The sequence below is a fragment of the Trematomus bernacchii genome, unplaced genomic scaffold, assembly GCF_902827165.1.
Source record: "Trematomus bernacchii unplaced genomic scaffold, fTreBer1.1, whole genome shotgun sequence".
Classification (NCBI taxonomy): Eukaryota; Metazoa; Chordata; class Actinopteri; order Perciformes; family Nototheniidae; genus Trematomus; species Trematomus bernacchii.
This window is the reverse complement of record NW_022987547.1, coordinates 519,689-663,867: the sequence shown is the minus strand read 5'-3', so window position 1 is coordinate 663,867 and position 144,179 is coordinate 519,689. Positions and strand designations below refer to the sequence as shown.

General features: G+C 41.3%; 4 protein-coding genes across 4 annotated transcripts; 3 read left to right on the top strand and 1 right to left on the bottom strand.

Annotated features, from left to right (window-relative positions):
• Positions 1–29,382: 29,382 nt before the first annotated feature.
• On the top strand, positions 29,383–104,262 carry ank1b (ankyrin 1, erythrocytic b). Its single transcript, XM_034123401.1, has 43 exons — positions 29,383–29,902; positions 65,776–65,877; positions 69,446–69,544; positions 70,226–70,324; positions 71,448–71,546; positions 72,251–72,436; positions 72,768–72,866; positions 73,621–73,719; positions 73,861–73,959; positions 74,462–74,659; positions 76,092–76,190; positions 76,649–76,747; positions 77,181–77,279; positions 77,503–77,700; positions 78,056–78,154; positions 78,386–78,484; positions 78,679–78,876; positions 78,974–79,072; positions 79,546–79,644; positions 79,846–79,944; positions 80,592–80,684; positions 80,872–80,944; positions 81,110–81,130; positions 82,383–82,506; positions 82,747–82,810; positions 83,082–83,194; positions 84,569–84,793; positions 85,421–85,575; positions 85,834–86,045; positions 87,947–88,151; positions 88,721–88,817; positions 88,921–89,149; positions 89,865–89,993; positions 91,384–91,503; positions 92,271–92,355; positions 93,467–93,541; positions 93,625–93,756; positions 94,898–95,056; positions 102,120–102,777; positions 102,857–102,974; positions 103,396–103,467; positions 103,814–103,908; positions 104,136–104,262. The coding sequence occupies exons 1-42, from the start codon at positions 29,777–29,779 to the stop codon at positions 103,880–103,882; spliced, it is 5,622 nt and encodes a 1,873-aa protein (XP_033979292.1). The 5' UTR covers positions 29,383–29,776; the 3' UTR covers positions 103,883–103,908; positions 104,136–104,262.
• A 3,963-nt stretch (positions 104,263–108,225) lies between these two features.
• On the top strand, positions 108,226–112,015 carry LOC117476324 (eukaryotic translation initiation factor 4E-binding protein 2-like). Its single transcript, XM_034122759.1, has 3 exons — positions 108,226–108,527; positions 111,406–111,595; positions 111,685–112,015. Exons 1-2 carry the CDS (start codon positions 108,392–108,394, stop codon positions 111,558–111,560), a joined length of 291 nt encoding a protein of 96 aa, XP_033978650.1. The 5' UTR covers positions 108,226–108,391; the 3' UTR covers positions 111,561–111,595; positions 111,685–112,015.
• A 1,580-nt stretch (positions 112,016–113,595) lies between these two features.
• On the bottom strand, positions 113,596–115,447 carry ndr1 (nodal-related 1). Its single transcript, XM_034123549.1, has 3 exons — positions 115,147–115,447; positions 113,860–114,611; positions 113,596–113,748 (listed from the first exon to the last, which is right to left on the bottom strand). Exons 1-3 carry the CDS (start codon positions 115,445–115,447, stop codon positions 113,596–113,598), a joined length of 1,206 nt encoding a protein of 401 aa, XP_033979440.1.
• A 2,677-nt stretch (positions 115,448–118,124) lies between these two features.
• Positions 118,125–142,885, top strand: LOC117476493 (low-density lipoprotein receptor-related protein 1B-like). Its single transcript, XM_034123082.1, has 53 exons — positions 118,125–118,260; positions 118,947–119,069; positions 119,406–119,654; positions 119,994–120,107; positions 120,248–120,367; positions 120,580–120,705; positions 121,267–121,470; positions 121,931–122,099; positions 122,372–122,540; positions 123,435–123,657; positions 124,036–124,155; positions 124,306–124,524; positions 125,049–125,357; positions 125,523–125,741; positions 125,947–126,093; positions 126,192–126,440; positions 126,552–126,722; positions 126,844–127,092; positions 127,202–127,429; positions 127,564–127,812; positions 127,941–128,156; positions 128,299–128,547; positions 128,676–128,903; positions 128,983–129,231; positions 129,481–129,708; positions 129,843–130,091; positions 130,220–130,432; positions 130,575–130,823; positions 130,944–131,171; positions 131,312–131,578; positions 131,852–132,061; positions 132,325–132,504; positions 132,690–132,812; positions 133,201–133,368; positions 134,372–134,587; positions 134,680–134,909; positions 134,992–135,121; positions 135,354–135,547; positions 135,647–135,833; positions 136,179–136,391; positions 136,496–136,679; positions 136,793–136,994; positions 137,103–137,267; positions 137,397–137,615; positions 137,783–138,010; positions 138,128–138,262; positions 138,807–139,005; positions 139,076–139,201; positions 139,633–139,740; positions 141,625–141,852; positions 141,931–142,231; positions 142,367–142,475; positions 142,737–142,885. Exons 1-53 carry the CDS (start codon positions 118,203–118,205, stop codon positions 142,800–142,802), a joined length of 10,212 nt encoding a protein of 3,403 aa, XP_033978973.1. The 5' UTR covers positions 118,125–118,202; the 3' UTR covers positions 142,803–142,885.
• The last annotated feature ends 1,294 nt before the right edge of the window (positions 142,886–144,179 follow it).

The window sequence follows — 144,179 nt, the reverse complement described above, 5'->3', positions numbered from 1 at the left end:
TACCAGTTATCATGATTGATTACAAACTTAGGTTGTACAGCCAAGCATTGGTCAAATCCCAATAACTTTCAAGCTTTAGTTTATATCCAAAAATGTCACAATCTACAACATTTGTCATTCATATAAATCCAATGAGAAGACCCAAACCAAGAAAGTGCAAGAAATGTTATATTTCTCAGTAGTGGAAAGTACACAACCTACATTAACATGTACTCGAGTACTGTAATCATGTACATTTTCAGGTAATTAACTTGCCTTTTAACTTTTCACTGCATTCAAATAATCTAAAATCTAAATCTAAAACAAGTTACTTCACAGATAAGTCATGTTATATAGAAAACATGATCAACCACTAAAATGTAATGATATTTTATAGACAAAAGTAAAGAAGTAGTGAAAGATAATTACATCTGACATAATTATAATCCAATAATGTAAAAACACTCTGGATGAGGCAATTTCTTCAAAAAATAGCACTTTTGATCCTTACAGGACACTCACTCATATGCTCATACTTCCGTAGGAAAGCGTAATTCTACTACAAGTAAAGATTTGAGTATAGCTTTAAAGGGGACCTATCATGCAAAATGCACTTTTGTACGTCTTTTATACATGAATATGTGTCCCCGGTGTTCCAGGGAACTCACCAAGTGTCAGAAAACACAACCCTCTCTATTTTCCTCCATACCCAAATCTCTAAAAAAGGGGCTGCAACGGATCTGATAAAAACTGATCCAGATTTGAACACTGTCCTGACGTCAGGACGGTGGCGCTACGGCTATTGGGCCAACTCCACCAATCAGGAGGAGACAGCCACGGCCATTGCCGTTTGAAAGCGCTGGAGACGCTGTAGTACATATGCCAGGCCTGTAGGTGGTGCTGTTCTCACAGAATCTGCCCTTACAAACACAGAGCTAAAAAATGTCAAATTGAGCAAAATGAGGCATGGCTAAAATGCATGATCTGTTTGGTATTTTGCAAAAAAAAAAGTATAAATATGCCTTATATAGGTATGGTCCTACACTATATTATTCAAATATAGCATGATAGGTCCACTTTAAATAAAACCTGTATTCGAAGCCTAACCAATCCAACTTATAATGAGCATTATAGCTTTATAGATAGCTTGTCATATAGATTTGTTAGTCAGAAAGTACCCAAAACATCACCTTTTTTAGTAAAAAAAAAAAGTGTGTGCCAATTGAAATGTTTGTGAGAGTCATTTCTGATTTATGAGAAAACCCTTTACTTGTAATGGAGCTTGCTGTAAGACTTATAGACTGCAAAGGTCAAAGCTCTGCAGGCTGTGGATGAATGAGTGGGGGGTGTAAAGTGAAGAGACTCAGATGGTGAGGTAAGCAGGGTGGGGTGATGTCTGTGGGAGGTGTGGAGGCAGTGATGATGTCATAAGTAGTGGCAGGGCTACAGCATGGAGATGTGGGGGGGGGGGGGGTGCATTCACTAAGAGAAAGGGAGGGGTTACACAAGGACATGCAGTCTTTATCTGCAATGCATCAGTAGCTCTCTCCTCCACTGTGTGTGTGTGTGTGTGTGTGTGTGTGTGTGTGTGTGTGTGTGTGTGTGTGTGTGTGTGTGTGTGTGTGTGTGTGTGTGTGTGTGTGTGTGTGTGTGTGTGTGTGTGTGTGTGTGTGTGTGTGTGTGTGTGTGTGTGTGTGTGTGTGTGTGTGTGTGTGTGTGTGTGTGTGTGTGTGTGTGTGTGTGTGTGTGTGTGTGTGTGTGTGTGTGTGTGTGTGTGTGTGTGTGTGTGTGTGTGTGTGTGTGAATCAGGCATATGCAGCATCTTTTCTCAAAGGTGATTCTCAGTGGACGTTTAAGTAGCAGCAGAAATAATACTGTTCCACATACTCCTCGCACAGGGAGAATGGCTGGCAAAGGTCCAGGAAAAAGTTATGTCACACACACACACACACACACACACACAGCTCAGCAGGTCACACAGCCACACATTTAACAAAGTCTGCCATGAGTTTTTACTGTACATTGATTTTATTGCTGTTAACCCTTTATATGTAAAGCCCTGTGCTTCGCTATGTGAGCCCCTGGTGTCTCTTAACCATACATGTCAGCATGTATTGTGTGTCTGTGTTAGTTGTCAATATGTACCTTCATCCGGACTAATCCATTCACACATGTTGTGCTTGGCAAATAAAGCGACCTGAGGAGGATCCTGCATTGTGTTGCAGGAAGCTTTTGTTGATGCAGTCCCTTAGGGTCATTGAGAACAAAAAGGAAGGATCACACACGTGTTGAACATGCACACGCATGTCATAAACACACGCATCAAATCAGTTCCTTTCAATTTCTTTCTATCACATATTCTGACAAGTTCTTCCCTTACAATGAGATTTGAAGAATTGTTCAGCCCATGTGAGCTTGAATTCCTGAATATAACTTTTGTATAACGCCTCCACTATAAAAGAAGAATCAAAAAGCAATATAATACAAGTTTCATTCACACAGTTGTATTCTCTCTTCCCAAAAACATGCTTTATTTTTACCACATTTGGAAATGTTTGGGAAGTAATCCTGCACCGACTGTATAAATGAGACATGAGTAAAAGTTTGTAAATTATGAAATAGTTTTGCTGTTCTTAAAGCTGCCCCCATATACTTCAATCCATGAAGAATTTTCTCTTTATTCACCTTGTTCACCGCGAAGGCAACGTTTTCTTCCACAATTCAAGGTAACACTGGATGAGGTATTGATATTCAAACTGTCATTGTAGATGAAGTATTTGTTAAACACATTTAAAGCTAAAACCAGCAGCTTTTCTCATGGGGAGGAAGTGAACGATCAGCGTATAAGCCCAGCAGTTCAAAGTGAATTACCCCTCTGAGAGTTAACACTGTGAGACCCCTAGTTAATTATTTCATCAATGTCTGCTTTCCCTCTACGTTCACAAAATCCGAGGGGGATAATAGATATGCAGTGGCGGTTCCAGACCAATTTGACTGGGGGGGGGGGGGGCCAGGCTGGGGCCAGTTGTTTTCTGAGAGGGGCACAATAAATGCAGGAGGGAAAAGACAAAGACAGTGTGAAGTAATTGCGCATAAGAAAACAATGCAATACAGTTATTGGTATTTGTTTCAGTACACATATTTATTTCAGATAATTATAGTTACAGTTTATACGCTCTAATGGGTCCGACTAGAATGACAAATAACGTTAGTTCCGCCTATTCCATCAGCCAAGAAATCGTTTAATCATAATTTTTTCAGGGGGGCCAAACACAAAGTCAGAGTTAGAGGAGCACTGGCCCCCGTTGCCGCCCCCCCTAGAGCCGCCCCTGGCTATATGGCCTGACAGTTTGCTACAAAGAAAGAAAGTTGCAGTCTGAATGAATGCCCTATAGGACCTATTTTTCTCCCTTGATCAGTCATCATATGACATCTTATTTTTTGCAGTTTTTTCCATCTATCTATCTCCACTATCATGTAACGTCTACATTGAGCGTCTCACCATCGTCCTTCTCTGCAACCCCCGCCCCCCCCTTGCCGTCTCCACCCACTCAGAAGCAGCCCCACTGTGTCTCTTTTTATGTCCCTATCCCCCTCCATCATTTATTAGACACTTTAATGCCATGCCCTCTGTGAATTGGATATTCAGTGCCAGTTCTTCAAGGAATGCATATTTCTCTGATGTGCCAGAAGGCAAAGGCAAGTGGGGTCGTGGGCTGAGATGCATAACATAAAATACTCTTCTGCATTCAACACTTGTCAGATGCTGAGTCATGTTTCTGTGAGCACTTGTCTCATTACATTTATATAATGATGCTGAAAACTGTCAGCACAAAGTAAATTATATTTATACTATGGGTAAGAAATAAACTCTTCAAACTGTTCAGGCTGTGTTTGTTCAAGTTGGATGATGACTCACCTTAATCCTTCTGATATGAGTCAGCAGCTCTTGTAGAGTACCTGAATGTGTTCCTATGTATAACACATACAAAATTGTAAAACTATTTACCCAAGTGTAGTTTCAGTAATTGTGGTGTTTTAGATGTTGCTATGATTAACAGTTTTAAGGTAAAAGTCAAAGATGAATCAGCCTCTCCTGGAAAATGGAGATAATTTGACTTGAGGTAATGCTATATGAACGCAGACAAGTGCAAAAAGCGTGGCCATGTCAGCAGGTCCATGACTTTGGTCGAGACACTGGACCATAAACTGTATATAAGAAGTGGACGTAGTCACTTTGACGTCATCCACTGGTTGACAGATGAGATCAACTTTTTCTAAGCCTAAAGTCTGCTTTTACAGACGTTGCCATTTTTTTTTTTTTTACCTTTGCCATATTGTTTATTTTAGAACTCGCAGTGAACAGGGAGGGTGGAGTTAGTACAGCCCAACGCTGAACAGGACATTTCTAGGCGACTAACATGCTACAATTAACTTCCATGAATTGAAAACACACTGGGAAAGGGTTAAAGTTCTGAGACCCACACAATGAGTTCCCCCCCCCAAACCAATCAAACACTTCAGTTTTTCAAAATACCTGCAGAACTAACGCAATTCTGCTGATCAGGTGCTATAGTTAGTTAGTAAGTGGAAGCATGCTAACACGCTAACACATTACAACTCTCATTATTAGCGTGTAAGCCTCACAGAGCTGCTAGCATTGACCTCTTTTCTCCTAAAAGGGCCAAAACACAGTTGTTTGAACTAGCTTCTACAAAACCATAGATACATTTTCAGAGAATATTTGGTATCTCTTAAAAATTAGGGGTCCCATTACAAAAGACACCAAGATGAGGGACTTCCAGTAGGGTAAGGGAACATTTGATTTGATGTGTTACTTATAAAGCATGAGATAGGAATGCTTTATCTGGACAGTTTTCAAACTTCTTGTCAGGAAGGAATTTCCATTCAATATGTTAAACTACAATCTGTGGGTTGTTTGTAGTCAGTCCAATGGTTCATATATCACTTTCTGAACAGAATTGCTTTCTTAATTTAAAATATGTTATTTTTCTTGCCTTGGCTTTTGGCTTTCAGGAACTCTTTTGTGCCGGCATGCTCTTGAAACCTTGGAACACACTTATTCTCCTTTGAGTCGTGACAGCAGCTGCTTCAATATAAGGCATAAATACCAGGGGAGGTAACATTTTGTAGAAGGCTGCATACAAATGTAGTTTATGTGGTACTGAAGCATATAACCAGTCTTTTTTCACCCAGAATAACTCCAGTGGAACAGCTGTATGTTTTTTAGTATGGACTATTTCTGGCTGATTTATGTGCGAGGGTATCTTTAAAGAGCTGTAATGACGGCAACAAGGAAGAATTAAACTGCCTGGGCTCCTAAAAGAACCACTTAATGTCATAGTGTGGATGTGTTGTTTGTGCATTTGGTATAACAGGCCATGTGTGTGTTTGTGTGTATGTTTGTGTGAGCGTGTATTAGGTCTGCCTCCTGTTATTTGAAGCCATTCCAGTATGTCTCTGACTCGTCAATGAGCTGCTGGAGAGGCAGACTTCCGCGCAGAGAGGAAAGTGGAGTCATGCTGCAGAAGTTGAGCTGCAGAATCATGATACAGCTGAACGAGGGAGGGAGAGAAGAGGGAGGGGGTGGAGAGAGGGAAAGAGAGAGAGAATGGAGAGAAAGAAGCTGAAAGGAAGAGGTATTGAGTTTTAGAAAGGTGGGTGTTAGTAGGTGTGTGCGTGTTTGGATTGTGACTATCTGTTAGAAGCTCCTTACGTAACTGTATCTGTTGCTGCAGCATTACAGTGAAGGGGATGGTCTGTGCCTACAGTGTCAACCTGTTGCACTCCATACTGTAAGTACTCGTATCTACATGTAGCTACAACATTTGTCACAACCGCTTCAATGACTCATAAGACCAGTTAAACCTTTATTGATGAGTCCAGAGGCAGGCTGGAAACTAAAGGGAAGGACAGAGGGGTATATCATGCAAAAGAGCTCCCACAGAAGCAATCAAATGAGATGTTTTGATTATATGCAGGATACATAGATCAAGGACATGGTTAGAAAATATAGCACTGGCTGTAGGTAGGACCTTCAATTGCACAGAGGCTAGGTTTTTGTAAGTGGTGTGCAAAGGCTAGAATCCAGAAGTTTCCTCCAGAGGGAGTTTCTCTCCAACACATGCCTCCATTGGACTTCATTGTTTACTTCCGTAACATAGCAACATCACTATGTAACACCCTTGCATATATTGGCTAGCGCTTCAACACATTGTACGTTAAGGGGCGGGACATCTCTAAGCGGTTGCCCAATCACAACAGAGCCGGCCAGCTAACCAATCAGAGCAGACTGGGCTCTGGTTTCAGACAGAGGGTGAAAAGAGGTGCTGCAGTGCATGAACATGAAAGCTTGTGCACACAAAGGCACAAACTACAAATATGAAGTTGAAAATGTGCACAATAGGGCCCCTTTAAAACTGCGGCCTTTGGATCTGGGGACAAAATAGGTTTTTCTCAAAAGTAATTGAGAACCTTTTGTTTCATTGGGTTGTAATTATATAGGAAACAGGGTTTGGATAATACCACTTGTGCAATGACAATATCGTTTTATTAACGTTTTAATATTCTTAATGTTAGGGAATCTCGTTAGAACCGTGTTGTTGTAATGTTCAAAGTTTGGGTTCGGGAATGTGTCATTTTAAGCCTTGTTTCTTTAAACATGTCTAAATGTGTTTGAGAGGCAGACTTGAGGTTTGCATTGTGGGCTGTTTGAGGGCTAAGACTTTGCTTGAGCTTTAACATTTGTTGTTAAGGTTGGGGAAGGGAACGCATTATGACATTGAGTACCCTTACAAGTGCGCTGTGTGGGTGTGTTTCCTGTTGAGTTTTCAAGCTAATGACTGACAGCTTTCCCCATGGTGGCTGTGCGAGAGATGAAGGTTAAAGTAGAAAAGTTTCTAGTTGTCTCTCTACCTTTGTCTCTGTTACTTTCATCTTTTCTTTCCTCTTTATCTCTCCTTACTTTTTGTATTTGTATCTCTTAATCTTCCTTATTTGCATATAAATGAACACATTCTCAACCCATTTGCTGAATATATGTGCATTCTACTAATGGCTTCCCAGCAAATTACAAACGACCACTCGGTGTATTAAATATTTTTGGCACGGTTTTGCAAATAAACAAACTGAACTATTTCAAAGCATCCTCGAATACAGAGTTCAGAGAAACTGAAATATACATTAATATATGTTTGCTTTTTAAAGTAGAAGTTTATATAGTTGCTCGGTGTGCTTAATCTAAAGAGAAACGATCATGCAATGCAGTAGAGACGCATTAAAGGAAAGGGTGAAGGGAGGAGGAGGAGGCGGAGGAGGCGGGGGGGGGTTAGGGTGCTTCCCTAGGAGATGACTCATGGCAGTTGGAGCCTTGCATCAGCGCGGTGCATCAGCTCTGCTCTTCTTACACAAAAACCCCTTGAAGTTACTGCTTGTCATTTTTGATTTAAGCCAACTCCTGCAGTCACACCCTGCTTTGCCGTGGTGAATTCCATTTCAATGTCTTGTATAAATCAGAGGTTTTATTATAATTTATACTGCTCTGTGTTTCATTGTTAGCAAGATTTCCCGTCAGGGACAACACAGTCTTAATATGTTTCCCCATTCTGCAACAGAACCCCAACTTATTATTATTATTATTATTATTAAACATTAGAAAAAGCGTTAATGAGACACTTGATATTATAACAAAATAAACAATATCACTTCACAAAGTAAGACTTTTGTGCTTTAATGTGTTGTAAGTTACTGCAAATTACAGCCCAATACAACCAAGAACACACACATTACAAGCCAAACATTTGTATTGTTCCTTATATCCCACTCTTCGTTAGAGCTGATTGGTTTCCTTTTAATGGTGTGTTGAGCCACCCCTTGATTTTTTGTGGCATTTATTTTTCCAAAATAAATTGTATTTTCAATCTACATAGCTACAGTGTAGTCATGACGATGAACATCTTAGGTCACAGGCTCCTCCAACAGTGCAACACAATAAAACAGAAAAACAGAAAGAATAGTGCAAGTAAATACAAAAAGAAAAATAGTGAAATAGTGCAATAAGAGTGATAAATGATTGGAATATGATATATTAGATAACATATTAGATCCTTGATTGAGTTATACAAATACATATTTTAGCCTGAAGAATAATTGTATTATCTGTGAACTGTTTTCATCTTGAAGCAATGATCAAATATTGAAAGGTGTAAAAGTCAAATCAATATTGAGTCGCTATAGCCAATTTTGAATCTTAGACATATGGACAGTAAAAAAAAAAATGCATCTGGTCTTCCTCCTCTTCATCACAGAATCTACATAATGGTGATGGTTAATTATTAAAGTCGTTGTTGTAAATTAGGTTAGGTACAGAAACATTAAATATATGTCCATTAAATATTTGGCAGAGGCAGGAAATACAGCATGGACATTACTTACAGCTACAGTATGATAAACCCCCTAATAAAAACCTAACCACATAACCCTAATGTACTGTAGGTTAATGGGCATGCTTTGGCACATAGCATCAGAGTCCTTTTAAGAACCCTTGCAGAAACAACATATTGATATCATTTGGAGACATTCCCAGCATGCCTGTTGTAGTCTTTTCTCAATAATCCACCAAACTTGCTTTTCACACTACAAACGGTGGTGTGAGGCAGTCAGGCTGAACAGAGTGTAGTACCACGGTTGAGTGAGCCGTCCTTTTGGTTTGGGTCACGAGGCTCAGAGACACGAAATCCCCCCCGACTGGTGAATGGCAATGACGAGGCTTGACTCTGCATATTTCATGAAACTGACACAGACTGCAGGAGAACATCTGCTGCATGCTGTCAACGCAGAGTGAGCGTAGTATATAGTCCTTCAAATAAATAGAACACTATAAAACCTTCAATAAAATGTGCAGTGCTGGACAACAAGTAGATTTGCATTTAATTAGTAATATTTTGAGGTATTTGTACTGTGAGTATACTGCTACTTTACTTACACTTCACTTCTATTGAGAATCAAATAGTATAGCTTTTTACTACACTGTGTTTAACTCATATTTTCTGTCACTTTTAAGATGTATATAACTTACTGTATACAAAGTATAATCAACAAAAGATGTACCTGTATTATTGCAGATTAAGATAATACTTTATTGATCCCTTACATTACATACAAGCTAAACAGAGTCAAATACAGTTCTTTCTTTACCAGCTAAATCATTCAAGCGATAAACACATACATGAATAATGAATCATTATAATTTAATAATGTAACAAATACAGGTTTATTTTACAATGGGCCAAATGTAATATTTGTACTTGTTGTACTTGCTATGTTGGGGGTATTACTCTGAAAAAAAAAATCTTATACCACTGTATAAAAGTGATGCTAGAGCGTGCTTTACAGGCTAAATAAATAAAAGATAGGAAACAGAAGTCTAATTCAGGCCAGGAACATTTTAATTTTGCAGCCTGCTTGTAAGTTGTTCGATCCACTTTTGATGCATTTATTAATTCACTGGCCATCCATTTTATTACTGTTTTATGTTTGGCTCTTAGCAGTTCAGTGAATGGTTTAAGAATAACGACATATATGTATAGAGGGTTATAAAATGAAAGCACTTTGACAGTAAATTGTTTGCTAAGAGTCCAGAGGGTTTTCCAAATACTCATTTGACTAAACACGGCATTCCAAGAAGTTCCCACAAACACAGAAAGAACTTTAATAAACTCAGGAAAGTCGGATGCAGTATCTAGAGTTGGACAACCCTAACAGAGACACCATTTTGAGAATGTACTCTATAAAACCAAGTGCAGTTAAAGCACCTCAGACTGTCAGAGATGAAATATCACAGCCCCCCCCCCCCCAAACCCAAACCCCACCCCCGCGGGCTCTCTGACTCACTCTGATGTCTCAGAAAAAGCCAAAATACTTCTTCTTCTGAAACCATGAGAGACCTCCCAGCTTCATCAGCATATTTCCTCTATAGAGGCACAGGGGGGTGGGGGGGCTTTTGCATTTTGGGTGTGGCACATGTTCAACACAAGCACAAAGTTACTTCTAGTCCCAAAACTCTTTCTTCCATTGTTTTTTTTGTCTCTGGAACATGTTTTTTTCTCAGAATTTGCTCTTCAAAGTCTTAGTGAAGTTTGAATGAGAATATATTAATAAGGAGATACACATTTAGACATTTCGATGAGTCATGACTGAATACATTTGAGCCTCCAGGAAAATAATGCATGCGTTATTTATGTACCAGGAAGTGTGTGACATGTTTATACCAGCTTGTGTACCTCCATATGTACCTGTGCATCTACATTAATGCTCTACGAAAGGAAGTCCGCTGCCTTATATACTTTTGTGGGTCTTATATTTACAGAACAATTCTAACCACAGATCTCATTAATATTTAAGAAGCACATTCAGTGGTGAAGCATGTTTGACGCATTCGGGCACCACTGGTGTAAACCCTGAATTGTAATCGACTGCATCAACAACAGTTCACACAGGAAACACAAATATGAGTACATTTGAGTTTTAGCCGATTTAAAAATCTCACTTTTTCCGGTGGAAGTTTATCTGTTATTTCCAAAATACTATATTTGTCAGACAAGATGTACAAGTGGAACCGTTTGCTTTGCCTTCATTCACTGTTGTATCAATTGACATATATTAGATATCAGGTGTTTGGTGTCACTGCTGTGTGTAGGTATAGTTTCAGTTCTGCATTACACCGAAGGTACTACAAAACTCAGATATGACAGGAGCAATTTTGAGTGTTGATATCATCCTATTTTTTTGTTATACAGGTTTACATTGTTTGTCCGGGTAATGTTATTCTATATTAGAAATGGAACTCTCTGCTCTGATTTTGTAGTGATTTGCCTTACCAATTATGTGCAATTTAGGTTACAAAACATCACAAGGTCAATTGATATCATGTACACAGTGATACATGTTACATACTTATTATATACTGGATGTGTATTCTTAATGTCATTTAGTAAAACGCTACTTTTTTTCCTTTTTTCTGTCTCTTTTTGCTCACGTTGTAGTCATTTTGGTGTTTCTTTTTGGTCATTTTAGGTTTCTTTATTTTTATTTTATCCGTCTTTATAGTCCTTTTTAGTCTCTTTTTAGTCATTTTGTTGTTTCTTTTTGGTAATTTGATAAAAAGATTACTTGTTTCCAATATGTGTAATTAAACTGTTTATATGTATTCATCAAAATGTAATACTGCATGAGCAAGTCTGAGCTAAGTACTTAGTGGATAAACATACTTTAGTGTAGTTGCTCGAGATACACTTTTTGTTATATTCCATGGAATGCTCTTAACATCCCGATAGCAATAAATATTTTAAGTGCTTTGACAAAAAATCCATAAAAAAATGTCATCTGTGGAAGCCGTAGTACTGTAAAAAGTACGACCAATCATTTTAGCCGGCCCGGCTAAAATAACTGGATGGCCTACCTGCCTGTCAGCCTTCCATCTGTGCACAAACTTATCTCGTGCCCTCATTGGTCATGTGCGCGTTCGTGTGTGTTGGAGGAGGGGCTCTATAAGGAAGTGGCAGATTTTCTCCGGTTGTGTATTTTCAAATTCTAGCGATCTCGAGCTGGTTTCTCAAACTTACCTACCCCACCTTTAAGAACACGAAAAGTCATGACCAATCATTGGAAATGGAAAGAAGAGACAAGGGGAATGCATTTATAAAAGATGGTGGAGTTGTAATTAAAACTCCTAAAGATTTTAGTGTCCACTAAGAAATGTTTGACTTTGCAACAACTGAAATTGGGTTTTGTCAGAACAGTAAACATGACAGAAAAGCAACTCTACACACATAAAATGCCGCCAACAAATGTCTTCCTCTGATATTGGTTTTCTGTCTTTGTTACCTTTTTATCCCTCTCACTTGCATTCCCCTGTCTCTGCCTCATTTCTTTAAAAAGCGAACACGGCTCTCCTGGTAGCAAAAGCAACGCCGATATCAATTACTCCCCGTCTCCTGCACCAAATAACCTCCCTGCAGACACAGCACATTTTCCTGGCTCAAAGAGAGGGAGGAATACGGAAAAGGAAAAGAAAAGAGGAGGAACGGATAAAGAAATATTGAGCTGCTTACGGCAATACACATTATATCGCCCGTTCTTAAAGTGTGTTGGATGATAAGGGAGCTGCTGCACATAGGCTTTATGAATTACAACATGGCAGCTGCACTCAAATGACCTGCCGCTGCGAGCGCTATGGATGTGTCCTCATGTGACCTAGCACTACACTAGCAAGCATGAACTGTATATAATAACATAGGAATCAAGGATAGACTGCTGATGATTATTATGATTCATGTCCATTATCTAGAGTCCAGTAACTGGTTGTTATAGTTGTTGCAAAATGTGAAAATGGCAAACAATGACACAGCAGAAAAGGAAGTCCAGCTAATCCACTGTGTGTGTACAGAAGAATACACAAGTATAACATGTTTTAGACGTTTGCATCAAGCACCAAACAAGGTATGATAACACTTAAATATCACTTGACACTTGAGATGTAACTGACAGATAAAAACACAATGAACTGTATTCAAAAGAAAAAAGCAGCAACAGCAGTTTAAACAATGAATTTAGCTATGAAATAGGGCTCAGTGGTTATTTTAATTCACACTCAATTTTACTTTGCAGTCATATCTGTTTTTCTAACTTTGATATTTTCACCTAAACCAACATTTTTCCCGCTTTATCTAACCCTAACCCAACAAAAAGTATATACAATCTGCATGTAATTGCAATAATGCATTATTTGAAGTATAGTTTGATCTGAAATACATATACTTTTTTATGGACTCATCCTATGTTTTGTATAAAACATTTGAATTTGCCAGGTAACTACTAACTTTATCTGTAAAATATGAGCTTAAATCAAATGTTTGACTATATTCAAGTCCTTCTGTCAACACATTGGAGGATATTCTGTCTGTAGAAAGAAGCTCCATGCTGTGTTTCTTGCCTCCCCTTTTATTGTGTTTATTTGTTTCCTAATCCTCCTCATAACAGTACTTATAGACTTCCTCTGCACCTCTTATTCAGTTTCCCTCTCTCCTCTGCCCCCTCTGCTGCGGCCCGGCCAACGCCCAAGTTACTGCAGTGCAGCTCACTTCCCCGTTTCCCAAAAACTCTGCCCCCCCTCCCTCTCCCGTTTTGAACACCCTCTGTCTCTCTCTGTCTCTCTACCTCTGTCTCTCTGCAGAGAGGCAGAGCGAGGGCAGCGGGACGGTAAAGCTGCACTGTCACTGCCCTAAAAACAGAAGAAGAGTGCATATTTAAGGTTTGTAGCAATGGTTCAGACAATAACTACGTTATAGGACTCCTCCTGGCTCACCAAACAGACAAGGAGTGTTTTTATCGATAAAGGAAACACCGCAGCAGACACAAATCTAACTTTTCATTACCTCCGCCTCCCCTCCCCTCCCCTCCACTGTTAGCAAACCTAATGACCCCAAACAAGATCCTGCACATCATCTCAAAGTCTTTCATTTCCTGGGGATTTAAAGGGGTTTGGGCATTCTGACAATTTAATGACTTTAATAACTTTAATGACATACTGTTAAAGTGCTTTGTATTAAATAAGTGCCGTTACCTTTGGGAGTAATAGAGAAGAGAGGAGACACAGAACTTAGATTGCAGAAGGATGAAGCCATCACAAAGAGTGAGGAGTAGTTTGGGAGGTGTTCCTGGATTTAATGATAGAAAGGGAACATTTTATTCCTTTAAAATACTCGGAAGATACCTCCAGATTGCAATACTTTTTGCCTAAGTGATGGAAAGAAAATAACAGAGAGTACTACTCAAATCCTAAATTACGGTAGAATATGCAACTAGGTTTTCAATTAGGAAATACACCTGGAAGTTGAAAATACTGTTTCCAAGGACTTCTTGTTTTCATTTCTACGTACTTTTTTCGAGTTATTGATATGTGTATGACTGTTCCCTGTGTAATGTGTCCTTGAGGATTCACATGTACGCTCAAAAAAGGTCATGCGATACACATGCTGGCTAGTTCAATCTCTTGATCAACAGGTGGTGGTGGTACCAATACAAAGTCATGATAAAGTGTGTCTGTTCAATGGCATGGGTTGTGCTTTTTAAGTGTATAACTTAACAAGTTCTCACTCGCAACTCATCACAAACAAACACATTTTGTATCACCCTTTGGTGTTACTTTTTGACGCACTGGCTCCCCCGACAGTGCCAATTTCTACCGTATAGGACAGTCCAAAGACGTCGACAATTGGTTGGCGTTACGCTTGTGACAGAAGTTAGTTAGTAAAGTCTGTTTCAAACTGGACCAGTGTTTGTTTGACCCATCCATTCACCCCGAAACCCCCCCTAGGTAAACTTTGTTGCTCTTTATACATGTACTACGTAACATAGTTAATCCTTTAGTCCAGGGATAGTTTTTTTTTTACCTCATGTTTGCATTGTGTTCATTTTGGTGTTCACAACAAACGCTTTAAACGGACGCATGATTCGAGTGGCAGTTATCATTTGCACGCAAACGCAAGGCTTAACGCAAGTATATCTCTTTACTCCTATACACCTGCATGTCTAAAACTGACACTTAAGTAGGGTGACTAATCAAGATGCCATATATGAAGAGTTAGTAGCACTGCACTAGCTCTGCTGGAGTTAGGGGTCCCATTGCTTTTGTAGTTTATCAGGATGATGGGGTTGGGTAATGTGACCTCCTGTTAGATTACATACTCTGTCCTATCCGATCATATCCATCATATCCCATTATCCCCCCCATCACATTCCATCACGGCCTGCCCCTTCCCATCACATTATGTCGTGTTGCATCATGATGCAGCACGACGTAGACCCAAGATTACAGCTGCAATCTGCTGTGTCATACTCTGGGGAAGACATTTGAGGAGGATCAGACCTCTACACCCCAGCTGCACCTCCTAATCTATGGAACAAGGTATTTGCCGATGCAGTTTGCAGAACCACTGCAAAGCAAACACATTTACTGTAATGTAACTCTTGTAAAAAAAAAAAGCCCAGTCGATGGGCATTGATCGGGAGCTGTGCGAGGCTTGTCCTCAAGTGCTCTTGAGCTGCTCTCTCAGGTCTTGCCAGGGTAATCAGGGTAATCCAAGCCTCAGAGGTCACACAGTTTCCTGGCAGGGGGAGGCAGGGGTGGCTCGAAAGAGACAAATAATCTTATATTGGTTTCATTGATGATCTATTCAATCAACACCTTTCATACTTTCCACACAAACTAACAGAAATGTGCTACTGGGAGATGTTAAGAGAACTATAATAATTGTGTTCAAAAGCTGATAATGTAACACGCTGCACCATCATCAGCTGCTTGCTGAAAGGGCTTTGACAATGAAAAAGGAAACTGTATAATAAGCGATGCAGAATTACAGTGTGCGCTAGTCTCCTCATCAGCATTTCGGATGGAAAGTTTGCATTATTCTTCCCCTCGACAGGAAGCTGGTCTGCAGTATTGTGGCATCTTGGCTTCCATGGGGGTGACTCTGAGATAATTGTTGAGCATCCGCCAAGGGTTTTTTCACCCCGAGCACTTTGATTTTCACAGAGTGGTTTTTAGCATGCCCATCTCCGATGCTAGACGCTGTCTAATGCAGGAGCAGTCATGCACAGCATGAGAGATTTAAAAATGGAACAGAGATTTTTTAGCCTTTGTCTGAATCCATTTTCTTTGCGGCAGCGTAATTTAATAACTCCAATATAATTGTAAGGATCCATTCAAACGTGCAGGAGTCATCCAGATGTCATCATCAAGGATGTGTTGCAAAGGTATTTAAACTTAGAAAGTATTTAATCTTCAAAGGAAAAGTTTGACTGGAGAGTCAGATTAGAAGCTATAGCCAGTAAGCTTAGCATAAAGCAACGAGAACTGCATTTAGATGCACATAAATCCCCAAAAGCTCATCGCATTACAAAAGTTTAACTCATGTTAAAATAAAATCTGTCATGCTGCTGCTCTATAAGTAGTTTAAAATGCTGGCATATCAGATGTTTTTTTTTAAAAGTGCTGGTTGTTAACACAATTTGTTTAAATCACCCCTCAATTTCCAAATGTAACAGTCAGCATCATGTCACACATTCTTGAATGAAGTGTTTGTTTTCTTGTCTAATTTCTAATTACCAAGGTAGTAAATATATCTAGGAATATAAAACACACCTTCCCATTGTCCGCCGGTGCAGTAGCTGAAGTGCTGAGCAAACTCAAATACCTCTTTTGTTTCACTGTTTATCTGCATTGGTTCCTATACAAAGCAATATATTACTTCTACACTGCAGAGAGAGCTAGAGTTCGTTAAAAGGGTTTTACAAGGACATTTTGTTATGCTGATGTTGCTTAATTAGAAGATATGTCACAATATCTCTGCATAGCTACATCACAGTTTTAATTGAGTGAATAAAACATTCACTCAATTAGATATGGAGTTAGATAGATGGGAAATTAGATAAAGAAATACGGAAGAAAAAAAAAGCAGAGATACTTATATATACTAATTTATAGTATCTTATCTTAAATCTTTGTAAGGACATTTATTTAGTAGCAGATATGTGTAACAGAGTGTGTGTGTGCCTCTCTCTTTTCCACATAGTCGTGCTTGGTAGACCTGTATGTTGAAACTTTGCTGACACCTAGGGTTTAAAGTGTGTAAGTGTTGAGTTGTGTGATAGTATTACAGCAATGACAGTGATAGTATTGGTTGCTTTAGTTGCTTTGCTAACTGTAGTGGTAGTGGTAGTAGTAGTTGTATACACAAAGCAAAGAGTGGATCTAACTCTTCAGATATATTAACTTGGAAATTGTAAAGGTGATATTTACACCATATGAAAGGTAATATATTGACTTTACAGTATAGTAATCCTTGGAATTACAATGACATGTACTCGTTTTACAAGTTTCTTAAATATATATCTTTGCATACACAAAAATATGGGTATAAGAAATCTTTTTTTATTCAAAGACATAAGAAAGATTATACATGCTTTCACATTGACCCCAAATTATCCAAGTGAATTTTTTGCTAAATACAATATTTCAGAAGACCATCTTTCTAAATAAATGTCCCTCTGGATTTACGGTTTTTCTTCCATAGTTCACAACCTTAAGTCATTTGGTCTATTGATCCAAGGCAGGTAGGTGGGGTAATCAGTTAATGTAATCATTTGAGAGAGAGCTCTGATGTGGTTCGGATCTGTCAAAATTCACAATTTCCATTTTTCCTTTTTTACCCTCTCCCAATAAACGTATAAATAAGGTCAAACTCGTATACAAAGAGGGATTAGATTCACTGTCATTCCTCGATGTAACAATACCTGTTCAAAAAATCTAATCCTCAACTTCTAACCAAATTCATTTAAGGTTTGGCTGCTTGTAAACATTTATGCGAAGACATCCGGATCCTCTTCGACTACTCATCTATGATACCTCTACATCCAATGTTTTGTCTGTTGACAACTATTATTGAAGATAGTATTTTCCTCAAGTGTATTTCACTCAATGTCCTATATTTCTTGTATAGCACTCACATCCTGTCTTTCCGTTTCAGAGATGGCTATAGGGTTTAGTTTGGACACAGCAACACTGTGTCACGATCTGTCTGTGTTGTGTTTTGTCTTGTCTTTTTCTGTCTCTGGTTCCTGTTTTGTTTTGAAATGTTTTCCTCCTTGTGTCTTCTCTGTTCCTTCTTCCTGTGTTTGCCTTCCTGTCTTAGTTTCCCTGGTGTGTCTGATTGTTTGATTGTGTTCACCTGTTGCCCTTGTGTTTCTGCCTCCCTTACCCCAGCTGTGTCTCGTCTTGTGATTACCCCTCTCTGTATTTAGTCTTGTCTTCCCCTGTGTGCCTTGTCGGTTCATTGTTGGTTTTTCCTGTCTTCCTCCATGTCAGTCATGTTTGTTTCTCCTGTCTCCCACCATGTTGGTCACGGTCAGTTTTCTATAGAACCTATGTGTTTCATGCCATGCTATTGTTCAGCTTTAGAATAAAGCTCGTTTTTGTTTCGAGACCGTTTACCTTTTCTGATAGTCTGCATTTGGGTCCTACCCTTCCACGCATCCTTACAGAATGAACCGACCAATTATGGACCCAGCGGATTATGTTTTTGATTTTGATGCTGAATTGCTTTCTCTGGATTACTCCCTTCGATGTCTTTATACTGTGTGGAGTGGAACCTCGACTAGCAGGGAGAAAGAGGCTGTCCTGAAAAGAGCACAAATGGAGGTGGATAATGTGCCATGGCTGAGGAGCTCGTTGCCTGAATTTCTCAGAGTTTTTTCGCGTAGCCCTGAGTGCCAGTCTCCATTCTCTGATCCTTTTTGGGATCCCGCCTGGCGTTTGGAGGTCCACGGAGCCTCCAAAAGACCTCAAAGAGACGCAAGGCCAGGATTCAAGCCGTGGCCCCAGCAGCCATGGTTCCAGCCCCAGCAGCCATGGTTCCGTCCCCATTTCCTGCTCCTGTCCAGGAGCCGTTCTCGGGCACTCGTCTGGCTTTTGGAGGTCCACGGAGCCTCCAAGAAGCTCATAAGAGGAGTCGCAAGTCCAGGCTAGCAGCCCGAGCCCCAGAAGCCATGCTTTGGGCTCCAGTGCAGGCCCCAGCAGCCATGGTTCCGGCCCCAGTTCTGGCCCCTGCAGCCATGGTTCCATGCCCAGCAGCCAGGGTGCCTGCTCCAGAACCGGCCCATACAGCCATGGTTCCAGCCCCAGTTCTGGCCCCAGCAGCCATGGTTCTAGCTCCAGAACCGGCCCATACAGCCATGGTTCCAGCCCCAGTTCTGGCCCCAGCAGCCATGGTTCCGGCCTCTGTTCCGGTCCAGCACGCCATTTCCCATCAGGGAAATCTTCTGGGCCAACATGAGCAGACGATGCGAGCCTTAGTTGAAAGCCAGCAGTCCTTGGCTCGTCTCCTGTTGGCTCTACGGCCGACGCCTACCCTATGTCCTGTGCCGTTTGGAGGTCCCGCCGACTACTCTCCTGCCGGGGGTCTTGCCAACTCCATGTCCTGTCCCATTGGGGGTCCCGCCGACTACTCTTCTGCCGGGGGTCCTGCCAACCCTATGTCCTGTGCCGTTGGAGGTCCCGCCGACTACTCTTCTGCCGGGGGTCCTGCCAACCCTATGTCCAGTGCTGTTGGAGGTCCCGCCGACTACTCTCCTGCCGGGGGTCTTGCCAACCCTATGTCCTGTGCCGTTGGAGGTCCCGCCGACTACTCTTCTGCCGGGGGTCCTGCCAACCCTATGTCCAGTGCTGTTGGAGGTCCCGCCGACTACTCTCCTGCCGAGGGTCCTGCCAACTCCACGTCCAGTATCGTTGGAGGTCCTGCCGACACCTGTTCCGCTGTGGGTCCTGCCAACCCCATGTCCTGTCCCGTTGGGGGTCCCGCCGACAACTGCTCCGCCAGGTTTCCTGCCAACACCAGATCCTGTTCTGTTGGGGGTCCCGCCGACACCTGTCCCGCCCCGGGTCCTGCCAACTCTGTGTCCTGTTCCGTTGGGGGTCCAGTCGACACCAGCCCTTGCTACATCCGGGGTCCCATTGACACCAGCCCATGTCTTGTTTGGGGTCCCGTCTGCGCCTGTCCGGTCGGCTCCGGTTCCTGTCCGGCCGATACTGGTTCCTGCTCGTCCTCCGGAGCTGTCCCGTCGGCGCCTTCCTGCCCGGCCTCCGGAGCTGTCCCGTCGGCGCCTTCCTGCCCGGCCTCCGGAGCTGTCCCGTCGGCGTCTTCCTGCCCGTCCTCCGGAGCTGTCCCGTCGGCGCCTTCCTGCCCGTCCTCCGGAGTTGTCCCGTCGGCGCCTTCCTGCCCGTCCTCCGGAGCTGTCCCGTCGGCGCCTTCCTGCCCGGCCTCCGGAGCTGTCCCGTCGGCGCCTTCCTGCCCGGCCTCCGGAGCTGTCCCGTCGGCGTCTTCCTGCCCGTCCTCCGGAGCTGTCCCGTCGGCGCCTTCCTGCCCGTCCTCCGGAGTTGTCCCGTCGGCGCCTTCCTGCCCGTCCTCCGGAGCTGTCTCGTCGCCGCCTTCTGGTTCGCCCTCGAGCCCGGCCCCCTGAGTGCCGCAGTCTTCGCCCTCGAGCCCGGCCTCCTGAGTTCTCCAGCCGCGGTCTTCGCCCTCGGGCTCGGCCTCCTGATTCTTCCAGCCGCTGCCTTCGCCCTCGAGCCCGGTCCCCTGAGAGCCGCTGCCTTTGCTCTCATGCCCGGCCCCCTGAGTTCGCCCGCTGTGGCCGTCGCCCCTTTTTGGACTCTGCCTTGCCCCCGGGCCGTCCGCCCGGGACCCCTTTCGGGCCCGTCCTCCGGACCCCCTCCACCCACCCTTTTGGAAGTATTAGACTATGTTTTTTGGGACGTCTGGGATCCGTCCCTTGAGGGGGGGGGTTATGTCACGATCTGTCTGTGTTGTGTTTTGTCTTGTCTTTTTCTGTCTCTGGTTCCTGTTTTGTTTTGAAATGTTTTCCTCCTTGTGTCTTCTCTGTTCCTTCTTCCTGTGTTTGCCTTCCTGTCTTAGTTTCCCTAGTGTGTCTGATTGTTTGATTGTGTTCACCTGTTGCCCTTGTGTTTCTGCCTCCCTTACCCCAGCTGTGTCTCGTCTTGTGATTACCCCTCTCTGTATTTAGTCTTGTCTTCCCCTGTGTGCCTTGTCGGTTCATTGTTTGTTTCTCCTGTCTCCCACCATGTTGGTCACGGTCAGTTTTCTATAGAACCTATGTGTTTCATGCCATGCTATTGTTCAGCTTTAGAATAAAGCTCGTTTTTGTTTCGAGACCGTTTACCTTTTCTGATAGTCTGCATTTGGGTCCTACCCTTCCACGCATCCTTACACACTGGCCCAGTCCCAGGATGTGTGAATCATTGTCAAGGGCAAAAACCATTGGGTAGCCATTCTTTTTTGGAGTTAGTCCAGATGTTATGTGACCCAGCTTGGAGGACATGCTATTCTCTTTTGACTAACACTTATTTTGTCCTAGAGTTACAGTAGTTAACCAATTCAGAGGTTCATGTGACTCACTGTTGTGAATCAAGGCCAGCAGCTATAGGTTCTGTATTTCAAGCACATTGGCTCATTTGATTCTGTGTCACTGCTAAGCCAATTTACCGTAGCTGATCCACTTTTACATTTTATTCAATCAATCAATAAATCAATCAATGTTTATTTATATAGCCCAATATCACAAATGTTACATTTGTCTCAGTGGACTTCACAGTTTGTACAAAATATCAGTATGACAATACGACACCCTCTGTCCTTAGACCCTCACATCGTACAAGGAAAAACTTCCAAAGAAACCCCACAGTTTAAAGGGGAAAATGGGAGAAACCTCAGGGAGAGCAACAGAGGAGGGATCCCTCTCCCAAGACGGACAGACGTGCAATAGATACCGTGTGTAAATCGAAAAGATAATACATTTACAACATAGGTAGACCAAATGTTTGGAAATGCATGTGTCTATAGTAAGAAGATGAATCCAGGAGGATGTGAACAATCCTGTGGGAGCCATCAGGGAAGTAGTATGATGAGAGTCAGGCAGGACCACAGTGACAGGTTCAGCCACGACTCGAAGTCCAGGACTCAAATACAGGACTCAGGATAGAGGATCCAGGACACAGGACCACAGCAACAGGATCAGCCACGACTCAGGATCCCGGTGTTGTGTCAAATGATGCACCCCCATCATGAAAAGCCCCCCTTGTCACGGGAACGCGCATTTCTAAATGACACGTTTACACCTTAAAACGATGTTTAAAACGAAAAGTAAACGTTCAGGGTTTTTATTAATGGTAATTTTCAGACTGTGAGTTGTTTAGTGGTAGCTCATATAGTCTTGATTCTTGTGGTTAAACTTAAAGTGGTGTCGAAATTCATTCGTCACTTCCTTTTCAGTTTTTTTTTTTTTTAATCTTTTTTTTTTTTAATTATTGTTACATCCTGTCTGTATACACGTGCTTTAAAATGTATTGTTTAATTTTACATATTTGTCATATAATAATCAAAATATATGTTTACAAATGTTACATAGTCTTTGTCAGCATATTTTTGCCACGTTATGCACCCCTTGCTATCTTACATAATAAAAGTGTCACATTCATGAAACTTGCTCCATTCATTGGTACTAGCCCTACAACTATACCCTAAAAAATGCTTGAGGGTGGGATTAATAGAAACATCTTTTGGGGTGGGGTGCATTTTATGACAAGCCTGGTTATCACAATATGCCCCCCCTTAATATCTTACAAAATAAAAGTGTCACATTCATGAAACTTGCTCCATTCATTGGTACTAGTCCTACAACTATACCCTGAAAAATGCTTGAGGGTGGGATTAATAGAAACATCTTTTGGGGTGGGGTGCATTTTATGACAGGCCTGGTTATCACAATATGCCCCCCCTTGCTATCTTACATAATAAAAGGGTCACATTCATGAAACTTGCTCCATTCATTGGTACTAATCCTACAACTATACCCTGAAAAATGCTTGAGGGTGGGAATAATAGAAACATCTTTTGGGGGGGGGTGCATTTTATGACAGGCCTGGTTATCACAATATGCCCCCCCTTGCTATCTTACAAAATAAAAGTGTCACATTCATGAAACTTGCTCCATTCATTGGTACTAGCCCTACAACTATACCCTAAAAAATGCTTGAGGGTGGGATTAATAGAAACATCTTTTGGGGGGGGGTGCATTTTATGACAGGCCTGGTTTATCAAACGAGTCAAAAATAAAACAAATATGGAGTGAGGGCTAGTCCTGCAATTGTCCAACACATTTACATACACACAGTAATTCATAATACATGTTGAATGAAATAAAGAAATAAAGTGACATATTATCCATACTAAAATTGTGTACATTATCACACATAAAATAAACATTCATTTTGAAGATTAGAGTCCAGTGACATGCAGTTATAAACTGCTGAATCTGTTTAAATGAATGAGGAGAGGAGCATTCACCGAAAAAGTGCAGAGAGAAGGCTGAAAATGACTCTCCGGCCCCGGAGAGCTCCCAGGTGCTGAAGTGGGGGAGAAAGGCTCACAGCACGGCCTGGGACCTTCAGCAGGCCCCCCTTGCAGCACCCCCAGCTGCTGGGCATCGACATGGAGAGAGTACTTCCAGGAGAGACAACGGGGAATTCCCTTCTCTTTGCCGGCTCACAGACCACAAAAGGACGGCCTAGAGACCTCCAAGAGGTGTCCCTGAAATGACAGACAGACAGACAGACAGACAGACAGACAGACAGACAGACAGACAGACAGACAGACAGACCAAAATGACCAAGTTTGGGGGAAATTTCGAGGCTGCACATGGGTAGACTTCACGTCCTTAAAATCCCCACAATGCTTTGCGCATGGACCAATTTCCCCAAATGGTGTGGAAGAACCATAACAGATATCTGTGTAATTTTTGTGTACTTTCGGCAACCAGGGGATAAGTAATCTAAACTCCTTAATACCTACATCAATGAGACAGATAATACATGCTCTTTAATGGAAGAAAGTATTAAAATCCTTCATTGTGATGATGTATGCTGTCAAAGGTTAGTCAGCTAAATTGAACGTACCACAGGGTGCTGCAAATAACTTGTGTAAATTGTGCGGTACTCTAATGGATGTTATTTATCACGTCTGACTGTGTTTACACTGATCTTTTAGTGTCTAATTAAAAGCTATGTACAGGGATGTGTTGTCTTAAGCAAGAGCACACACACACACACACACACACACACACACACACACACACACACACACACACACACACACACACACACACACACACACACACACACACACACACACACACACACACACACACACACACACACACACACACACAAGGGGGGGCATATTGTGATAACCAGGCCTGTCATAAAATGCACCCCACCCCAAAATATGTTTCTATTATTCCCACCCTCAAGCATTTTTCAGGGTATAGTTGTAGGACTAGTACCAATGAATGGAGCAAGTTTCATGAATGTGACACTTTTATTTTGTAAGATATTAAGGGGGGGCATATTGTGATAACCAGGCCTGTCATAAAATGCACCCCACCCAAAAAGATGTTTGTATTAATCCCACCCTCAAGCATCTTTTAGGGTATAGTTGTAGGACTAGTACCAATGAATGGAGCAAGTTTCATGAATGTGACACTTTTATTATGTAAGATAGCGTGGCAAAAATATGCTGACAAAGACTATGTAACATTTGTAAACATATATTTGGATTATTATATGACAAATATGTAAAATTAAACAATACATTTTAAAGCACGTGTATACAGACAGGACGTAACAATAATAAAAAATAAAAAGATTAAAAAAAACAAAAACTGAAAAGGAAGTGACGAATGAATTTCGACACCACTACCATCAAATACGGAGCGAAAAGTTTAACCACAAGAATCAAGACTATATGAGCTACCACTAAACAACTCACAGTCTGAAAATTACCATTAATAAAACCCCTGAACGTTTACTTTTCATTTTAAACATCGTTTTAAGGTGTAAACGAAATGCGCGTTCCCGTGACAAGGGGGGCATTTCATGATGGGGGTGCATAATTTGACACAACACCGGCGTAGATAGACACCAAAAAGAAATTTGGGGGATGCTGGGTTATTCGGAACATGAGAGTACACAAGTACAGACAGACAGAAGGAAGAAGTAAGGTGTCCCCCGACAGTCTTGGAAGACTGCGCAAAACATAGGTCAGGGACATTTAAAGAACATATCCGTATCATTTAATTATATTTTTGCAACAATAACTATGAAGGGCAGATATAAGGAGCCAATATTAACCACATGAAAGACGCATATAATAATCTAAAGCATGACTGACGATAAAGACAACATTTGGATTTTGTTGGAATCACAGTGTATTAAGGAACATACCCACACAATGGTGTCTTCTCTGACAATTTAAAAAATACAAATATGATTATCAGGCCAAACACAAAGGGAAACATCTCCAACAATCAAAATGCAATACTGTCTGTAGCAAGGGACGTACTGTACAGAAAAAATGTCCATTAGCAGTAATACGAACCAGCTACCACCTGATGGTGCCACAACACAGTGGACATGAGAAGTTCAATAGTTTGAGGCTTTAAATGGCAGGGATGTACTTGTAAATCTCCACACCGTAGAATCATGAATCACCATCCGCTACAAACAGTTTAATCTACTATAAATGTAGAGTGTGACAGCCTGGCAATACATATTACACTATCATGCTATACCACATGTTGTTTGCTATTCCACAACTTTCCTGTTGCGAATCAAATTAGAGAGTGAGATTACTACATATTTTACTACCCTAGCAACCACACTACTGCCCAGTCATTTTACTTATGTTTATGAGTTAACTTGTTTAGTCATTGTCACGCTACAACCTTGTAAGTCCTCTGTAGCAAGCTAAATATTCCAAAAAAGCCCTCAGGAAAAAAATGTTAGTGCCTCTATCTATTTGGCTTATCAAATATGTAACACTCTTCCAAAAGAAATTAGAGTGGCTGACACAGCAGACATTTTTAAAGACAAAAAGATTATCCTTTTGACAAATATTCCACTTTCCTGCGGTCGAGTAGGAGAGGAGTACAGCACTAAAGTGGGTATATCTTGAGATAAATCTAATTACGTCAATCCATGGAGGTGTACAGTATTTCCAAATACAAATAATATGACTAAATGTCTTTTTGTAATACTCATTTTTGCTGCTTCATCGTTTTCCATATCTAACAAGCCACAATCTGGCTGAGGAGCAGGTGGAATCAGATCTGACCCAGAACCAGCTATCGTCATTGCTTTCATCAATTATAGATCCCAGCACCATCTGCTCCTCTAACTCATCATTTAAAAAGAAATCTTTATTTAAATAATGAATAAACATTTCAGACATGTAGGCTACTCAACTCAAAAGCATGAATTTGGATTAACATTTTGATGTGAACTTCTTTAATCTTTTTATTAATATACAATGTTATATGGTAACAGCCATCATCTTCTCGATCAGTAACTATGAATAATATTATAATAATACTATTAATAGGTACTCATTATAATGGTTCCGGCTGGATATCATTCTGGTCTTCTCTGGCACCTCCACAGGTATGTATGGGACTGTAGTCTATAATTTCTAATGAATAAATACATTCGTCGGGCTCAGAATTATCTTTAAATGATTTGAATTACATAATCAAACGACCAAAAGTATGGACAGATATTTTGGTAAGCAAGTTATTAGTTAATTCGTTATCACTGTCAATATGTTATCTAAAGGGAAGTTAGCAAGTTATACAACGTTAGCTAGCTTAAAAACGTTGGCTTGCGTCACCTTCATTTTTAGCTAGCTACCTAGAAAAAAACCATTACACTTTATAACCACCTAGAAACAAAGTGATGAATTGTTGTTACCCATTGTTAACATTGTTTGTTAGCTAGACATAAAGAGTCAAGCGTAACTGACCCCGCCATGTCTTCTAATGTTAGTCAAAAACGTTAACGCAAACTAGGTAGCTAGCAGTAGCTTGAGTTTCTAGCAAGTTGTTAGCAGGGACTGAGGTCTGCATAAGCTTGTTCAGCTAGCGAGTTAGCATCGCAAGCTAGCTAGGAGAGCACGCTAATTGCTAACTACCAAGCGTTTTGAGCTCCATTATTGTATGGCGCAAGAACATATAGCCCAAGTCAACCTCCAATAATATGCTTTTCCTATATGTGGAGTTTTTAAAATACATTCATAGTAATGATAAAACATGATAGCCAAAGATAGTTGAAATGCCTCAGGCAAACATTAATCAGTCCGACGATATTAGTTTGTAGCTAGCTACCAGGTAACCTTATCCTAGCTTGTGGGCAGTGTGAAAAATACGGGGGGGTCCGGGGGAGCTCGACCCCCCCGGTTAACACCTGAGCCCCCCTGAAAGCCTCAACAGCTCAATTTGAGGGGGGTCTCAAATTATAATATTTATTTGTCACTTGCAATGGTCACTAAAATGTTTTTAAGCTTACTATGTCCAGTAGCCTATTCATAATTCAAAACATTTATTCACAAGTATCTTCTATTTTGGCTGGCAAAAGCATTTCCTCGCATAGAATCGAAAACAGACGGCTCTTTAACGGTCGCGTATTCATTCATTCATATGAACGTCAGAATATAGAATTATTTGACGGCACCCCTGACGCCAGACGGCGCCCCGGTTGAGAAACGCTGCTATAGACTACTGATTGTCTTGGCTTGCATCCATGACATATTGTATAGGCCTACTGCATATTGAGAAATCTATCTTCGACCGGTATATTGTGCAATAAACTGGAGATGGGGACCCCCCCGATTATTGACGGGTATTTCGCACACTGCTTGTGGGTATAAAGGAATACAAATAAATGTTTGAGGGGTTCAGGTTAGGTTGTGTAATTGAGATATTCTATATTATAATAATTCAGCATCTAGAAAACAACAGAGACTCATGACCTCTGTTCTCTAAAAAGGTGAGACAATGATAATGGCAGCACATAGACATCCATACTGGACTGATCCTTTTATTATCGTTTATTCATTTAAGTTACTAAGTGACAGGTAATACAACAAATGTCCCTTCCAAAGACTAGTTGACACATTAAACAATAAACCTGGCCAAGGGTGACATCAATCTGGTCTATGTGGTCTGTATGATGTGCCCATAACCTTGAATATACGCATGCATCTCCTTGAGGGTCATTTTTATGTGGGATTTGAAACAATCCCTCTGGTTACATTGTTTGTTCTTCCACCAGACCTTTCAGCTCAAGCAAACCTAGAGTGCTGAGGAGGCTATGGCATTTATTTTGTTGAACTTACCTCCAGCTTAAAATATCCATTAGCATCATGCACAAGAAAATACAAACCTGCCACTCAAATGACTGCACAGTGAAGCGTTAAACCACAAACAAACAAATAATTGTACAGAGGCACAGAAACACTCTAAGTAAGGGTTACATTGTTGGCAACATGTCCTCAGTGAACACTCAGATTGTTAGAAGTATATCCAAGTATGAATGTTTATATATTCCCACAGTATTGATCTACATGTCATGCCTTTTGGCTAGAAATGATGGAATGGCTCTGGGGTTGATCTGTGCATGGATGGTATCTATGAATTTAGAATGTATGCATTCCTTTTCTGTTCACATGCTGGCTTTGTTAAAGGTGTTGCTGCATGTTACATTGCATTATCATTCGGCAGAAAGATGCTGTTGGAGTGGCGAGAAGGAGATAGAGTTTGATGTCAGTGCATCTTCTCTCTGATATTGTCTACAGAGAGCAAATACATCGTAATACTGTAATCAAATGATTTCTGTTGAAATGACAAAAGAGATGAGTCATGCACTATTTTCATACTGATTGTCTGTTGTGTGTAATTAGTTTGTCAAGTTGCAACCTAACAAATTATCATTTAAAGTCAGTACATTGAAACTGAAATGATCAGGATAACAAGTGAAAGTCTCAAGAGGAGTGAAACTTATATTTTGTTTCGCAGTGGTCTTTTTTTGTTTGTCAGCAAGTCATTTGAAAGATTAATTAAAATAATGTTAAGTTATTGATTTTGCTGAAATAAATAAGAATATTGAGATTACAGAAATGTCTTACGGACATCAAAACATAAACCAGTCGTAGTTTTCTGCCTTTAAAACATATTGTCTGTTCATGGTGTTGTTTACTCATCTGCTACTGAATTGCGACATCAAAGAGCCATGCATGACCTCCCCTTGTGATGGGAAGAGGGAAAGTGGAGGGGGGGAGAGGACATGCAGTTTTTATGAAGCATTCATGTTGTTGATGTCTTTCCCTCTGTCTGCTTCTGACACTACCTGAGGAAACTTGGTGTAGATGCTAATGTATGTTACCTTGTTTCCTTGCCACCTTACCTTAACCTTTAATAGTCAAAAAGTGACTAATCTGTGCAAACAATAATGCTACAGAAAGCCAAGCACTCAGATACTGTATATTCAATTAAAAATCAAATTCTGTCCTACACGCTTTCATCTCTCTTAATGCTCTTCTTATTCTCCATCTGTTTCAAGGTGGGAGGTGCCATGGAGAAGGCACGGTAAGGGAGAGCAAAGACGTGCGAAAATATACAATTTGAAGGCATTGCTCAGCTTTGGCTCCTTCATCCTTTGTACCCCACTTATGCAAGAGGCAGCAACAGCTATTGTGAAAGAGAAGCGTTGAGCCGAGAAGAAAACTGGAGAAAGAGCAGCAGGAAGAGGAGGACATTTGACAGATACAAAGAGGGAGCTCTGCAGCAGGATCCCCACCGCGGTCTGCGTGACTGGTCTGTGCAAGCAGGGGGAGAGAGGGAGGAGAGAAGGTAGGAGAGAAGGTAGGATAGAAGGAAGGGGGAGGGGAGGCGATTCAGCGCAGTGCAAGCTGTATGGATGAGTAGCAGCCGCGGCACAGGCAGCAGCATCAGCACCACTAGCTGTAGCATCTTTCTTTGTGGCTGCTGGAGGCTGTCTTGTGGCTGCCGTAGCGTCATCCACACACACACCGCTACCGGGACGCAGACGCCTTCACTGCCTGCCTTATTCGCACACATGTCGTGGTGGCCACCCGAGAGGAGGTAGTGAGTGACAGGGCTCTGGGGACAGTGGGACACAGGAAGAGGAAACCGGCACGACTGGAGGTGGTGCAAACGAGAGGAGGGCTGGAGCGACGCCGACTAGAGCAGCAGTAGCAGCAGCAGCAGCAGCAGAGGCAGCAGCAGCAGTAGCAGCGGCACCATGGCGCAAGCCGCCAAGCAGCTCCGTAAGACCAAGGACCTCGCAGAGGCCGCCGCCCAGGAGCAGCGGGAGAAGGAGGAGGAAAAGATCAAAAAGAGGAACCGCTCCAGGGACCGCAGGCGCAAGGTATGACTGGCTGTATCTGACACAGGGGAGATGACGGCGTCCCTTACATCCATCTATCCCCCTCTACCTGCCTTTCTCTTATCTCTCCAGGGCTCTCTCTGCATCATTTGTGCATCATTAATGAGGATGCAATTACACATGTATAATTACACAGTTGGTCCTGCGGCCTCATCTGGTGTGTGTGTGTGTGTCTATGTGTGTGTAGGCTAACCAGTCAAGCACATATGCTCTGGTACAGGTTGTGCTTGTCGGTCAGATATGAAGCTACAGGGGAAGGAAAAGGAGGCTGATGATGATTGTGTGCCGTTAGAGATGGGACCAATATTGGCTGTAGGTTAGATAACAGGTGATGTCAGTTTCCCTTCAGATGCTTTTTGGGGGGAATCTCAGCCTTACATGGGTGCAGCTCATTCATATTAATGCAATGCAAGTTCAGGATGCTGCGCTTACATGCGTTTGAATGCATATAATCCTGTCACGATTGACATGCTCTGCACGCTCTACACACAAAGCTGTATTAGATTTGGTGTCTTTCCCCGTTTTACAGATTTCTTTCATTGGGGAAAATGTAAAATGGAGGGGGAAGATGGAGGTACACCCCTCATAATAGATGCAACACCTTTTTATTTATTTTGGGGGGCGTGTTTGTGCTACATGTTGTGTTTAATTCTATGATGTTTTGCGAGCTATACATATTTGTTGGGAAGAGGATTAATATTTAAATGTGTTGTCACAAACCAGGCACGCAGAGTACATCCTGTAGGCAAGAGGTCTCTCATTCAGCCTTCTGTCTCACTTCTCTCCCCTGCACTCTCACGCTCTGGTGCTGCCTTTAGGTGTGGATTTTATTGGGGTTGTGCTGCCCCGAATTCATGCTTGGCGGCACTATGATGATACATAGTCTATCACGAAAGGCACTTGTTGACTGGGTTAAAAAATAACTTTTATGAATTGTATCCCTGAGTGGAGTTTACAGCAGTATGCCATTTACAGGCTGTGTTCAATGAAATGTCAGCTCTCAATTACATTCTGTTCCTCCTGCAGTATTTCTGTGTGCACATATCGACGTGGAGTTGGTGGCAACAGATAATAGACAGGTCTTTTTATATTCACTCTGTGATGCGTGAGGTGTGTGTATGTGTGTGTTTAAAGCATTAAGAATGAGAAACAAGAGACAATGACCAGACAGGCTCTGCATTGTGGTAATGGGCGGGGGCACACCACGATATGGTTAACCATGCAATATTTCAATTAAGGCAGTTAGGCAATACTTCTGTGAATGTTGTTCATTTTGAAATTCCCTTATAACAAGCTATTAAAAAGAAGGCTTGTGTACCAAAAACATACTATCAATTAATGAGCGATAGACATTACAAAAACCAAACTGTGGTTGGGCGGTATGAAAATGTATATTGTCTGAGGATATATATTTGTAAAGTGACAGAAATGAGCAGTTTCCTTTTTATTAAATGTTGTTTGTATTTATCTATTGTGCGCAATTAGAAAGGCTACCTAATGCCGGGTTCTAGCATCAATGTCACTAAGTAAGAGAGCAGCCGGAAACAGGCATTTTGATTCTGATTACTTTTATTCTGAAACCCATCCTCTTTCAAATCCACTGAGACCTGCTTTTAATACAATTATTGAATACACTAACAGGGTAGAAACATAATGTAACTTCAACTGATGGCATGATACAGCTTAGTGGATGTTTTAGCCTTTTTACTGGTCCAAATCAAAAGTTAAGTTGCTACATGTAAGTGCTCTTCAGTCGATACAGATACATTTTTGAAGGCCAGTTTTAGTGCTTACTTAATTTCACCGCACTTAGCTAGCCATCCACTTAAGGTTCGCTACCTTAGTTCTTTTCACTTTTAACAATCAATCAAGTATGTTTAAGATTTCATTAATGGCTATTTGGTTCAACTGGCTTCTTTGTAAAGAGCTGCTTTAGCTTTACTGATACAATGACTCAAAAACAAAGGCCATGATAGAGGCAAAAGACATGTGTTCCTACTTTGCTCCTAAAGTTATAATTAGATTTCCAATTATATATCAGAAAGAACTCTCTTGTATTAGTATCAGTGTTATACTCAATGAGAAATGGAAGAAAATCTTTGAGGAGCGATGTCGTATCGTTTAGTTGTCGACAGGATATCACAGCTTACGGCACATTTGATGCAATAAGGAAGAATTTGAAATAAAAAATAAACCCATTTCTGCTTCACTGCTTCTCTCTGGCCTTTCTCCATCACTTCCACCTCAATCATCAACCCTTCTTTGTTTTTTTGGTATCTCTCTCCACGTCTGTCTTTTATTTCTTTCAGCTGATTGTTGCTATGAACCCCGAGGTAGTCAGGAAGTGAGTCAAAGAGACAGAGAGGCTCAGGCAGGTCTTAATGTTCTGGGGATGTTAATTAGCTCCATTCGATGTAAATCAAACTCGGCAGCATGGCATCGCTCTTCCCTACTCCTTCCCTTGCACAAAGGTCATCTACTACAGTGCCAACAGAGATAACTATCATAACTCTGGATGGACTGGACAGTAATGCAGTTAGAGAATCTGCAAAGAAAGTGCAGGGGCCCTCTGAGACCTCTGCAGAGTCAATGGTTTGAAATAGATCATCAACCTTTGTGTAGTTCATCAATATTTTCTGTCTTTTCTCGCTCATATGTGGAAAATGAAGCAATCCAATCTGAGTATGGTTAAGCCTGTGGTCAGACGTTATTGGAAATGACAAGATAACAGTACATATACTTGTGAGCAGATCCCTTTCTGACAAAACATAATTGATCACTGGTGTATGGTTTCCAGTCGCTAGTCTCAACAGTCCAATAACTGCTATTGATTTATGTTGTCATGAATTAATAATGTACAGATCAAGTTGTATTGGCCTTGAACTCGATCTGAGTCCTAAACATCTGGTGCTGATAATGTAGAATACAACTTATATTTACCAATGTTAAGATGAAATGTTAATGCCACATTTAAAAACAGCTGTACACTACTAACATACACCTTTTTTTTTTAATACTTTTTTATTCAAATACTATTGGTCCTTACACACAACCAATCATTTGATTAGCATTAATCTAGGTGGATTACTAATGAATGAAGCTTCTGAAATCAATGTGATGCTATCAGCTAGAGAGAAGTCTCACACTCTTGGAGTCGTCGCGACTTCAAAACCACATGTGGTTTCATTAAAGTGAAACAGAGTGATTCTTCTTTCCTCCTAAATGATCTTTGGCCGAACACAGACACCAGCTGGCAGAGAGCACTCAAACCAGACCACAAGCAAATGAAATGTTTCCCTATTATCAAGTTACTCACGGAATTAACAATAATCAGCGACACATGATTTGAACTGCAGTTGGCAACATTAGATGGTTAGTTCAGGCAAAAAACGAAACGATGCTACCTAAATCTTTGACATTTCTACTATGAATGCAACCTCATTAGTGTATCACATTTCCATAGGGAAATAGGGCAAATAATAGTATGGCTGAGATTAAACCGGACGGTGATAACACATAATAAGAATGTAATAATGGGAATGAAAGAAGAACAAACTTCTTTGGTCATCTTCAAGGTTTCTTTTGGGGGTTTTAACAATGAGATGGAGTAATCAAGGACATTACACCTTTTATTGTAGTACCTCAGCGTCCTTGGGCCAGCACATGATCCTGTTTCCTCCAGCACTGCACTTATTACAATGGATTCAAAGATTGGCTAATGCATTGTGTGTGCTTCACATGTGCACATACTGTGAGTGTGAGTGAAATAGCAGAGCTTCAGGGTATCTCATCCACTTTTATGTAACCTTATGGATACCCCACACTAGTTAGCCAAAACCCTGTTCTATCTCTCTTCCTTTGTCTTTGCCTCGCTACCCACTTTTGTCCTTGCCCATAACAACTCATGGAACAATAGCAACAGAAATACTTTTGAGTAATGCCTATCTTTGGAAATTGTGGTTCATCCGCATTTGGTTAAAATCGTTATATCCTTTAGGTATTTTAGTTTTTGCAGTCGAACTCAATGATTCAAAAACAGTCCAGTTATACACTGAAACACACAACTTTGACATGCAGTACTCCAATGACCACTCAAAACGTTTTGATTTAAATTGATTTTCTTCAGGTCAGATCATTTAAAAATGCAACAAGCCATGAGGAATGTATTTTCTATGTAACAGCTTTTTTGGCTTTACAGAGCAGAAGTGATTAAAGACGTGTTTCGCGTTCTACTCAGCTTCTGTGTTTGAGACCTTTTCTCTTGAAAGTAAGTATCTTACCATTTCAAACGGTTAGCAAGTCTTCCATGTTTAAATACAGTATTGTACGCTGTCCCAGATTCTCCGAAAGACGGGTTTATGAAAATAATACTTTGATTCACTCTGTATTTGAGGGGGAAGAGGGAGGTAGTGGAGTTTGTGTATTTGTTCCCATGAGAGTGGGGCTCTTAAGGACCCAGAATCCAAAGGACTTATGTATCTGATATGTCATTCTGTTTGCATTGGGTGAGCCTCTGTATTTGTGCAGATAGTTGTGCATTGGACTGTATGAATATACCGGTATTCATTCTTTTTTTATATTGTGCTCACTTTTCGGTATTCTTGTTATAAACTGTATTCATACATTGTGTACCACTAGGAGGGAGAAAGTTCACAGAAACATACTTAGACATTAGGCTTACATATTAGCCTATGTTAAAGTGTTGTAATGATCCATTGATCTGGATCAATGGATCCACTCAGTGATGAAAAATCTAATATCATTAATGCAATATGAAAACAAACAATACATATCACTGTTATCAAGGGTGATAGCGCCAGTAGCATTCAGTGCTAGCAGCATCCAGCCTAACTTAAAGGGGACCTATCATGCAAAATGCACTTTTGTACGTCTTTTATACATGAATATGTGTCCCCGGTGTTCCAGGGAACTCACCAAGTGTCAGAAAACACAACCCTCTCTATTTTCCTCCATACCCAAATCTCTAAAAAAGGGGCTGCAACAGATCTGATACAGACTGATCCAGATTTGAACACTTCTATGTCGTCACAGAAGTGGCGCTACGGCTATTGGGCCAACTCTCCACCTATCAGGGGAATGTGGGGTTGGGCCACGGCCGGCCATTGCCGCTCAAAAGCGCTGGAGACGCTGTAGTACATATGCCAGGCCTGTAAGTGGTGCTGTAGTCTGCCACAAAAGCAGCGAAGAAGACTTAGTTACCATGGTTACCCTTCTGTTTATTCTCCGCTGTGGCTTTTTTTCTCCCTCCCCGAGGCAAGCGTTTGCTCCCGCTGCTTTAATTCAATGCAATCCCTCCCCGTCGAGGCAAGCACTGTAATTCTCTCCGGTTAGTCCACCAGCAGATGACAAACACCCACCTCTCCGCCTCTTCCAAGGAACGAGGGGACCGTGCGGCAGAGCTTCAGTTTCAGTTTGTTTCGCCGGTCAAGATGTCCGTTAAAGTTTAAATCTTCCAGACAAAATTAGAAAAGTGCCGGTCAAAGGTCTTCTTTGTTATTTATTGAGCTTTAAAACAAATGAATAACGACTCTATATAATAAAACACGGAGGACGGAGATCTCTTTTTCTCCCCCTCTTCTGACAGCCCAGCAGCTGATCAGAGCACGTCTCCCCTCTCCTGCAGGGGGGCGTGGTCAGCAGAATCAGACCCGTAGACAGCAAACAGCACATAGAGCGAAATGAGGCATGGCTAAAATGCATGCTCTGTTTGGTATTTTGAAAACAGAAACGTATAAATATACCTTATATAGGTATGGCCCTACAATATATCATTTAAATATAGCATGATAGGTCCACTTTAAGGTGGGAAAGCTCTTACATGGAAACAATACTTGAAACCGTTTTTAGAGAGGCATGTTTTTTGGTGGACTACAGCACAAGGTAGTGTAAAAGTGTCCTCGTGCATTTGTATCCACTTTGAGGAACGGGAGGGCAGGATGTACCAAGGTTGAGCCGAGTGAAACAGCACTCAGCCCAGCCCGAAGCCGCCACAGGCTATATTTACCTGCCAGCCTTGGATTACACTGCATCTGAGACTAGAGCAACCCATCTATCGACACATCACTACTGTGGGCTCAGCACCTCTCTGATACTGTATCTGATGTTTCCCCGGATACGTACCTGCTCGAACAACATGGGAAGATTCCAGAATAGAAGCACCATGGTCGATACTTATCAGACCTCTCTTGAGGGCTTATCTAGGACTCGACTCAGTCACATATTTTATCTGGAGATCAAAGTGATTTTGGATAAGCATTCCTTGGCGGATACTTTTGCTCAACATCAAAAAAGTGATTTTGTTCAGAACTTGAAAACTTAACGTATAGCCAACATCAGCCCTCAGACATTTGTCTTCAAATGACGAACAGGGTATTCATCCAATTAGGACAATTCCATTTCCATTGTACACTTTCATACTGGGTAATGTTACAAAGGCGTTTGTTATGCCCGCTTTGACCATGTTGAACAATTTTTCAAACTTAAACTGAACATGAAATGAACACAAAGAAGTAATCCTGAAAATCATATCTCAAGTCACAAGCCTTAGACTTCGAAGTTGAGGTCCCAAGTTGTGTATTCTCCGTGAATAGAACTCCAAGTCACAATGACTTGAGTCCCATTCCTACCTTGGAATCATGTTTAAAGTGTGGGACTTGCCTGATTTTGATCTCAACCCTTGGCTAAATCATATTGTTGTGTTAGGTTGGTGTCATTACACATTTTCCACTTTTGCATTGAATCTACATACATTGCTTTGCAACACCAGCTACAGTTGACATGGTCAGAGTCATTCTGCCGATGGCCGACTAGATGAATGTGCAGTTGTGAGACCCTTAGTGTCACAGCTCATCTGCCAGCCTCTAGCTGTTGGTCAGATCATCCATCACTATTGTTAGCAAGGCCGCCCAGTGTAAAGCCCTGGCACACAGAGGTACGGGTAAAAGCTGTAAATCTTTTGGCAAAGTTTATTGAGACCCTGGGGTCAGTCAGCAGGCGATCTGAAGTGACTGATGTAACCATGGTGATTAAGGTGTGACACTGCTAGTGGCAGGATGATGAAGGGATGAGGAGACGAGGGCATGCCCTGGTTTGCGATGACAAATCCAACTTGCTGCACAGATCACCTGCTAAAAAGGAATGTTGGAGTGCTTTGGCTTACTCTCAACTGGACAGCAGTTGGTCGCAGATCAATGTGGATGTTGAGTTTCATTTCCAATCTCAGTGCCTCTGATGAGACTACATCGAGAAGAAAAAATGAATCAGACAGCAATTGTATTCTGCTAAGAACAAAAAACGGTAGCATTTCGGACATTGGAAATGTTGTAATCAACTTGTCTTATCTTAGCACATATAGCTAACGGCGTACATTTTTCCAGCTGAAACTCATGCTTGTGAACACTTGGCAGTTTGCATCAGACCATGACCCCTATACTAATGTGGTTTGGCACAAATACATAGAGAGTTACAGCCCAATAATTGACCTATATAGAGTATATAGCACTAGCACTAATGATGCAGTCGACACATCACTGGTCATTAAAGAAATCGGTATATGAGCGCTGTTAATTCCCAATAATCATTAGAGGAAGAGTGAAAGTGATACGGACTGGCACACTGATATGCCCACAAAGAGCACACACACATTCACACACACACACACATTGAGTTTGCGGGGCATTATGTAATGGAATCAGTGCTCCTCAAGGTCTGCGTGGATCATGTGCCCGCAGGAACAAACTAATGCATTGAAGCAGCCGCTCTCAGGCACACCCTGACTCCATCACACTGCTCTGCTGCCCTAAACATTTTGCACTAGGTTGGCTCACTAATGGATATATTACATTATAAAAACAATGTCTAATGTAATGGACACAACCATTCAAAAACATAGCAATCTAATATAGTTGTCCTGCAATAAATAATACCTCCTTGAGGCTTATATTGTTTTGCTTGAGTTGAGACCGTGTCAGATTAGTGTGGATTTTGTCAACTTTCTTCAAATCTAATCATGCATATTATGATACCCCAAGCTTTAGCCTTATTTTAACCCATGGTTATGGCTTATCCCTTTTGACAAAATGTTTTTCCTTGAAGGCTTCTTATTACAACCACGTTTATTTGTTGGAGGCTTAATATGACTTTGTGTAAGCCTTCCTATAAAGGCTATCAGTACAAAGCAACGGTGCAAGTCAGAGAGCTGTCGGGGGGGGGGGGGGGGGGGGGGGGGGTGCTAAAAGGTCATCCATTGTCTTTAGGAGAGATCATTACATTCCCGTTCATGTGACATCACCCGTGTAGCAGTTGAAGGTCCCATTTCTACTGATCATAATTCCATTTATGAGGTATACTAGAATAGATTTACATTGTACAATGTTCCAAAGTCACATTGGGTTTCTCATAAAGCATCTCTGTATAGTATGTGTATTCTCTCTCTCTAGGTCATCCTCAGACGAGCCCTCCATCGTCGCTTCCAGTCATCCCGGTTCTCCATACATCTGGCCAGTTCATTGGTACTTTGTGCTCCTGCGTCATTCTTGAGTACGTCCACGTATGTTAGTGTGGGACGTCCTCGTGACCGATGCCCGTATTCACTCTCTGTCCTAAACGGCGAACTGTGAGTGGAGATCCACGGAGCCGAGACTGAGAAAAGATAAGGTGTGTGCCGGCGAAACTCCACAGAGTAGCGCGGCTGAGAAAAGATAAGGCTGAGTGAGTGTGTGTGTGTGAGGAGCTCCACGGATTGGTCCATTTGGACCTGGGTATGGGCACGTCACTATACTCAGGAAGAAAACAATGGAAAAAGAAAAATCTCGTTCTGGGGCAGCATAGACAGGTCTTTTCTGTGTTAGAGTTTTACTCGCTACAGGGTGTACTTTGAGGGTTTGTGACTTTGCAGACCGTTTCCATGCAGAAAAAGCTACATAACACACAAGGGGATGGGTAATAACCGGAAAAGCATGACATGGGACCTTTAATATGACGTTGGGGAATTGAAAAGTGATATACAATTGAAAAATGTGAATTGCTGCACTGGAACTATAAGTGTTCTTTGACGAAGCACTGTCACCTTTATTTCACCCTTTGAGCCATGCGTGTGTGTCGGTAATTTATTGGTTTTGACTACGTGTGGTTATATATGTGTGTGTTAATCTGCACGATGAAGAAGGTGTCATGTGTCACTGGGATTGCTGTGTGGTGTCAGATGTAATGGCTTCTCCCTCTTTAGACCCATCACTCAGCAACCAATCTATGCTGATGGACACACACACACACACACACACACACACACACACACACATCCACATCCACATCCTGTTGAAATCAAAGTGATGGGTTAAAGTGGAATACTTTCTTATAACAGTAATGGTTTTCAAGTTGTGAAATATAGTATATAGTTCATACAGTCATATCTTCTAGTCCAGTTTGAGTTAGTCATCTGTGTGTACATCACCTTAGCAAATCATTCATATAAAGCATACTTACTAATGTTTCTTTGAAGAACCTGGAACCATTGTTTGATTTCAGGAAAGTGGGACAGTGCTGGGAAATCTGGTAGAAATACATCATGTCTAAAAGCTGCAGTGTTTTTCACGTCAAACCACAAACATGATCCAGAATTACATTTTTCTTTAGTCTCACTTAGAAAAATAGGACACTAAAAGGAGAGATATGTGCCTTTGGTCCATCCACAGAGAGGACTTACAGTGTTAACAAAGGGCAATACTGTATGTCTGTGGGAATCACCTCATCACAGCTTCGTTATGATACTAATGAGGTCAATCGTCAAAGTAATCAGCTGATATGTTCAAAGTTGAGGTAATGAATGTAGAAGCTGCATTGAAACATAAAGCACAAGGCAATCCCAGTTGTAGTGTTGGCCACTTGGCCACCGTTGAAATGAAATCGATCCCCTATTGCACAATATATCAACGCCGATCAACAATCTCCAATCACACGGTGGCATCGTTTGCCTGACTGACCATCATATTTGGGCTCAATGTAGATACAAAAAAATCTCTTCTATTTTTGATGTTTTGATTAGATTAACGAATACCTAAGGATTTGTATTTACCGCCAGTCAAATCACAGCAGATATTTCCCCCCCAAAAAGGGGCGCGGCCATGACGTAGAGAGAAAGTGCCCAAATGGGTTGCTCACATGAGGGACATAAAAAAAACATCTGAAATGAATAATTAAAAAAAAACTAACATCAGAGAGCTCTAAGTGTCCCTGCCAAAACCAACTGCCGTTCATTCACAGATATCATTTGACACCTCCTGATCCGAGTGAGCTTACATCAGCACTCATTGATGGCAGCCAGACGGGGAACACAGCAAGGGGAGACAGCGAGAAGCAAACCCAAACTGAGTGTTTCTCCTCGTCATCCCTCTGCTAATCCTTCTCTCTCTCACTGTTATTCTATCACTTTCCTCCCCCGTGGGTTTGATCTGTTGTTGTGTGTTTCTGGTTGTGAATGTATCATCATGCCCATGACATGTATGTAGAAAAAAAAGAAGAAGACTCATCAGTGCTGAACTATCCTCCTCTGCTGTACAGATGCATTGAGTTGGAAAATGCACACTGCACTTGTATAAATACTTCATCGCTAATTCAATTTTAAACTCTAAATAGAAAGAAGGAAAAAGGAAGCGACTGTTTGTTCCTCCGCCATGCCCTGAACCCTTTTCTCCGTCAGCTATCTTTCCGTGCCTATCCCTGCTCTTCACAGTGCCTTTTCTTCTGCCTCCCGCCATCTTTCTCTCCTGTGATTTACCTTCTCCTCCAGCTCGCTCTTCTATCTTTTTGTCTCCCTCCTTTATCTTGTCTCTTTAAATGCCTTGTTGTGTTCATGCCTCGTGTTTACCACACCTATTCCTCCTGATTTTTAATGGTAGAAGCAGAGAAAGAGCACTGTTATTTATTTTATTTGAACAAAAAATGCTTCTTGTTTCGTTGTTTTTGACATTTATATGTTTATGTGTTGAAGTAAATAATCACATTTTCAAAACTATATACAATAATTTAGAATATGTAAGGTCAGGTCTAAGTTGACAGGAGAAAAGTGATGAAGAAAACATGGCAGAACTTGTACCTTTTGACATTTCCTTCAACCCAACCCTGTCTAATAGACCTTTCTTACATTTGACTAATATTAGTATATTTTCAAAGTACTTGTTTAAGCTTATTTTGTAACTACATGGACCCAGGATGCGAACCCAAGTGTGTACTTTGTATGCAGTGGTTGGTGTAAAGTCACCCTAACCATCTCTGCATTGCTAGCATGGAAAACAAAAATGTAGCACACAAATTAGTAGACATTATTTTCATATTAATGTAATGAATCATACTGAATGTTCGTAAGGCCCCCACAGTATGCCATGAGTGGAAGCTGTAACAATGAAGTGTGTGTGAAAATCGTGTTTAGAGCCATTGACGGAGTCTGTCCTGTCAGCTTCTAGTTTGCTCAGCTCGCACAGTCAGTACTGAGCAATCTGCTGATGAACAAGAATAGAAGCTGGATATAATAGAAGGGGAGCAAACCCTGTGCAAAATTGTTTCACCATCCCCAAGTTCAATAATGACTATTCAAGGTCAAAATATGATTTATTTCTTTAAAATTATACAGGAAAACAAGCCAAGCTAAGAACAACTACATATATGCATACAAGTAGTTACATGAGAAGAGAACTAAAACCAGCCCTGTAAGGCTCCTCTCAAAAGCCTGTCAATTGTCTGCTTATATCCAGGATTAAAAAATGACTTAAAGGCATGTCAGTGACACGTACTAATGTGTCAGCCTGGACGATGTGAAATCAAAAACCAGGAAATAATTATACATTTGACCATTATTCTAGCTTTTAAATGTCTGAAATGAATTTCACGCATCATAGAGAAGAAGTCAATCGGTTTGTCACATTTCAAAAGTAGGAAAATATGTAGGAAGTCTAAAATGTCGGGATTGTTGATTTTTAATAAGGTTAAAAAAAAGTGCATGGCCACCATAAAACAGTCAGTTTCCTATTACCAGTGTGTGTCTGTGTGTGGCAGAGTGCCGTTATTGACTGGTAATAATGTGTTGCACATGCACCACACCAAACCAAATGTTAATTTACTGCCTGCTGCGCATATTCAGCCTCATTAACTTGGAGATTTTCTCAGCGGAAAACCCTTTTCCCGGTCTACTCATTCCACCTTCTTGCTCCCATCCATCCCATCATCCCCTCTTAAAGCTCTTCTCTAATGCAATGATTATATTGACCGTGGACAATTGATCCAACATTGATAGCTGTTGAAAATCTGAAAATGTGCGATAGTAGGCAGGGGATGAGTTTAACACATAACAGCACAGGAGAAACAAATCATAGTGAGTTTCTCTTCTGCGTAATTTCCTTTTCCCTTGCTTTTCAGCGTTATAATATCAGCATTTAGTTGTTGAAATGGGTTTTGTGTATAATGGCATATCCAAAAAACAAATCAGTCAGCACAAATCCTCCATAGGGCAACTCTCCATTAGCAGTTTGCACACAGAGAGAGTTAGAGGCTGAGTATTATAAATAAATGTTAATACTGTTTTGCCAGAACAGCCTGTGAGTCATACAATGTTTTCATGCATTTAGATGATATCCCGTTAGCAGTAACACGGGAACAGATGGAAAGATAATTCTGCTCTAGAGGCACTCAGTGGAAATAATCATCATGATTTCAACCCGTTCAGTTGCTCTGTTTTCTAAAATAAATGCCGAAAGGACTTATGCACATTTTAGTGCCTCTACTGTGACATGTTCACATGCTTTAATGTTCAAAAAGCTCTTTATTTGTCTCATACTGCCTGTTCTGCAGCACCTCTTTTCACCCTCTGTCTGAAACCAGAGCCCTGTCTGTTCTGATTTGATAGCTGGCACTGACACTTAGGCCCCGTCCACACAGAGACGAAAACGAACCTCAGTCGTTTTAAAAAAAGTCTTCCGTTCACATGGAATCGGCTCAAGAAACGTGTCCGTCCACACGAAAACGCTGTAGTACATATGCCGGGCCTGTAAGTGGCGCTGTACTTCCGCCACAAAATACACCAAAAGCAGCGAATATTATTATTGTTATTATTATATTATATTATTATTGTTGCTGATGGTTGTGGTAGAGGAGCTGTAGACTTTGCACTAAAATCTGTAGCATGGTCTGTAGCGTCTGGAGCACAAACGCAACCCTGTGATCCGCCATTGTTGTTGTTGTTGGCGAAACGCATCAGCAATGACGCGGGGGTGAGCAGAGAGAGGTGGGAGAGGCGGGCTATAGCGTCATAGTTTTCAGGAAATTATCGTATATCGTCTAAACGATAGAGAACGTTAGCGGATTCAACTGATATCGTCTCCGTGTGGACGGGGCCTTCGAGATGTCCCGCCCTTTAGCCTATCACCTACAATGTGTTAGATTGTAGCCAATAGAAGTGCGAGTGTTACATGCAGGGTTGGGTTGTAACGGAATACATGTAACGGCGTTACGTAATCAGAATACAAAAATCAAGTAACTGTATTCAGCTCGCGTTACATTTGAAAAACGAGTAATCTGATTACAGTTACTTTCGTAAACCTGAAGTGAATACATTTTGGATTACTTATTGGAATTATTGGTGGAAAGATTTCCTCACAATATTTAATATTCATTACTAAAGGTACAGCCGAATCACCACAGCGCACAAAACCTATTACCGCCGCAGATGGACCAAAAAAGGGAGCGTTTGAAAAAAATGTGCGGGTCCGCTCAGTGAAACAATAACAACGAAACATGGAGAAACAAAAGTCTGCGTTTAAATCGTGTGTGTGTGTGTGTGTAGAGGTGTGTGTGGTTAAAACACATCAGCCTGCGGTCGCTCTTTAGCCTTTCTAATGATTCTGAAGGTAAACACAGTGAAGGCGGTGCGTGAAAGGCGGTGCGCGCTCTTCTCAGAGGCTGAGTTAACCCTCCCGCTGCCTCCTGGTGCTGCAGAGATTTCACTGGCAGGACAGAAGGCGACACGCCCGTTCTAAGCCGTGTCCCTCACTCCTCACATCCCAAGCTGCATCCCCAAAAAGTGTATTATGTTGTTACATCGTTTCAGATGTTATGTTTCAGTTGTGCTCTTGATAAGCCATTAAAACAGTAAAAACACGTTCAGTTTCCTTTTGCTTTTTGTGTCTCCTGTACACCAAAACATACCCATCTGTGATGGAAAAAGAAAGTAATCTAAAAGTAATCTGATTACGTTACTTTTTTAAGACACGTAACTGTATTCGGATGACTTTCAGAGCCATGTATTCAGTAATCAGTAACTGATTACATTTACAAAGTAACCCTCCCAACCCTGGTTACATGGTGATGTAATTATGTTGAGGGACATCCAATCCAGGCGTTACAGGCAGAGGGGGAGTGTGTGGGAGAGATACTCCCTCTGGAGGGAACCTTGTGGATGTTATTTGATCACACTACAGGAAAGGGTAAACACAAAAAAGAATAATATGGCCGTAAAAAAGGATATTACAGAGTTTTGTGTCTTTCCTGCAACTTTGGCTTGACATCCAGTTATCTGTTTGGTTAGCTTCTACAAGCTCCTCTTTAATTTAAAGCAGATATGCAACAGTAGCATGATAATGCTTACTATATCACTGAGTATTTCACTTTGTGTGCCAGAAGGTCACACATGCAACGCCTGACTTGTTGGATTGATTGCATGTGTTGTCTTGAATTTTTATATCCTCTCTCCCCCAAACACACACAGTTGAATTTTCACACTGTCTCGCATCTGTGACTCATTCAAACCTATACAAGCTCAAATCTTTTTGGATGGTGGCCTGGTTGTAATGACGCAGAGAGGCTGACTCAGCCGTTTTAAGGCGGGATGACCAACTGGCAGGGTGACAGGGTGGGTTGCTGGCTCTGCACCAGCTGGTCCCGTGGGGAAAGCCAAGGTGAGAGGACATTCACTCTCAAATATGCACATAGCATACATGTTAATAACACGCCCTTAATCCTGTGTTAGCAAGTTGAGGCTCCTTCATCACAATTCAAGTCACCGAGCTCGCTGAAGCAGGCAGTAAGTCGGAAGTGATTGATTACTCTATAATCTGCATCCCCCTCAGGAACAAAAGATAAAACAACTCTGGAATCTAAATTGAGCAAGGTATCTTTACCTCGGTTCCCACATCAGTCTCTGGATATTTAAATCTGGCACTAAGTGCAAAACCTCTGCCTTCCACATTCTGGAATCTCTTTGTCCCATGACATATTTTAAATAAGAACAAACGGCATGCATTGGAATTACCTCTTAAGAAAGGTGGAAGCTTGTTCTCCATCTTAGCCGGCTAAAAGATCAAGAACAGTAGAAAGATATTGCTACTAGATTAGAAAGATAACTCGAAACACAGGTTTGAAAAGGGACAGACATATTTACAAGGACAGTTCAACTCCAGAATGTGTGTTTATCTTTTTTGAAATTCTACAAACGAACTGAGAAATATAAGCAATTCTAAGTCTTAGAGCGTGTTTTAGTAAAAGTATGCCCTTTTTAATTGAATTGTAAATATGAACTGCACTCTTAATTAAGATGTGCCAATACTACTGCACTGTCTGAGTTAAATATGTATTGATTATAATAATACAGGAGTGAATATGTATTTACAATTGTTATGATATTTTAGCAGATATTGGCCTAAAGCTAAGTAAACAGTTTATAACTTTTTAACACCTTCAGCTCTTTTGTTGTTACCATGTGGACATGGAGCATACTCATCAAGGATTTGTAAACAATCTTTTTCCTATTCAATCTTGTTGAAGTTCCAATTTTCATATCCCGTTAGTGAATTTGCAAGCATGGGTTAGCAAGATCAGCTATTGGGACATTTTATATCGCATGTAATTGACAAATAAATAAATAAATAATTTATAATATCATATTATTTGTGCTTATGATGTGGTAAAAGATGGGTTTCTTTCCACATTCCATGATAAATACTGCCTGTTAAGATAACCCCTGTAACGTTTCCACCTTGAATATTCCTACAATTTGCCATCCCTTTTTGTAGACAGTATACATTGGTATCACGTGTTAGTTTCACAGCACTGACAACAAGCATCAGCATCTCGTGAATGACGAAGACTGATGGAGCTCCGTACGAAGTGCAGCTTTCTGCAAATGCAGTGTGTCAGCTTGTCTAGCCCATATTTTTAGCTCTCCCTGGTGTATACGGTTTATTATAGCATGAGCTTTGGAAGGAGCTCAGTGAGTTCTCTCTGAGACATCATGTGTCATAGACATGCTGCTTCCCACTTTGCATCGTTCTTCACCAGCTTGTGGATTGAACAACGCCTGATCATGCATTTTAGTGAATTGTTGTGCTTTGAACTCAAGGAACAGTATGCTCTCTTTTGGGTCTTTTCATCCGTTAAAAGAAAACACTTTTTTCTTAGTATTTATGTCTTCTTACTGTATTGTTGACTTGCTTTGAGCAACTTTTTAACCCCATACACTCTGGTTCGATTCAATAGTCTCACAATGTGTCTGCTTCTGTGTCACTGTCATCGTCTTTTTATACGTTAATGAGTTCAAAGCAGGATATATTTAGCATTCAAGAACCCTTTACCTTCTCTCCTTCACTCTCTCTGTTAATCCCTTCTCTTATCTATTGAAACTTGTAGTTAGCTGGGCTCAGGGGACGAGCCCCTTGCTGCTGTGTTCAATTGACAGGCCTGACCCTGGTATCAGGAGTTTGTCCCGTTGATGAATAGCTCTTGTGAACCTGCACACAATGCTGAATCATAAGGAGCTGGCTCTATCGACCGGCTTCGGGGAGTGGTCACCATGCAGTGAAATCTATCAGACCAGCAATAGCAATTTGTGGCTGAGGATAATACCATTATTCTCTTATGGTGGCATGTTGAGAGGATGTGCCATTTGTGTGGTTCTGGATGTGATGTGAATTCTTAATATAATATACATTTGAATATAATGTCACTCTGAGTATAACTTGTATAACAGCATTTTCTCTAATGAAAAAAGGGAACCATTTAAGGCTTATTCTTAGTCTCTTAAGGTAGGACTGAGTAATGTATCAATATTGTGATTAAACACTAGATATCATCTTAGATGTTAGATATCCTAATATAATAAGTGTTACTGATTACTGGTTTTAAATGCAGCATAAAAGTACTTTTCAAAATTAACCAGACTGTTCACTGCTTAGTCATTAAATCCACATACGGATGATTATTCATCAAACTGCTTATTGTGTGAATATTTTGTGAACGCTTGAATTTTCATCTCTACAATTTGAGTTTCTTCAAATGGCCCAACCTTAAGGACAGAGCTCTGCGCTTCTAATAGTCATATTTGACTGTATCTTTGTTATTTTTAGACGCTTGTAGTCCTAGCGGTATGTGTGAGCTCACAGTTATAGCTGGAGGTAGCCGTGCCCTCCTGCCATCTTGTCTTCTAGTTCAACTTAGTGTTTGTCCTCTACACATTCTCCTCCTTCATCCTCCATCAGCGCCTCTGTGCCCCATCCCTCTCCCAGCATGAGGCTCACTGGCATGACTCGACACCCACGGGGTGATTAGTGAAGACCCGCTGTCGCTGACACACACGAGCACAACATGCAGCTGCCACTTATACGCACTGACATACACAAAGATATAAACACAGATATTTCATATTACTTATGGTATATAAATACGCCCCCTCAGCTTCTATCTCTTTCTTTCCTCATGTACATTCCCTATGTAGTCATCATTTCTTACTTAGCATGCCTTCTTGCCTCTGCTCCCATTGTAATCCCAATCAAATCTCTTAACTGTTTAGGGAAGGTCAGAAAGAAATCATCAAAGCAATTAAGTACATTTGCATATAATTATAATGAAAGCTTGTATCTATTTTTGTTACTGTTTGTATGTCTGGATGTGTTAAACTGCAAGTAATGAGCGTAAAAAAAGACTATGATTAAACAAATGACTATCTGTAGGCGTTAAATAAATGATTTAAAATATATGACATTCTCCAATATCATTTTTATCACACCTCATAGTTGGACGTCCATCAGTCTTCCCTCACTGTATCTGTCCCAAAGAATGAATCTGACGATGAGTGTAAATTATGTTGAAGGCCCCCCCCCCCCCACCCAACAATGAAGTCAGCTTTTTCATGGCTGAATGAAATGTACAAAAAGGTTGTAGTTTGGTTAATTTGTGTTGGTATGGAACATTTAGAATACACTGTGTGGGTAACTCCGGTTGTTAGCGTCTGTTGTGTGCACTGCATTCAGGGAGCAGTGAGCTCATCCCCGTGTTTGTTGGAGTCTTCCTGCAGTGAGGAGCATATGTTCAGCTTCTGCGACCGCCTGTTGGCAGCATGGCTGAGGATGACGATGCATGTCGCAGTGCATGAGATGCATGAATATAGTGCACATGTATTGAAATGTGTATCAGGATTACTTTAGTGCACGTGCGTTCACACACAGGTTCAGGCTGTGTGTATTTGTCACTGTGTTTGTGTGAGTTAGGATGTGTCAGCTCCGGAGCACTCCACAGTCCTGATTCATGACACGGGTGATTTGGTAGTCAGTCAGTCAATGTCTCGATAGGGCAGCAGCGGCAGCTCCTGCGCCCCCCACCCCCCCCCCCCCCCACCCCCCCCCCCCCCCCCCCCCCCCCCCCCCCAACGTCTCTCAGCCCATCTATCTCCCCCTCCCAGGCCTTCATCACAAATACTCTGACATCTAACTTCATCTACTGAGTCATACTGCGTGCCCTTATTGTGACTTCCCTGGTGAGTTTTGCGGTTAACTCACTTGCAAGTAGCTAATCTTGTGGTTTTGTTTGTCATGTTGAGGCTTTGTTTGTTCATGTGCTATATTTCATTTGCTATTAGATGTTAATTTTATTGCCCCTGCACAATTGTTTCTTTTCCTCTAGGTTTTCAATATCACATTTTCTCTTAGTTTGCATAGTGGGGATGTTAAAACATAACATTTAACCTTTAGCTGACAAAAGAAATTCTGACGAACAAATCAAATCAAACTAAGCAAAACTCAAGCTTCCAAGATAGGTCAAAATAGCTGGTCCACCTTAAAGGTCAGCCCACCTAAAATGAGCCTAAGCTGAAGTTGTGCTAACCTGGCGCTAACCTACAGTACCCAGACATCCCCTGCATGCAAGGCACTGATGAAGTTGGTTAACAGTTACTGATTGGCTTATAAGTGTTGGCTAAAGGTCAGAAAAGCATTCTAAATTACCTTTTACATATTTTTTAAACATGGCTTTCTTTATTTGCTAGATATTTGTTTTTTAACACATCAATCCAAAAGAAAAAAAGACAATTTTACCATACAGATGAAGGCAAAGTGTAGGACGTCTTGGGGAAAAAAGGTTTATGAGGAATGAAACAAGCCTTAGAAGTGCCTTTAGGTAACCATGTAGATATACAGATATGTATGAATCAGCCAGTGCACCATAGCACTCTTTCAGGTCTCATGGGTTCATAGTAACATTTACATGTATGTTTGAACAACGCTCTTCTACAAGCATGATTTCTATTGGATTTTATGCCGCTTCATACAGGATTGCAGGGACATCAATAATGAACATTGTATCAAAAATTAAACATTGAACTGGTTGCTCACTGAGCTTTATAAATGAGACGCCAGTTTGCTCTATTCATATCTCTGTTATTGTGCTACACACATTTTTAGTCTTAAATGTATTCATATAAACCAAATGAAATACTAAAACCTTAAAATGTTGTGCTTAAGCTTCTATATGAAAACCACCAAAGGAATAATGAATAAGACACATGTGCGGCCGTGCGGGATAAATAAAGTATTATGAACATGTTGCCACCAACGATCAGTAAAATATCCTGAGCTTTGGCTCCATCAAAGCCCAAAGGTAATGTCAGTGACCTCAGTCTTGGCCTGCGATCACCTCCAAATGAACAGATGACAGATGGATGGGGGGGGAAGTGATAAACTGACAGCGCTAAGACAAGGAGTGTTACAACAGTGTGTCGTCTGCTGAGACAGCAGCACTGAAAAGCTTTTGTTCCTCATGTTTGTGTGAATTCAAGCATGTGTGAATTTGTGTACATATCTCGTGTGGCTGTTGATCCACAAGCTAGTCACATTTAAAGGGTTTAGTCTTTGCATGACAGATATAGAGTGGTGCAGGGATGCATTTTTGTAGGCCAAAGTTAGCAACCAAAGGTCTCCCTCAACAAAAAGCCAATATTGGATATATCCATTGGATTTTAGAATATCATGGAAAAAAAGCTCTGTGGCAAACAAACGTTTCTGATACCTACACGTTTTGTTCAGCAGGATAATCTCCACATATTAACGACACCGCTAAGCCAAAGTGGGACTCGCATAATGACGTCTATTCTCATTTATTCACTTGCTAGCAACCAACATTTCATGACACATAGAAGCTTCAGACATTCACCAGTGGCATATTTACTTACGTATGTATTACCTAAAGTAATTGATGTCGAAGAACTAAACGTGACAATCCCTTGTGTTTACCACAGACCTCATTTCAGGAAGCTAAGCAAAAACCATTGACTTCAATACGAGGTTTAGGACTCATTCCCACACCACTCCATTAACACTTGGGAACGTGTTGACTCATACCGTTTTTACTGCAGTAGACAGTTGGTGTAGCAAACCTCCCTTAGACTCCTCTTATCACTGACCTTGCTTCCACACCCTGCATCCCCACACTCCGCCTTGTATCTGACCATGACCTCTAGCTCTTCTGGTGGGTGGGGGGGGGGGGGGGGGGGGGATCAAGTAAAAAGAACATCTCCCAGTTGGGATTCATTGCTCTAAGACATGTCTCTTCCATCACACACACACATAGGTTGCTTTGATATATGACTTCTCTCGCAGCTGTATTTCAACCCTCCTCCCTCCATCTTTCTCACTTACACCTACTTCTCTATATCACTCTAAAAGTCATGTCCCCACTAATGCATTTCCACACTAAGGGCTTGACCCACAGACAACACTTAAAAGCATGTGAAGGAAAAAGTGTAAGCTGTAAGCCACTTTGTTTGCTTTAAAGTTGCAAAAACAACCTGAAAATGCCAGTGTGGACAGAAACCCTTTCGCCATGTAAACAGCATTTCATCTGTTTCAACATGCTGCCATTTTTTATCCAACCGTCCTTTTACCTGGCCTTCCTCTTCCCTTCTTCTCCTTCTTTCCTACTCTCAGCTCCTCCCCCTCTCATTCTCCGTCTTTTACCCATTCATTCTCTCATTACCCTTTATGTCCTTTACGCCTTCCTTTATTCTTTTTTACACCATCTCACCCCCCAACCCACCCTCTCTCTTTATGTCCTTCCTGCCTCCCTCCTGCTTCCTATCCATCACTCTTCCTCCCGCCTCCCTCCTGTCATAGTGATTGTTTATCGGCCTTATGGGAGGTAGAGCAGTCATTGGCCAGGTGCAGTTGAGTGCTTTCCATCAGTTATGCACACATGACCTTCAGACATAGTGGCTCCCTTGCTTCTATATCTATCCCCTTATTCCTTATCTCCTTCATTGTTTAGCTTCTTCCCTTTTCTGTGCCTTAATGTACCATTTATGAGTTGCCGGGTTACCCTTTTTTTTCCTTTCATAATTGACTCTAATCCATTTAAAAAGCCACTTTTCTCAATCTTATAGCAATAATTTACCATTATAAAACGGACAAGTCAAATCAAGCAATCTGATTGGTTCTTAGCCGTGGTATACGCTCAGTATATCCGCTTCGCGTGGGGCCGAACCACGCCCCTTAACTGTGATATAATGGCCATATACCACGGCCTGTCGTGAGCTATTGCTTAATTATAAATACGCTTATACTCCTTCTGGTGGAGAGTCAATACAGTACCATTTTCATTTCTGCCCATTCATTCTAAGGTCAAGCTCTTCAGCTAGTTAGCTTAGCACAAATACCATTAACAGATGTGAAGCAGCTGATAATTGCCGGACTCTCTGCTGGTTGCCTGGAAACAAGCTAAACTCAATTCATGTGATGATTGTTTTATAGCGCCAACCTCTTGAAGTTGATGTGGCAATCACTGACAGATTTGCTCCTAGCACAGTTTATGTGGCTTTGGCCAATCAGCCCCAAAACTCTCATCACATTGATTCAGAAAAAATTATAATGCGGCACACAAGCACCTGGTTAAAAAATTATCCTCACAATTATTTTTCAAAATGACATGCTGATTTGTTTCTTTCGTGCTGTAATTGGCACTTAGAAGATTTTCAGATTAGAGATTGGACAATGTGAATGAAATAATTGTGTATTGCATTAAAAACACTCACATTTAGTCTGTTGTGATCTATTATGGGGATAATCGTAAAAATACTCATGAGGGACTTGAAGAAGAATTTAAAAGCCTTGTGTAAATAATCAAAATGTAACCTTTATTTTTGACTATCTCTATCTTGAAAACTAATGTTCACTTATAATAATTTCTCACCCAAATGTCAGGTCATGTGATTCGGTTATCATAGGTTTTATTGCAAGAGTTTCAAGCATTTTATCTTAAAATGATTTGGGGTAACATTGCAGTTCTTTTGGCGATATCGTTCGGACATGAAATCCTCGTATTTTCCCATGCCTACTGGAGATGTCGAGATGCCGATCTCCCTTACTAGTTCATGGCCTTTTGCTGTGAGTGCCCTGAGGACACATAAATAACTAAAGCAGTTTAATATTGGATCTTGCGATACAATAACCAACACCTGACACTCATCTCCCCAGATTTCAGTTCGGGCATCTTGTGCTTTCTGTAGTTAATGTCTGGATCCCCAAACCTCCAGAGTGTTATTAAATGCATTTACAGATATCAGTGTTCCTGTCAGCGAACTTGACTTTTAAACGCACAGATTGATGACGTCAAAGAACAGACTCTTAGGGACAGCTATACCCAGCATGCTTTGCCAGTATTATTTCTGTAGTGCTCATCAGTATTGAAAGGTTATGAGAAGAGAGAGAAGTTGCAAAAATAACCAAGAGGGAGGAGTAGTGAGAGAGAGGAAAGAGTAATGACATGAAATGAGTGGGTATGATGTGTAGCTGAGCAAATGAAGAAGTGCCGGAGTGGAGTTCAGGGCCGCCTCACCCTCTGTCATATCTTTTATTGACCCTAGCTGTCTATCTCTCTCTCCTGTGTCACCTTTATCTTTGCTCTTGGCAGAAATACACAGACGTTGTAAAGAAAAATAGAACTGGGAATCATAGAGAAGCAGAACCAGGCAGAGCTACGGTGGAAACGCCAATGCCCATTCCACCTGGTCAAATCCTGAATCCAATGAAAATGAATTCAGGAAAGGTGTATTTCTTTCCATGTGTTTTGTTCATCTCACATCTGGGGGATTACTCTCAATAAATAGTAGATTATGAAGTTGGGTTTGGAGTAGAAAGTGAAATGGAGGAAACATGAATTATGTATCTTAGAGGCGGATGGTTCGGTGTGTCTTTTAGGCAGTTTGACAACAAGAGAGGCGAGGATTTATGAAATTCTCCATAGCTGCTTTCAATTCCAAGGTCACTTTCTTATAATGGCGTCTTTCAGTATTTTGAAGCTTGCTGAAACATGAAGTTATTTTCCAATCATGTTTTTCTTTCTTTTTCAGTTTTTTAAATCACATTTTATGCATGGAAGCCCTCTTCAAGAGAGAGTACAAGTCATGTAATTAGAATCATGTAATGGACATGTGTACAATGTGTGCATTTGTGTGTGCAGTAGTAGTGGAAGTGGCTCTTTTCTTATCCTCATAGTGTGTTACTGTATGTACTTGTATGTGCATTGTATAGCTTTATCTCAAGGTTCAAGGTTCTTTATTGTCAAACTGACATAGTTACAGAGTAATTATGTTGTTGAAAATCTTATGTCACAGTTATCTTTGTGTCTTGATAGAATATAAACCTTCGTATCATAGTTAATGCTCAAACATCTGCAAACAGTACAGTATGTGTGTGTTCGTGTGTGTGCGTGACTTGATTGGCACGCAGTTAGATATCAAGATTTATTTATAAAAAGGAAAAGCAGGCTTTGATTGTAATGGGTTGCAGACGCAGTGGCCTGACAGAGGCTATAAATATTTCAGATGCTCTGTTTTGCACCGGGATGGAGCAGACAACAGGAAGATTCCTCCTTTTGATGCGTCTCATTATTCTTTCACCATGGACAGAGGGATTTTGGTGCACTAGAATATATAATCGTCTCAACAAATCACATCATCTACATCTCAGTTTTCAACTCTTTGTTTTATATGTTAAGAAAAAGAGCAGCCAAGTTCAGATGAGCAGCCCTTTGAGGACAAGGCGCTGCTAGCACCAAGACATGTTAGACTGATCTATTGAATTAGGCCAGTGTTAGATTTACTTTAAGTTGTGTTTGTTTCCCATCACTATAATCTAACATTCCAATAGTTTAAAGACTCAACACTCAATTTATAACAGCAACATTGTATTCTATTGCTGCATAGCTTTTTATTTGTTATGCCTTCATTGTGTTAAATAGGTATTTCTGCTGCAGGAGTGGTTGCAGATAAAGATTAGGCTACAATGTTAATATTATAATATTTATAGAATTAGATTCCAGTGGTTGCATCGTAGGATGAAAGTGAAAAAATCGAAATCTATTAGAAAAAATAAAATATGTTTGCTTTTCTCTACAGTATATGATATGGTGTTAAGTCTTTTAAACACATCATTTCCTCTGTGGTCGAAGAACAGTTTGCTCTCCCTTGCTGCACACAAAGGGAGGAACATACCTCTATTAACAGGGCTGTCAAGCAGCCACCTAAAAGCACCATACATTACATTTGTACAACACAATACTAAAACATTTTATTTTCTGGTTGATTACATCATAAAATATGAGAAGCTTCTAATGTAAAACGTACATTTGGTCCAGCCCTAGAGTTTATTCAGCGCAGTCTGAAGTATTTCTCTGGAAGGCTTTGTATTGGCATGATTACATGATTGTTCAGTGTATACTGTACACACACTGCTCTGTGGGATTAGTGTGAGGATTGAAGCAAACAACTCAACATGATCAAACATCTTTAGAAACCTCTCATTACAACGCTCTGCAGTTTATTAACTTGCATGAAAGCTCATCTGATATCTTACTATTTAAATCCTAAGCAAACAGTCTTTTTTGTTCAATCTGAAGAGCTTCAAAAGGCACTCTTAACTCTCTCTTTACAAGCGTTTGATTTGTAATGATGTGTTGCATTTCGATTTTTATCATAAACTGAAAAACAACCACTGAAAAGAGGGTCAAGTCTTCAATTCAGCCTTTCAATTATGTGTATTTAAATGCAGCATGAATCACTTGAATGTTGTGACTTTTGTATGAGTACAACCCTTTAGTGTCACTGTGCGTTAGTGCAGCCGCAACGCACGCACACACTCTCGCCATCGATCAATCAATACTGGATCAACTCCCACAGCCTGCCGGACTCCATTGATTTTATTCTCAAGGCCATGACTTCATCTTGCCCGGCAAAGGCGTGCTCTGGAAACGTTCTCCATTTTCCTGAGTGGTCAAACTATCACACTCCATTTATAATTTACTATCTCTTTAACTCAGTTAAGTATTTAATGCACAAATGGTTTGAGATACTTAACATTTGTCTGTTATCTCTCTGATTGACTTACTGTAATTACTGTAAGTTATACCACATTTTCAAATTTACCAGGCACAACAAAGCATTCATCAATTATTGACAACTTTGTGACCAGATAAAACAATCTGCAAAATGATTAATTAATTTAAAGGTGGGGTAGGTAAGTTTGAGAAACTGGCTCGAGATACACTTGTTGTTATATTCCATGGAATGCTCTTAACATCCCGATAGCAATGAATATCTTAAGTGCTTTGACAAAAAATCCATAAAAAAATGTCATCTGTGGAAGCCGTAATACTGTAAAAAGCACGACCAATCATTTTAGCCGATCCGGCTAAAATAACTGGATGGCCTACCTGCCTGTCAGCCTTCCATCTGTGCACAAACTTATCTCGTGCCCTCATTGGTCATGTGCGCGTTCGTGTGTGTTGGAGGATACTAAGGCATATTGTTCAATGATTGATATATAACTTCTCAGACACCACTAAACAGTGTCTGTTGAAAGTAATAAAGTTCACAGGTCAGAGTGAGGTGACCCATTTCTTACTGACTGTAATAGGATTATATTTGTGAAGGGCGTTGATCTTTCAGTTCCTTTCCTGATGCACTTTTTCTACAGTTAGAGGTAGGAGTTAAGGGGAAAGAGCAGTAGAGCCAAGTGGGAAAGAAGAAACAGTGCCAATAATAGAAGTTTAAAGTGGACCTATCATGCTATATTTGAATAATATAGTGTAGAACCATACCTATATAAGGCATATTTATACTTTTTTTTTTTCAAAATACCAAACAGATCATGCATTTTAGCCATGCCTCATTTTGCTCAATTTGACAATTTCTAGCTGTGTTTTTGCAAGTGCTGATTCTGTGAGAACAGCACCATCTACAGGCCTGGCATATGTACTACAGCGTCTCCAGCGCTTTCGAACGGCAATGGCCGTGGCTGTCTCCTCCTGATTGGTGGAGTTGGCCCAATAGCCGTAGCGCCACTGTCCTGACGTCAAAAGTGCATTTTGCATGATAGGTCCCCTTTAAGATAAGATGGCATATTCTAATGTGTCCCTGTGCTGCACAGTGCAGGTTTCAGCTGTAACACTGCCGGGTTAAGAAGTTCCTCTGTGCTGCAGGAGGGCATTAACACTGCCAGAGTTTAGGTTTCATGTCCCACTAGAACAGCCTCTGATAAAAACATGAGCACTCTGAGTTCTGCAAATCCCCAAATGGCATGCAAGATGTGCCTTTTTTATACAATGTGACGTGTGTGTGTGCTTATTGACACACCTAAATAAACTCATAGCTGCATGTTCTTACATTTTTTACATCAGGGGGCCTGCAAGGCTTCTACTTTGCAGTTTCCTGCTGTCAGAGCCAGCATATGATTGACTGTATCTCATTTGGATACTCTCCTGCCATTACATGCGCTGTGAACGCTTGTGAAGTGTGTGAATTCTGACCATGTAGTGTTGTCTCAAATTGTCACACACGGCTGCTTTGCCCTTACAGGAATTGACAATTACCGCTGTCGGCTATCTACAGTATCTAGCTAGCAAGCAATGTTGTCATTCGTGGTAGCAAATCACTAATTAATTAATTCAATACAATTATTGATGGCTTCTTTTCAACACCAATATAGAAGTATATGTATTTTAATATAGTTAAAATCACATGTATAACTTTTATTTTTATAATGCTGTGTTGACCGGAGCAACAACTGTCACGACTGGTCTCGCAACTTCTGTTACATCCCTCAAAGCTGTTGAGTGTGACAAGTATCAAGTGTTCACACTCTACTTTTTGAGAGTCACGGGTGCACCATCCAGGCACAGAGTTTTGCAATACTTGATATTGGGATGCACTCAAAATAGCTCACGTAAGTACAGAAGAACGCATATTGAAACTAAACAGTTGTGTATGGTAGCTTTGGTATCATAGATTTTGTGTCTGCCCCTGTTTTATATGGGTGTTAGTTTGCTTGAGAATCTTTCCGTGTTTTGTGGTGGAAGTGGGTCTTTTGTTTAAACCCACAAGGGTTCATTACTGTGATCCATCTCCCTCCCTGTTAGTGCTAACACTAACATACTGTGGCATCTGTGCAGCTATTTTTAGTTTCGGTTTGCATGCGCGTGTGTGTGTTGGAAGGTGATTTGTCTTCCTGTGCTTTTTTTTAAGCATTATATGAATTAGTTTCCTGTTTAAGCTCACACACCTTTTTTATCGTGTACTCTCTGACTGTCCACCAGTATTCAACATATTAGAGACAGAATATGCCGTGTCAGTCCAGGCAACGTACGACCTACTCTACTATGTCAACACAGTCTCACGGCATTTCGTGTTATTATCACGAAATTAATCTATTGATTCGTGTTCACCAACACGATTTCGCCATTTTTTTCGTGTCACACAGAACGATTTTAAAAGCAATGTAAATAATAACAAATTAGAAGGAAAAAGACATTTAAAAAAATACAGATTTAAGTATTCTGACACAGAACGATTTTAGAAGCAATGTATTTATATTGGTAGTATGTTTCGTGCCTGCACCAAATAATAACAAATTAGAAGGAAAAAAAGATGACATAAAATACAGATGTCAGTATTCTGAGGCTCTGAGCCATTTCTTTTCCTCACTGATGGCAAAAAAACTCAGACATTATACAATTTAAAATAAAAGGGATAGGGTTAGGCTTAGGGTAAGATATTGAGTAAGAACATGTTTTTATGAACCACACAGCTTCTGGTCTTCCAAGACCCGACCGGACAAAAAGACGTGTTGCAGGCACGAAACATACTACCAATAGAAATACATTGCATTTAAAATCGTTCTGTGTGACAAGAAAAAAATGTGAAAATCGTGTTGGTGAACACGAATCAATAGATTAAATTAATTTCGTGACTAATAACACGAAATGCCGTGAGACTGGGTTGACTATGTCTCTGTAGAGATGGATTGTAGATGCTTGTCAGGATAATGAAGACATTTCTACTTCTTTCTGTTTCTCTTATTTATTTATTTTACATTTTCTGCACCACGTTCTTATATTCTGCCTTACCCCCTCCCTCTCTGTGCAATTAATGATGATTGACAGTGAAAACAACAGCTTTGAACTTGCTACTCTCACAAACCAATGTGGTTGTTTTTTTAAACAGTTAAGACGTCAGACAGAGAAATAATTGGAATAGGTTTTAGTAGATGGTGTTCTTCACTAAGATTAATAAAATAATAACTCGATGAGCTTCAGTTGTCCTTATATACATTTTATACAGCACAAATCAGACGTCAGAGAAGATCTTGGTAAAGCTCATATACTACAAATAATACACAGTACTACCAAAACCTACAGCATTCCATTGCAGTAGAGCTGCTTGTTAGCTGAACCACACATTTAAAACAATGTATTCAAACAAACAATGACAATTATTAGTAAGGGAACTAAATAAAGTAATAGTAATATGATCAAATACACCAAGCCAATGTCATTTAGGTCAGAAAAATGAAATGAAATCAAATAAGTAAAGTCAAATGCTGTTTTGCTTTCCTATCTGCCAATTATAATAAATGTAATTAAGGATTCAAGGTTTCCCTAAGTATTTATACTTTAACATCATCTGTTCGAGCCAACATTAGTAGTGCATATACAGTAGGTAGTAGTAGTAGCAGTAGCAGCAGTAGCAGTAGCAGTAGCAGTAGTAGTAGCAGTAGCAGTAGCAGTAGTAGTAGTAGCAGCAGCAGTAGTAGCAGTAGCAGTAGTAGAAGCAGTAGTTGTTGTAGTAGCAGTAGTAGCAGTAGTACTAGTAGTAGTAGTAGTAGTAGTAGTAGTAGTAGTAGTACTAGTAGCAGCAGTAGTAGTAGCAGTAGTAGTAGTTGTAGTAGTAGTAGTAGTAGTAGTATGAGTAGTAGTAGCAGCAGCAGTAGTAGCAGTAGCAGTAGTAGAAGCAGTAGTTGTTGTAGTAGCAGTAGTAGCAGTAGTACTAGTAGTAGTAGAAGCAGTAGTTGTAGTAGCAGTAGTAGTAGCAGTAGTAGTAGTAGTAGTAGTAGTAGTAGTAGTAGTAGTAGTAGTACTAGTAGCAGCAGTAGTAGTAGCAGTAGTAGTAGTTGTAGTAGTAGTAGTAGTAGTAGTATGAGTAGTAGTAGCAGTAGTAGTAGTAGTAGCAGTAGCAGTAGCAGTAGCAGTAGTAGTAGTAGTAGTAGCAGTAGCAGTAGCAGTAGTAGTAGTAGTAGCAGTAGCAGTAGCAGTAGCAGTAGTAGTAGTAGCAGTAGCAGTAGCAGTAGTAGTAGTAGTAGCAGTAGCAGTAGCAGTAGCAGTAGTAGTAGTAGCAGTAGCAGTAGCAGTAGTAGTAGTAGCAGCAGCAGTAGTAGCAGTAGCAGTAGTAGAAGCAGTAGTTGTTGTAGTAGCAGTAGTAGCAGTAGTAGTAGAAGCAGTAGTTGTAGTAGCAGTAGTAGCAGCAGTAGTAGTAGTAGTAGTAGTAGTAGTAGTAGTAGTAGTAGTAGTAGTAGTAGTAGTAGTAGTAGTAGTAGTAGTAGTAGTAGTAGTAGTAGCAGTAGTAGTAGTAGTAGTACTAGTAGCAGCAGTAGTAGTAGCAGTAGTAGTAGTTGTAGTAGTAGTAGTAGTAGTAGTATGAGTAGTAGTAGCAGTAGTAGTAGTAGTAGCAGTAGTAGCAGTAGCAGTAGTAGGGTAGAATTACTATATAAGTATTAATAATAATAAGTATTTCTACAAGCACCTATCAAGTATGGTGTGCAGAAGATGAGACGCATGTTGAGCTGTGAAAATAAGTCTCCACTTAGAGTGACAGGAGCTGTCACTACAATAAGTTCACATATCCAGTGTTGGGCCAATGACTTCAGTCAGAGGAGACCCAGAGTACAGAGCACCACAGGGACAGAGAGTGTGTGATATCTCCCTTATCCCGAGTCCATACTGCCTTTCATAGAAAACCATAGTGAATGTGGGAGGAAGCCAAAAGCAAGAAGGATGCAGCGAGTGAAGTGGAAGGACAGGAAAACAAGGAGAGTGATGGAAACTGAGCTTATGTCTTACAACTCAATAAAGGTTTATTGAAACTTGCTCAAGGGGAACGGACTATGACAATTCGATCAACAAGGACAATCTGAAATATTCTAATAATAATGTTCCTGAACACTAATACCACATTTTCAGATTATATAATCATTCACAAACAACAACAACTCATATAACAGCTAACATTTTCATCTAATCACCCACTCTTCTGTTTGTCTCATAGCAATATGTTTTTTTAAATGGCATGATTCATTAGTCATCAACCTGCTATTCTGACACTTGTGCTAGACAATTTGTGTCGGCATATTTGAGTGAATTCAAATGTGTGGCTGATTCATTCATTGCTCATAAGTGTGCAAAATGTGGTGCCAATAATTATATTAGGGCGTAAATAACATTCATTAAACAGCATCCTGACATTGATTTTCATTTCTACATGTGTATTGCAGTTTTGCTTTTAAATTCTGTGCCTTTGTATTCAAGTCTTTTTATCTTTGGCTTTTGTCAGGTCTACATGATTATTTTTGGCTCAGTATAAAGCTCCTGAGTCTGTCTCACTGTTAGAATCAGATTTGTGTCGGTTCGCCACGCTAACAATAGAACAACAGTACTGTGAGCTCTGAGGGGTTGGAGGAAGCCTATGGAATATGGCTTTGTAATAACAGAGTAAATATGATCCTTGTGTACACTTTGCCTATTTCCTCAACACTTTGTTTGTGTGTCCTCATCAGCTGCCCTGGGGTTTCTTTAGACTTGGGAAACAATGTCATCTTTGTAAGTCTTGTAGTAACACGACTAATGAGTGTTTCTATTGAACATTTGGATGAGCAAATCAGTGGAATTCTTGAATATTTCAGCTAAAATTGTCTAAAATAAAGTACAGATTTTTTGTTAAATAACTCAGATTAGCTTTTTTGGACTGCTGTAGTTATATTGGTGTGTTGCTGCTGCTTTTTCTTATGTCCTTGTGGTCGTTGTCTTCAAGAAAACTGCTGTTGTTGGCCTTTTAGTCATTTGCGCTTTCCCATGCTGTTGTGTCTCCTCTCCTCCTCCTATTTGGAGTTTAGACGTGTAGATTGTGCTGTGAGCTGATTAACATATCAGACCATTAGCATTTATGATTGTCTAGGTTGGATAATGTGTTCACTCAACTGTTATTTGTGTGTGTTTTTTTTCATTCTACTCTATCTGTAGGATCACGTCTAACCCCTAGATTCCACCGGGTCCGTCTGCGGCGCGTTACGGCTGCGCCGCGGTGCTCACGGCGATCGCGGCCACTCTAGTCAATGGGTGTTATTCCACCACACGCGGCGCGTTACGGCTCAGAAGCGTCCCAGAAGCGTCTCGGCGCAGGGCTCCTCTAAAATTAGGATCGAATCCTATTTTTGTCGCGGCGCAGCCGTAACGTAAGGTCGGGCAGGCAGGAAGTGGAACTTTCAGAGCATATATAGCATATATATATAGATATATACACACACACAAACTAATTTTGCAGACCCTATCCCTCCGTAGTCTTTCAAGTAGGAGGAGAAATGCCAGCGTTCTCCTCCGGTTTACAGGCACTGTGTAAATTATATATATAGAATAATTATGATGATGAATGCATTTTTTTACCACTAAAATACAGCAACACATCTTTGATTCATGTCGTTTATAACTGGAATATTACAGTTATTATTAACTTTGTCTGTACAAAGTAGCCTGTCCAGGAAATATGCCCAAATCAACAAAAACTGCGAGCCGGCAGGCAAGACGCTCCGCTTCTGAAATGCTTCTGAAACGCGCCTGGTAGGGTATGACGCCGGAGGAGGCCGGACCAAAACCGCAACGCGGCGCAGACGGACCGTCATTCTGTTGGCTTTTGTTACGGACTGACAAACCTTTATCTAATCTAAAAAAATGTAATCAAATGATTAACTTTTTCATAATTCCCTACATTCTCAAACATGTAAAGATGGCTTGGCCCTGTTAAATTAAAAAAATAAGTGTGAAGCTACAAATAGAGTGTTTATCTGAGGTAAACACTGTCCATTAAGATCGTATCTGCTCTGTGGCTGCGTGATAAACACTGAGTGAAATTCCTCTCCTACATACTTTATGAAATGTTAATTCGTTATGTATTATTCATCATAACATTTGAAGTCCTGTTTGCCAAGGGATTACACACAAATACTCCCCAAATTCACAGCAAGCCACCGAGTCTATGTTTTGTCCAAGACCTCCCCTCTGGAAATATGTTGTGGTACAATTGTTATGTTGTTAATTAGGTATTAGGTATAGTAGATAGATAATAATAAATCAAGATGTAACTGTGTACAGGCCGAAAATTAGAGTGAGATGAACTGCACAGGAAATTAATGCACAATTTGTTAGTCAGAGAAAGAAATGAAAATGGACAGGATGAGAGCCTGGAAAAGTGAAATCTGATTCAGATACAGACAAATGTTATTTGTACATCCTGTGATTTGTATTACAAGGTTCCAGTTATCTCAAAACGTTGATTGTAAATAAAGTGAAACTGCCAAGATTGGACATGCAGCTCTAATGGAAAGAAAGGATCGATGTAACATAAACCCAAAAAGGGGAGAATAGAAGCGTAGAGATGATAGTGGAGTACAGAGGAACATTGATTCTGCCTCACACAAGCTGGTAAAGAATGAATTTGTAAAAAGTGCTGCAAGATTTTTTCATTTACTGCTATTTGTGGTCAGCTCATTACTCAGGCTGATTTTGCCTGGATATGCAGACACACACACACACACACACACACACACCACACACACACACACACCACACACACACACACACACACACACACACACACACACACACTCACACTCACACTCACAAAAATCACCAACACTCATTAACAAAATCTTGCTGATAAATGAACACAGAGAACTGGTTCATGAAGCAGCGGTGGTGGAGTCATGGGGGAGAGGAGGAGGGATGCAGGTGGAGCGAGGCTATGATCAGAAATACAGTAAATATCATGATCACTTCATGGTGCAGAAGAAGAAAATCATAAAAGGAGTTTACTTAGAACACAATGGCTTCAAAAGCTGCAGTGTGTCGGGATTGAGTCACTAATGTTTAGATCTCAAAGAGTGAGCACGTACGAGAAAGCTAACAAGACTTTGTACACATTCCTTTTTTTTCATATGCCAGTTTTATCATTTTAGAATATTCATAAGTCTGGATAATGTGACACCTTTATCATACACCAACTCTTGGGGTTGTTAAGTTGGAAAGGCTTTGGTATCAGGTAATGAAACGTCTGCCATAAAGCCTTTTGCTAATCTACACTGGGTTATTACAAGAACGACTGCATAAATCAGCTATTTTCTCCAAAAAAGAACAACATCTTGTTATGGGTTGCTTTTATTGTTAATTACCTCTCCCAGAGATGTTATTTTTGGTTTGTTTGTTTGACGTCAGGGTTGTGTAAGAACTACTGAGCTGATTTTTAATTAAACTTGTTGGAAGGCTTTAGCGGGGGCCTAAACCTCGGAGCAGACCTGAAACACAGGGCTGATAGTAGGGCTGCTCGATTATGGCAAAAATCATAATCTCGATTATTTGGGTCAATAATTGATATCACGATTATTAAAAAACGATTATCCATTTACTTTGAAAACATCAATTTATTGAAAAAAAAAATGTGAACAGTATGTTTTTAACAGTTGATTACCCTGAACTTTTAGTATAATTCAACTGAAAAACCAATACAAAATAAAAATCGTTTTATTTCGATTATGTTGTTTTCATAATCGTTGCAAGCCAAAATCGTAATTGCGATTAAAATACGATTAATTGAGCAGCCCTAGCTGATAGAGCTCTTCTAGTTAAAATTCGGATCGATCACAATATGCGACATGGACTTATGGTTTAGGTTTTCTGAAAACTGTATCGATTTATATCCTGTGCCATATCCCACCATGTTTTTTTAAAGACACGCAGACAAGACGTTTCTAGGCGGTCCACTGGGAAGTATTTCATTTAGCAAAATGTCACAGGAACTCAACTGAGGTGGAAATCCTGATATTTTCAAAAGGTAGATAAAAGAAAATAATGGTAATAACTTTGAAGGTTGAATCGTGTGTTGATTTACTTTAGCAAACATACGAAGAAGATAAGAAATCAGACAATGAAGGGGATAGGAAACAGCCTGACAAAAAAAATCCTATTTGTTAGATAAAATGCAATAAATGGTTCACAGCAACCAACAACATTGTCTACTGATACATTGCTACACATGAGAGATATATAAAAGTCATTCAAAAAGGGCAGGCATATCTTTCGGCTATTCAGCGTAATTAAACCACTTGAGAATAACCGCTAAATAGATAATAACTCTTCCCGTGACATAGGTGGAGAGAGGTTCAAAGTATACCGTACATCATGCAGTGTTTCCTCTTCGGGGCATTGGAAACATCTCATTGTGCGGGTCAGTCGTGTTACACTAACGGCTGATGAATGAACTCAGAGGTGGGCGTACAAACACTGACACACAGGGAAACAAACGGCAGGAGCTTTCCTCTGAGATCAGACAGGCAGACAGCACAGCTCGTGGCGGAGTGTGCTCCGCTATGAACGCCTGCCAAACTCACCGTGTGGGCGAAGCTCAACTGTAAGGAGTCTGACATTTTCAGCCTTCACCGAGGGCAGGAGAGCCCCCGAATGTTGTATCGTGTTTCCTGCATATAGCCTTGTCCCTTCCCGTTGGGTGATCGTAATGGGCTTTTAGTGCAACTACATCCAGATATCAAGGAAGGTTTCTGAGCTAGTGTTTGTGTGTATTTCAGACCTGCTCATGTTGATATTGATGTGCAATGTGTGTGTTCAGTTTATAGCGTTGTTGTAGAAATTAGGGGTGCACAATGTGGAAAAAATATGTGGGGGAGAAACTCCCTCTGGAGGGAACTTTGGGATTTTAACCCAATACAGACCATTTGCATGCACAAAAACCTATATACCACGCCACAGAAAATGCAAAGTCCCCCCAAAAGGTACAATAGGGAACCTTTAACATATATTCCATATTGCGACTTTGATATCATTCTGATGAATTGTGCAGCCATAGTAGGAAGTGTTCTCGCTCCGAGCAGTATCTCTGTGTGACATGCTGAGTTGACATGTCCTCCTCTTCCTCCTCATTGCAGGCGGATGCATCCACCAGCTTCCTGCGTGCCGCTCGTTCCGGTAACCTGGACAAGGCTCACGATCACCTGAAGAACGGCCTCGACATCAATTCATCCAATCAAGTGAGACTATTTCCTTTAACTCACTATCCAAAAAGCTGTGTGTATTAGCATGTGTTTGTGGGAGTAGAGGAAGATGATTTTAATGAACAAAACCGTATAAATTGCCCCTCGTATTAAAAATGACAGCATTTATTTAGTACTCACAGTGCTTTACAAATCTAGCAGCCAATCCAAAAAAAAAATGTTCTCTCTGACGGTGTTCAGTAATCGCTACATTACAGTATTTACACATTTTTGAAATGAAAACCCATGAGCGGCATGCAACAAGTCTGTGCATGTTGTCAGTGGAAGTCAAAAACCATTGTAAAAACACTTCCATCATATAGTTTAATAAACACACATTCTGCCCAGTCTGTGACGAAGATAGCCATTGAGGCACTGAAATTGTCAGTGTATAATACAAATGAAAGAGCTTTCTGACCCATGCACGTATAAGCAGCAGACCAAGGCCAGAGAACATGATTGCTTCAGTTGGTAATGTCCCTCAGGAGAAATGTCCCTCAGGAGAAATGTCCCTCAGGAGAAATGTCCCTCCGATTCAGTCTTTCATGACCAGGAGCAGCAGATTAGGAAGAGTAAAGAAAGAGCTATTCTCTGCATGACCTCTAGTTGGGTCAAATATCTATCCTTTAATGTTTCATACATTGCTCAAATGATATTTTTGAATAAACTTAAGAGATTTATGAGCACAGAAGGAGGAATTTGATTTAAAATAAAGTTATAATCAAAAGGTGTTTTTTGCTGCTTGCACTAAATTCTCTATAAGTACTGTTAGGAGTAAAAGGCTTTCCCTCAGTTAGGCGAATGGTACTCAGGAACTTCATCTCATTCCTATGAGAAAGAAAGAAACTATGAAATGTGGTGTTAAAGGATCTCTGAGAGGAATGAGAAACATAATGTCTCAATGGAATACCATGCTGCAGTATCAGCTAAGGATGACACATGAAAAAAAGCCCCAAAAGAAAATGAAAAATGCATGACTCCTAGACCTCCTGATTCTCTGTCTTTTGTGTAAAGTGGTGTGCATGAATAATTAAGTGTATTAGATTAAAGTCCCCTCAATCTTCAGCCCTGCCGTCTGCTCTCTTACACCTTATTGCATCAGGACCATAGAACAGCCGATTCAGCTTAATGAGGAGACATTACTGTGAACGTGTGAAAGACAATATGTTTGGTTTAGACACATAAACAGCTGTTGTGTTGAGGATGGGTGCAGAGTAATGCCTGTGCCGATTCTAAAGTCTGTGGGGGCCCTAGGCAAACATTCACTGGGGGCCCCTCGAACCAGCTTTTCATCACCACGCACAGCCGACAGCACCCGGAGCGGAGCAAGGCAACAAAATAAGAAGCAGCATTTTGCGGCGCGCTATGCATGGGGCCGCCTTGAGGGGGTTTCCCGACATGTCGTTGCAGTAAATTAAAGGGTGTTTCATGTTGTCGTTGCTGTGGACCTTCTTAATCTACCTTCTTTGGGGGCCCCCTTCTGGCCCCAAACAGTTGCCTGTCCGCAAGTGGCGGCCCTGAGTAATGGACAAGTGCTTTTATACACAGACACAACACTGTCAGAGAGATGGAAGAAAGAGATACACATACAGAAAGAGAGGTGGAGACAACATGTGGTAAATGTATAGGTATAGATGCATCTTATAATTGTTGGCAACATAGTATTATTTTATTCTGGTCATGCCAATAAAGCTATTTCAATTGGCGGCAGTAGCTCCGTCTGTAGGGACTTGGCATGGGAACTGAAGGGTCGCTGGTTCAAGTCCCGTTGAGACCAAAAATACTGAGTGTGGACTGGCAGCTGGAGAGGTGCCAGGTCATGCCGAGGCATCCTTGAGAAGGCGCCAGAAAACCTGGCAACTAACTGTAAAGATGCATGTGTTTGTGCGCATCTGTTTTCCTATGCATGCGTGTATTTGTACTGTGTTCATTCAACAAACAGAATGAAAAACATTTGAGATAAAATGTCTTTGTTTGATGTTCGAAAAAAGTAGATTCATTGTTTTCCTTGTAAAGAAAACATGTATTTGTATAGATGTTGTTATAATTGTCATTACACTACATTTGATGTCATTATGGTTATGTTATGTGAATTCATAAGAGACAGAGAGACAGTAGATGAGATACTGAAGATAGGGATCGAAATGTGTTTGGCTCATTTGTCAACGGTCCATAATATATGTGTTTTAAGGTTATAATCAACTACATCATTACTACCCACAACCGTGTGATCAATTACTTCTTAAAGACCCTAACTGTAATTCTGTAAAGAAATGTTTTTCCTCCATTTTCCATCCCCTTTTTTTCCCTAAGGATTTTTCATCTTTTACTATTTTATTGATGTTTTTTTACAGAGAACTGTAGCAAGGGCAGAGACGTTATTTGTATTTGTGATTTATGTGAATCTGCAGCAGTAGCGTGTCCTTGCTATGCCTGCAACCCTGCACACTCTTTCTCTCTCATCATCACTGTCATGTAGCTGTTTGCAGAAGGGCGTGTTAATGGGCATTAATGTGTTCATTTCATTTCATTTCATTTCAAACCTTTATTTATTCAGGTTGTATCCCATTGAGATCATTGACCTCTTTTTCAAGGGAGACCTGCAGTCTTGAGTTTAAAAAACAACATTTAAAGTCTGTGCGTATTTGCTTTAGTCCGGTGTGTACACAGCAGAGCCTCACACACCACATTTAACAGTGTGTGTAATCTATACACAGTGTGTTTCCCATCCTCTGCTGCGCATGTTCACACAGAGGCTGTTACCCATTTGAATTGAGTCACACCGCAGTATGAGGGGAAGCCTGAGAGCATTGTGGGTAACTGAGACCCCTTCTGGTCAGACTGGGTACAGCAGGCAGGTTCCAGCTCCATTACAACACTGTATACAGCCAGAGAGACAACAGACTGTCTGGGCGATGTTGGGATAAAACAGTTGTCCTCTCCCTCTTACTTTCAGGTTTTTCAATTTGTCAAAACTGAGTCCTCCTGTTGTCTCTGTGTTTGTATCTGTTATTTTCAGAGATACAGTAACTAGGCGAGTGATGTTCAACACAGCAGGAGAAAACAGACATATGTTGCTCACAGGGGCATGAGACTGGAGAATTAGTGTTTATTTTTCCCTCATTTCCGAATGTGGAGTGGTTTTATTTAATCGTGATTAAAAGGAACGTGGGAGTATAAAGATGTTCACTAGCAGAACTCAAACACATTATGCTCTGGTTTCTCAGACCACTGCACAAGCTGTCAGGTTGTGGTTTAGACCACAATGATAAAGGCCAAGGATAGGACAAGGCCAAATGATGGCATGGATGTACAAAGATTTTTCAGAGATGTGTTCTATCCGTTTATTCAGCATTGCTTAGCACCACCACTTATAAGAGATGTTGCATCACTTTTCAGTTAATACAGACTGTGATTATAGTAATCCTGATTATCACCAGGATTATCATACCATTACAAACGCCTTAAGATACAGACACTGCTATGCATAATCAAAAGGTCATTAGTTTTTGACTGTGTTTGTTCTGACTCTAATGTGACTAAATGTCTCTGTTCTCTCTCTCAGAATGGTCTCAACGGGTTACACCTGGCTTCTAAAGAAGGCCACGTTAAGATGGTCCTGGCGCTGCTGCACTGTGGCATCAAGCTGGAGGCCACCACCAAGGTATTTGGTTTTTCTTTTCACACCATCCCAACACCTCTCTTAAATGTAGCTCGGGGCTAATTCAGCTGGACCGCAGCTGTAGAAAGCAGTGTAGCCATCCTTCACATTTGTACCCAGCAAAACTGTAAACGGCTTTACAAGATAATGGATTAGCCTTTGAATAAGTAATATGAAATTATTTAACAAAGTAGATGCAATATTGGGGAAAAGAGTGCTTAAGCTAACTACAGAATATTTGCAATTGAATTTTTAACAGAGCTGTTAAATAACATACATTCAAATGTATTTTATTGTGGTCATAACTTAGGTTTAGCCGCTTTATCATCGATGGTTAACTTCTATACTGAATACATTAATACACTACATGTATTTTAGTGTCGACTTCTCCGTGTAGAGATCTAGGCCATTAGGTTGTAATCATTCCCCTCCTGCTCACTCTACTTTTCCCTGTCTCTCTTTCAATGTGTGTGTGTGTGTGTGTGTGTGTGTGTGTGTGTGTGTGTGTGTGTGTGTGTGTGTGTGTGTGTGTGTGTGTGTGTGTGTGGTGTGTGTGTGTGTGTGTGTGTGTGTGTGTGTGTGTGTGTGTGTGTGTGTGTGTGTGTGTGTGTGTGTGTGTGTGTGTGTGTGTGTGTGTGTGTGTGTGTGTGTGTGTGTGTGTGTGTGTGTGTGTGTGACCTCCAGAAAGGGAACACCGCTCTCCATATCGCGGCGCTGGCAGGGCAGGAGAAGGTGGTGGCTGAGCTCGTCAACTACGGAGCTAACGTTAATGCCCAGTCACACGTGAGTCACCCTGGCTTTGGCTCAGACAGGAGTGTGTCAGTGTGTACGCATGCATATGTGACACACCTGCTAAAGAGCTATCCATGAATGTGTGGTTCGCTTAAACTTCTAGAGGATGCAGACTTCTTGACTGCAAAATAATGTATTGGATATATTTTCTTTAAAAAAAATATGTTGTAAAATCCTTTAGGGTTAGATCCTCCTTTCAAGCTTTTAATGTTCAACTTCAGTTAGGGTTGTGGCAGCCATTATCACTGTAAATCAAATTTAACGTGTAAAAAGGAAGTGGTTTCTTTTGAGAGAAATGTGCAGGCTTAGAAGTGGCACTTTGATACTGCCTATAAGTTGCTAAAAGCCTTTTCAGATATATTTGTATATATTAAATGACTAATTTAGGAGTATTGGCCCTAGACTGTATGGTATTGCGCAATAATGTTTCTATCAAAGCTGTTGAAGGTGGAGCCACTGTAAATGGCTTTCTGTTTAATTAAAGGTGGGGTAGGTAATTTTGGAGAAACCGGCTCGAGTGCGCTAGAATTTGAAAATACACAGCCGGAAAAAATCTGCCACTTCCTTACAGAGCCCCTCCTCCAACACACACGAACGCGCACATGACCAATGAGGGCACGAGATAAGTTTGAGCACAGATGGAAGGCTGACAGGCAGGTAGGCCATCCAGTTATTTTAGCCGGGCCGGCTAAAATGATTGGTCGTGCTTTTTACAGTATCACGGCTTCCACAGATGACATTTTTTTATGGATTTTTTGTCAAAGCACTTAAGATATTCATTGCTATCGGGATGTTAAGAGCATTCCATGGAATATAGCAAAAAGTGTATCTCGAGCCGGTTTCTCAAACTTACCTACCCCACCTTTAACTGATTTCTATGATGTATTAGTTATTCATCTGAATCTGTACAGTAACCAGTAACTGAGGACATGAAATCATCTAGTAGAGTATAATTACAGTTTTCGCTTCCAAAAGTCAAAAGTATTATAAAATGGAATTAAAGTAAAGTGCAAGTAGCTTAAAAAAGAACAGTGCTTGAGTAAATGTATTTTCCACCTCTTCCCCTTATTTCTGTGTATATGTAATCATAAATAATGTGTGTGTGTCTTTACAGAAAGGGTTCAGTCCTCTCTACATGGCAGCACAAGAGAATCACCTAGAGGTGGTGAAGTTCCTGCTGGAGAACGGAGCCAATCAGAGCCTCCCAACAGAGGTACGTGTGATGGAAACTCTTTTTGGAGCATTAACTAGAAAACAAGGAAGCTGGAGATCAATTGATGTCTGTCAAACTGATGGTTTAATTAAAAGACTTGGCCAAAGGGACACAGGAGAGAAACAATATAAGCCATCCATTTTGTCGCCCAGCCAGTCTCTGTCCCTGTTTACCCAACAGTAATCATTTCAATGACTTTTTAAATACAATCCATCATTTAAAAAAATGGTATCATCACTGTCCCCGACCTCGATCTCCTTTAACCTGCATAGCAGTGTCAGTGCTGTGTCAGTCTTGACTCATCATTTTTGGGCAGACAGCTCAGCATGTCTATATGTTATGTGACTGGGAGAGAATGACCCCTCTCAAGGAGAGAAAAGGACAGTCTAATGTCAAAGAAATGTGTAATAAATGTGTATATAAGTTAATTTATGTTTATACTAATGGACTGGAATCAGCTTAAATGATACAGTACGTGTAGCAGTATGTGTCTTTTCAAATTAGCTGTTTTGAAAGGGATTTTGCATCTTACACAGATAGTTCCAACTAAACATACGAGGCTAAATAATATTGTATCTTTGACTGTATCATATCTCATACAATATAGCATGGTGTCTACTCACTTTCCCCTCCTTTTCTCCATTCCTGTCTCTTTTTTTCCCCGTTATGACCTCCATACTGTTTCTCACTGCCTCCTCTCTCAGGACGGCTTCACTCCCCTCGCAGTAGCTCTGCAGCAGGGCCATGAAAATGTCGTGGCACTACTCATAAACTATGGCACCAAGGGCAAGGTCCGGCTCCCCGCCCTGCACATCTCCGCTCGTAACGACGACACGCGCACCGCCGCTGTGCTCCTGCAGAACGACCCCAACCCGGACGTGCTCAGCAAGGTACACACTCATCGAGATTGTGTGTCGAGCTAAAAAGAATAAGATGAATAAGCAACAATAATACAATTACAATGTCATTTGCTTGATTGAGAATTAAACAGTCTAGGGAAATACTAAAAGGAACAGCTAGGTGCAACAGCTTTCTCACAACAGACATTTATAGAATATTTTAGGCTATTGTCTGACTGTTCTTTCTAACTTTATATCCCCAACTATTATGTAATCTGTGTCTTGCACGTTGTTGTCACCCTGTTTTTGAATATTGATATAAATAGATGGTAGATATCCTTATTTAAACTGTTTCTTCTTTCCTATGTCTCCTTCACTGCAGACTGGGTTCACACCCCTCCACATTGCAGCCCACTATGAGAACATGAGCGTCGCCCAGCTGCTGCTGAACAGAGGAGCCAATGTAAACTTCACCCCCAAGGTCAGTTTCTCACAAGGTCTCAAAGGAATGATTGGCGTGATTCAAACATTGTGTTTAAAGAGAAATATACCTTAAAGGAGACAGGAATATTAAAGGGGCCCTATTAGTATTTTTTAGTTTTCCCTTTCCTATAGTGTGTTATATACAGGGGTGCATGCGCGCCAAACATCTGAAATGCATACCGTCACTTGTCTCACTAAGCGCATTTGCGTACCGACAGACTTGTGAAGCATTTCCAGAAGGCGCTTCGATCACTGGACGACAGAGCCGGTCGCTGTGCGGACAGACGGGGCTGCTGTTAACGTCGGTGTGTACAACGGAATTGTGCCACAACTTCCGGCGCGAGTTCCACGCGCGTGATCCACTTGACATCACTACGTAACACTTGCGCTTATATTGGCTAGCGCTCCGACACATTGTACGTGATAGACTTAGGGGCGGGACATCTCTAAGCGGTTGACCAACCACCACAGAGCCGGCCGGCTAACCAATCCAAGGCTCTGGTTTTAGACAGAGGGTGAAAGAGGTGATGAGGCACAGGCAGCATGAGAAAAATAAAGACCTTTTAAACATTAAAGCATGGAGACATGTCACAGTAGAAGCATTAAATACAAATATAGGAGCAAAAAAATAGGGCCCCTTTAAGATACATGTTTTGTCAATAGATCAGTTTCCATTATGCTTTACATTAACAGTCTTCAGACTTTATGCTGTGATGATTATTAAACCTGAGTTTCTTCCGCTTCTTCTCTAGAATGGCATCACGCCCCTTCACATAGCCGCCAGGAGGGGCAACGTGATGATGGTCAGACTACTGCTGGACAGAGGAGCTCAGATTGATGCCGTGACAAAGGTAGTGTTCTGCTCAGCTCCATTTATTCACTTACGCTTTCCAATATCCATCCCCTCCATCTGTCTTCCTCTCTGCTGATTTGCTCATTCCTGTCTCTTGTATCATTTTCCAATTTCTCTCCTTGTCCCTCTTTCATTGTAGGATGAGCTGACTCCTCTCCACTGTGCCGCCAGGAACGGTCATGTTCGCATTATCGAGTTCCTGCTGGAACACGGTGCTCCCATCCAGGCTAAAACCAAGGTACATGATGAAAAAGTGCAGTCGCTGGGGTTGCATTTCAGCCATCACTAACCTTAGAAGCTCGGATATCAGCAGTGATCATCAGGGTTTACTGTTCAGTACTGATTTGTTCTTGGTCAATCTAAGATGTTCTACGTAGTGAGATTCTATCTTGTAGGACACTTTCCCAAGGCCAACAGAAAATCAACATATAAATCAGATTGTTAAAAACTAATACACTATCATCCAATTTTGGATAATGATCTTAAATCAATAAGATTTACTCGTGGGTCTGTTTACTGAGCATGCGAGGCAATCACATCATCAGCCACTAAAGTTCATAGCAAATACTATCATTACAAGATTCATTACCAGTATTATTTCCAAGTACTTTTAGCACACTGTGTTGATTATATACCCTCTGAAGACTCTTTCATGAACACAAGAAATGTTTTCTGACTGTATCTGATTTATGAACATCCCTCTCTCTCCCTAACTTCTTCCCGTTTTGTCTCTCCTACAGAATGGTCTGTCTCCCATCCACATGTCAGCTCAGGGGGATCACATGGACTGTGTCCGGCAGCTGCTGCAGTACAACGCTGAGATTGATGACATTACGCTGGACCACCTAACCCCTCTTCATGTAGCAGCCCACTGCGGTCACAGCCGGATGGCCAAAGTCCTTCTGGACAAGGGGGCCAAAGCCAATGCAAGAGCTTTGGTAGGGTTTTTAGATCGTTTGTTGTTTACTATAGATTACTTGGTACCACTTTACAATAAGACTACCCTTTTAAAGGGTTTACGAATAGTTTGTAATTCATTTATTAATTATGTTGTGAACACTTTATAAATCCTTAATAAGCTTTTATAAGACATGAGATAAACAGGGCAACTGTGACCGGTTGCTTGCCAAATAGTGAGCCCACATTTCTCTGTACTGCTAAGCCTTATTAGAAATGGTAGTAACTCATTAATAAATGGTCATAAAGAGATGCCAAGAAACATCAAGATGGAAGGGGGGGAATCAACTCAGTGAACAACAGATACCAAGGATGCTGGCTGATGAAGAAGACGAAGTAAGCTAGTGCCAATATAAGGCTTAGTCATCTTGCCAAATAGTGAGCCTGTGTTGATGTATGTATGTTAGAACTGGTTTATAAATGGTTCTTAATGATTAATAAAGTGTTTACAACCTAATTAATAACCTAATTATAAACCTTTTATGAATCCTTTATTAGGGTAGTCTTATTGTAAAGTGGTACCGATTACTTTCTCAAAGTAAGAATTCAACAATCAATCAAGAAGGCCATACGTGACTGTTTTATGTCCTATATGGAGCAAATATGTAATAACTTTCCCTGAGAATCTCAAGTGTTTCCTTTAAAAACGCATGAGTTTCCTCACTAAAGAGTTCAGGTTAAACTATATATATATATATATATATAACTGCTGTGATTGTTCAGCAAATATCCCCATAAATAGTTGAGTTATTAATGTTGCAGAACAGCGTTTGAACTGCAATGTGTTTCAAAGATATGAGACGCTACTTTTGCTAAAAAGAAAGCAAGAAAAGATGCTGATTCAGCAGGTGCAGGGATTTACTGAGCTGAAAGGAGCTTTTCATATTTTAAAGCAGCTGTGGACAGCAGATACTGTAAGAATCACCCCTAATCAGTGCAGACTGATTGAGGCCTACTGACTTTGTGTTTTTTTTTTAAGTATATTGATTGAAGTATTATATATAAAATGTATTTATATTTTAAGATTGAATCAGCTGTAGCGGCACGTCTGCATAAAGTGTTAAGCACTGGTTTAATAGTCTGATACACTTCTTTCACATTCAACTGATATATTTTCCTTTCTCCCTTAGTGTGCACTTGTGCTGATAAAAAGTCCTGGCTCTGTACAAATAATACAAACAAAGACAGCAAAAACATTGTGCTGCGAAATGTGGAAGCACTTTTTATCACCCATCTATTATTTTCTGACCTTGGATTTTATTCCACCTCTATGTTGCTCCTCGTGATAATAGGAAAATGTATCTTTTACGCCCACTTTAAAGTGAATTCATATGCAATCACTATATTAGATTATCACCATCACTGTACATAGAACAAAGAAACATTTTCAGAGATATTTCCTTATGTTTCCAGAATGGCTTCACACCTCTCCATATTGCCTGCAAGAAGAACCACATGCGGTCCATGGACCTGCTGCTCAAGCACTCCGCTTCCCTCGAAGCTGTCACAGAGGTGAGACAATGTGACCACCAGGGACACGCTCTTCTGACGGAAAGAAAAGTTTTCACTCAAGTGCCCTCATAAAGCACTCCTGGTTATTTATATTTTGCATTTTTCTCTGTTTGTGCTTCTTACATGAACATTTAAGCTCCAGCGTTGGCAGAACATGTGCTATGTGTCATTCAGATGTGGCTAAAGAACTAGAATGTCGCTTTGGTTTGTTTTAATGCTTTGATATTGAGCTTTAGTGACCTCTCTGTGTGTGTGTGTGTGTGTGTGTGTGTGTGTGTGTGTGTGTGTGTGTGTGTGTGTGTGTGTGTGTGTGTCTGTCTGTCTGTCTGTCTGTCTGTCTGTCTGTGTGTGTGTGTGTGTGTGTGTGTGTGTGTGTGTGTGTGTGTGTGTGTGTGTGTGTGTGTGTGTGTGTGTGTGTGTGTGTGTGTGTGTGTGTGTGTGTGTGTGTGTGTGTGTAGTCTGGTCTCACTCCTCTTCATGTAGCAGCATTCATGGGCCATCTGAACATAGTGAAGAACCTGGTCCTAAGAGGGGCTTCACCTAATGCTTCCAATGTGGTGAGAACCCTTTTTTTTTTACCCATAAACTTAATTTTCTCTTCTCTCTAAATGACTGTCCCACATTGCAATTTTTTTTAATTGATAATTAATTCCACACTTAATTAAATAATTCATTACATGGGAAGATTCATTTCGTAGGTCACACGTTAAACAATTAGCCAGAAATGGATTAAGCAATGAAAGTAAATCCTGTTAATTGTTTCTTAATCACTGAAATGAATGGACAGTGTTTTGAACTATGAGCCCCGATATGAATAGGGTGGATTTAAAAAAATCTTTCTCATATTAAAGAAGAACTGTGTCAGACTTGGTTTACACATTTCTCATATTCGGGATTATGTAATAATTGACACATTAATTGAAAATCTCAGTTACAATCATAATAGTTTTCTGCATTTAAGTGACGGTTGTCTGTTTTTATCTTCATCAGAAAGTGGAGACTCCCCTCCACATGGCCTCCAGGGCAGGACACTGTGAAGTGGCTGCGTTCCTGCTGCAGAACGCAGCACAAGCGGATGCCAGAGCTAAGGTACAAGCCACTACAACCCTAAACAAACTTTGTGTTTCTAACTTTAATGTTTGTAAGCCATTGCTGCTTTTTAAACCTCAGGGAATGTTTCATAAAGCCCACCTAAAGCACATAATAAAGGCAGCAGGGTGTCTGGATAGCCGTGTGACTCCATTGCCCCGTACTTAATGATATCTGTTTCCCTGTTTTAAATATGAATTTCCCTTTTTCTCCTTGTGTCCAGGATGATCAGACACCTCTACACTGTGCGGCCCGCATGGGCCACAAGGAACTTGTCAAGCTGCTTCTTGAGCACAAAGCCAGCCCCGACGCAGCTACTACTGCGGGCCACACGCCCCTACACATCTCTGCACGGGAGGGACACGTCCACACCATCCGGATCCTGTTGGACGCTGGGGCACAGCAGGTCAAGATGACAAAGGTATGGCTTCGTAATGTGCAATAATGCATTACTGCAAGAATAGCCTCAACTGAACTATGTTAGAAACTACTAAAGGCAAACATGTTTTGTTTTGTGCTCGGAGATCTTACTTTTAGTATTCCACTTTAACAGCATCGGGTACACTTTTATGCTTGTTTATATTTAATTCTGGTCTCATTCTATCAAACAGAGTATTATTTATGTTGGGTATTATTGTGAATGAAGTCATACTAGGTCAAACGTACTACTGATTTGTGTTTATAACAACATGAGATGAAAGAAAAAATGTGCCTTTTCTGTTTGTTTTTTCCAACAACAGAGAATATAATGACAGAATGCTTTTTCTTTTGAGCAGAAAGGCTTCACTCCCCTCCACGTGGCCTCTAAATACGGGAAGGTGGACGTGGCCGAGCTCCTCCTGGAGAGAGGGGCCAACCCTAATGCTGCTGGGAAGGTGAGACAGTCCCTGAAGTACACACACACACACACACACACACACACACACACACACACACACACACACACACACACACAATACAGTCCTTTTTACACACCTTTAAAGAGCCTGAAGTGTGACCAAATAGCGGCATTTTTGGATGTATATATTATCACGGTATGTGTTTCATATATACATGTTTTTGCGTGTGTGTGTGTCTATATACGTGTACATGTGTGTGTTTAACAGAACGGTCTGACACCCCTTCATGTGGCAGTCCATCACAACAACCTGGATGTTGTTAGACTCCTGGTCAGCAAGGGAGGATCTGCACACAGCACTGCCCGAGTAAGATGCTCACTACTGTGTGTGTGTGCACAGCGACACACAGGCCAAATGAGTGTGTGATACTTGGAAATACAGTACCTTACATAACAACCATTTTCTCCGTGGCACTGACAGCATTTAATCTAAAATTAAACATGAATAGTGCTAAGCAAAGCGATGCCCACTCGCGTGTGTGTCCTTGTTTCTCGCCTCAGAATGGTTACACTGCCCTGCACATAGCGGCCAAGCAGAACCAGATGGAGGTGGCCAGTTGTCTGCTGCAGAACGGGGCGATAACAAACGCTGAGTCGCTCCAAGGCATCACGTCCCTCCACCTGGCTGCTCAGGAGGGGCGGCACGACATGGTGGCGCTGCTCATCTCAAAACAGGCCAACGTGAATCTGGGAAACAAGGTAAAGTATAACCATGGATCGGAACGAAGCAATAGTGGATTTACATATCTTTCCACCATTACAAACAACCCTTCCCTTTATCCCTTATGTCTTTTAGAACGGGTTGACCCCTCTGCATCTTGTGGCTCAGGAAGGTCATGTGGGAATCGCTGACACGCTGGTCAAACAGGGAGCTTCTGTTTACGCTGCGTCACGGGTAAGTGACACCGCCTCCTCTGGTACACGCAATGATAGAACGGGTATTATTACACGAGAAGAGTAGATCGATTATTCCACTTAAGGAGGAAGTGTCCTTAAATAGTCTTCTCCTGCTAGGACAGCCAATAGACTGAATATGCCAGACTTCACTTGGGCTTTCTGTCATTAATAGCTTCCATATATAATATTCATTACACAGCTTTAAGTCTCCTATCTCTGTCCATGTTGGAATGAAGAAGTGTTTAGCAATTTCATATAATTGGAGTTTCCGTATTAAACAAGTGAATGACAATTAATTAATATTTAATGTGAACTAGTCAAAGCAGCTCATCTGTGTTTAAGATGTAAAAAATTAGAAAAGTCTATTTCATATCTTTAAGAAAAAATAAGAAAGCTGCCTTTTTTGTACTATTTGGAATCATATTTTTACAAGTATTTACACACCTGTCTCTCCCTTGTGTCGTGTCTCAGATGGGATACACACCCCTTCATGTGGCCTGTCACTATGGCAACATCAAAATGGTGAAGTTTCTTCTGCAGCAGCAGGCCCATGCGAATTGCAAGACGAGGGTAAACGTTGTCTCACTTTCATATTATATAGATCTCAGTGTCTTTTGTTTAGCTGTTAGTCCTGTGAAGCTTCATCAATGTGTTAAATAAGCCGTATGAGGAGCATACCATGATGGTTTTAGCATTCCATAATCATAGATGGAAATACTTGTTCTGTGTTTCTCCATCTTTCTGACCTGCCTCCTTTTTCTTCCCCTCCAGATGGGCTACACTCCCCTGCATCAGGCGGCTCAGCAGGGCCACACTGATATAGTCACCCTGCTGTTGAAACATGGAGCACTGCCCAATGAGATTACCACGGTGAGACACTTTTAGGAATACCTCTTTCAGATACAATCTTCCTCTCTACACCCTTCAATCCCACTGTACCTGCACTCTCAGATCTCTGGGCCAAGATAAACAGGTGTCCTATAGATAATGTGAAAACCAAAAGCAAAGGACGCTATGGAGGCAAGCATCTGACATACTCTCTGTAATCTACTTTGACAACATGATTCAAATGGCTTGATAGACTTTAATTTAGATTAAAATACGAGATACTAGTCAACCGTCATTTTTTAAATCTGACGAGGTCCCAATTCATATGAATACCATGATCACACAAATGTTGCTAAATGTCCTTTCCCCCTTACAATTAAACCACATCCTACATATTCTTAAAAGAGATAGTCAGCATAACCCATTATTTTGTAATAGAGTGCATCACTTATAGAATAGCCTGAAGGTTTGTAACATGTTCTTTGGTCTAAAATGAAGATGTCTAACCTATCTGTGGTGATTGTAATCAGTATGAAATGCTTTGGGAATTTATGTCATGTAATCTGACAGTCATCTGAGTATCACCGTTGTCTCCTGTTAACATTAATCCCTACAGTATATGCTGATGATGCTGTATTGTATTTATGCGCTGTATAATGTATTGTGTTGTTTCCCATCTCTCCGTACAGAATGGGACGTCTCCCCTGGGTATCGCTAAGCGGCTAGGCTACATCTCTGTCATCGATGTGCTCAAACTGGTTACCGAGGAGTCTGTCTCCGCGGTGAGCAACACGTCGTGCACGGTTCACATGGTTACACCACCAGTACGCAAGGAGTAGCCTTGACACATCGTGACTCAGCTGTTCAATCAAATAGTTGCCTTTTGATCAGGTTCAGTTTGCAAATATAATGCAGCAGTTCCAACTATTTTCCGCTCTGTCTAATGCCACCTCCTCCTGCTCCGCACAGATCACCACGGAGAAGCATCGCATGAGTTTCCCTGAGACAGTAGATGAGATTCTGGATGTTTCAGAGGACGAAGGTAGGCTATCGGATTTAAATATCTTATGTTAATCAACTATGATCCCTTATTTTAAACTTTGAAGAAGACTGTATGGGAGGTACACTGGCTTATTAATGAGTTTGTAAATGTTGATCATTTTAAAATGTTTGACTGTTTATAACACTTTTTCCATTTGCTTCGTAGGGGTTGCCCAGCTAACTTTAGGTAGGATTGTGTGTGTATCTCTGGCTTGTCCTAGTCCGGTGGTTCGTGAATTTGTGCCTTCATTGCAAATCTCATTTTCTCTGTGTGTCACTAAGTGTCTTTTTAATCAGTTCTTCTGACTCTCAACTCCAGCCCTGTGCTCAGAGATTTATTTCCAAAATGTGTCTGTTTTCTCATCAGCGTGTAGTCACGACATGTTTTCCTTTTTACCAGCGTTCAATACACATCTGTTGGCGGACTAATTATTGACTGAACTCCAGTATTTCTATCTTTAGAAGACAAACAGCTGCCTTCCAATCGAGCCATTTTTAAAATGAGTGCTCCTGCCTTTTAAAGCCTAATTGATCAATGAGCTAAATTGCGCACACGCTGCGTCCCAGCTGTGACACACACAGTTGGCACTTATTCAATTGCTTTTCTGGTTTGAATAAAATCTTTTTTACAACTAACATTAAAGCATTTTCACACACTCATTTCTAATCTATTTAGTTCTCGATGTTTAATGGTATTTATTTTTCTTCTAACATGTTTTGAGTTTACCTGTACAGCTTGTCCTATTCAATGTTTAATTGTCTGTAAACAACTCTGTCTTGTGAAGTGTTTATTGTTGTTATGATCATTATTTCAACACCATTCGTCCTTAATAACTGAGGTATTTTCTCCTACACAGACACAACCATCACCACATGTGATTTCATCTTTAATGGGCATGCTCACACAAATAAATGCTGTCACCAGGTGCCTTGCAGTGTGCCGTCCATGCAGTGTCCTAAACTGTGTTAATATTCACTGTCTTACCAAACCTATTCTTTCACTCCTTTGGTTTCCATCGGCTCTGGTTGTTGTTGGTTTAATCGGTTGAAATAAAACATCGCTTTGTGGCCATTTTTTTTCTGTGGTATTCATTAAGGTGAAGTGATGGGAAGGATGGTGGTGTAACAATTAACTTTCGCCTATTGGGAATTTAATCGAGTGGCAATATTTTGACCTAAGTGGAGAGGTCAACCACAGTTCAAGATACTGTCACTCTTTAAAAAAAAAAAAAGTTTAAATTAGGGAAATAAGGTGAATTCCATATAGACACAAATAATTAGTAGAAGAAATGGAGAGTTGAGATCAGCATCATTTGCCCTGTATTCCCGTGGTCTTGTCCTTTTTTCTCTTTAATTATTTATGTGAAACTTTTTCTTTGCCTATTTGTTTCCCTCTTTGCTCCTTTTCCTTTTTTCTTATCTCTTAATTTGGCCCACAGGAGACGAGTTGCTCGGGATGGATGGAGGACGCTATTTGAAGCTTGACGACTTCAAGGACCAGGATGACGACTTCCTCTCCCCGAAGAAAACCTTCAGAGACTTCGAGGGCGGCATGGGAACAACGTAAGTCACTGTGTGCTCATATGTCTGTATAGTAAACTGCAGTAGAAAGTTGAAACAGTTTTTATTTATTTTTTAACATAACAGCTGAAATCAAATGGTGTTAAATAGGTCATTTAATGGCTGCCATTTACAGTACATTATCTCTGTCCTAAATCATGAGAAGATTTGCTCTAACCATCTTTTTTTGCCAAATAAAAGTCAGCTGTTTCTTGTACATCATTCTCATTTCCTCCCCGACAGGCCCTACTCTCCTGGTATTCCCAGAATCCCTTGTGTGTCCCCGGAGACTGTACTGCTGGATCAGGTAGGCTTAGCTTGTGATATTAAGCATTCGTAAGCATTTGCTGCATTTTCCAATTGAAAACAGTTATTCATTTGTGAAAGCCAAAAATAAGTCTTCTTTTGTGGTTCAATGTTCTCTCTCTCTGGTTCTGTGTATGTCTCTTTCTATCCATTATTGTTCCACTTGTCTCTGACTCAGTTGATTGTGCTTCTTTCTCTGCGCTTGTATTTTGACTGATGGTAATTTAATTGCCTCTCAATTTTCCCATGCCTGTCTTTTTCTCCGCCCTCAGCACACCCCCATCCCCCTGCCAAAGGAGTACGATGACGACTCTCTCATCCCGAGCAGCCCGGCTACAGAGACTTCAGACAACGTCAGCCCCGTGGCCAGCCCCATTCACACCGGGTCAGATAATACACCGTTTTGCTGCCTGTTAATCCACATTTTTGGAATACTTAAATATGTCATTGATTGATGCTGCTAGTCAGGCTCAGCGTAAAGCAGGGGTTTTGTCAGACTCAGTGAGATTACTTAAGTAATAAGTACTTCATAAAATGCATGCAAGGGCAGAGAAGATGAAATAAAGGGGGAAATTATTAGAATGTACATGTCAGTATGCTAATGTCTCATTTTTAACTTGCTTTGATTAAATCATAATTGATAGTTATACAAAGAAACAACAGAGGGACATATTCACATTTTTAACAATAATTCATCATTGCTAAAGTTGTGACATCCTTGACATCCAAACATCAATGATGCCGAGACTGAAGCACAGATACTCCGTTCTCCATAATTACAGATTCAGCATTTACACTGTTTATGACGATGACACATCAAAGATACATGTTGGTCACTTGAGGATCATACAACAAATATAACTGTCACACTGTTTACACTTTGATTATATTGTAAATGCATTCAGAATCAGAATCAGGTTTATTGCCAGGTAGGTTCACACATACGAGGAATTTGACTTGATGTCATGGTGCATACATAAAATATAAAACAAGAATTCTAATATAAAACAAAAAATCTTTAAGGACACCGTAATAAAATATAGTTAAATAGCAATCAAATAAAGCAGTAATTTACATTCAATACATGAAAGTAAGGCATTTTTTAAGACATTCATAATGTTAAAGCAGCATCATGTTAATCTGCCTAGTCATAATTTGCGGCACAATGAGTCAGCATTTAACATGCAGAATATAAAGTGAGGGTATTAGAAAAGATAAACCATGAGAGAAGAGTCACCCTGCCACACACACACACACACACACACACACACACACACACACACACACACACACACACACACACACACACACATACACACACACACACACACACACACCTCTGTATGAGGCTGCCTGTCTAATGCAAGATCAAACAGCATGGGGCTCTTTTTATAGGTCTTTGATGTCATTCTTGCTGCACTTCAGGGCCACTCCAGATGGCCGGCCCTCCTCTGCCACATTGAGAACAATGAAAGGAAAAGGGCACCCACATACTGAATGAGTGTCTCCGCTATTAATCACCCTGAAACAGACCAAGACCAGATCAATTCCCAACACTACTGAATGAAGTCTTCTCTCTCATTCAGGGGGAGAATTTCCCTGAGGAGAGCCCAGTATTGATTCTTAAATGTTATATTCCTAACCGACGTTATTCAACGCTAAATGCATCTTAATCACCATTTCATATCATTTGAAGATGATTAAATTATCATGCAATCCTTTTTTAAATGTAATCATCGTGTCATTGTTTGTCTCTCAGCTTCCTGGTGAGTTTCATGGTGGACGCTCGAGGAGGCTCCATGCGAGGCAGCAGACATCACGGCCTGCGAGTCATCATCCCGCCGCGTACCTGCACCGCGCCGACACGCATCACCTGCCGCCTGGTCAAACCTCTGAAACTGACCACGCCCCCTCCGCTGGTGGAGGGGGAGGGGCTCGCTAGCCGTATCATCTCCTTAGGGCCGTCCAGTATGCAGTTCCTTGGGTGAGTCAACGTTTTTCCAGCTTTATGGCCTCCCTAGAAGCAATTTTATTTGTTCTGGGTCAGCCTATATGTGTGTTTATGTTTAGCATGTGGCAGTACCTAGATATGATAAGGATGCTTCTTTTTTTTGTGTTCATAATAATATTAAAGAAATGTAATGTATAATATTACATATTATATGTTTTCTGTTTAATATTTACTTGTTTAGTTTCCTGCAATTTTTATAAAAAAAAATGTATTGTAAGATATGCTAGAAATGCATCCCAAATTCCAAATGAGACTGACACTAGAGGTAACAATAACTTGAACTGGATTTTATTTTAAGATAATGACAAAAATGTGTAATATAAATGACAAGCTAATGGTTAGGATGCCATCTAGTGGACAATCATGGCTCTGTATATCTCAGCACAAGGCTGTAAATGATGGTTCAATCCATTCAACAGTAACAAAATCCAATGTTTCGGTTTGAACTAGATTACAAAAGCAATTTTTTTATAATAATACATGTTTTTTATATAGCGCTTTTCCTGGTGATCAGAGCGCTTTTACATCCCTAATGAACAGAAAAAGCCTGAAACCTGATTCAAACCATGATTTTTATTCTGTTTTTGTTTTCTCTCACAGGCCAGTGATAGTAGAAATCCCTCACTTTGCCTCTCTGGGCCGAGGGGACCGGGAGCTCGTGGTCCTCCGCAGCGAAAACGGCTCGGTCTGGAAGGAGCATCGCAATCGCTATGGTGACGAAGTGCTGGAAACTATCCTGAATGGCATGGATGAAGGTCAGTACGATGTAACTAATGACTGTTCCTGAGACCTTGCACGGCGACAGATAAGACAGTCCTAATCTTGATGTATGACCCTGGAGCTGCAGAGCAAAGGCACAGGAAGGAGAGGGGATACTTTTTTATAGGAATATTATCGAAGAACACAGAAGTGCACTTCTCACATGGAAACACATTATTACTTATTAAATTAACTCTCCTCTTGCCATTGATCCCTCTGTGTCTCTTGTTTCTCCTTCCTCTTCCTGTGCGTAGACCTCGAGAATCACGATGAGCTGGACAAGAAGAGAATCCGTCGGATCATCTCCACTGACTTCCCCCTCTACTTCGCCGTGGTCTCCCGCATTCAGCAGGAGAGCGATCTGATTGGTCCAGAGGGCGCTCGGTTGACCAGTAAGCTAGTGCCACGAGTCGAGGCCATCTTTCCCGAGACGGCCGTCACCAAGAGAGTGAGACTGGGGCTGCAGGTAAGACGAGGAGATGGAAGGAATGAAAAAGAGGAGAGTGGATTGCACATTTAAAAACATGACATTAAAGATCCTGTAGAGCTTTTTTGATTAGCTTAGGTGTTTGTTGCTTTGCTCGCAGAACTGAGACAATCGGCTGCTTTTGATCCATTACAGAGAACAGATGTTACAGTAGAAATACAAAACAGCTGACTCTGAGTCTGTGACTTAATGGTCCGTGCCAACGAGTTTACCTTCAGTCTGTGCTGCGCTGTGGAGAGTTGACAGGTTCCATATCCTGAAGTTGATGATCTGTCTGTTTGACAAACGACAGGCCTAAATATGTTTGAGCCGTGCTATCCGTCATTCAGACTGAGTGTGTGCTTCAATCTTGCTGTTTGAACAAAGTTCATGAATTATTCTATCAGTTGTTGCGAACACGACACGCAGCCAATCCATTTTAGACTTTGGCCGTTTCTCAATGTCGAGTAAACCTGCTGCAGAGCCACTATTTCAAGTATACTACGTCATCGAGTGGCGCCGAAGGACTGTTTAAATGCATGTTAAATGCCCAGCATCCGGCGCCACTCGATGACGTAGTATACTTGAAATAGTGGCTCTGCAGCAGGTATACTCGACATTGAGAAACGGCCCCTGTATTTGTGTATCCAGCGTTGTTTTGATATTTACTACAAATCTTTAGCTGAATCCAACAACTCCAAAAAAAGGAAATTATGAAAAATCTAAAGGATGATAAAATGCCTTAGTAACTGGTCAGCAGTAATGTCAAATATACATGTTTGTACTAAATGTCTAAAATATTCAAAAACAGTGGTATGGTTATTTACTATTTTAAACATTAACCTCTTCCTCTTAGATTCGTGTTATGTCATAGGTTTGAAGCACCTGTTTTTATATCTTCGTGACATTAAAAAGTCATGACTACATCAGCAAAAATCGAAGTTTACATGTTGGAAGAAAATCAGGGTAAACCAGAGTTTAACGCTGACAAACTCACTTTACTGACAGTGCTGACAACATTAACAAACGTCCACTCAACATGTTTCATTTCAAACAACGCTAAACTCTGATTGCTGCCTTAAAGTAAGTGGCATCACCTTTTTGTTCCAACAATGCATCGTGTAAAATTAACAAAACTGTTTTAAATTACACTGACTGAGAAAATGCATATTACGGGTCTTTTTAAAGACTATAAAAAGCTGCCAAAACCAGACCTGAGATATATCACATTGTGTCATGTCATACTGCACCATTTCTAAATTAGCATGCGTACAGGGTGTCTGTCTGCAAATGTGTGTTTGACTGTCCACAGACACACATACGGGAACTTGGTTTAACTCATGCTGACTGCCTTTTTTGTTTTTGTGGAGATTATGACGGATTATGGGTTCTCCACATTTTTTATTTTTGGTCACTTCACATTGTTTACATTTCACATTGTCCGTCAGAGCACTGATTCGTCACAGCACTGATGTTATTTCAGGAACCTGCATGGGTCAGAGTCTTTGCTTTGCCTTATGCTGCTCTGTTTATGTTTTTCCTTTTTGATCCAGCCATTCATCACTCCTCAGTTGCCTGATTTAAGTTGTGAGCCACACTGACCGAGCTGATGCACTGATCTGAGCTGGGTCAGGTGTGAAATATGAGTTGGTTGCATGTGTGAGTATGGCTGTGGATTTCATGTTTCAGTCAATTGCACATGTTCTTTTTGTATCCTCCCCTTACTTCTATTCCCTGCCTTTGCACACTCCTTTAGAATCACCTACCTGTACTTCCTGCCGTTTCATATTGTGTTTTGTGCTTCTCTTCCCCCCAGCCTTCTTGACCTCCATTTCCTTCAAACTACCTTTTTTGTGCATCTTTCTTTTTAACGAGCTTTTCCTCCACCACTTACTTCTCAGGCGCAGCCAATCCCTGATGAACTGCTGACTCGGCACCTTGGCAACCAAGCGACCTTCAGCCCAGTTGTCACCATCGAACCACGGCGACGCAAATTCCACCGTCCAATCGGGTTGCGCATCCCTCTTCCACCATCCTGGCGGGAGAGTCCTCGAGATGCTGGGGAGGGCGACACCACCAGCCTGCGCCTCCTCTGCAGTGTCATCGGTAGGAGCCACATGACCTTCAAACATTATTTTTAATTTGTTGTATTTATTGGATTGGTCTAATGTGCTGCAAAAGGGTGTATTTGTACATGTTTTATTTCTTGCTTTTTACACAGCTTAGTTGAATACTTAATTCTGATTGGTCAATTTAGATATTCAGCAGTCTGCTCTTTTTCGATAACAGACTGTTGCTATAGCTACTGTGATTGAGGGACTGTGTGCATTCATATCAATCCGCGGAAAGAAGTCCGGTCAATGTATGATAACCTGTGGTAAAAAAAAAAACATTAGTTTTCCTTTACCATACTTTTTGAATATTCCTTTTTAAATGTGTGTGCAGTTCAGCCATTGGTACTAGAATGGACCGTTTTTTCTTAGCAGAAGCAATACAATCATTATTATTCAATAAAATCAGGTTGTAATCAATATTTGATGTCGAAATTCTGTTTTTTTGTTTCTAAGTAGCCGTGTAATAGGCGGGTTAATATGTCCTGCTCACCCTGTGGGGGGTGACCGTCTTGCTGTCTTTTGTCCTTACATGAATGACACAATGTAGCTATTATCTCTCAGGTGGCACAGCTCCAGCTCAGTGGGAAGACATCACTGGAACCACGAAGCTAATGTACGCACACAGCTGTGCCAACTTCACCACCAACGTTTCTGCAAGGTGAGCCCCTCAGCGGAACTCAAGACAAACGCATTACCAATCAGCTTTTCCTTTCCCTGCTCCCTATGCACACTTCTTATTTATCTTCTCCTACCTTATCTAGATTCTGGCTGGCAGACTGTCCGCGCACGGCAGAGGCAGTGACCTTTGCCAATTTGCTGTACCGCGAGTTGATGGCTGTTCCATATATGGCCAAGTTTGTTGTTTTTGCTAAGATGAATGAAGCACGTGAGGGACGCTTGCGTTGTTACTGCATGACAGATGACAAGATGGACAAAACACTGGAGCTGCATGAAAACTTCACCGAAGTGGCCCGCAGTCGAGACATAGAGGTCAGCACAGTGGCAAAAGAAGATGTTGCCAAGGTCACAAAAAGGGAAAAGTGTTGAGGAAAGCAAGGAGGGCTTAATCAAATGTATTGCATTTTCATAACTCTTAACATGGGAAAGATATGTATCGGCCCACTTTTGAGCAATTGATAGTTTCGAAAGAATGATTTCCATAAATAAAGTTGAATTGTAGCTACTAAAAAGTCAATAGCATAAGATGATGCAAGAAGCATGCGAAAGAGAAAAGACACTAACACTACTGCTGGCATTGCTTCCAAAACGTCTCCATCTTTGGAGACATGATCCTGGAATTAGAGAGTGTTCCTCAATGCAGAGGAGTAGGAGTTTGTGTCTTAAGATATTGATCCACACTGGCTGTTTAAAAGAACGTTTAGACTCCATTGCTGATATGATTTATCTTGTCTAGAGCTGCAACTACTGATTATGTTCTTTATCGATTGATCCGCCATTCATTATTTCAAGTAGTACACAATCAAAGTCTATGAAGTGGCCTTCTTGTTTGATCAAATACCCAACAAATATATTATATGACAAAGAAAAGAGGCTTGAATCCATGAATTGTATCAATTTCTGCTTGAAAAATGACTGAAAGGATGAATCGATAAATCAAAATAGTATTGCCATTATGTCGACTGATCAACTTAACGGTTCAGCTTTAATCCTGTACCCGTTAACATCTACTAAAAACTTCCCCCAGCTGATGGAGGGCATGCCGCTGCACCTAGAATGTTCCGGAAACCTGGTGCCCATCAGGAAGGCCACGCAGCAGCCTCGCAGCTTCAGCTTCCAGGCCTTCAGAGACAACCGGCTGCCCGTCTCCGTCAAGGTCTGTCTCTATCCGACGAATCACACGCCTGCTTTTCTCTCACTCGCTACGTATTCATACAGTACTGTGGTTTTGTGTGACCAGTGTTTTCAAGAATCCTCTCGGCAGTTAGTCCTCTTGAGCACCCACACAGCCTGTCCATACGGTGGTCTCTGTGTGCTTCTCGCTGTCATTCCTATCAGGCAGTCTCTCACCATTATCATGTTAAGGTTGAAATAACAGTCAGCTCTTTCTACTCCAAATACAATCAGCTACACCACATCAAGGAAGTGAAATACACCTGAAAATAGAATAGACGCATAATCATTCTACTTAAACATTGAGTCTTATCTTACTACATATTCATACAGTTTGAACGTATTTCAGTAAAGATGATTTCTATTAATGATTTATAACATATCGATACACTACTTGTCTACCAGTCCATTCTTCTTCGTGTTTGTCAAATCATTCTTCCTCCACAAATGACAAATCAAGCAAATGTGTCATTATATATTTGAACTGGATATGTAATAATAAACCTTCTCCCTAATGTAGAGGTTGCATTACTGTAAAATAAGTACCTTTTCAGATCATAGTTGTCATTGCTTTGCCTCTTATGTACCTAATCTGTATTTTAATGATGATTTCAAACCCATTCTTACAAATATATCCTAGTATATAATAATTGAGTCATAGTCTGCTTTTTCATGTCTCTTCATATCTGTTATCGTATTGATGTAAGTTTTTATTGTGTTGCTTTATTTGATTTGATTATCCATCTATATGTATATCAGTGTTTCTGTGTGTCTGTCAGTTTACCACACTGCTGTTCAGCCTCAGCTAAATGATAAAAACCGTTTCATTATGGTGTAGCCAAGGAACAAACAACTTACCTAACCTACTTCCTGTCAGCTCTCTTTGGTAATCGTTTGCATGTCATGTGACTCCCTCACTTTCTTTGCCTGCCTTCCTATCTTGCGGCCTTGCCTGTGTGTACGTGTCTGTCTCACTGTCTCTCTTTCTCCCTCTCACGGTCACTCTGTCACTGTCTGGTCTGACAGACGTCCAGGTAAACTGTGCAGGTAAATCTCTCCCTCTCGCCTGCCTGTGGACTGCTTCCATCCCTGTTTCCCCCTGCTTCTCGTCCCATGTTACTGCGGCACATGCTCCAGACATAGCGGACGACTCTAATACCCGTTTTGATCTGTTTTCTATTCCTCCTCCTCCTCCTCCTCCTCTCTTGCTCTGTTTCACTCTATTCTTCTCTCGTTACCCTTTCATTGCTCCATCTCTTTTTAACTCTACTGTTCACCCTTCTCTCTTCCATTACTCCTCTTGGTATTTTTTTTTCTCCATTTTTCTGTTCTTCTCTCTTCTCTCGTTGGCCATTTCTCTTTTTCTCTGTTAGGTCAGAGATAGTAACAAGGAAGCCAACGGGTTTCTCTCCTTTCTGCGGAAGTGCACCAAGTATGAGGACACACAGCACGTTCTGTGTAACCTAAACATAACCATGCCACCCTGTGTCAAGGTAAGAACTCTTTTATTTCTTCAGTTTACCTAGTTTCTTCATCCAAATAAGTTCTCAGTTCATCTAAAAGGTTTAAGACAATACTTACATTTGCTATTGTGCCAGTCTTACCAATTGTGTGTCTGAGGCAGGATTTCGTGAGCCATTATTTGCCAAACATGATTGGCCAGATGAAAGTTGGACTATACTGAATATTATACGTAAGAAGAAATGTATTTGAAACATTTCCAAAATTTGAAATGCTGAATGCTTTTTTGCAAGATGAATGAACGTACTGCATAGTACATTTCAACTTTAACATAAGAGTAAAACTCATTTAGATAATTGTTGATTGCTGATCAATTTCAGACATTGTTGAATTGCTTTACCCATTTATCGCTTCCCCTTTAATGTGGCGGTTCCCCTAGATGAAAACAGATGGACCAATTTCGATTGTTAAAAATATACGATAGTTTTAAGGATTATTAATTTGTTGAAATGACGGACTGCTTTTAAGGTCTGGAGTTGCCTGTATTTTTAAGGTTTATTGTATACTCTGCTCTGCATTAAAGCCAACATATTGTTAAGACAGGATAGTCCTTTAGAAATGACCAAAAATAAGAGAGTACAAATATTTTATATATTAATACACGTTCATATTTATGTATCTTTATTGTATCAGCAGTCCGCTGAATCTAACAGTTGGCAATACAAGTTTAAGAAGTGATTCATTATTGACGCCTTAGACATTAAATATAATTGAATGTTGTTCTTGGTTTAATTATTAGGTTGTTGGAAGTGAGGAGCGCAGGCGGACCCTGACGCCCCTCGCCCTGAGGGAACGCTACAGCGCGCTGAACGAGCCCGGTGTGGGTGAGTTCTTCTCTGCCCGACCTCCAGCCCTCTCCTGATTTACTCACGGTGGAGACGGGCACTGAATGTTGCACCGCCCCTTTTACCCACAACCCCTGTGCTTCCCACTCTGCCCTCATTATTCTCCCCCCTATCTGTCTCTCGCGTGCACGCATGGCACAAAGACCGAACCTTGGATGCAATGCACTGTTCTACAGTATGCCCCAGAGTCCTTTGCAGTGCAGTTAGAGGAAATAATATCAAAATGATGAGCCCGAACACGACCCATAATCGCACCATGACACGTTAGCCTTTCCTTGGAAACGAGTGTCCTGGTACAACAGATGAATGACTTATGTGAACAGTTTGCATGGCGCTAGTGTCTCCACTGCGATTTCCAACCGCATGGCAGCAGATACTGTAAGCATTAGCACCTTAGCTTAGCATCGGGAATGGGCAGGACCTCGCAGTGGAGCTAGACAGAGGAGCCCTCATGCTGATTGGCCAGTTGTAAATTAAACAAAGTCAAGATGGCCGCTCTGGTTGGTTTAAACGTTGCTGAAGGCGGAGTTAAGAAGAAAAGGCCTTTTCTGTCTATCACACAGCGCTGCTACATTGCACCTCAGTCCCTCTGTAATGTTTACTGAATGCTACTTTGACTGGTGGGACTAGCACCTGAATGACCCCCCCCCTCCCCTCCCAAATTCTAACCTCCCCCTGCCCATATGGTGTTTTAACCCTGAAAATGATTTGGACAAAAAAACAAATGTTGTGGCTATTGCTGATTTCCTTCAACAGAACAATGCTTTTCCCAAGGTAAGTACTGCTGTTGACAGTTTTAATATAAACTTAAGTCATTGAGGACACAGAAGACTTATTAAAAATCCTGTCTGCCGTCAATAACACACATTTGGATGGTCCAAAGTTGATATTATCTGACCACTAAACCCCAAATTGTAGTCACTTGAATATCAGCTGGTCTGTCCAAATACTGGAACTAAGACTTCTTATTTATTTATTTTATTTTAGTTAGGGATATAATCTCCTCAGTTAAGTGTTCACATATTTAACACCGGCACGGCAGCGAGTTCCTAATTGGGATGCTGTTTTTCCCCCTTATTTTTCATTTAAGCCACAGTGAATGCCATGGAGAGGACTGAGCTCAAGATCAACCTCATATCTGAACAGCTGGGTCTGAGCTGGGCAGGTTAGTTCTTTAAATATCAAACAAGCTTTGTATTTCTCTGTCTTTGTAGCTCTCTTTTATTTACCTACCTGTCCTTTTGTCAGAGTTGGCACGTGAGCTTCAGTTTGGTGTGGACGACATTAACAGGATCCGTGTGGAGAATCCCAACTCGCTGCTGGACCAAAGCTCCGCCCTGCTTAACCTGTGGGCCGGCAGGGAAGGCAAAAGAGCCAAGAGTAAGTCCCATACTACTGTTTATCTCTTGGAAATGAGAAATGATCAGTACAAATGAACTGCTGTAAGGCACAGATGTTGATTGCTACTGGTTTGTTATCCCCGTTAGGCGTAAGCTGGTGGGGAGACCATTTGTTTCTGTGTATGGCTATCTGTCAACAGCTAATCTTGCTTATTACTGGACCCATCAGCCTAATAATTGTTGTGCTCATTTATAACTTTACAATCAAGGGCCTCTTTGGGTGGCAGTGATTCACACTTTTTAAAAACCTATTTTAATCAAATCAAATCAAGTTTTATTTATATAGCACATTTTAAAAACGATCTTTGGTCGAGCCAAAGTGCTATACATGCAATAAAAACACTTTACTGCGATAGCAAAACAGAAGACAATAAATTACAACAGCAAATATAAAAATCAAACACAGGGAAATGTCAGGAGTCGTGCTCCGCTCTGACTAGAAGGCCAGGGAGAAGAAGTGAGTCTTTAGTGTAGATCTGGGCTGACCTCACATGGAGGGGCAGAGTGTTCCAGAGCCTGGGGCCAGCTGCTGCGAAGGCTCTGTGACCTCGGGTTTTGAGCCTGGTCTTGGGCACTACCAGCAGCAGCTGGTCAGCCGACCTTAAGGCTCTGGCTGGGGTGTAGCGATGGAGGAGTTCAGCTATATAGGCCGGAGCCAGCCCATTTAGGGCTTTGAAAACAAATAAAAGGAGTTTAAAATCAATTCTGAACCGAATTGGGAGCCAGTGTAGTGAGGCCAGAATTGGGGTGATGTGGTCACGCTTTTTATGGCCTGTGAGACGGTCAGTTAATGCCTGTTTTATTTAGTGAATGTCTACTTTTTTGGCCTTTGTTACGGCTCAAAAACTGCCACCCATAGAACAGATGTAAGCTGGAGCAGCTAAGGATTAATTCCATATTCTATATGATGTGATCCACTACAGTTAGACATGTTACAAATGAGTAAATCCCCATTCCGTGAGTCTGTTTTTGTCTATTCAATTGTCAGATTGTCTTTTTGACGAAACATAATGCTCTCTAAAATATATGTTTGACTTCCCTGTCCACGTCCCATACCTCCCTGTTTGTCTCCCTGTCTCTGTTACCTGTCTCCCACCCCACTCACTGTGTTTCCCTCTCAGTGGAGAGCCTCTACACGGCTCTGAAGACCATCGATCGTGCCGACATCATAACCTCTCTGGAGGGTCAGCCTCAACAGCTGGTGCCCGGGTCTTTAGAGGTGGGGGCCTGCCGACTCAGCGACCGCGACTCCACCCTGCTGTCCCCCAGCGTCCTCAATGGTGAGACACACAAACACGTCAAACATCACAGAAGACGTCAACTATTTATATCCTTATCAATGAACAGTGAATTAGCCCGCTATATTGAAACAGCAACTTAGAAATAATGTCATCTTTTATTTAGTCTTAGCGCCTTGTTACCCTAAAGTCAGTCCATCTCCAAGGTTAGATCATTTGACTTTGCCTTGTATAGCAAGTTATAAATCCATTTCTATTATGAGACTAGAATACAATTCCCCATTCAGGGTATGTTTGAATAATGCCAAAATGTGATTGTAAATAGGGCTGGACAATTTGAAGGAAAAACAAATTGCCATTACTTTATATTTGAACTGATATTACAATTGATTACGATTTCCGACATTAGGATTTTGATAATTTTTTATTATCATTGAAAAATATATTAAATGATTAATTTAATTATATTCTTCAAGATGATCTGTAGAATGCGATTTTCAGGGCAGTATTCCTCTGCAGCTTTAAATTACTTTTTTCAATATATTATTTAACAGTTTAATTATGCGGCCCTAATTGTCATTCATTAAAAGTGTTGAGGTTAATATATGGAATGAATACTCAGTATATTCGTGGTGGGACTGATGTCTGATTGTTCAATGATGTGATCAAAAAAAGGAACATTTCAACTTAAGACAGAATTTGGATGCAAACTTAATAGGAGGCTAGGTTACTTCAATTGAGTAAGCTATTTGATGTACTTGGTAGTTTTTGATCAAAGATGATTTCAAAAATGCTTATTAATTCAAGATGTTTCACTTGAGAAGCTTGTGATTCTACCATTATTTCACAATTATTATTGCCCCTAGAATGTGTTCACTCAAACAAATATATTGGTCACAACAGTTGGTATATTCAGCTCTACTTAAAACCGTAGAAAAAATTCTTAAACAGGAGTTTTGGTACCAGCCGTTTTACTTTGTTTCTGTTGCTCCACAAGAGGTCACGGACAAAAGGCCAACGCGCCATGTGCGCAAGCCCCGAGTTATTAGACCCCCGTTTTTCAGAAGGGGTAAGTTGAAGGGGAGTCGGGCTGCATGGTGGTTTGCTGCTCATGACATGATGATGATGATGATGATGATGATTGGTAATGAAGCTGAGATGATGTTTCTGAGGTCTGAGGAATGGTGTCATTCTCCCACCATGAACCCAGCCTTCTGCAGCATGCACTAACACCGCCTCTGTGCACTCCTCACTGGGCCACTGCCATTTATTACACCTCATACTGGAGCCCTAAACATGACGCTTTGATTCTTCTTACCTCATATGAGAAACACTCACATTTGCTATAACTGACATCATTTTAAAAGTAATAAACAAGTCAACACTTGGGTCATTTCTGATTTTCAATTTAGTATGTTTGAGATTGTTTAGATTACATGTGTGTCTCTGTGAGTGTGTGCACACATACATGCCTGTGTGTGTGTGTGTATGTGTGTGTGCATACATGTGTGTCTGGGATGGTGCACTACTCCCAGACTCCCAAAAGTGGTTCACAGATGATAGTGTGCTCTGGGCCTTCATACCTTGTTTCTCTCTTCTTTCTTTCTTTCTCTCTTTCTTTCACTGGGAATGAGACAGACATATTTAGTTTGATTGACAGCTGACATTGCAACACAACTGCAATGCTCTGGCCGTCTCAAAGTGTCTCCTTTGCTCAGGACAGTCTCTCTCTCTCTCTCTCTTTCCGTCCTTCCTTCAGTCTGTCTCTGAACCTGTGACATGTCATATCCGCTGCCCAGCCGCCCTGCTCCTCCTCCTCCTCTTCCTCCCCTCTCCTGCTCTTCTTCCTCACAGCTCTTCCTGTCCGACCTCTGACCTCATATGACCTCATGTTGACCTCTGGGCCTCCTCCTTCTCTTGCCATCTTATTCTCCTGCGCTCCTCCCTCGTTCAGTCGAGTGGGGACCCTCTCCTCCTCCTCCTCCTCCTCTCTCAATCAGCTCTGTTTGTGTACTACAGTGTGTGCATGTGCATGCCGCATGCTTTGCTGTTACTGTGTGTGTGTGTGTGTGTGTGTGTGTGTGTGTGTGTGTGTGTGTGTGTGTGTGTGTGTGTGTGTGTGTGTGTGTGTGTGTGTGTGTGTGTGTGTGTGTGTGTGTGTGTGTGTGTGTGTGTGTGTGTGTGTGTGTGTGTGTGTGTGTGTGTGTGTGTGTGTGTGTGTGTGTGTGTGTTTCAGTTTCAGACCTGGGTTTAGTTAATAGTAGCTAAATGTGTTATTTATCAAAGAAAATAACTTTAATTTGTTCCTGCTTGCAAAGATTTGATTTGCATGTATATGATAATTGTTTTCAAACAGGAAGTCTTTGAATTTCCTTGCAAGACAAAGTGTTCTTAGTATTATATTTTTTTGTATTTGTAAAAAAGGTCTTAAAATACAGTTGTACCCAGGTCTCCTTTAGATGGTTTGGTGTGAACAGTGACTGGGACTAGTGAGTTTCCTGAAAACAATGAACTGCTTTTGATTCTGACATCTTTATGTGCATGGCATGCTTTCAATGTACAGTCTAAAATGTTTTCTCTGTTCAATGGGTGTATTTCAGTCTTGTTTTTTAATGCTTTATTAACAAACAAATGTGTGTTTTTTTGTAATTCTTAACCTGTAAAATAAATGTTGTTGTGTTTAATGCTACGCTGTAACATGGTCAGCTGCATAGTACATAATGTTCTATGTACAATGTTGCTGTGGCACGATGTCTTTCATCCATGGGCAAAGTGAATCACATTCCTCAGTGTTAGATCCATGGGACTATACTTTTTCTCTCTTATTATAAATATCTGAATTTTTCTTCATCAAAATCAGTCTACAGTACATCCCGACATTAAAAGAGACAGTTTACTTTTTTTGTGTGGGTTTTGTAGTAGGTACCTTTGCAAAGTCCGTGTTTTACCTACAGCAGCTGGAAGTTTGGTAAAGCAGAGAAAAATACTGGTATGGAAGCTAAGCGATGTACTGCTTTGCACAGGTCGATGTATTTTAGCCACCAAAAGAAAACAGCCAGACATTTGAACTTGCAGAACACAGAAATCTCAGCTGTAGACCAGCAGGGAGTCTGGTGCCTTTAAAGAGAGAAGATTATATCTGTATTTGTCATCATACAAAGTACACATTTCCTTGGCAACTCTCACTGTAGTAAAAAATAGACACAATAAATAAACAAGAGTGGTAAAAGCAGAGGTAGTAGCGATGACAGTGCAACGAGATCAAATTCAGTGTCAATGTGCATATTTACACTTACAGTCTAAATATATATTAGTAAAATAGCCATAAGTATGTCTAAATAGTAGTGCTTGCAGTATGGAATCGATGGATAGTATAATGGCTTCAGAAGATGCTGTCTGACTGCAAATTAAAGAGGACAAATCTAAATATAGCATACACCTAAACTGATAAAGATATATTGTTTTACATGGCAAGACATATTTTCTGCCATAGCAAAACAGTGCTTTATTTCCCTGCTCTGTTTCTCTAAACTGCCATCTGCTGTAGGCAATACACTGACTATGTATAAGTACCTCATACAACCCCACTTCAAACAATCAGAGCTATTAATTAGATTTGTATAATTGATGTTTTGCCCATGTGTGATGACGGACTCCCCGTTAACATTGTCTAAACGTTATCTGCCAGCAGGGATATTGCTGCGAGGTGTGTTTGTGTGTTGGTTTGGGTGTGTGTGATGATTTTTGTGCATTTGAGGCTCACCTGTGGGCTAGAAGTGTGTGTCCTCATCTACATATAAGTGCAGTTTTGTGAATGTGTGTGTGTAAAGTGGTGGTGTGCTGTGCAGTGTGTTTGTTTTCTTGTGCTATGACAATCTCTGTGGAGTTTCTTTGTGCTTCACCACATCCTGTGCCTTTGACACCTGTGTGTGTGTGTGTCTGTGTATGTGTGTGTTCTAAATAGCAGGAGCGAAGGGAAAGGCTAACCCAGATTCATCTAACTCATTCTAACTCTCATTCTAATGCTCACTCATTCCTCCCTGTTCCCCTCATTCTGACGCCACATCCCATCATCCTAACCCTCTACCATCCCAGAAACACACACACATGCTTACTCACATTTAATCCATACACACATAAACTCTGAGAGACAACTACTCAGTAAAGAGGTATTTCACCCATTAATACATATTTTGTATTGACCATAGATTTTATGGCTTGCGTTCTATTTGCAACAATTTGGCCAGAAATGATTTAAATCTGAAATTAGAAAACGTCAGGTAAGGTAGATTTTGCTATTTTGTATCACTCGATCATTTTCTTACAAAAGCTGGACATTACCGGATATATATGTATATGAGTTTGAAATGAGTCCTGTCGTAGGATAATGTTAATTATGGACCATATACAGCTAGCTACGTTCTTTCGTAGTGTTCCACAGCTACATTACGGCAGGTTTGATTAGATAAATGTTATGTATTTTCTCAAGTAAGCATTCTTTTCTTTCATATTCCTTCAAATGAAGGCTTATTGCCTAGTACGTTTTCACTGACTAGGAAATGTATTGGTGTTTGGTGCATACAATACACATTCACAGGAACTTAAATTACAAGGAAAGTGCAAGGTCGAGGACAAAACATAGAACAAAATGAATATATATGTAATAGACCATGAAAATATAAAAAATATACTGTACAAAATTATTATAACAAATGTGTACAACCATGATCAAAATCTGTTTTTTAAATGTATTTGATTTTGCAAAATAACTATACTGTAGTTGATCTAATTGAAGCACAGCAGTGTGAACGCGTCCTCACATTCATTCTGGGTGAAGTACTCCGTTACTGTTCAGTTTTGCCTTATTTCATTCATCTGAACTCATTGATGAAACATTTTTACTCGGAGTAATCAGGCTTCCCCGATCCAAACAGGTCACATGTACACACAACTGACAAAGTATTGCTGTCTTCAAATATCACCAATGAAAAACACAGATTGTTAGATTATAAGGTTCATTCACTTTTCGTTTACCACGTCTTGATGTAGAACTCATATCATAGATAATGAATGAAAATGCCTTCAATCATATTATTAAAGGAAACAAAAGAAAAAACACAAGCGGTGGAAACAAATCCTACATATCTTAAAAATTAATTAATAAGATAATGTACTAAAATATTTCAATTAAATACCTTTTAGAATAAATTCACAAACATATTTAACTGTATTTACTTTTAACCAAAACTATCTAACTTTTGATATGCGCCAAAAAGTATATTTTAGTGAACAATTGACAAAGTATCACTGAATATAATGTGTGTTTGTGTAGTATAATGTGTGTGTGTGTGTGTGTGTGTGTGTGTCTGTCCTTGTGTATTTTACTGGTTTAATCAAGCTCTTTTTTTCTTTATAAGTAGCTAATTATAGTTCTATAAAGAAAGTTGTTAAACATATTTTGTTATCGCAAAAATATATATTATTCATTTACTATTAGTTCATAAAAGTAATCTTCCTGAATCTGAAGATTGCAAAATGTGATCAATTCAGTATTAAAAATGACCCTTAAGAATCAAATATAGACCAAGTTGTAAAACGGCCTTCATTATTTGGCATAATCAGTTAAAAAATCTCTTTGTCTAATGTGTGTGTACGTGTGTGTTAGTGTGTGTGGCCTTTATTTGGATGCCTGGGATGCAGACACAAGCAAACGCATGCCTCTTATGATGCAAGAGCCACAGTATCTTGCATTCAGCAGAATCTGCAAGATGCTACTGACTCCCAATCAGAACCGTGTGAAATGGGTTGGAACGATAATAGATGGTCAAAAACATTGAATAAAGCTTTGATCCTTGTATCACAGCTTATTACAAATGTAATGTACAGCACACAGCCTAATCCTTTATTAGTTAACACTCAACAGTTATCTAAAGAAGAACACAATTCAAATGCTTTTTTTAATTAAATCAACACATCTGTGATGGACATATTTCAAATGTAAAGTACGTACTTTAACTACTTTTATTTTAATATAGGTTGTATTAAACCACTATATATGAACATTTAAAATAATCAGCCTATTTTAACCATGGCTACTTAAATCCAATTGCCACTTTTTCCTCAGATGTTACTTATGATACATTTATATCGTGCCAACCCCAGGATTCATATGCTGTATAACTTTAGACTTTTTTGCTTATAAAGAAACAAGTGTATGTTCTGCAGATTCACTTTCTCTCACGGTGGCAAACCAGAGCTCTGCACCCGTCACCTCACGGACAACGGGTGATACAGCAAACCCCTCTGACCCTCACCTCACTCTTATCGCTTTGTCCCAATGCCAATGACCTAAAGTGCTTGAATCAAACCCACAAATATCAATTAGACCAATCAAAATTAAACAAATTAAGATTGTTTTAGAGTGAAAGACAAGTATTCTTCTTTTGCTTAACCTTTCAAACCAAAACATCCTGGCCGAGATTCTTTAAAAATATGGAAGCCCTGAGAGGCAAGTAAAAAAGAAAGTAACAGTCCATTTTTTGTATGTAGGGTCTGAATTGTTTATCTATATCTATAACAGGTGAAAAAAATGTTGGCAGGATAAATCTTTATTTTATTTTTGTTTAAATGTGGAAAAGTGCAGGTAGATGCATTTATGATTTCCTTAGCGGCAAGATAGTGTAGATAAAAAAAAAATACTCACCACAATGTTACATAACCTTTTTTTCAACACTTTATAGTGGATATACTTTGGCCTCTTGTGGTCGAAATGAGTGTTACAACAACAATACATATGCTCTGATTTAAGTCACTTAAATGAATTGAATTGTAATAAATAAACTAAATTGATTCTAGCTTAACATTTATTTTCAAAACATTTTTATTAAAGATTATCTTGTCATAACCTTTTTTAACACATGTTAAGTAATGAACTTATTGGCTTTATAAATCTTGATTCTAGTCCATAGTTGGTATATTGGGACAGGGCTGAGCCCACTGTTTCCTCACAGGTTGGAGAAACAGTCACCCCCCCCCCATCCCATCCTGCCCCGGCTGTGCCTGCGTGGTGTTAGTCTCTCTCTTGTCTCGCCCTGTCTCCCCTCAGGTTATGGGCTGGTGCAGGATGAGATGCTGTCCCCGGCCTCCATGCAGTACAGCCTGCCCTCCCCTCTGGGAGCAGAGCCCTACTGGCAGGAAGTCTCCAGCCTGGAGTGCGCCCCCATCGCCACCACTGAAGAAGACACGTTAATGGAGATGTCCGACGTTCAGGTGTGGCCCGCGGGGGTCAGCCCCTCATTAGTCACGGTGGAGGACTCCTCATTGGACGGCAGCAGTCGTGCCGACGACTCGGAGGGCACCACACTCTCCCTTCCCTACAGCTTGGGGCGCCCAAGCAGCGGGGCCAGCGGCTCCATCATGGAGCTGGAGGAGGAGGAGGAGGAGGAGGAAGAGGAAGAGGAGGAGGAGGAAGGGGAGGTTGAGGAGGAGGAGGCGCCACAGGAGCCAGCAACTGCTCTGGCAGAATGGGACAGGGTGAGGGCCAGTGGCGCCGTGCCCAAGGTCAACCTGAACGGCCAGCTGGGAGGTCAGAGGTCGGACGGGAGGAGAGGGGAGGTCCTGGCAGCAGGAGGAGGAGGGGGAGAGGGAGGTGTAGAGCTGGGTTCAGTGGAAGGGCTTTCTGTCGTTGCAGGCCAGCAGGTGTACGCCCAGCGGACTGAGATCTCGGGACTGAGTCGAGGGTCGGACCACAACGGGGATAACCGGTACGGTACCTCTTGGCAAATCTACATATGAATCAAGAAACAATAAGAATATATCAATTTGATATTATTTGCTCTCCAGGATGGTGGGAGGCGGAGCGTTTCAGCCTTACCTGGCAGACAAGGACTCGCTGCAGGGCTGGGGGGGCTCGGTGTCGTCGGGGCAGGACGGCAGCGTGCAGGAGACTCTGCTGACCCCGGTGTGTGACACAAGTTACTCTAATGTGCTGCAGGGCATGCAGCCCTTTGACAGGGGGCGGGGCTTCTCTCACCAGGAGGAGGGCCTAAGTGCTTGGAGAGCAGAGGCGGGGCCAGGTCAGGTCGCCGACCATCAGTCGCTTCCTGCGCCTGGAGGGGGAACCTCGTTGAAGACAGTCATTATTTTGTTTTGCAAACAACCATCTTAAATTGTAGTCTCACTTAAGAAGTCAACATCAAAATGCATTTTTCCCAGACCCCGACAACAATGACGTGTTGTGTGTTGCAACACATGTGGAATATCGGCCATGATTAATTATTTTTGGTTCTGTTTTAAATTTCTGACTGCAAACTATTTGTTCTCATGCAAAAGTGGGTACTATGAATTGCTTCTTATATGTACATTGTGTTGTTCTTGTACAGAGAGAAGAGAAAAAGGACTATGCTGCCGAGGTGCGGTTTGTAGACGAACACGGACGCACGCTTGCCAGAAAGGTGCGTCAGTCCTTTTTTCATTGTATACTCTCATATTCCACCACATAGCCCCAAGCCAAATGTTGAAAGCAGATTTGACAACAAAGCCTCTATAATTTGTTGTCAAATCTGAGTTAAGGGTAATTTCAACTCTAAAGAAGGAAGTCATAATTGAATTAAATGTATTTAATCGTTGTGAGTGTGAGACATAACCATCATCGTGTCATTGTTGTCTGTATCTTGGGACTGCAGAGAGCCACATCGGTCGGCTAACGGAGAGACAAGTTTTTTGGTTACATGTAGAGGCTTCAGCAGTTAACTGGTCCGAGTCTTGTTTCCTTCCCTCCTCCCTGCCTCCTTGCTCCAGGTGGGGGTGGATGAGAGAAAGGGCGCTCAGTCAGCGCAGCGCACCAGTCTGCGGAGAGTTAAACACTGAAATACAAATACTGCCCGGTCCTCCAGGTACGGGACACACAACAAGCACGAGTGCATCCCAGTGCTTGGACAGAGCCTATACAGCAACATATCAGACTTAAAAGTCTCTCACTTGCTGTTCCATTTCTGTGCAAAATTAGAATTTGGGCATAAATGATTTGGCATTCAATTAAACTTTTTGTTTTATTTTGGAAGGGCAAATTCACTTTTTCTGGGTTTTGTTTGTAAATGCTGTTTGTCTCTTTTTTTTCTAGGACCGGAAAGCCACTGCCAAATCATCCTCCACAAAAACACAACCAGAGCGCAGATGGAAATGAGAGGAAGGGGAGGAGAGGAAGCATGAGACAAAGGCCGTTTCTCAATGTCGAGTAAACCTGCTGCAGAGCCACTGTTTCAAGTATACTACGTCATCGAGTGGCGCCGAAGGACTGTTTAAATGCATGTTAAATGCCCAGCATTCTGCGCCACTCGATGACGTAGTATACTTGAAATAGTGGCTCTGTAGCAGGTATACTCGACATTGAGAAACGGCCAAAGACTTAAGAAGTGCAAACTACAAAATGACAAACACAGAAACATCCTCAACGTGTGACCATGGAGCACCATGAAAGAAAAGAGGAGTTCAACTTGTAGTTTTATAACATTTGTAAAGAAAAATATCAACTAGACTAAGGCATGATTCTTCTTCTTCTTCTTCTTCTTCTTTTTACAAAAAAACATAAATGTCAGTAAAACAACCGAGAAAAAAAAACAAAACAAAAAGTGCTTCCTGTGAACTGTAATCGCATGATGACTGCTGGTGCATGCCCTTTGACCTTTTGAACTGTCATTATCTACAAACTGAAGGGGTACAAGGTACGGGGCTGGCCCACGCTGGGGCCTTTTTTAAGGACCCTATTCCCGCCAACAGGAGTTGTGTGTGTCGGCAAGTTGAGTCCAATAAACAAAAAAATATCGATCCCTCGATGGACGGTTCCGTATACAGCTAAGCTCCTGCTGAGCCTACTGATGCTTATTTCACTGTCCCCTATTATTCTCAATGTGATATATGCACTCTATGCTACGTGGACATGTGTCAGTGTGTGTGTATGTGTGCGCGTATTCTCTACCGCATGTGTTTCTTGGCTTGGAGCTGAGCCCTGCCTCATGATTGGCTCTTGAGCCCTGTGATGTCACGGCGGAACAAGAAAAGCCGCCGTGCTCTGCTCCCCCCCCCGCTCGTGAGTGTACCTGTCTGCGTGTGCTGCTAACGTCTTTTCCTTTGTGGATGAAGCTTGTGTGTTTTTCCGTTCCTTCGGTCCACCTTGGTTTTTTAAGTATTTGTCCGACCAATGTGAGTAACATTTTGCCCCTGGTGTTTTCTTTGGATAGGGGTTGGTTGCTTGATTGTATTGTGCAGCGGCTCGACGTCACAAAGATTTCCTCCATCGTGACCTTTTTCTAACTTCTTCCGTCATTTCTCCAAGTAGCGCGCGGCATCTTGATTCACGATCCTTATCAGTAGCCTCAGTCAATATGCAGTTTAAAAAAAATCACAGGCCTCTTTATCAGCATTTATTAGCTCCTACATTTAACGCTGAAAACTTTGCATGTGCTCCCTCTTTATCTGTTTGAAACAGCTGTAGCACCTCACCGTCAACATGTACATTCATTCATTTGAACACAGTGGTTGCATCGTAAACAAGGATTCACCTGAGGGTACAGGGATTTGTAGTTCAATGGTAGCAGGCGTAAAATAGCATCTTGCTACGAGAGTACAACATGGGATTGTGACAGACAGGTAGCACTGTGATTGTCTTATTAACACTGACCCCAGACTCGTGAACTGTGAAGACACACAAACAAAAGCACACGCACATAATCAGAAACATGTGACACAAAATAAAACGTATTGCCTAGTCGGAGTGTCCGATTTTGGAGTTTGCCACAGCAATAATACTTAGCAAGAACAATGAAGATGCTAGCCAGGGTTCTGGAAATGTACATGATTTGGAACAGTGTAGATGACTAAATCTCTGAAAAAGCATTTGAGTTAGGCATCAGTCAGATACAGCTCTAGTATGAGAGGGATTCTTTGTTTTTCAGCACCTAACGTAGCAACAATTACATCAGGTTATGTTACCGTACCGAAAAAAAGGAGTCTGCTGCCGTAACCTAGCTCCATTTGTGTTTTTGATTCATTTCTTTATTATTTTCATACACTGACGTCACTGCAAACCGCCCATCGTCCTCTTCATCTCCAAAGCACTTCCTTTATGCAGAAACCTGACGGGGTCGTACCATAGTAGCACATTTAATGGGACAATATTGAAGTACTGTACATGCTACTGTAGCCTGAATGAGTGAGACGCCGATTGAATGAATGAATGAGCGAGTTCATTAGTTCTACATCACACAAATGCACATGTTTTCATGCCCTGTCCGTGCATACAAGCCTCATCTGATATAGCACATGTTTATTACATATCACACGTTTTCCACTGTTACTCCACTCAGGTTTTCCGTTCTGCTCGGTCAGAATCAAAATGTTTCCTTCCTTTTTAAGTTCCAAGTCCTCCTTTCACAGACGAGTGAGGGACACAAAGCGAGTGTTTCTGAGGAAGACTTTGGTGTTTTGGGCGGGACAGGGATGTAAGGGAGGGGGGCAAGAGCAGGATTGTGTGTGTGTGTGTGGAGAGCTTACTTATAACAAGAAAACATTTTCTTTTCTGGATTATGAGAAAAGTATTAGAGAAGGGATTCTGTCTATCAGGTGCGCCACCTGTACGCTAACATGTAGTTGGTATTAATCCATTTTGAAAATTAAGATATTCGATGTGGCCACCCAAAAAAGATATATGGCTGAAGTTTATTTTAATGTAATTCTTCTGCTTCCTTCCTGAACGATAACTTAGATTTGCAATTTGAATCAAACAAGTCAGTGAGCCTTTGTAGTAACATCAGTACAACTCCAGTGTGTGTGTGTGTGTGTGTGTGTGTGTGTGTGTGTGTGTGTGTGTGTGTGTGTGTGTGTGTGTGTGTGTGTGTGTGTGTGTGTGTGTGTGTGTGTGTGTGTGTGTGTGTGTGTGTGTGTGTGTGTGTGTGTGTGTGTGTGTGTGTGTGTGTGTGTGTGTGTGTGTGTGTGTGTGGTGTGTGTGTGTGTGTGTGTGTTTGTTTTGATTGGTTTGAAACCTTGTTGGATCAGGGGGAAGAAAAGAGAGTTTTAACCAGACTTGTGACCTGAGAGGACGTGTAACCTATGGCGATGTATTTAAAAAAAAAAAGAGTATTGTAAAATTAACTGTGGCGAAAGAATAGAGATCACCTATACTCCTTTAGAATGGATACATGACAATGTAAACGCAATATCATATTAATCTATCCTAAGGAATGCAACTGCGCACATGCAGAAAAAAATCCGTTTTTATGAAAATATGTGTATAAATATATGACAAAATATATTTAATTAGAATGCTATGCACCCTCATAGAGTTGTTATGGATGTTCTTTAAGCATTATCTAGAGTAGGCCAACGCCCACATCATGGGGAATGTAGAGGCTTCGTAGCTATGACCACTTGTTTTATTTTATTTTGTATTGTCCTGGAGAGAGGATAAACAAACGTGAATATGTATACAAGCCTTTCAATCAGAATCATTCTGACATATGTATAGATCATCTTACCCTGTACACCAGCTCAAACCATTTACAAGACTTAATAAACAAAGATGTGACATTAATGTGGTGTCCTGTTTTTTGTAAAATGGGAAATGAGTGCAGCTTTTATATATATTTTTATATTCAATAACATTCCTACATTGACTATTGGGAGTTTAAAGTGCTATAGCTTTTATGGTGTTTTCTTTATTTTCATTAATGCTTTATGTTATGGGTCTAACATATCAAAACCATACAAAATGCTTTTTTTATTTTATTAGCAATTTGATTTATATTATAGAACTGCTCCAAATACATATAGGTTTTTATAGTATTTCTTGTTGTAGATTGTATTGGTTGTATAGATTGATGCTTACCATATAAATTATACCATAGAAAACCATTTTTTTAAATATTTAAAAATATTATGAATTTGTTGTTTTTTAAAGTAGGCCTACACATAATATTTGTACTTCATAATACAATCGTTGGGTATTTTAATGGATGTTTCCTATGACTACAAATATTTTTTTAATTACATGAAAAAGTTTTTTTGCATGTAATTTTATAACAAAATTGTATTTTTGTTCTTTATATCACTGTGAATACTTTTTTATTAAGGATTGAAGTTGTATCTGTGATTGATAGAGCAGCCTGCAGATCCGGAAGAAATAAAACCTCCTCGTGTTGTGATTGGCTGGAAAGGGGGCGTCCACATGTTGTTTTGAAGGAGGTTCCTGGAATGTTTTGGACCTTCTCTGACCACGTGGAGGCTCAAGGTAACTTCTCAGCGTCACTGCGTGTTGAGCACCTGACGCAGATAGCCCTGTCTGTGGCCTTTAAGTATTATTAAAACAGAACCGTGTTGTGAGACATGTCCGCGGCAGGCCAGCCCACCAGGAGCCAGAACATCCCGGCCGTGAGACGGGTCACCATCCACGATGCTGCCCACATGCCGCAGGACTACTCCACGACCCCCGGGGGGACTCTGTTCAGCACTACGCCAGGAGGTAACGAAGAACTGGGTCTTGTTATTGGGTTTAACATAGTTTAAATACTATATGCATTAAGAGAAAGATCAGTAATGAAAGGGGGGGGCATTTAAAGGGACACTTACATGGAAAATCTGCACGACATTTCTGAAGAATGTCACGTTGATCCTGAAACCAGCATTTCAACATGTATTTAGTTATAGGGAGATTCATTGAGAGTTACTTCCCTTTCTCACAAACGCCCTGATCACGTTCACACAGGCTGTGTTCAAAAACACTCGTTTTTTATATTATTTTCTGCAGCTGCCCTAAGGAAGTATGTACTGTATGCAGTATGCATACTACGGCCCAATCGCAAACCACGTCCTACACCCTACCCCTTACCCCTACACACTACCCCTCCGTGACGGAGTGAACTCCGTGGAGTGACACTCGCAGATCAACGAGGCTCCCTCCTGTCAGATGGAGGGAGTAAATACAGCAGCAAGCTTTGGGACAAACTCCCCTCTCTCCGGTAGAAACAGGAAATGCCGTAACTGTATGTGACAACGGTTTCAAATCAGCATCTCTTAGGCAAAAAAATAAAATTAATAACTAAAATAAAACTCCAAACATCTTTAATTGTGTTACTTTTTTGTAAAGCTCTTAGTTTTAAACCTGATTTTTATAAGCTTCTTAGTTTTTGCAACAATCTGTAAATATACACAACTTTATAATAAAATGCACACATTTACCTTTTTCTATCTAGACTAACCACAGGTATACGATCCTAAGTTAAACAAATATGAGGTTATCATGAGGTTCTTAACATCGCAATTTATCAGTGGATGTTTGCTGGAACTACGGACACACACACACAGCGTTGAGACCGGTCAGGTAGAGAAACCACACCGCTCCACACTCGTTGGTTTGGAACAGCACGGCGGACCCTCAGCACAAACGCGCAAACGGAGGGGTAGGGTGTAGGGGGCGGATTGGGCCTACGTCACAACACTTGGACTTGACCCTCTTGCTCATATCAAAACCACAAAGCATTATGGTTGAGACATGCCAGTAAAGCATGCTGGATGCAAACTGCAAAAATAGTAACAGGATGCACTATTTTTGGCACATACGTTTGACATGCTGCACAGTATGGGAGCATGGGTATTGGAACGCACCACATATTGCACATTCTCACCTGGAAAGGTCATTTTCCCTCCCAAATTCTGTTATTCCGGGGATTGAACCTATGACCTTCTTATCAAATGTTTGCCTATCTGACCTATTAGCCGCCACTTACCATTATGACCCCAAATGTTGCCAGATTTGTATTTTAAACTGCTCCAATTCACACAGTATGTTGGTTAAATGTAATATCTCTGTGTTGCCATAGATTTAAGTGAATGGTTTGTACATTTAAACATTACTCCATGGATTTATATTTGGATACGCTATGGGAAAAAAGTGAATAATCCTACCAGATAATAATAATGTGTTTTATTTATTTCTATATTGTGGCATTTAAACTGTTATTTATAAAGGAAATTTAAAATATTTGATGGTTTTGGCATCGTCTGTGTTCAGTGTGAGTAGGCTGTAGCTGCTCTCACACAATCGAGTATGTTCAAATATAGCCCGTCCTCGGTCCCGTCCTATTTATAGTCTTGTTATTACAGCAGGCTGCTGTTTAGCTGCAGCAACTTGTTTACTAGAGTTTGGCTTCACCAGGACAAGTGTGTTATACTAGAGAGGAAGAACATGCGCTTATAATAACCTCATGTGTTTTAAAAGCAACATATGTTTCCGTGGATACATGCAAGATACTAAAAATGAACAAACTTTCACCTACTTGCCATGAAAACCTAAATTAGATATATATATATATATATATATATATATATATATATATATATATATATATATATATATATATATATATATATATATATATATATATATGTTTTTTGGCTCATCAACCGACTAAAAGCCAGTTTCACACGCATCAACACGCTGAGTTATTGGCCAATTTATTCCGCATGCTTTGCTCATATATCTAATCTTGACACCTTGGGAAATCTCCAGTGTGTTGACAAGAGTGATGCAAAAAAGTGTTTTCACTCTGCTGCGGTGAGAAAGTTACACATGTCGTCCATTATATTTGATAGTGTGTTCTGCCACAGATGAGGGCAGATTTACACAGATAAGACAGAACTGGTGCAGGTACGGTTAGTGGACTGATCTCGGGGACAAAAAGAAATGGGTCATTGGTCATGGGCGTGTGTGCAGTGAACACACAACAGTCCTCTTAAAGGGGAACAAGAAGTACTGCACAATACTGTGGGATGGATGAGGGATCATACATATCTTTAATACTTTCTTTATGTTAATAATGATTGCATTATTTTTCATTTATATTGTGCTATACTTGGAGGTATATTTTGTTAAATTGTATTAGATTGAGTTAAATGCTATTTATTTTGTATTTTATACCTAATAAACAAGTTACCAGTTTTAAATGTATGCTTCTACATCTTCTTGAATATATTTTAATAATGTTTCCACTGGTAACAAATGTTAAATGTGGAGATTAGTTGCTTAGATTTTTGTTTAAATTAATAATAATAATAATATATTTTATTTAGAGGCACCTTTCAAAGCACCCAAGGACACCTTACAATTCAGAAATGATTCTATATTTATCTTTTTCGAACTGGTTAGAATTCTTCAATGTGGATATTAGCTGCTGAATTGTATTTTATTTCATTTTATTTTTAAGTTAAACTGACTCAAGTGCTATTTAACTGAATGTACACTATGAATACAGCTGTAGCACATTTTTGATCTCCTAAAATTCAACATATCAAAATATATGGACAATAATTAACTTTAGAGTCTTTTCTGCTGCTTCCTACAGGTACCAGAATCATCTACGACAGGAAGTTCCTCCTGCAGTGTCGGACGTCTCCCCTCGCCCGCACCCCCCCCAATCTGCCCGACATCCCCGGGGTCACCAGGCCGCTCAAACCCAACGACAGAAACCAGCCCGAACAGACCCCCCCCCTGCAATAACTCCGACCACAGCCTGCTTACAGAGGAGAGCACAGGTAAACAGATCTGTATATCTAAAAAAGGACATGAGCAGCCATTATCCACTTCCTTCTTCTCACTCCAATGTCTTTTCTTTCTCTTGTAGACGACCAGTTTGAAATGGATATCTGAAGAGCCTCTGCTGCAAGGATAAAAGTGATTCCCAACATTTGTATTTCTTTTTTTTATGTCCAGTGACATAAGAAGCATAGTCTTACTGAGCCAGGTAATCTTCCTTCAGATTCGTTCTGAAAACGAGATGGCATTGTTTTGTTATTGTAATGCTTAATATGTGTAAGAATGTTGTTTTCTTACGAAACAACATGCATGCATAATTGTTTCTTTACTTTGAATAGACTTGACTTTGTATGACCTTTGACATATTTGACAAGTAAGTCAAAGTCTTGTTGAAATTAAACAATCAATATTTTATTTTATGTGATTTGACTCATTTGATGACTTTTAACAGGTCTTAAAATTATTCAATGTTTCACAGATAAATTACTGAAATTATTTGTTGGTTATACGATGTAAATCAAGAGCCAGGGACTCTAAAAGGAGAACACATTTGTAAGCACCCCCTTATGATCGTAACACTGAAGCCTATTCTAACTAGTACTTTTGTTAACATCCAGCAGATACAGAGCAACATTAGCATTCATTTGAGTAATGTTCCTCACCACCTGACCTGCTAAATCTAAGTCTGATATTCAGCTCTGTTTTGGTCGTTGTTACGTCGCTGCACCATGTTCACCATAGCTAACTTTGTTACCTGATGGATACAGTAACTAAGTACATTTACTCAAGTACTGTACTTAATTCCATTTGTAGGGACTTGAGTATTTCCATGTTGTGCTACTTTGTACTTCTACTCCTCTAAATGTCAGAGGTAAATCATGTACTTTTACTCCACTACATGTATTTAATACCTTTAGTTACTTTACAGATTTGATAAATGATGTGAAATATAATCAACTCTTAAATCAGACTTGAGTTACACCTGGAGTAAATTCACAAGCTATCTGCAGTATACAAAGTCATTAAAACTAGCTGCACCTTTACCAGCTTTGATAACACTTGAATGCATCAATCATTATAATCAAAACATATAAAATATGTTATTCTGAAATGTTTACTTTTGGTACTTTTAGTATATTTTGATGCTTGTACTTTTTCTTGAGTAACATTTTGAATGCAGGACTTTTACTTGTAAGAGTATTCCTACACTCTGGTACTTGTACAAGATCTGAGTACTTCTCCCATCTCTGCTGTTTGAAAAGTGTATTTGTAAAACTGATTCCTGGAAACCAGTGTTTATATTTGAACACTCAAATGCCTGCTGTGCCTCATAGCATAGCAACCCTACAAAGTTAGAGGAAATGAGCCACTTTTAGGCTCTTGTAAAAACCCTTAAATAAAAACCATCACACACTTTGTTCTGATAAGAAATAATTGATTGTATTAGTGTACACGTTAAACATACAAGGATCCATGTGACCCGACAACTCAATAAAGTTCAAAGCGCTTCAACCATTCTGACATTTGTAATTTCAATGGCATTAAACATTTCAGTCTTAAATACAAAAAAGAAGAGTTTGTACATAAGACCTGTACAACTACTGTTAGACTTTTCTATAGTGCTTTAGTTAATGACCATGTTTACATTATGTTTCATCTTACTGGATCACACATTACCATAATCAACCCCTCTAAACTTGAATTCATCCATTTTCAATCCAAGGTAAAACTAAGGTCCCCTGATATTTACAAAAAACTACAAATCATTTACAACTCTTGATTTTCCAAATCCATTATTTAGAGCTGTGTCCAGGATAAAGCTTGTCCCTTCCTTCCTGCCAGCTGCCTCTGTCCCAGTGTCAGACTGGACTTCTGTAAAGTGCCTGTGATCCTCCGTCCACTGTGTGTCTCAGTGGCTCAGTTTTAGTGTTGAAGACTTTTCTGGGCCTTCTGCTCGATTCTATTTCACCTTTATCCAAAAGGTTTTCAGGTATTTCGCTCAGTGGCAGCCGCACTCCTCCACCACCATGTTCCCGTGATGCCTCATGACCATCTTCCCCGCCTCGTAGTACAGCATGGAGAGCGGTCCCAGGTGTGTCGGCACACAGGACAGGCACGACACCTTGTCTGGGCGGTGGAGCTTCAGAAGGCTCTGGAAAGATAAAGAGATACAATGATGGATTAGACAACATGTAGGGTATCATTGGTAAAACTCATTACTGGAAACACTATACAAAAAGAGATCTCTTAAACTCAGTCTTACCTGCATGTACGCATGGTTGGTTGGAGTGAAGGTCTCGTCCACTGGGTTGGGGCAGCTCCCCTCACAGCGGTAGGCGTTGTACTGTTTGGGATAGACGATCCACTCGCTCCAGCCGATCTTCTCAAAGTCTACCACCATGCCCACCCTCCTGCAGAGAGGACCCTTCTCCTCCTCCTCTGTGGGCTTGCTGACAGGGGCCGCTTCCGCCACTCCCTCCGTCTGGTGCTGGGTGTGCTGGTGCCTGTTGGCCCTGCGGCTCCTCGGCTTGGAACCAGAGCCAGGGGCCACTCTCTCCCGGTCAAAGCTGACGTACTTGGAGTGCTCTGCTGTGCGGATGAGTGTTGGCATGCGCTGGCTGTTCAGGTTCTGCCTTGAGAAGACCACCATCATGACCCGGTCAGCAGTAAGGTGTTGGACTCCCTCCTGCTCTTCCTCCTCCTCTTCCTCCTGTGTGGTGTGCTCCTGCTGCAGCCAGCGACTGAGCACCCCCGTCATGTTGACCACCTTCCAGGAGGAGGGGGATACCGTGGCACCGGGGTGAGCTTTCAGGCGGCCCAGGAACGTCCTGTTCTCTGAGCAGTGCGTGCCGGAGCAGCGCCCCCTGTGTGAGTGGTAGACGTCCACTGAGGCTCGGGGAGACTCGGTGAAGGCGGACAGGCGGATGCGAAGTTCTGCCAGCTGGATGTTGTCGCTCGCAGACATGGAGGACAGGTCAAAGGTAACGGACCACCTTTTGCCAATCTGCTGGCAGCCTGAAATAAATAAGAGTAAAAAAAATGTGTTAAAATCTTCCATCACTTACTGTAAAGGTGGGGTAAGTTTGAGAAACCGGCTCGAGATACACTTTTTGTTATATTCCATGGAATGCTCTTAACATCCCGATAGCAATAAATATCTTAAGTGCTTTGACAAAAAATCCATAAAGAAATGTCATCTGTGGAAGCCGTAGTACTGTAAAAAGCACGACTTTTGCACTTGTGCACAGATGGAAGGCTGACAGGTAGGCCATCCAGTTATTTTACCCTACCTTTAAAGAATAGAATGCATTTCATTAAATTTGGGACTGCAAAAACAATTTCTCATTAAACATGTGATGATTTGACAGCTTGTATTCCTTATAAGGGAACTGCAAGCATGCCAAAACACATTCATCATTTTTTGATGAGGCAAATGATTAAATTAAGGTGGGTAAAAATAATACAGGTATTTATCAAAAGGAACTGCAGAAATTTAATATTTCTTATATATATATTAAATATATGTATCCGATTTATGATGAAAACTCACTTTTAGCGACCAGGCTGATGACAGAGTCGGAGTCCTGCATGGCAGGGTCCTCGGTCATCGTGTGGCTCAAGCTGTTGGCCAGGGTCTTGGCCCGCTCCTCGGTCAGCACGGTCCGGTAGAGCTGCATCATGTAGAAGGGCAGCCTGCTGCTCTGCTTCCTCTGCAGGATGCGCTTGGAGCCGCCACTCATCCCTCGGAGCAGTGAGTCAGGTTGCATCCCGGGAAAAGGCTGTGCGCCGAGACACACAACCAAATCCACCAGAAGAAGAAGCGCAAAAGATAAATCCATAGGTCCCTTCATAATTCCTTAGTGTGATGTTGTCTCTTCCACAGGTAGATCCCAAATGCTCCAGATGAGATGCTGAGGCCAGGATTTATAGTCCCACCCCTTTCTCCTGACGGTCTTTGAAGAGCTGCCAATCCGGAGGGCGTGTGTGATCCAGGGGGGCGCTCAAAGACTTTAATGTTACATGGGTCGTTGTGTATCGAAACCAATTGCCTTTGTAGTGGTACAAGTGTAAAATGGCACCACTCTGACTGTTGTTGTTTTGGGTTAAAGATCCCTTTGATAAGAAGGCATGACAATAATATCAGTTAAGGAGATTACGAGCTGCATGCGCTGTGATTAATTGGGACGTAACATGGGAGTTAATCAGAATGTTAAACTTACCATCAATATTTGACAAAAGTTAATGGAGATTTCCTTTTCATTTTGCATTTACAATATTGGTAAACGTTTTTATAAAGGCTTATTTGCCATATCTTTTGAAAAGGAACAATCACTTTTTGGCATAGTTAGTATTACTTTAAATATAGTTAATAATTATAAACAAATACAATAACCAGACATATTCAACAAAGACGCTATTTAGAGATACATCTAGTGCTTCTGCTGATGTGTGAAAATTATGTTCCCTCGCTAATTTTGTGGAAATCTTATCTCATTCGTTATGATGGTTTTATTGAATTTCTTTGAATGCTTATTTGTTGTGTTTATTTTTAAACTAAAGGTTTAAATGTTTTATCTAAAGACCTATAATAACAACAATTATAAAATCATTTATATTGATATTGAAACTGGGCAGGAGGGTGTGTGATCATTCTCAACATGCAAAATGTATACATATAAAAAAATATCACGATATGTTTGTCTATTATTATTTTTTTAAATAGATGTTATGTGTATACATTTATCTCAAATACATGGGTTTTTATACTACACATATTTTCAGGTGAGCTGTAATAATCCACAATTTTAATTTTAATAAAAGATGTAATACAGCCACTTTCAGGTTATAATCTGCCATGATAAGTGACAGCAGCATCTTGAAAGGAACATTAATGTGTCGGACATGGCAGATAATCGTTGCCCATTCATAAGTCAAACTGCACACTTGAGCTCAAAGGAAAGCAGAACGTGTTGATAACAAACTACAAAGCCTTGATGAGCATATAAACTTGAAAAGAACCAAATAAATGCCATTAGTGCCATAAGTCTTGTTCTATGAAAGTTCTTAATTGACACGACATGAAACAAACTTTTGTTTGAAACAATATATTGCACGTTTGGAGCAAGAGTGTAACAGAAGTGCAAAACATTAGTACAAAATCAACTGTAGCATATTCACTATAACGAAAACCAAACTTAAAACAATGTGTGTTGCTTCACGGTGTGGAAAGTAACTTTATTTAATTAGGAACTGTAAGTCCATTCAAGTAAAGAACAATTTCGAGTTACTTTTAAGAGGTATACTTCACCTGAATATGTCCATTCTTATGCTTCAAATACTTCTAATCCACTATATTTATTTGACAACATTAGATTCGTTTTTAGATTTACATTATTAATACATACATTATTATAATATTAGGCTTCTCATCAGAATAAAAAATAGTCGAACTGGGCCAATATTTACAAGCTGCAGCTATACATTATAATATTGAGACAAATGTACTTTTAGTTACATTATATTTGTCCTTAAATAAATTGTTGAATTAACTTTTATTCTGTTGTATTGTTACTTTTACTTGAGTAAACCTTCTGTGTTATGAGGTTAAATCTATTACAGCTGTTATAAGAAAGATCATTTGAAACGTTTTTAATGTTTTATATCCCTATAATCTCGATAATTGTAGTTATGCATTTATCTGGCAAACCCTGTCTTGCATAACTTATTTTTTAGTTTAACTTATGGACACAGTTTTACCTAAAGAAAAGGTACCAATACACGAATAGTTTACGTTCAATCGTTCTGTGCGTAAAAGGCTAATGCTATCCAAAATGCCCACGGCTTTATCACATCACAGAGAGCACTTCAAGAGGGAATAACACCAGTAGCAATTCACTGCTCCGAAAATGTATATTTAGGTGAGTTCAGTTGTGAGTGTCAACCTACAGTACTTCAAAACTTTTGAAGTAGGTTGACACTAACTTTTGAATCAAAAGTCAGTGACTTCAGACACTCTATAATATGATCGTTGCCCATCATTGGTCAAGGGGACTTTATGCTAGGTACAAAGCTTTGATTATTTTTTTAATCGTTTTTAGTGTAAACACGCTAAACCTTTCCAACACTCACATCACTGGAAGTAAGTGTAAGCCATTGGACAAAAGGCAGCACATGAACAGCTCGCTCTCTTTCAAATGAAACCACATTAAACAGATCTACCACATCTGAGGTGTGTGGAGAACATTCCTTAGAAGTTATCGCATGTCGTTTTAGTGAAATTACCTTTATTTAATTAATTTAGGCTACTTGTGCTTTTTGGGAATAGCCTACGGCAACATTTTCAATAAATGAACAAACATAAATATATATATATATATATATATATATATATATACATTTCCAAACCGGATTAAATAACCACAAAGTCAATCAATGAATTATGTTGATTATGTGCGTTTTGTAGTAAATGTTTTATAGCCTACAACGTAGCCTATATATTTGTGTGTAAACGGAAGTGAATATCGCACGCGCACCTGCAGCAGGTGAAGCTGATTAAAGCATTTCCTGCAGGTGAGGCTGTTTCTCGCGACGAGCCGCCGGGCCAACATGGACTTTCGACACTTAATTTGCTCGATTTTCCTGGCAATTCTGAGCATTTCCCAAGGTAAGAAACATTATATTAGTTTTTTAAGGCATTATACCTATTAAGCGAGTTTGTTGGCCTACAATTAACACTCAAGCACGTTTCCACAAGTTCTTCAATTTCAGCCTAAACACGAACAAGGCAATTTCGCGTACATTTCTGCACCCCATGGTTCAGAGATAAAATATTTGTTTGGAATGCTAGTTACTCTGTTTTGTTCATGCGTTTTTATAATACAAATGTTCCTCTGTCTCTTTTCCTTTTTTGTGTAACGTTTGGGTCAAAACAATTTATGAGTTGGTGAAAATAGGTAGTTATATTTATCAAAAATATACCCATGCTGTTTTAGCTAACTTTCCTTTAACATCAATTTGAAGATGTGAAAGCAGTGCGCATTATATTTGTCCTTCTGTTTTCTCAATCGACCTTTTGTGCCGAGTTTAGACCTCCTCGGTTTATCAAAGGTTTTTCCTTTACTGTAATACTGACTTGGTGTGAGTTTGCCAGTGGCTTTTGTTGCCCACATTGTAAAAGCAATTCACCAATCATTTACAATTCAGTTTGAATTTGGCTTAATTTTTTTTAATCCTGATCTGAATAGGGGGGGTTTAATTTGAGATACATTGCACAATTCATCCAGTGAATTACTGGAAAACTCCAGTGAAAGCCAGAAATATTTCCTAAGCCTACTTCTTGAATGTTTATAGGACAAATGTTGGGATGCAGACCAGACCAGTGGCGGTGTGACGATGGAAACTGTATCCCGGATATCTGGCGATGTGATGGAGGTGGAGACTGTCTGGATGGATCTGATGAAATGGATTGCAAAGGTAGATACACTATCCTTATTCCTGTGCAAAACAACTGTTCTTTACAATAATACATTATTCAAATTGGATGATTGCTTTACTATTTTTCATAGTTTGTTTAGGAGTCTGAAATGGTTAACACAATATTCTACAGGGCAGATATTTTTAATAGGCTCACCAGAATAGCTACATCTGTTTTTATTTCAAATATGCTTCATAATAATGACAAAAACGAAGTGATGTTTCAGTCCGTACGAAATAAATCTACATCAAACAGATGAAATAATGTGGAAAACTTTTGTTCCTAAAGATAAAATGCTGGTAGACTGAAAGAGAAACTATTTCCCCCCCCTCTAGCACTTCCTGGCTCTCCTGAATGCCCCCCCGGACAGTTCCCTTGTGTTGACTCTGTCGGCTGCGTTGACGCCTCAGCTCGCTGTGACGGTACAAAGCAGTGCCCCACCGGCTCTGATGAGGAGAACTGTGCAGCGACACAGGGATGCATGGACTCTGACTGGACCTGTCGAAACCACATCTGTATCCCCAAAGAGCTGCGCTGCAATGGACTGAATGACTGCCAGGACAATTCTGATGAGGAGGACTGTGGTGAGGAATATGGAGGATTTTAATCTTATAATGCATCCACGTTTCATTGCCTACCTTCCCAAAATGTCAGACTGTGGGAAAGTAGGGCACTATGGAGTCAGTTCACCCACAATTGAACAGTTTTGCTATGTGATGACTACAAAATCAGTAAAGTTAGTGTGCTGAACATGCTGATCAAAGAAGACCGATCCAGCAAATGGATATTATGTGTGAAAAGCATGTGTTAATAGTATCAAAGTTGTGTCAAAAGATGTCGAACACAACCAAATGGGCCCCTAACTCAGGGTAGATATGAGAAAGAGTTCAATGTTGAAGTATTGATGGTCTGTTCCCTTACAGGACTGTGTGGTGAGGATGGCATACGGTGTCCTGATGGGACGTGTCTGAGTTCAGACAAGCGTTGTGATGGGACGTTTCACTGCTCGGACGCCAGTGATGAGCCCATAACCTGCGGTAGGTTTGAGACAAATTGACTTGAACAATGAGGTCTTCCAATGATGTCAATTGCAAATACAAACCACTCACAACTGTTGGTAATCAATGTCAACATAATGTTTCTGACATGTTCATGGATTTCTGTAATGCTCCTGCAGGTCGTATTTGCTCTATGAACAACGGCGGCTGCAGCCACGTGTGTGTCAATGAGCCCTGGGGAGCTTTGTGTACCTGTCCCGCTGGATATAAGCTCTCTTCCAATGGAGCAGTCTGTGAAGGTGTGTTTGGCTTTAAATAAACAAAAAGCGAACTGAAAAAAATATATATGTAGGAGCCTGCCTTTTGCAGTACATCCTTGGTCCCTTAACCCCTTTCTTTGCATACTGGAATGTTTTAAGAAGTGTCTTTTTGCAGCTTTGTAATCATCTGTTGCTAGATATGTTTTGATACTTCATGTATTTCAAGCTACAACCCTCTTTTTTTCCCTCAGATTTGGATGAATGTGCTCCCCCCTCCGCCCCCTGTATGCATCACTGCGCTAACACTGTCGGCTCATACTATTGCCAGTGCAGAGACGGATTCAAACGAAATGGAGGCACTGCATGTTTAGCTACAGGTAAGGAGGCAAAGCTTTTCCTTGTTTGTACAAATCTAAAGATGCATACAATCATCATACACTCGCATGGCCCTTCATCCTTTGGTGCCAACTAAGCCTTTTCTAGAGCCAGAGATAACACAAGACCATACACATCAACCAGCAAGCAAGTACCAAGCTGCTAAGTGTTAGTGAGCTAGTCATCAGCCTAATTGTGTTATGTGATTAACCTACTCTGGATTTAGTTTCATCCTCTGAAAAAGATCAAACCCAAATAAGAAGCATCATGAACTGAACTTGGTTAAAAGATCATTGACGTACTAATAGGTCTCTTTGATGTGCCTGAGCATTTACGAATAACAAAAGCTATCAAATGTTCAAAAGGATCAAACAGGACTTCAGATGCAAGCAGTTGAGCTGGTTTTACCGGGATGTCTCCTCAAATGTTGGTTATTTTTTCTGTCCGAATATAGTCAGTAAAGTAATCCCTCACCTTAGTAGTTGATGGATGTTTAATGAGCAGGAGGTGAAACTTAATACAATCCAAATATTCCCACTAACTGACTCTATACATTTGTCCAGGTAACGCTACCAGACTGCTGATAGTGCAGAGGAGCTCTATGGGGCTGTTAAATGTGAAGTCTCAACAGTTTGAAGTTATCCACACTCCAGTTCCTGACCCAGTGGCTTTGACTTTCGACGTTTCCCGAGGCTGGTACTACTGGGCCGACAACCGTGGCAGCATTTACAAAAGTAATGGACAGCAGAGCTGGACAACATTTACTGGTGAGTTGATCCAAGATGTGGTTGCTCTTTTTTTGTGTCTTTAGAGGTGTTATGGCAATAACAGCTGGTTTTGAATTTGAATAGTGACATGTATTTTATATATGTTGTATGAAGTTACTGAGTCAAGAGAAAATGGTAATGTTAACTAGGTAGATGTTCACCACACTGGTTAGCTTGGCTTTAACACACAATGTAAAAATGTTTGCATCTTTTTCTTTTGAAAATCCAATAGAGTTGTAATGTGTTTTCACAACTTTTGACCGATTCAACAATTTGGGTTTTTTTCCCCCTTGTTTGGGTCTGAATTTGTTTTTTTAAAGTCCTGAAAACCCCCCAACTGTGTTACCCTTTGTGGAATCCATCGGGGTCCACATTTAAATCTCAACCCTGACTGCAGAAGGTAATAGTGGCATTTCTAAACAAAAATGTCTTATTAGACGTCTGATTTATTCATTAACAGGTGAGCCTGGAATCACGGGTCTAGCTTGCGATTGGCTGAATGGAAACCTGTTCTGGTCCAATCAGAAGACCGAGTCAATCTACATGCAGTCAGCTGACGGGAGAAGTTTCACTACACTGCTGAGCAAACACAACAAACCATCAGATGTGGTGCTCATACCTGTGGAGAGGCATGCTACTTTAATTCTCTCTATCTGCTACATAGGATGAAACATAATATTATTTGACATATTTAAATGTTATTTAGTGATAACCCTGGTCTCAGTGAATTGGTAAATCTGCTTTTATAAAGTATTCAACATGGATAATTTAGTAAACTGTTGCAGAAGTATTGGAATGAGTTATTGAACAGCAAACATTCAAATCCAGCCATGGTAAATTAACCAAAATATATCATAATACACTGACCGTGCTAGTTTAAATTCTCTGCTCTGCCTCGCAGCCTGATGTTCTGGTTCAGTTCTGGCCCGGGGGACAGAGTGACGATAGAGAGGTCGTGGATGGACGGGTCCGATGGAAACACTCTGGCGGTGCTCACAGCCCAGGCGGCCCACAGCCTCACTGCAGACATCGCTGCCAGGAGGCTGTACTGGATCAGCAACTTCAAGAAGGTGAGATGAGATGTACCTTATTGATCCCAATTTAGGATTTATTTAATTCATTTTTTGTCACAGCAGCATGTTAAGAAGGCGAGAAACGGATATACATAGTGGTGGAGTTTAAATGCATTGTAATGTTTTAGAGTTATAATGCTGAGCATGCAAAATAGCAGGAAACTGAAACAGCTGAATATAATATAATTTAAATTAAAAACTTTCCATACTATCTGTATTCCACTGTTTACAGACTCTTTGTATTTCAATTTAGACTATTTCGGCCAACAAAATAAATCCATAATTTGGATTAGTTAAGGAATACTCCGGTCAGTAGTAAAACTGGACAGTAAATTGATGAATAACAAATTACCACATTTTAAGAGAATTTTAAATCTATAGGTTGGGTTACATAACTTTAAAACATTTGTTCATTTCACTCTAAGGTAATGAATGATTAGAATTAATGATGGAGAAATAGTTATACTTGCAGGGCCGTCCCTGGCCAACTTGTGGCCCCACGCACAGTTATATGATGAGGCCCTCTGTGTCGCGAGCGTCAACGGGGGGGTGGGTGGCGGTGCTAGTGGAGCCTCGCAGCGGGCAAACTGTGCCGCGCTTCCACTAATTGTGCCGCATAACCGCATAAAGGTGCGCTCGGTTGAGGCTTCCTCCGCAAGATGATGCCCCCTCCGCGAGGTGAGGTGAGGCCCCCTCCCCGAGGTGAGGCCCCACGCAGTCTGCGTGATCGCCGTGTAGGGAGGGGCGGCCCTGTATACTCTCATTCATGATGAGGAGAGAGTATAATACCATTCTTTTTAAAACAAAGTTTGTTTATCACTACAGAATACTTTTGTGAACCATTTGATGTTTATGCTTAACATGCAGTGAACAATAACTCGTTTCATTCAGTCCATAGAGATGGTGACGATGGACGGGACCGGCCACCTCTCCTTCACAGGCCTGTTCAGCAGGGGGGCGGCTCTCGGCCTCGCTGTGTTTGAGAGCTCCTTCTACTGGGTCGATGACAGAGGACTGTGGCAGGTCCCACAGACGCAGCCAAACCAGAAGAAATTTCTTTTGAAAGGGGCACTGCCGACACTAGCCGTTTACCATGAGCTCCAGCAGCCTCAAGGTACTTATGGAAACAAGATATTTAATTCTAATGCAATATACTTGTTGATTGGAGTATTTCTTTCTCTGAATTGGCTATGACTTTAGTTTATGCTCTTCTTAGGCACCATGTTAGATTCATTTTTGATTCAAAACAAACTATACAGTTGTCATATTTGTATGTTTTGTCCCGAGTATTGTTGATTGATTTATACTTGATCGGTTTAAAATGACATCTATGACATAAACAGCGGATAATTAATTGAAATACAAAACAATGTAACTTCATCCTTTTTTTTTTTTGGCACCATAGTTGTTTCGTCCTCATCTGAGAATATTACTTTGTCCTGTGTTTTTTTTTTTCTTTTTAACTATTCTTTTTTTTTTTTACATCATTCAGGTTCTACCGCATGTGAAAATACTCAGTGTCAGCTCTGCCAGCTAACTAAAAGAAACCCGGTGGGATTCACCTGCGCTTGTCCGAACGCCAAAATGCTGTTGCCTGATGGGACATGTCAATGTAAGTTCAACAAAACTTTACTTTGGATCTCTGCCTATTTTTGGTTGAAGATGGGTAAAAAATGTTTTATCCAATCCGTTTTCTCTGGTCCTTCTCTAAGTAGTAATAAGCACAAGGGGAACTTTAAAATCTTTATTTTTTCTGCCACAGACCCAAGGTTTGTTTATGCCACCAACATGGACATCAACCTGCTGGAGATCAGAGGGAGAAATTACGATCAAACCCAGCTGTTAAGCACTGGCGACGGGATCCTGTCCTTTGACCTGGACTGGTACAGAGACTGGCTCTACTGGGCCAACCAAACCGGCCATATCCAACGCACCAGTCTGACCGAGGTCAAGACTGAGGTGGTCCCAACACCTCTGCCAGGTAATGCTATGAGTTTCAAGTTTTTCATGCAGACAAGGTATTTTATGTTATAGATAGATAGAATTGGAGGGATGGAACCCTCTGTAATGGTCACACATGCAGAGCACACAGCGCACACACAGTGAAATGTGTTCTCTGCATTTAACCCATCCTAGTACTAGGAGCAACTCAATATCACTAATCATTTAGCACCTTGGGATTGTTGTTAGCAATGAAAGGTGCTTTATAAATTGAATTTATTATTATTATCCCTGTCAATCGAAAACAATTAATGCATTTAGATAAAGCATTTTGTAGTCCTTTAGCATTCATTAACACCACCAATTTCCTTGTTCCAACTTGATCTGTAGTTTGAATGATTCATGGATTTATTAAAGATAATTGATTAAATAATTGTCAATGAAAATAAGTCTTAAGTTATACTTTGTAGTGAATTAAAGTATTTGCCATGAACAATTGTCTACTTTGTCTTCTTACAGCTTTCTGTACACTTTCCATTGACTCTCACTTATTTTTCTCTTTAGTTTGTTTGATTAAAATAGACCAGAGGAAAGGGAGCCTCTATTGGGTGTCATGTGACCAAAACAGCATCGGCACCTCCACAGCCGACAGCCTGAACCTGCAGCAGCTGTACCGTACGACCAAGAAGATCACAGACCTGTATCTGGACTGGCTGAGGGGGGGCATCATCTGGTTGGAGGAAGACCGAATCCTCACCATGAGCATGGCGGGAGGAAGTGCCAAAGAGCTGCTGCAGTTGGCAGACGAAGTCCAGGGGAACATCGTCTTCGACCTCGGGGCTAACAGCCTGCTCTGGAACTCAAAAAGGGCAGGTCTGTCTGAAGTCAAATGTTTCACCAGCTGTGTCTCAACACTTAGCTTAAAGCAATAAAACAGTACATGTGATTGATTTGGATTGATGCTGCAACAATAAGAGATGACTGTGTTCAAAGTCTTTCATTCAGTTGCAAAACAGTGTTGGTTTCCCCTTCTTACAGGTTTGACCACGATGAGTTTGCTGCAGGCGAAAAGCCACAAAGCTGGCAGGAGATGGAACATTTCCGGCTCAGTCATATCTGCCTTTGAGCCCTTCCTGCTGTCCCATTCGGATAATGTCCTGACTCTGTGGGACCGGCGTGACGGGAGGGCCATCCAGGACATGCCTGTGAGAGGGCGTGTGTTCAGTGTCATCCTTGCACTGAAGAACGTCCGCCCAGGTCAGAACAAGTTAATGTTTTTAAAGAAGAAATACAAAAAAAATAATTTTGTTACTTTATCTGAATTTAAGATTTATTTTCTTTACGGTTAGTTTTTTTTAGCTTGTAGTGACTCACAAGTGCAAACGACCAGTTTACAGCCAGAGAACATGTGTATGAAAGCGACAGATTTTTACCCTGACTTAACTTCATTTTCACTTCTTAGTGCCAGATACTCCAGTTTGCACTGAACCCTCTGTGCTGTGCCGACACACATCACTCTGCCTCTCTCAAGCCCAGCTGTGTGACGGGAAAAAGGACTGCCCTGATGGAGACGACGAGGATGGTTGTGTAACCACATGCCCATCTAAAGGTGAAGTATCTATATCACTTTTTATTGTTTCTTGTAAATGGCAGAGCACCTCTTTAAATGTGCAACCCTTTCTTTTCTGCCTCCATTTCCAATCTTAGGAGATTTCAAGTGCAAGGACAGTAGGAGTTGTGTCCCCAGGGTTCTCGTCTGTGACGGTCGTTCTCATTGTCGTGATGGCTCAGACGAGGTCAACTGTCCGACCGTAGCTTCAGTTGGAGTTCCGTTAAACACTCTGAAGTGCCGCACGGGCTCCAAGCTGTGTGAAGACGGGACTGAGTGTGTTTTATACAGCCACGTGTGTGACGGGGAGAAGGACTGTCAGGACGGATCTGATGAACAGGGATGTGGTGAGTTTCCTAGGATGTTATCTGAAATATGCAGTTTGACTTACTGACTCATTCTATTTTTGTTTTTATGAAATATCCATTTATTTAATTTAACTAATTGGATATTTTCAGAACCACTCAAACCTCCTGCTCCAGTCGCGCCGGCCTGCAGCAGCCCTGCTGTGCTCTGTCCCAATTCTGCTGTTCAGCTCTGCATTTCTCCGAGTCAGTTCTGCAACGGGCTCAAAGACTGTCCTGATGGCTTTGATGAAAAGAACTGTGTGAAAAGGTGTCCCTCTAGAAGTAAGGAGTTTGTTTATATATATATATATATACATTTCCCTGTTTGCCAATGTTTGCAGGGTGTTTTTTTGTTTAGAATGTGTCCTGCAACCTAAGAGGGCTTAATTTGTTTTCTGTTCAGGCGACTTCCGCTGCAACGACCGCCGGAGCTGCGTCTCGCAGAGTCTGGTTTGTGACGGTCGCTCTCAATGCAACGACGGCTCCGATGAGCTCAACTGTCCGAACGCTACCCCTCCTGCAGCTGGAGCAAACGTCCTGAAGTGTCGCATCGGCACCAAACTGTGTGGAGACAGGACAGAGTGTGTCCTCTTCAGCCACGTCTGTGATGGAGAGAGAGACTGCCGGGACGGATCAGATGAAGTAGGATGTGGTGAGTGTTCACTCAAAGCTTTAATGCATGTAGAAAGCCCAGTAGCATAACATTTTGACACTTTCCTGTTGGTTTGCTATGAAACTTATTACTCTTATCTATCTTCTAGATGCTACAAACACTGTCTCTACCAGTCTTCCAGAAAATGTGCGCTCAATTCAATCACCTCCACCTGTCGAGACATTTACTCAGCCCCCCACCAACCCCCCCTGCAGCAGCCCTTCAGCTCTGTGTCCAGGCTCCTCTTTATGCATCAGCCCGACACAGTTTTGTGATGGAAGGAAAGACTGCCCTGATGGGTCTGATGAGAACTGTGTGAAAAGATGTCCTTCCAGGAGTAAGTCATTAACTTTAACACATTCAAATTACTTTCCAACTATTTTTCACTGACCTCAATGCCTATTTTGAAATTGTAAGTATACAGAACAATTTTACACAATTCCACTTTTCTATTTATTTTCCCCTCCACAGCTGACTTCCGCTGCAAAGACCGTAGGAGCTGCGTCTCGCAGAGTCTGGTTTGTGACGGTCGCTCTCAATGCAGCGACGGCTCAGATGAGCTCAACTGTCCGAACGCTACTCCTCCTGCAGCTGGAGCAAACGTCCTGAAGTGTCGCATCGGCACCAAACTGTGTGGAGACGGGACAGAGTGTGTCCTCTTCAGCCACGTCTGTGATGGAGAGAGAGACTGCCGGGACGGATCAGATGAAGTAGGATGTGGTGAGTGTTCACTCAAAGCTTTAATGCATGTAGAAAGCCCACTTTGCTGTGTCTTATACAGTAGCATAACATTTTGACACTTTCCTGTTGGTTTGCTATGAAACTTATTACTCTTATCTATCTTCTAGATGCTGCAAACACTGTCTCTACCAGTCTTCCAGAAAATGTGCACTCAATTCAATCACCTCCACCTGTCGAGACATTTACTCAGCCCCCCTGCAGCAGCCCTTCAGCTCTGTGTCCAGGCTCCTCTTTATGCATCAGCCCGACACAGTTTTGTGATGGAAAGAAAGACTGCCCTGATGGGTCTGATGAGAACTGTGTGAAAAGATGTCCTTCTAGGAGTAAGTCATTACGTCATTAACTTTAACACATTCAAATTACTTTCCAACTATTTTTCACTGACCTCAATGCCTATTTTGAAATTGTAAGTATACAGAACAATTTTACACAATTCCACTTTTCTATTTATTTTCCCCTCCACAGCTGACTTCCGCTGCAAAGACCGTAGGAGCTGCGTCTCGCAGAGTCTGGTTTGTGACGGTCGCTCTCAATGCAACGACGGCTCAGATGAGCTCAACTGTCCGAACGCTACCCCTCCTGCAGCTGGAGCAAACGTCCTGAAGTGTCGCATCGGCACCAAACTGTGTGGAGACGGGACAGAGTGTGTCCTCTTCAGCCACGTCTGTGATGGAGAGAGAGACTGCCGGGACGGATCAGATGAAGTAGGATGTGGTGAGTGTTCACTCAAAGCTTTAATGCATGTAGAAAGCCCACTTTGCTGTGTCTTATACAGTAGCATAACATTTAGACACTTTCCTGTTGGTTTGCTATGAAACGTATCACCCTTATCTATCTTCTAGATGCTGCAAACACTGTCTCTACCAGTCTTCCAGAAAATGTGCACTCAATTCAATCACCTCCACCTGTCGAGACATTTACTCAGCCCCCCACCAACCCCCCCTGCAGCAGCCCTTCAGCTCTGTGTCCAGGCTCCTCTTTATGCATCAGCCCGACACAGTTTTGTGATGGAAAGAAAGACTGCCCTGATGGGTCTGATGAGAACTGTTTGAAAAGATGTCCTTACAGGAGTAAGTCTTTATTTAAAATTGAGTCTCGGAGATATGCGTCAGAATGTTTATGTCTAATAAAATGTTTTTCTTTCCACAGCTGACTTCCGTTGCAAAGACCGTCGCAGCTGCGTCTCGAAGAATCTGGTTTGTGACGGCCGCTCTCACTGCAATGACGGCTCCGATGAGCTCAACTGTGGGAGCGTAGCTCTGCTTGCACCTCGAGGTAACGTCCTGAAGTGTCGCATCGGCTCACGGCTGTGTGGAGACACGACAGAGTGTGTCTTCTTCAGTCACGTCTGTGATGGAGAGAAAGACTGCCGGGACGGATCAGATGAAGAAGGATGTGGTGAGTTTTTAACGTGTTGCTTTCTCAAAGTGGAATATTTTTGAAGCTGCTTGATGAACCTGCACTCTCAGATTTTCTGCATTTCAAATATTTTCCTCGTAGCCTAATGAGTCAAATTGTTTAATGCTTCAAATAGACTAGTTCAGAAAGGGCATTGATGACATTGGCTTAAATGGTGACTACCAGAAATCTCAAACCTTTAGATTAAATGAATGCGTTTTTAAAGTGGAACTCCTTTTCAATCTTTAGATGTCTTAGAGGTTTCCCCTACAACTGCTACAGAAAATGTCCGGCTAAATGACACCCCTTCACCTGTGGCACCCTTCACTGAGCCCCCCACCAACCCCCCCTGCAGCAGCCCTTCAGCTCTGTGTCCAGGCTCCTCTTTATGCATCAGCCCGACACAGTTTTGTGATGGAAAGAAAGACTGCCCTGATGGGTCTGATGAGAACTGTGTGAAAAGATGTCCTTACAGGAGTAAGTCATTAACTTTAACACATTCAAATTACTTTCCAACTATTTTTCACTGACCTCAATGCCTATTTTGAAATTGTAAGTATACAGAACAATTTTACACAATTCCACTTTTCTATTTATTTTCCCCTCCACAGCTGACTTCCGCTGCAAAGACCGTAGGAGCTGCGTCTCGCAGAGTCTGGTTTGTGACGGTCGCTCTCAATGCAACGACGGCTCAGATGAGCTCAACTGTCCGAACGCTACCCCTCCTGCAGCTGGAGCAAACGTCCTGAAGTGTCGCATCGGCACCAAACTGTGTGGAGACGGGACAGAGTGTGTTCTCTTCAGCCACGTCTGTGATGGAGAGAGAGACTGCCGGGACGGATCAGATGAAGTAGGATGTGGTGAGTGTTCACTCAAAGCTTTAATGCATGTAGAAAGCCCACTTTGCTGTTTCTTATACAGTAGCATAACATTTTGACACTTTCCTGTTGGTTTGCTATGAAACGTATCACTCTTATCTATCTTCTAGATGCTGCAAACACTGTCTCTACCAGTCTTCCAGAAAATGTGCACTCAATTCAATCACCTCCACCTGTCGAGACATTTACTCAGCCCCCCTGCAGCAGCCCTTCAGCTCTGTGTCCAGGCTCCTCTTTATGCATCAGCCCGACACAGTTTTGTGATGGAAAGAAAGACTGCCCTGATGGGTCTGATGAGAACTGTGTGAAAAGATGTCCTAGGAGTAAGTCATTACGTCATTAACTTTAACACATTCAAATTACTTTCCAACTATTTTTCACTGACCTCAATGCCTATTTTGAAATTGTAAGTATACAGAACAATTTTACACAATTCCACTTTTCTATTTATTTTCCCCTCCACAGCTGACTTCCGCTGCAAAGACCGTAGGAGCTGCGTCTCGCAGAGTCTGGTTTGTGACGGTCGCTCTCAATGCAACGACGGCTCGGATGAGCTCAACTGTCCGAACGCTACTCCTCCTGCAGCTGGAGCAAACGTCCTGAAGTGTCGCATCGGCACCAAACTGTGTGGAGACGGGACAGAGTGTGTTCTCTTCAGCCACGTCTGTGATGGAGAGAGAGACTGCCGGGACGGATCAGATGAAGTAGGATGTGGTGAGTGTTCACTCAAAGCATGTAGAAAGCCCACTTTGCTGTTTCTTATACAGTAGCATAACATTTTGACACTTTCCTGTTGGTTTGCTATGAAACTTATTACTCTTATCTATCTTCTAGATGCTACAAACACTGTCTCTACCAGTCTTCCAGAAAATGTGCGCTCAATTCAATCACCTCCACCTGTCGAGACATTTACTCAGCCCCCCACCAACCCCCCCTGCAGCAGCCCTTCAGCTCTGTGTCCAGGCTCCTCTTTATGCATCAGCCCGACACAGTTTTGTGATGGAAAGAAAGACTGCCCTGATGGGTCTGATGAGAACTGTGTGAAAAGATGTCCTTACAGGAGTAAGTCATTACGTCATTAACTTTAACACATTCAAATTTGTTTCAAACTATTTTTCTCTGACCTCAATGCCTATTTTGAAAATTCTAAGTATCAGAAAATGTACACAATTCCACTTGTTTATTTATTTCCCCCTCCACAGCTGACTTCCGCTGCAAAGACCGGAGGAGCTGCGTCTCGCAGAGTCTGGTTTGTGACGGCCGCTCTCACTGCCACGACAGCTCCGATGAGGACGACTGCCCGAACGTAGTTTCATCTGTAGCTCGAACAAACGTCCTGAAGTGCCGGTTGGGCTCAAAGCCTTGTGACGACGGAAAAGAGTGTGTTTTGTACAGCCACGTGTGTGACGGAGAGAAAGACTGTATGGATGGATCTGATGAACAGGGATGCCAAGAAATATGCAAACAAGGTAATTTCACTTTAAAGTTTTTAAGTGGCTTGGAAAAATGGTTGACACTTTTGAACTATATGCATTTTCTTTCAAAACTGTTTACTGATAACAAAATGTAATGCAATTGCTGTACCCTATACACTGAGAAAAACTGCAATCTTGAACACTAAACTAAAAACTAAAGTAAAACAAATGAAAGTGACAGTTTCCTGTACATTGTTCTGTTAATGAGAACTTTGAAGAAACTATGTAATTCAGATAGTCATCATTTTTCTTTGTACTCCACCCCAGGTGAGTTTCAGTGCGCCCATGGGAAGATGTGCATCCCTGCAGCCGAGGTGTGTGATGGCAAGCCGCAGTGTCAGGATCAGTCGGATGAGCGGGACTGCTGGATCAAAACCAAGAGCTGCGAGCACCGCTGCGGCAAGCGATGCATCCCAAACACATTCCTGTGCGATGGAGAGAAGGACTGCCTGGATGGGTCGGATGAGGCGGGCTGCGGTAAGGCTGCAGATTCCGTTATTGAAATTGGTCATAATGCTACTGCGGCTGCAAAATAACAATACAATTACAGGTTTGATAGCTCTGATTTAGTGTTATACATTTAAAAAAACGTAACAATGGAAGTGATGACATCTCATAACAAATTAAATATAACTACATTTGTACTTAATCTCACTCTTTATTAGATCTGTTAGCTAGCCAAAAGTCCTGACTGTCTGCTACAACCTTTTGAGTTTAATGCTTAGTCTTCTCCTCTCCAGAATCTGTTACTGCTGCATCAGCGTCTCCTGTTCTCACCTCCACATCATCTTGCATCGCTCCATCAGTTCTCTGTCCAGATTCAGCTCTGTGTATCTCTCAAAGCCAGCTGTGTGATGGAAAAAAAGACTGCCCTGATGCATTTGATGAAAATGACTGTATAAGCCAATGCAAAAATCCAGGTAAGTCCAGCGACAAAAAAAGTTTACCTATCCAACTAATGAATGGCATGGACCAGCTGTATGAGAGTTCCATAGAAAACAGTGGAAGTGCTTTGGGGTTTAAGTAGCCATTTGTTGCAAAAACAACCACTTTTTGTTTTGTCCCTGATCCTCAAATTGACACCTTTTGTCTTCCTGAACATCAGGTGACTTTATGTGCAGCGACCGCAGGATGTGCCTCCCTAAGTCAGAAGTGTGTGACGGCCGCGCCCACTGTCCCGACGGCTCGGATGAGATGCAGTGCCAATCAGAAGATCCTATTGCTCCCTGTAATTGAATTTCATTGATTTCAGTCACAGCAGTTGGAATTGTTGTTAGAGAATACACACTGCTATTTTCCTTATGTTTGATATGTGTGTAAAACTTACAGTAGCACCACCTAAGATTCCCCATAACACAACTGCTAAGCACCAAATATCCTAGCGGCACCAACCAGTAGAAACCTTCCCTAACTTTCTGCAACCTAACGGCGATCATAGTTACCACCTATCAACGCGCCATCCACCCTCTAGAAAAATTGTGCACTCTAACCCTTAATTTGACATTCTTGTACTTAATTTGGTAATTCCTAACTTGACTTTTTCTTTGCCCAGCTATCAAAATATGTACCGTGTGTCTTCAGATCTCATTAAATGCATATTATTTTTCCCTGCCTAGCCTCCAACAATGCGCTCGGTGCCAAATCCGCCCCGTTGAAGTGCCGCACAGGTTTCAAGCTGTGTAAAGACGGCCTGGATTGTGTTATGTTCAGCCATCTGTGTGACGGAGAGAGGGACTGCAACGATGGATCAGACGAAGTGGGATGTGCCGCCAAGTGCAAAACAGGTTTGTTATGTGTATTGTGCCGGTGGAAATCGGCTTAAAGTGGACCTATCATGCTATATTTGAATAATATAGTGTAGGACCATACCTATATAAGGCATATTTATACTTTTTTTTTTTTTCAAAATACCAAACGGATCATGCATTTTAGCCATGCCTCATTTTGCTCAATTTGAATTTTTTTTGCTCTGGATTTGCAAGGGCAGATTCAGTGAGAACAGCACCATCTACTGGCCTGGCATATGTACTACAGCGTCTCCAGCGCTTTCGAATGGCCGTGGCTGTCTCCTCCTGATTGGTGGAGTTGGCCCAATAGCCGTAGCGCCACTGTCCTGACGTCAGGACAGTGTTCAAATCTGGATCAGTTTTTATCAGATCCGTTGTAGCCCCTTTTTTTAGAGATTTGGGTATGGAGGAAAATAGAGAGGGTTGTGTTTTCTGACACTTGGTGAGTTCCCTGGAATACCGGGGACACATATTCATGTATAAAAGACATACAAAAGTGCATTTTGCATGATAGGTCCCCTTTAAAGCAATGACACAACCTGCTTATTTGGGACGATGATTGTGTCCATGATTGTGTCGCATGGTTTTAATAAAGGCAAATTATCTAAAAGCCATAATATTTAACAGTGAATCAAATGGTGACTTTGATGTTTTAAACTGAACATAGTCACCTTTTTAAATCAAATCAAATATTGTCGAGTAACAACATACATTTTATAGTTTATTTTCTGGTATATTTTGCATCACATGTAAGTGGACAACACTTATGACATTCTCTTTAGTTGTACTGTTGATACATTTTTCCCTCTCTCCTGAATTGTTTTTATAGATTTATAAATGGACTATGTGTCTATTTAGTACATGGCTAAATTTACCTATGTTCCAGGACACTACCAGTTAAAACAATGTATGAACTGGATACTTAGCATTTCAATCAGTTGATCATGTGTGCTCTAAAAGCCATGGATTATTTCTGAGGAGTCTCTTTCCTCTTCCTCAGATGAGTTCCCGTGTGCTCACGGGAACAGATGCATCCCACCAGAGAAGGTGTGTGACGGGCAGAACGACTGTCAAGACCGATCTGACGAAATGGACTGTTCGAGTCAGACCGAGGGCTGCCGTCATCGCTGTGACAACAACACTCGCTGTATCCCGGACACCTTCCTGTGTGACGGAGAGAGAGACTGCACCGATGGGTCTGATGAAGAGAAGTGTGGTAGGTCACGTCAATATATAGAAACTCACTACAAGTAAGCTGTATATAAAACAAACTTCAAAATAAAATACACATTTGCTTTATCTTTCCAGGTTTGGTGTCCTGTGCCATGGAGCATTACCGCTGTATCAGTGGTCAGTGTGTGTCCGAGGCCCTGAGGTGTGATGGATACGCGGACTGCAGCGATCGTTCTGATGAGGCGCATTGCATGAGACCCCCCCGCTGCCCCACACAGCTGAGATGCGCAAACAGCCACGAGTGCCTGCAGAAAGAGTGGCTCTGTGACGGCGAAGACGACTGCAATGATGGATCAGACGAGAAGGTGAGGAACGGGAGGATGAGGATGATTTTTTAGAGTGTTTGGAATCGGTGGATAAAACTTGGGTTTCATCATTTGTATCCAGAACTGCGTGTTGTCGCCAGCAAAGTGCAGGGAGTACCAGTGGCAGTGTGGAGAAAGCAGTCAGTGCATCCCTCTGTCATGGAGGTGTGACGGGAAGACAGACTGCCACAACGACATGGACGAGGACAAATGTGAGCATGTTCTCCTCAAATATTCTCCCATGCCAGGCCCTTGAACAGTTTATTTTCTACTTCAGACTTTTTTATTGTAAGGGACTATTTGGATAAAATAAGTTATACAAGGATGCTCTAATAATTTGCAGGATGACGAAATAGCCCATGTTTAGTCCTGCATTAATGAAATATATTTCAATGATTTTAGAGGAACTCTGAAGAACAATGTATCTTTATCTGCCTTTTACAGGCAGCCAGAGAATTTGCCCCTCTCACCTTTTCCAGTGTGGCAGCGGTGAGTGTGTGGACCCCAGCCTGGTGTGTAATGGCCTCACCAACTGTGCCGACCGCTCAGACGAGGGCGCGGGATGCGCTCAACACAACTGCTCCAGCCCGTCAGCTCCGCGCTGTGAGGGCCACTGTGTCAGCACCCCAAACGGACCGGTCAGTACAGACAAATGCATCTGAAACAAATCATTTTTGACTCTATTTGCAAATGGATGGTGCACCGATCTAATGCCCTTTTCCCCCTCATTTTTGCAGAAGTGTTACTGTGCTGCTGGTTTCAGACTACAGTCCAGTGCTGTGTACTGTGTGGAGATTGACGAGTGCAATACTGTGCCGCAGGCCGTGTGCAAACACACCTGCCTGAACACCCAGGGGTCCTACATCTGTAGCTGCTTTCCTGGCTTCTACCTGGAGCCTGACAACAAAAGCTGCAAGACCAGAGGTACTGTACCGTCTCTTGTGTGAACGCAATGCCTTTAAGAAGCTGACTCAAACATTGGAGGTCTGAGAGATTTTAAATGTTCCAAACATTTTTTAAAGTAACCGCTTTGATACAATTTGGTCAGTATAACTAATCAAACCATTAACATTCCCCATGATATGCAGTCTATATCAAGCCATGTAATTTTACAATCGTAACGTTAAAATGAAATTATATGCCTGGGGAAAATGTTTCATGTTTGTTTTATAACATGATCCTTGCTTTTCAATGTGTGTGCTTTCTTTATATTGGCCTCTGCTACTCACTCCTGAATAGAGAACTCACCTGTCATGTTTGCATCTTTAGACGAGCCTTGGCTTCTGGCCTCGGTGCAGTCCGAGCTCTTACTGCAGGGAGTCCACAGCAGCACCTTGCGTCTTCTGTCCTCGGCCAACCGGCCCGTCTTCTCTCTGGATTATCACTGGGCTAAACAGAGAGTTTACTGGCTGAGCCCCGACTACCAGAGCATCCGCTGGTCTGACATGAAAGACTCAAACAGCAAAGGGACACTCATCAAAGGTAAGGCTGTCTAAACATATGAAGTATAAACAAATGGAATGAATATAAGTGTTTTGATTTAAAGCACCCAGCAACATTATTTGCAAAATAAAATCTTGCTATAGGAGTAAAGTCTGACTCCATCGCTGTGGACTGGATTGGTAAGAACCTGTACTGGGTGGATGGACTGGTGGGCCAGATTCTGGCTGTGAAGCTGAGCGATACCTCGGTGACATCCCAGGACTACACGGTGGTGCTGGGAGAAGACCTGGAGCAGCCCAGCTCACTGGTCCTGCTGCCACATAGAGGGTAAGCTGCACAACCTACTTTAAAAAAAAAAAACTGTGGAGACTCCTCTTGTACTATAAAAATGTATTCCAAATTTTAACCCGTTATTTTTCATCATTGCATACTTCTTTCAGGCTGATGCTTTGGTCTGAGATCGGCAGCACCCCTCAGATCGAGCGCTCCGGGATGGACGGATCGAAGAGGAAGGTGGTGGTGAGCAAGGGCCTCAACTGGCCAATCGGTCTGGCCTACGACCTCCTGGACAACCGGGTGTACTGGGCCGACGAGAAGATGCGCTGCATCGGCTCCACCTCTCTGGATGGAGAAAATGTCAAGGTAAACAACCTCAGAAATGGAAAAAATACTTTATTGGCTGCAAAAATGTAACATCGTAGGATTTCTTTCATGATCGCAAATGATGATGGCGGTACTTTTTTTCACTAGATCCTCCAGTTGGACGAAACGCCAAGTCCTTTCTCGGTGGCCATCTTCAATGACAGAGTCTACTGGTCCGACACTAAAAGAAGAACCATCCGCTCAGCTGATAAGAACACCGGCAAAAATCAAAAGGTTCTCCTGAAAAGACCAGGGCAGCCATTTGGGCTCAAAGTGAGTCTTCCACTTGTAATGCTGTGTTTTATTATTGAAATAATTTCAACATGGTTTTATTTTATGTCTGTTACCATTAATGTCTAAGAAGTTGCCAGCTATTGACACTTATTATAATTCTCTCCCCAGCTGATGCACGCCCTTTCCCAGCCGGACATATCCAGTCCTTGCGAGCAGCGTCACTGCTCCCACCTCTGCCTGCTGGCTCCGGCCACGAGACCCTCGGGCCCCCCTACAGCAGTGTGCCGATGCCCAAAGGGGCTGCTCCTTTCCAAGGACAAGAAGACCTGCTCTCTGCCTGCGGATTCAACCTTCATCATGCTTCTGTCTCGCACCACAGTCTACCAGGTGAGGAAAAGACCAGACGACCCGTGGGCCTTTTATTCCTTCCTACTTCTGGGATTTGCATTTTAGAGACTTTTCCCACTTGGAATTAATACACATTGAATCCTTATTTTGTTCTCCTGCTCACTCTTTTTTGTTTCCTGTTTTACTCAACTTCCCCTCACTTGCAGGTCCACTTAAATTCCATGCGTCGTGAGGGTATTGCTCTGAAAAAGATGCCAAACGGCAGAGTCTTAGCCCTGCCCGGGGTAACTGATGCCTCGGCACTGGACGTGTCCATCCAGGAGCTTTCTGTGTTTGTGGCGGATGCAGGACAGGGATCTGTGGATGTGCTGAAGCTGAGCGGCTCCACGTCGAGACAGGGACTGATTCCTACAGGACAAATCCTAAAGCTGGGGGTAGGCATAATCAGCTATTCAAAGGAAATATCAACTCCTGAGTTTTATTTATTTAACTGGAAGTCAGCTTGTCACTCCCATGTGAAATGTATTCCGAAAACTTCTCCATCACACAAGGACGATGCGGTCACAGCTCTGGCAGTGGACTGGGTGACCTCTAACCTCTACTGGAGCAGCGTCGCCAGGCCTGATCTTCATGTGACCTCCCGGAAAGATGCCTACACCACCTCGCTGCTGCAGGGATCACTGAAGGTGACAGGCTGAACTTCACCACTCATACATCATCTCTTTTAACTCAATATTCACTCACTCCTTCCTCCCTAACAGGCTTGCGGAACGGATTACATGTAACAGCGTTATGTAATTAGGATACCTTTTTTGAATTTTTAAAACTGTAATCTTTTACAGTTACAGAAAGTACATAATCAGATTAGTTACATTTTTTTAAACTGGGGATTACTACCAGGATTACACAATGCATTTTAAAATTAAGAACGGTGTTTTACAAGACTCATGAGCGCATAGTACAACACTTCACGAGTCTCACAACACCAAGTGAAAGGACTGGAGCTAATCTCTCAATAATCAGTCTGTAAATGTAAAGTACCTTGATTTACAGTATAGTATCACATTTGAAGCAATCGTATGTACGGAGTCCCCTCTTTAGTGATTTATTCACTGTATAAATGTCCTCATGTCTTTAATCTCCTTTCCTTGCTTGCCCTAATACACTTGTGTTTTTGCAATTATTTGTATTCCCTTGTAAACTAAGCCTGGGTTTTGTTCATCCCCGCAGGGCACCACATCCATCGCCCTGCACCCCCCCTCGGGACTACTTTGCTACACAGCATTTGTGGTGGCAGGTGGGAAGAGCCAGGTGAACTGCGCCTGGATGGACGGCCGTAACAAAGTGGTGCTGTGGAGGAGGTCGAGCATCCCCACCTCACTGGTCTTCTCCCATCAAGATCCAAACAGGGTCTACTGGGCTGACACAGGTGAGTTTAAAGAAACCGCACATATTTGATGACTTGCATATATTTTATTTTAACAACTCTTTGTCTTCAGGGGAAGGTGTAATCTGCTCTATAAGAGTGGATGGAACAGGATACAAACAGTACAACACCGGGCCTGGTCTGCTCATCTCCTTCACGTATACTGAGAACATCCTCCTCTGGGTCAGCCAGGACAAAGGTAAGAGCAGGGGAAGTGGACAACACCGTTTTTAAAACATCCTAAGACTCAAGCTCCCATAGTGTCGCCGGGTGGAAGGTTTAGGGCTCTAATAACATGATCAGTCCTGCTCGTAGAATTTAATTTCCCGAACATTTTAGCTTTCACCTGCATCTCATCTGTCTTCATCCCCTTCAGGGAGCTGACTAATGTAACGATGAATAATTTAGACAACCTCTTCTCAGTAATCTCTACCGTTCTACATCATTAAACATCCACTTACAATCACGAGCATCATCTCCTCGATCAGATCTGTTACTTAAATCTTTATATTCAGAACACACATTTTCTCACTACCTGCCCTATCAGTAGCTTCTAATTCTGCCCTGTAGAAAGAAAACGGTATGTTTATATGCCACATTTTTGCTAATTGGTCTTATTTCCAACTGTAGATGTTGCCAAACTGTGGTTCAGTGACGGCCTCCAGCCCAACCAAATGTGGTTTGAGACAAAGACCAGTTTGGTGGAAGTGAAAGCTTACAGCACCGACAGTCAGTACGGTAAGTGTTCTTCTAGAAGTGAGACCATTGGAATACTCTTCACTTGCCACTAGAGGGCACGGGGAGCATGTCAAGCTGTAGAAAACTATGGAGCAGGGGTCATGACACAAATAAACACAGAATTACATTATTATGAAAATAAAGTCTTTTAAATCACACAGTCCAAAGAAGGACAAACACCTAAAAATACAAAATCTTGTTTAACATCCAGTTTTGCATTTAATTTGGATTGCAGTGTCTTACTTGTGACAGGAGACGAGTACAACTGCTAAAATGTATTACTGTATATAAGTAAAGGAAATTAATGTGCAAAGTTGGCTAGTAGTACAGCACATCATGGAGCTGTAAACAGACTAAAGTGCTCAAAATAAACACCATCCTCTCCAAGCATATAAGAATCCTGATTAAGAGCATATTTGTTAAGCTTCTCTGAAGATCATGTCCCAGTATTTAAGTTAGAAAATAGCACAACACTTGAGCTGATTCACCAGCGACAATTTAACTTACACATGCCATCCTGACATGCATCACGTGTAGATTCTGACGGATCAGAAGATGTCGGACAAGGGAAAATATGAAAGCGGCTTGTCGACAGTGAAATTCTATTCACATAATACAATGATGCCCGTCAAAGACTGTCATGCTAACAAACAGGCCTGCAGCACACTCGTTTATAAAAGCAAGCATGCCAAATCAGTTTAAAGTCAGGAATTACTCGATCTGCAGACTTCTATTTTAACCTCAGCTGTGTTCCTGAATGCAGCACACAGACAAAGTGTGATATCGGACACTCCGGGCAGAATGAAAAGGTTCTCTTAGGCTCAGTTTGAGTTGAATGGTTGAATAGAGTGATGTGACCCTGCAGAGAGACGGCGCTGGAAGCTGTGGGAAAGAGCCACGATGAATCGATCTCATCACACTCCCTCTTGCTTATTCTCCCGACTGTCACACACTCCTGCAGTCAAAGCATACATGTGCACAAATATGGTTTCACAGCAAAGTCTTGCTGATGTTTAACAACATGCTTGTATAACCAACATCAATAAACTTCATAACCACTAAAGTAGCATCTGAATCAAAGTGAGACAGACAAGGCAAATACTTTGGGAATAACTGAAGAGGCCAATCATACAAGACGGTCTTTATTGATTTAGTGTGAAAATATCAAATTCTGCATAACAGTTTCAGCTGGGGTCATAATCAAAGCGGTATTGTGTTTACGATCACTGCAAATCTTTGACGTTGAATATTAAAATTCTAAGATGGTGCACAGTTGTCAACATGGATCTTTGCACAATAGTACAGAGCATTGTAAGACAAACTGGCACACATCCAGAAGCCCAATTATTCTTCTTTCACAATTATCCATTCACACATTTCGACACACCCTTGTTTCACATGTTCAGCCTGGCACTGAAAGCTTCCTCACAGAGGCAAAGCAGAATATGTAATTGCACTCAGCCAGGAGGCCTTCCTTTGTGTACATTATGTACAGACATTTTGTAAATTGCCTTAACAGTGTTGATAGTCATGGGAGTAGATCTGCTGTGTGCCATGTCTATTCCCATAATGACACAACATATAGACACAAGGAGCATATTTGCCAAGTATAGGAAATGCGTCATTTCTATTCCAAAAATAAACTTCAGGATGAAGAGCAACCATAGTGGAAGTTAAAGAGGATCCTATAAAATAAACTAATACATTCTGTTGATACTTTGGAGACTTGTCAGGAACTGAAAACAACTTCTGATTTAAAAAGAAATTAATTGATTTTATTCAAGGTTGTTTTTTTTTACTCATGTTTTAATTGATGTGTGAAAAGCTTTACATTTGATTGTCCTCCCAATGACGGTCTACATCTGTTTACCAATATTTTTCCAGGAACTAATAGTTGCTCCAAGAACAACAGCGGATGTGTCCACCTGTGCCTGCCCTACCCCGGGGGCAACACGTGTAAATGTGGTCGGGGTTTCTACGGTGCTTCCTGCACCCCGCTGCCCGCCTGCCCCTCTGGAGAAGAGTCCTGCTTCGACGGTAGCAAGTGCTTCAGCATCAGCAAGTTTTGTGACGGCCACATGGACTGTCCTGACCAGTCTGATGAACAGGACTGTGAGTCTAATGCACATCTTTAATAACCCAACAATTGATCAAACAAAACTTAAACCCTATCCCTGATTTTCTCTTCAGGTCCAAACCCTAACTCTGCATCTCCCGGGAGCAAATCCAGCAACGTCCGCCCTCTCCCCGAAGCCAAACAGAACTCTGTCCCCTCAATAAAAAAGTCCTCTACATCCTGTGATCTCCAGCTGTGCAGCGGCCACGGCAGCTGCATCACGGAGGGCAAAACGGCCCGCTGCCAGTGTGAAGACGGTTACAAGGGAGAGTCCTGTCAGGAGGCAGAAACTGGGAAAAGCCATGTGGGGATGATCCTGGGGGTCTTCTGCCTCCTGGCTGTATTGATATCGGCGGGATTTCTTTACAATAGAAGGTAAAAATGAGGTCCAGCAAGATTGTTGTCTATTCAAAGGACTGATTCATACTGGTCTACACTACTTCAGAATGATTTAGTTTGATATAAGTCTGATCTATGAAGGAACTAACATTGAGATTTCAATTTCAACAGGAGACAAGTGAGGAATACCTGGGTGACGATCAGAAGCAGATCCTCAGAAAAGGAAACTCTGATGGCCAACATGGGTCTGCCGTGTGAACACTACGACTCCGACTGCGAGGTAAACCCCGAGGCCACAGACTGGAAATTAATTTGGATAAAAAGCAGAGATTATTTTTTACTTTTGGATTATGGACCATTCATATGGCTTACCTATATAATAAACCTGCCGGGTTTTTTTTTTTAAAGTTACCTACTCAATTAAGTCCAGAAAAATGTGTCCCCAAAACATCCAGCCAGAAACATAAACCAATATTTTAATTTGATTGTTTTTTAGAACTTAAACTTGATTTAGACTGTAAAGGTTCATTCTTGTCCCCAGGAGCTGGATTCCCCGGTGGATACGAAGAACCCCCCGCTCGTGATGAAGTCTCTACAGCTCACATAGAAGTTCTGCTTCCTGAAATAAGGCGTCCTGTAAACACCCAAGACTCTTATGGTGCAATAAAAGTGAAAAACATTTAACCAAAACTCTGGCTCTGCTTGTTTTAAATCTATCCACACACTTACTTCTGATGCTCCTTAGCAATTAAAACACACATGTTCATCTTCTCATTTAGCCCAGGTTTCATGAACAGGTTTGATTATATTCCAATATATTTAAAATCAAAGTTTGTGGCCTGCAACTTGATTATTTTCATTTTGTTGTTTCTCTATGTTTTGGCCACACAATAACACAAATGGAGAAAGATGGTGGGAGAGTTGTGCACAACCTCCACTTTTTAAATGATGTAATGGGGACAGCTTCAGTATTGCTGTTTTATCAAAAACATGCTTTCAGAATGTGGCTAAAAACATACAGAAAAGGTTGAGTCCTTTACGGTACGCTGTTCTATTTCGTATATGGCTTCGCCCTCTAAGGCTATCGCTATTGGGTAATCCCCCTGCGCAGCACTGAAACACTTGTAGTCCACGCCTGCCCGCAAGGTGGGCCCCACCCTCGGGCTCCCTTCCGGTATAAATAGGAAGGAGGCCCGACAATCTGCTCCCTCTTTTCTTCAGCACCCCGTTACTGAAGCACAAGAGACACTTTCATTAACAGAGCAATCATGAGCAGCAATTGTGAGAGATTGTCCCTCATGTGGCTCTGGATACATTATGAGTTACGACCAGCACACGATGTGCGAATCCTGCCTGGGGACGCACATCCTTCAGCGGCTGCAGGGGCTCCGTCCCACGTCTCCGCTCCCCCGCCACCCCAGAGACAAAGGGGTCTTCCAGCGGTGAGTCAACGGGGAGTGAGGCACTCCCGCTCTTGGTCTGCTCTACCAGAGCCTCCGAGGAAGCATAGACGTTTTTGACGTGTTGGAGTTGTGTGGAAAATAAAAGGAGAGTTCATTTTCCAACTTTTTGTCTGAGTCATCAGTATCAAGTGTTTCTCACCCCCCACTCTGTGTAAGCCAGCTGCCTATAACCTATCGGTTAGTATACTGACCGATAGGTTATAGGCAGCAGGGCTCGTTGCAAAAGCCTGCAGTTTTTAATCTCTCTGTTTATAAACTGCAGAGTTCGCTAATTAAGCCAGCTGCCACCAATCTGTTGGTTAGTAGACAGCAGGGCTCGCTGCAGAAGCCTGCTGGTTTTAACCTATCTGTTAATGAACCGCAGAGCTCGCGGCATTCCTCTGTCCGAGATACGTCTCCTACACACGTAATAAGCCCATGAGCGCAGTTATGACGCCTCATGTGGACGTCACGGCACACACCTCCACTCATCCCCTGAGCGTGTACACGCCTCATGATGAGAGCCGGAGTGAAACGCAGCG

What these genes read in the sequence shown, in the direction of transcription:
- LOC117476324 (XM_034122759.1), top strand. Translation starts at nt 108,392, where the DNA reads ATGTCCGCGGCAGGCCAGCCCACCAGGAGCCAGAACATCCCGGCCGTG. An exon ending in GTTCAGCACTACGCCAGGAG is followed by an intron (nt 108,528 to 111,405) that starts GTAACGAAGAAC and finishes TGCTTCCTACAG; the next exon opens with GTACCAGAATCATCTACGAC.
- ank1b (XM_034123401.1), top strand. Translation starts at nt 29,777, where the DNA reads ATGGCGCAAGCCGCCAAGCAGCTCCGTAAGACCAAGGACCTCGCAGAG. An exon ending in CCTCCTCTGCAGTGTCATCG is followed by an intron (nt 88,152 to 88,720) that starts GTAGGAGCCACA and finishes ATTATCTCTCAG; the next exon opens with GTGGCACAGCTCCAGCTCAG. An exon ending in GCTGGGTCTGAGCTGGGCAG is followed by an intron (nt 93,542 to 93,624) that starts GTTAGTTCTTTA and finishes TCCTTTTGTCAG; the next exon opens with AGTTGGCACGTGAGCTTCAG.
- LOC117476493 (XM_034123082.1), top strand. Translation starts at nt 118,203, where the DNA reads ATGGACTTTCGACACTTAATTTGCTCGATTTTCCTGGCAATTCTGAGC. An exon ending in ATCAGATGAAGTAGGATGTG is followed by an intron (nt 128,548 to 128,675) that starts GTGAGTGTTCAC and finishes TCTATCTTCTAG; the next exon opens with ATGCTGCAAACACTGTCTCT. An exon ending in ATCAGATGAAGTAGGATGTG is followed by an intron (nt 130,092 to 130,219) that starts GTGAGTGTTCAC and finishes TCTATCTTCTAG; the next exon opens with ATGCTGCAAACACTGTCTCT.
- ndr1 (XM_034123549.1), bottom strand. Translation starts at nt 115,447, where the DNA reads ATGAAGGGACCTATGGATTTATCTTTTGCGCTTCTTCTTCTGGTGGAT. An exon ending in CATCAGCCTGGTCGCTAAAA is followed by an intron (nt 114,612 to 115,146) that starts GTGAGTTTTCAT and finishes TATTTATTTCAG; the next exon opens with GCTGCCAGCAGATTGGCAAA. An exon ending in CCAACCATGCGTACATGCAG is followed by an intron (nt 113,749 to 113,859) that starts GTAAGACTGAGT and finishes TTATCTTTCCAG; the next exon opens with AGCCTTCTGAAGCTCCACCG.